This window comes from Tripterygium wilfordii, chromosome 20, assembly GCF_013401445.1.
Source record: "Tripterygium wilfordii isolate XIE 37 chromosome 20, ASM1340144v1, whole genome shotgun sequence".
Classification (NCBI taxonomy): domain Eukaryota; kingdom Viridiplantae; phylum Streptophyta; class Magnoliopsida; order Celastrales; family Celastraceae; genus Tripterygium; species Tripterygium wilfordii.
In genome coordinates this window covers 3,012,968-3,154,299 of record NC_052251.1, presented here as the reverse complement: position 1 = coordinate 3,154,299, position 141,332 = coordinate 3,012,968, and the positions used below count along the sequence as shown (strand labels likewise).

The window sequence follows — 141,332 nt, the reverse complement described above, 5'->3', positions numbered from 1 at the left end:
TGAATATAGGTATAATTATTGTTAGTATGTTGGTGTTTGATATATTCTGCATTGGATAGGAGATGTCACGTTTTCAACAGTTGAAAATAGGAGTGTTTGAGTTATGGATAGTTGTGTTCAGGTGTGACAAGATTTGTCGTCAGTCCAAATATTTTTGATAAGGGTTGCACCAAATCTGACATGTTCACCAAACGAGCTGTGTGCAGATTGAGAACACAAGACTGTTGGTTCGAGGTTGCCTTCCAAGAAATGGACTTACAAGGCAAAAAGTGTCAAGCAAAAAAAACAAGAGAAAGGAGGCTACCATCGGAATGAAAGAACTCCCATATAAACGAAATGAAAAATAACAACACACTGCTGGAATGTATCAGGAATTTCATTGAATGGGAATACATCCTGGAATGTACTGGGCATGCTTTACAAGCTAAATCAGAAACATAACCACGGAGGTTTGAAAAGTAAATATTAAGCTAGAAACTAGTCTACTGGAGCCATACAAATTAAAAAGATAAGTGATTGGAGTCATTGCCTAAGAAAGTAGTAAAGATACGTAGACGTGAAGTTTGTATTCAACGCGGGGTCTGTGTTTGACGGGGGGTGCTTGTAGACTTCTCTTCATTTTCCTTTTATACTCTTCATGGTGATCACGGTAACCTTCAACTCCTATTCCCTTGGTACGTTTTGGAAATGTGCAGATGTGGAAAGTCTTAGGGAACTGTCATCTTGCTTGCTGCTAAAGTTGTTGAGCCAAATTGCTTCATAACCGCAACAACCTCCTGGTAGTGAACATCTTGGATCGTGCTCCTTCTTCATGGTGGATCAGTGGATGTGGTAATATTGGGAACATGTGCCTCTCTCCACCTTCCTGGATTGTAAGCCTCATGCTTGTAATTGAGGGAAAATGGCTAACAGATGCCATCTCGGTAGTGCTCTTGTATAGTTGATCATGGGAGGACTTTGTCTTCTTCAAAGAGCAGGACGATCATGCTTTAGGTCTCTATAGTTGTCGTGCAAATACTGAAAATGTGTTTGAGATAATTCAGGAACGTACAACAAACAAACTCCAACTTCTTCTGCAATTCTTTACACTTAGCTAGCTAAAAATTCATTTTTTGTTCAAGAAATTGTTTTAAATCGAAATTAAAACAATAAAAACTGAACAATCCTAGTTTATAGCCTTTCGAATATCAATCTTCGGACAACTCTGATATCTAGCAACCGAATCCTGAATTTCAAGCCAGTTAGCACCGTATTTACCAACAAAGTGAAGAAACATTAATAAAAAATTCTCCTGTCCTCGTCACGTGTCAGCTGGAGATTGTTTGATCATGGCAAATTATGGATCATTCATTGTCACGTGTCAGTTGGAGATTGGAGGTCATTTTCGGTATAAACTGTTGGTAAGTGAGAAAAAAAATTTGTCAAATGACAACATTCAAACTTATGTTTTAACTTTTATATTATAGTATATATATAGATATAGATATGTGTTGAAAACTTGAAATCAAATAACGTGGAAGCAAAGAACATGTGAATCAAGTCATGGATATGAATGCAACACAAACGTGCAAGCTGCTTTTTTTTTTTACTTACAGTGAAGTCTCCAATTGATAATTATAGACCACTTATACAAATATATAATAATAATAATAATAATAATAATAATACTTGACAATCTGGTTTGGGGGTATAAGACAAAACATTATGAGAGATCTGGGCGTTACAAAGTCAACGCAATGAAGCAGACGGTTTTCTAAGTTGGCACTCAACTTGTCTGAAATGACCAAATTATCCTCTATCATCTAACCCTAATAATGAGACAACATACCTCCTTTTCTTCTCTTAGTCACCAATTTTAGTAAAATATGCTCAAATTAATAACTCCACTATCACAGATCTTCCTGGTTTCAGTAGCAATAGAATCATTGAGTTTCACAGTTAATTTGTGTGAGCCAATTATCAATTAATCTTTTTTGTTTTTTGTAACCGAACATTACATCATATAAAATTATTTTTTGTATATCCGATATGGGTTCAAACTCGAGCCGTCAGACACACGCGCATAAAATTTCTCTGTGATGACATGATAAGTTGGCTAAAACCCAGCGCATAACCACAAAAATATTACCTATTATCAATTACAATTAGTCATGAAATTAAGTTAATTGATTCGTATAAATGAGCTTATGACTATAAATAGGTGGAAAGACTTTAATGACTTAACCAATTTGAAGTTGTTAGTTGGGATATATTAACGATTAAATCAAATAAAGGTGCAAGTCATAGTCATTGTCATTTGTCACACCATTATCTGCCAAATATTATTCATTTATAAATAATAAAAAGGGGCATTTTCGACATTTTCTATCTTGAATTCTTTGGCTCTATCTTGACCATTTGTTTGATTTCTGATGATAAAAGACTCCCACACACCTGCCTTCACTACATTTGATGAACAAAACAAAAACAAAGACAACCAAATTCAATCAAATCACTAACAAAGCCTCCTCTCCTCTCCTCTCCTCTCCTCTCTCTCTCCACTCTTATTACCATTTTCATTCTCATGAGGATATCAAATCCAAGACTTCCATTGGTTATCAAAAGAAAAAATCCAACACTTGGGTTTCTGGTCTTCTTGATGATGCTCTCTGTCTTCAACCTTTCAAGCTGCAGACCTATCCACACAACCACAAGTCTTGACCAAGAATCTGATCAAACAGAATTCATGCCACAGTATTCTTCATGGAATTCCGCTGCAGAAGCTCCTCAAGGATATCACAAACAGGAAAACCCATTTTATGGTGTTTCTCATCGAACAGTTCCAGGTGGACCAAACCCACTCCACAACTGATTTTCTTTTCTTTTCTTTTCTGCCAATCATATATATATTCAGTTGTAAATTCTTTTTGCAGCTTGTAGCAAAATTTTCTTTTCCTTTTTTGGTTTAGAGAGATGTATAACAGATTATAAAACATAGTTGGACAAGGATTAATATAGTTCCTAAGAAATTATTACAATTGTACATGATTTAATTATTTGTCATAAAGTTATTATTATTATTATTTGTGTATGTAATTTAACATAATTACCAAATACCTGTGAGATGAGATATTATACATGCTTAAAGAATTGGTAGTGACAAAACCAAACCTTGAATTGTTATAATTTGAGGAAGAAAGAAGTAGAAGAATGAGGTGCAATAGAATTTTAGTCTAAACCGACTGAGGTATTATTCAATTATGTGGGACATTTTCATTCTAACACGAATAGCAATAGTATACCAAATAGTAGGGATATGGAGGGCCCAAGCTTGATGGGTTGGGGAAGCCATAAACAATGGATTTAAGCTTGACATGGATGGCTTTTATTATGTTGAATTATTCTTCGAGGTCACCGACTTTATGGTATAAACTCTTTTTTTTTTTGGAATGTAACAGTAGTAGTGAAGGTGGCATAGAAGTCAAATTCAACCCATCTCATAATTTCTCTAAAATGATGATGGGTTTTGTTGCTTGGTTTCAATGGTGGGCTCTAAACCACATAAAATACATTAGAAAACAAGAGCAAAGAAAAGCAATTACAAAACAATATTATTTTATACATGTATGTTGTCTTTATTTCTCCAAGAGGTCGTACTATTGATTCTTAAAGGATTTCAAGATGTAACTTTTTTTATAAAAAAAATAATGAAAGACTAATTAAGTGTACAATTAACATCTATGTACCAGCAACCAAAGAAAGATTGACCTATTTTTTCCATTGTTGAATGGGAAGAGTACTCATTGAGAAGATATGGGTCCTTGTCCATTTCATGCAAAATAATTAATGTGAGAGAATTATTTTGTAGGTATTGATGTTTGATGTATCATCATCTCAACCAGCTCCATTTATTTGACATTTACAATACTCATATTTCAATAAGATCTCTTAATATTTGAGCTGGTAAAGACCTACAGACAGTAGTGGTGGATTAAAAAATTCTAGCTATTAGGGACATATTATGAGTGTTTTTTTTTCTTCGAATTGTTCTTTTGTTGTCTTATTGTGACTTTTTTTAGGATTTTAAAACGTTGTTAAGTAGGGACAAAATGATGACTACCGAGATTAGAGTTTAGGTTGGGCAATTAGTAGGGTCAACATACAATTTTGGGGGCGGGCTTGATACATTTTTCTTTACCAGTTTCCAATACCATCACGTTTGTGCATGATTTCATAACTCAAAAAATAACTTTTCATTCATAGATGATATAGGTAAGTTAGGACAAGAATTTTCAAACAATTGACAGCAAAAGGGCTAATACATGCATGAACACGCATAGCACCAATCGCAAGATTGGTCCTCTTTAGTCTTTTATCTATCAAGAAAATTTTAGGAAGATGTGCATTGGTCAGTTTGGTGGTCCTCTCGGTGATCTCATGCTTCTTCTTCTTGGTCTGCGCATTGTTAGTAGCAGGCTTCATTCCACTTCTCTGAAGATCTTTCTCAATGTCAAGAGGCAATTCAATAGCCCCAAAGAACTCCTTAAGGTCGATCATCATCCACCTTAATAGGGTACCCTCTGGATCATTTCGGTGTATAAGCTTTTTGATGGACTTTGAAACTCAGTAATTAATGTCATAAGGTTTTGGACTGTTTGGTAATTCTAGCTGGAGAACTTGATAAACTTAGTAATATATATATATATATATATATGGCATCAACAAATTGGAACCAATGTCTGAATTTCCTCGACAAAAAAAAAAAAAAAAAAAAAAAAGATCTAATCAAGCTGGATATAGTGGATATTTGGCTTGATTGCTATCACAACCTCTGTGTTTCAGAAGAGTATAGAGTACGAAGAACAGGTTTCTCAAACACCAAAACTACCTAGGGTCAGGTTAACAGAACATGTGGTCTCCAAAAGATGGTTAATATTCCAATTTAGTCTTTGAAACTCAAATTGTGTGAATTTAGTGATCCAATGTTTAATTTGTTTCAAATTGATCACCCGAATAGATTTTGTCAATTTCGATTAGTTAACTTGCTGATGTGACAGGTTGACCGTTAATGGAAATGTTACGTGTAACGATACAAATAATTTCTCTTTCTTTATCCTTGGGATATTGAGAAATTTGAATTACAATTAGTTAAAGCCCCACGCGACCCCGCCGGTTTGGTAGTTTTTTTCTTAACCACCGAACCAACAACGCTTCAACGATTTACATCCGCGAGCAAAATGAGTACTAATTTTTTTTTTATGAATTTAATTGTTTTCGAGAAGAAATAAGTAATTGTTTTCGGACTAATCGATTGAAGCTTTGAAATTCATATGAATTGGAATATTGTGCTACTTATAAAGCACTAAGACCATAAAACAGATTTTATATTTATGTTTTGTACTTAGATTTTGATATAAACTTATTGATCACTTTTGATATAAAAATTATGTGAGTACCATCTCATTTTGTTATTTTTTTAAATAAAACACCACTATACTATGCCGCTTTGGACACCAAAATAGCTAAGGCCAACCTTGTCCATTTTAACATCACATCAAATATTTTAAATATTTTATAATATAATTACCTTCAACTTTAACCCTATTATTTCAAGGAAGAGAGAAATAATGAACAGTGGCGTACCTGAGTTTATGGGGGCCCTGGGCAAACTCCAAAAAAAGGGCCCTTAATTTTTTTTCCCATTATTATCATATAGTTCTTAAAAGTTTAACAATATTCTATATACAATCCATGCATTTGAAAAACCACCATCCATTGTTTGCAAATGATTTAGTATTTCAATAGGCTTTTTTTATTTCTTTAGGTAAAATGTTACACAAAACTTTGAATTCTAAAGCTAAATCTCTTCCATCAATATCATAAAAATTTAAAAAATGTCACACTTCAAAAAGTCTTTTGATTTTTGAAGAGGCTTTTGATTTTTTTTTTCTTAATTTCTGTATGGACTGGTCTAACTTCTAAGAGTCTAAAGCCTAAAGTGGTCTTTCTTACTTTCTAATTGGGTTGGACCCCTACTTTTATTAGTTTGTTTTACTTTTCAATTCCTTTTGGGCTTTATAAATAATATTTATGGGCTTTAAAATATGTTGAGATTGGTTTTAAAATAAACTATCCTATAAGGCTATAACTAAAAATTTTCAAAATTTGGGGCCCTAAAAAATTGGGGGCCCTGGACGAGGGCCCAGCTCGCCCAGGCTCAGGACCGCCCCTGATAATGAATAAAATATTGTTAAAGTTGATTTGGGTAACATGAGCCATACCCTAGATTTGAGTTACCAAATAGTAAAAGTCTAAAACAAGTTTTTACTCATTTTAGATAACCCATTGGGCATGCTAACCTCTCCCTTCCTGAATTCTTAAGCACTATTTTTTTAATTAGATTAATTTATGAGTTTAATAGTAACAAAAATGATAAAGATTCAAGCACACAACTCAATAATTAGGATAATTAAAATATCAATTGTTGAGATCTTTATTATTATTGTCCGTGCAATAACTCATAAATAACAAATGTCAAATAAAACATATGAAAATTACATATATAGATTTGGTGGAAGTCAAATATACAACTTTCAAAAAGTGAAAGTTTAATTCTTGTAATTAATAATTAGATTAGGAGTTGATTTTTGACACACTGCTACAACTGAGAGGTTGAGGGAGAGAATAGTAAATGAAGACGCTAAAAAGTAAAAAGTGCAAATAATAAAGTAACGGAAATAGTCCGTGAGTCTTCTTGTTTAGACCGTCGTATCCGAGTCCACTTAGAACACTCACAATGGTGCCATTTTGCTTGGGCATGGGTGTGGTTTTGTTGAGTCATGCATAAATTGTGTGTTCAAGAAGGCCATTTTGATGGCTCCATTTCCTTGGGAACAAGATAGGGGCATAGACTTTGGCATATCCTCATGTTGGCTTACTTGATGGGCCTCATTTCTATTATATTCACAGCTACACGAAAATTAATATGGGAAAATTTCAGGATGATACCACTTGTGAAACTTTTGGACACTAAAGTCCAGTCTAAAAAACTTTATCCTTCTAAAGTATCATTAGTATGCTAATTACTTTCTTACTCTCTTCTTCTTCCTCCAACAACACCTACCCTTCTCTACTACATGAACACCAATTCACTCCAGATGAAATCAGTTAAGCTAAATGTAGAAAATAAAGATGCAGAGACAGAAAGCTTTTCTTTCTTATTATTCATGAACTCGTATTGCTTACATATATAAGCACTAGAATTATGCCATAGACTCAGCCAAAATTATTGACATAGAATCAGCTAATCTAATCAGTCGAAATTATTGACATAGCCGAAATTATTGACATAGAATCAGCTAATCTAATCACACAATAATCAGCCGAAATTATTGACATAGAATCAGCTAATTTAATCACACAATAATCAGCCGAAATTATTGACATAGAATCAGCTAATCTAATCACACAATATCCTCCAATACTCCCCCTCAAGCTGGATCGAGTAGGTTGATCGAGCCAAGCTTGGAAAGTATTCGAGTAAACTGAGCCGAAGGTAGAGCCTTTGTGAATATGTCCGCAAGTTGATCTTGAGTCCGAGTGTATCTAGTAGCAATGGCTTGAGCTTGAACTTGTTCCCGAATGTAATGACAATCAACCTCGATATGTTTAGTTCGTTCATGAAAAACTGGATTAGAGGCTATGTGCATAGCCGCTTGATTATCACAACAAATAGTCATAGGTTGAGAGTTAGAGATACCAAGGTCAATAAGCAACGCTTTTGACCACATAAGTTCAGAGGCAGCAGAAGCCATAGCTCGATATTCTGCTTCCGCACTTGAACGCGCAACAACAGCCTGTTTTTTACTTTTCCATGAAACCAAGTTCCCCCCGATAAACACACAATATCTAGTTGTGGATTTCCGATCAAGAGTATTACCTGCCCAATCAGCATCGGTATATCCAAGAATTTGAGAGTGACCGTTATTCTACACCAGAATGCCGCGACCAACAGATCCCTTTAGGTAGCGAAGAATCCTTTTGACCATGATCATATGATCAATGGTAGGAGAATGCATAAACTGACTTACGAGGCTGACTGCATGACTAATATCCGGCCTTGTGATGGTAAGGTAGATGAGTTTGCCAACTAACTGTTGATAAGGTCGAGCAGAATCAAGAGGCTCACCATGCATAGAGAGCTGAAGCTTACTGTTCAGCGGTGTCTTGGCTGATTTGCAATCAACCATATTTGCTTCACGAAGTAAATCTAACACAAATTTCTTTGATTCAAGAAAAGCCCTTTGTGCGATGTGGCCATTTCTATTCCCAGGAAATATTTAAGAGCACCGAGATCCTTAATAGCAAATCTTTGATGAAGGATCTTTTTAAGGTTGTGAATAGCTGTATCATGAGTACCAGTAATAATGAGATCATCAACATAAATTAGAACAACCAACCTTTCATTGGATTTGGTGCGAACAAATAAAGAATGGTCTGCATTACTCCTTTTGAAACCAATTTCCTCAAGCACGGCACTCAACTTTGCATACCATGCACGAGGAGATTGCTTCAATCCGTAGATTGATTTTGCAACCTGCACACAAGACTAGAATTATTGCTTTGAGGATGTCCCGGTGGCAATTTCATATACACCTCTTCCTTGAGATCACCATGCAAAAATGCATTTTTAACGTCCATTTGAGACAAGGACCATCCATGATTCACAGCCACCGAAAGCAATGTACGAACTGTAGTAATCTTTGCAACGGGTGCGAAGGTCTCCTTATAATCTACTCCATAAGTTTGAGTGAAGCCTTGCGCAACTAAGCGAGCCTTATGCCTCTCAATTGATCCATCAGACTTGAATTTTATCTTGTATACCCATCGGCTGCCAACTGCCTGTTTATCTGGTGGTAATGGAACAATACTCCAGGTGTGGTTTTCTTCTAGAGCCATAAACTCTTCTTGCATTGCATGCTGCCACACTTCTTGTTTATTTGCCTCATGAAAACTTTGAGGTTCCATGTTGCTAGAAATACTGCTAAGATAGGCTGCATGTGAAGTGGACAGTTTTTGATATCCAAGAACATCAGTGATTGGGTGTCTTACTGAGTAAACCATGTAGTCTTGTAGTTTGGATGGTGGATGTCGCCTACGAATGGAGTGACGTTGTTTAGGAAGAGCCACACTATCACCCAAAATTGATGCTGGTGGTGTCACTACTTCACTTGCAGTATCTTGTTGAGCTATGTCACCATCACTTGATTCACTAGACAAAGGTACTGAATCTGGAGTAGGAGCACCCTGATCATGTACTGACAATTTAGGTGTTGTGATAGGCAAAGGAAATTGATCTAGCTCCCCCTGATTGAATATATGCTTAGTTTGAAGGAAGAAAGAAGCATTTTCCTCAAACCTGACATCCCTAGTAACAAGGAGCCGTCTAGTAGTAGGATTGTAGCATTTATACCCCTTCTTGGTTGGTGAATAGCCTAGAAAGACACACTTGACAGCTCGGGGTTCTAACTTGTCACACTGGGATGCTTGAATGTGTACATAGCAAGAACATCCGAACACTTTAAGATGCTCTAAAGCTGGTTTTTGACCTGTCAACAACTCATAAGGAGAGTTAAAGTGCAAAATGCGACTTGGTAGTCGATTAATGAGATAAGCTGCCGTGGACACCCCTTGGGACCAAAAAACTTTGGGAACACTCATTTGAAACATTAATGCTCGAGTTTTCTCTAATAAGTCACGGTTTTTTCTCTCGGCTATTCCATTTTGTTGTGGAGTACCAACACAACTAGTTTGATGAATAATGCCATGCATGCTCAAGTATTGTGACATAATGTGTGTCATAAATTCAGTGCCATTATCTGATCGTAGGACTTTGATTTTGGTTGAGAATTGAGTGAGAACAAGCTGATGAAAATCTTGAAATACATTGGCAACATCACTTTTTGATTTTAAAAGATACAGCCAAGTAAATTGAGAGTAGTCGTCAACAAAAGTAACAAAATATTTGTAGCCATCAAAAGATTCAAGAGTTGGACCCCAAACATCAGAATGCACTAAATCAAATATTTTATTGGAATGAGAATCAGAAGACGAAAATGATAGTCTAGCAGATTTTGACAGGTGACATCCATCACAACTTATTGAAGATTTATGCAGATTTGGAAAAATCTAGGATAGAATGGGCTCTGAAGGATGAGCTAAGCGTTGATGCCACAACGATTGATTTGAAGATGAAGTAGCGTTTACATGAAAACCCCGAGACGTGGGAACATCATTGGAAAGGTAATAAAACACTTGATAGAAAAACCCTTCACCAATCGTCTTCTTGGTGATAAGATCCTGAAAAACAACTTTGTGAGGAGAAAAAATAGCACAACAATTTAAGGCAGTTACAAGCTTTCCAACTAAAAGAAGATGAAAGGGAAAAGAAGGGACGTAAAGAGCTGATGATGCCACATTTTTAGAGAGCAATTTTACCTTTCCTCGTCCAACCACAGTTGCATCGTTACCATTGGCTACAGATATTAGAGATGGAGGAAATAATGTTTCAAAGTCAAATAGATTGTTTGGACTATTAGTCACATGATCAGTAGCACCTGAATCTATAACCCAACAATTATGTACTTTACTAACAGTTAGAGCATTGGAAAAGGCATTCAAAATACCTGATATGTCTTCGGTAGAGACAGACTTATTCTCAGCCAAAAAACCCGCAAACTTTCCGAGCAAGGCATATGATTGTGAATTTTCAGGTTCATTCTTCTCTTGAGCACCTTGTTTAGCCTGAAGGTAAGATGCAAATTCATTTATAAGAGTAACAGGGCTAGATGTAAACCTTGACAATTCATCTAAAGTAGACGTAGTCACATGATTTGGCCTTGTATCCTGATGATTGTGAACGTCTTGGAGTACCCTTATTATCTTTTGAAAATCTTGGTTTCAATTCAGGATGTAGAACCCAACATCTATCTTTTGTGTGGCCTGAGTTGTTGCAATGAGTACACTTCAAGTCTGGTCGTCTTCCTTTGTACCCCTTCTCTTCAGTTTGCCTAGCATGAGCGACATATGCCGGAGTTTTAGACAAATCAGATTTGATGTTGACATTCATAACTTTTCTACGAACTTCTTCCCGCTGAATGGTAGAACACACACTTGCGAGAGATGGTAACTCATGATTCATTAGAATACGACTGCGAAGATCTTCATATTCTGGTGCTAGACTGGCCAATAATTGAAAAATCTTATCCTCCTCAGCCTTTTTCAGCAAGGTTGTTGAATCTGTAGTATGTGGTATGTACACTGTCAGTTCATTCCACATGCTTTTTAGATTACCAAGAAATTGAACAAAAGATTTACCTTCTTGGTGAAGACAAGCTATGTCTCTTTGAAGTTGGAACACACGGGCAGCATTATTTTGGTTGCCATACATCTCTTTGATGGCTTCCCACATGTCTGCAGCAGAGTCGGCATAGCTGAAGATTTCAGCTAAATGTATTTCCATCGAATTCAATAGCCAAGAGCGCACCATCTGATCTGTGGCAAGCCAAGTTTCATACTCGGGTGATTTATCATTCGGAACAACAGTATCCTTATTGATAAATCCAAGCTTAGATCTCCCTCCAAGGGCCAAAGAAACAGTTCTTGACCAAGGGAGGTAATTAAATTCTTTTAAAAGACTCGAACTTAGACGAAGATTTGAATTGGTCTCAAAAGGATTAGAAACAACAGCAGCAGATGATTCTGCTTTTGAAATAATAGGAGTGATTTCTGCCATTTTTAGACAAAACAAATAGAAGCAGATTTATGAGGACGAACTTCCTCTAATACCATGTAGAAAATAAAGATGCAGAGACAGAAAGCTTTTCTTTCTTATTATTCATGAACTCGTATTGCTTACATATATAAGCACTAGAATTATGCCATAGACTCAGCCGAAATTATTGACATAGAATCAGCTAATCTAATCAGCCGAAATTATTGACATAGCCGAAATTATTGACATAGAATCAACTAATCTAATCACACAATAATCAGCCGAAATTATTGACATAGAATCAACTAATCTAATTACACAATATCCTCCAATACTAAAACTTCTTGCTAGGTTTGACAAATCAGTGTACATTTAAAAAACTAGTAAATTTGGAATATATATTCAAAATTTACAAGTCATCAAATATTCAAACTCACGCAAGTCTTTTACTTTTTTTTAATACTCGCAAAGTTTTATGAGCATAGGAATCTTAAGTTGCCTGCAATATTGATGTCAAGTGATCTTGCCGTCCATGACAAGCAGCTTAACTAACAGTATAAAAATCAAGGTTCATATATTATGGCCAAATTGAGGCTAATAGCAAGCCTCTGACCCTTCAATTTTAGTTAACTTTCAAAACTATTGGAACTTGTTGCTTATTAGAGAGAAAGACAAGTTCCTGCACCCCCACTGGAAAAAGAAGAAGAAAAGAAGCAAAACAAGGTCTATGGTCCAACTCTATTGAACAAGTCACTATTCTCCCGACATTCAGAAAATATTGGTAGGTCAATGTTATTATAAAACAATAACATTGGTTGGCCAGTGTCATTATTTGAAAAAAACTTTAGATCCGGTCAATTTTGGCGGCGGTTTGCCATACCACTACTATCGTTGGATTCCCCTCATTGAGACTCGTTGATTACTATTCATGAGCATGCCTAAACCCTAAACCTTGATTTATACTATTCATGAGCATGCCTATGAGAATCTTGGCAATCTCTCCTCTGTCTCATATCCACCTATATATATATCTCTTTCTTTCTATGTGTATATCCACCAGTAAAGAATTGAACTAAATTAAAGAAGGGACAACAACAACTTATAGAGCCTCACCAGCATCCGGAAGAAGTGCAGCTGAGATCTATTGTGGATATGAATTACTTGAGTGATCTTTTCGACTACCACTTGCCAAGCAGTTCAAGTGAACATGTAAATACAGATACTAATTTAATATTTTTAAGTAAATATTTTTTATTTAGTGTATTTTAAGTAAATATTTTTTTATTTAGTGTTTTTCTACACATACTCGGTGTAAATTATATTGTTGGTAGGGTGATTTTATCTCAGTTGGAATAAAGCAAGAAGACGAACATGTGGACGAGATGGCATATAGTGTTAAACGCTCATTGAACTTTTTTTCGAGATGATGTTGCAGCACCATTTGAGCACTGGATGACAATGCCAGATATGGGTCTATTGATTGCTTCTACATACAATGTGATATTGCATGTTCTTCATCATGCAGAGAGTTGGACATATCTACCACTACGTACAGCTCATCCACCACCCTATCAGCGCGTTGCCATCACTATTGGGTATGTAAATGATAATCATTACGTCAAAGTTGGTTTGACAAGGGATTATCCAATGTCTCCTATCACACCTGAATGGGTTCACTGTAGGCATACATGCGCAGCTACATGGGCTACTCCATATGCAGAATGATTCGATGCGTACATGCACTCATATGGATTCATCAAATCTTCTTCCGAAACTTTTGTTCATGTGCTTGAAAAATTATCAAATTAATATAAAAAAAAATTATCTTTTATTTGTAGAAAAATTAAAATGGAAAATAATAATTTAAAAAATTAATAAAAACCGAAAATATTAATTAAAATCAAAGCATTTTAATTAATAAAAAAATTTTGGGTGAAAAAAATATGAAAAAAATACAATTAAGAATGTGATCTTTTTCTTTAATATGTGTATATATATATATGTTTAGTATATGTATATATATATATGTATAGTATATGTATATATATATATATATATATATATTATAGTCTAGGGAGTTAGGGAGACATGACATGGTCTAGGAGAGGGGTTCAAATATTCAAAGGTAATTGCTAAATGCACACAATGTTTTACTAAATACACATACCCTACTATTAGCTAGGTGGGGAGTATGGATAGAAGAGAATGGATGTGATTGGTTGTCATGACTGATGACTTGAGAGAAAAAAGAGAGAGAGTAGTCAAAGTGTGCCTCTTGAAATGTGCTCCAATTGTAGTAGACATATACATACATATATATGTATGTATATATGTACGTATAAAGGTTGGCCCCACAATTACATCAGGTGCACTGCACATTCATGGCATATATAACATGATATTAATTGGTTCTATTTAAATGACCAAAATGACCCTTATCTGAATAAACAGTTTATGATTCACTCCATATAAATAAGGGGTAATGTTGGTCAAACTCCAGCAATTGCAGTAATTAATTAATTAATCAACTTCTTTATTTTTTTTCTTCAATATATATTAGTAATTAATTTACAACTATTATAAGGGTCAAAAATCGTCCAACTATGAATCACCTCAATTTCAACCATCATACTGAAACGCCTCTCCCGATAATTTTTTTTTGCGAGTATTTTTTTTTAAAAAGAGTAGTGTTTGGTGTCTCTAATTGAGACAACTTCTTGTGTCTCAATAAGGATAGTATGTGGAAAAAAAAAGTATCTTTGGATGCAGAATATTAAAGATTCAAATATTCTTGTATTAATTGCTAAGTGGAGAACAATAAATGCTTGGTGTTTTTAGTCTGGTAATACACTTATTATTGATAGAAGAGAGGAACATGCACACATGTAGCAAGTTCCCAATACACCAACTAATTTTTTTCCCAATGCAAATTCATGATAACAATTTTTTTTTTCATGATTTTTAGAAAATTACGCTACTCTTGATTTTTTTTCTTGTATTTGATATCTGATGAGAGTAGAAGAACACTAAAATGGCTGCCATGGATGATATTTTTCATGACTTATTTGGGAGTGATACGGATGGAGGAGAAGAATTTTCACACGAAGATTTTGGTGATGAATTTGCTAATCTATATTAAGATAAGAATTTCTTTGCGTCATGGATAAATTGGCGATGAATTAAAATTGGTGATCTTAGTTAATCCTGAGTAACTAAGATCAATTAGAACTTGCCTAGTCATGATTAAATAATGTTAGTCGTGACTAAATAATATCACTTTCATTACTAAATTGATTTCAATTGGTGATGAATTAAAATTAAGTGATTTTAGTCTGTTGAAACTTTGTGAGAAATCTTATCAAAAAGAAAAAAAGATGGAGAGAAAAGGGAAAAAGATAAGAGGGAGAGTCATGCTAGGTTTCTAAAGGGAAAAAGATAAGAGGGAGAGTCATGCTAGGTTTCTAGGTCTTCAATATCACTCTTTAATGCATGTTTGCTACTTATAGTAATATATTTTTGTTGATGATAACTTAAGAAAATTTTTTAATATTAATTTCAAGGACTTTGTATGACCATTTAATTCATACTAAATCTAATTAATTATAATATCTGCCTCAATTGACCTAAACAATAAAAAAAATGTACAAAAAAATAAAGAAAGGAAAATCTAGGGAAAAAGAGTACGGGTTTGAATGAACATATGTGTGATACTTTTTCAGTGAGAGAGAGGTTTAACGGGGTTTTGATATATATGTGTATATATATTGTGTATATATATAAAGAGAGAGGGGGGAGAGAGAGATGGAGAGACATGACATGCCCACACATCACATCCATTTACATGACCAAAGACACAAAGTAGTGGCCTCTCTCTCTCATCTCCTCCTCTATCAGTACATTGAAATCAGTGTTGTGTGTACTTAATAAAAATTATGTGTATTTAGATGCATCCATATTCAAATCCTATTAATTTTTATTGGGTCATTAAAAATAATCCATTATAGTTTCAATAAATGTCCCATTTTCACCACATGAATAAAACACATCTTCCAATACATTTTATTGTCAAAATAAAATTCAATCATTGTGATTGCTCTTCACTCTCAGTTTCCCACAAACCAAACACTTTGCAGTTCGCACACGTGGACATTCACGCTGTATATAATTATAGATACTCAACTCATTCCCATCTCCTAGCCCTAAAGAGAGTCTCATTCTCATCTCCTGAAACAAAGAAAGAAAGGATTGGAAGGAGAAGGATCGACTCTCTGATCGCCCGAGACGCGCCTGATTCCGACACCGAAACTCTTCTCTCGAAAAATGGTGGCGAGAAGGCCGCAGCAGGACGGGCTTCCACCGGGATGGACCGTACAATTGAAACAGATGAGGAGTGGTCGCACAATTAGGGTAAATACTTGTTTCTTTAACCTAATGCCTATGATATTATTCGAATTAAAGGATTTCGTGTCTCTGGTTTCAGAATTCTAGGTGCATGGAGTTAGATTAGTTTTAGAGTGATTGAAGTAGATGGTATGGGTTATGTATGACTGGTTTGATTTGATGAGAAATATGACTGGTGTTTGGTGTTAATGGCTCTGGTGCTTTGAGTTGCTCATAGTTGTGGGTTAGGGTTAGTTGCATGCAGGAAATGTGATTGATGTTGTTTTTTGTTTTGGGTGTATGTGAAGAATTATTGCATAACTAATAATGCATTATTAAGGAATGTTTCATTCTGTATTATGTTTTTGGGCATTTATGATTTTCTGGATATTCATTTCCATAGATGTCTTCTGGTTCTTTCATCAAGAGTTTATACTTTATATAGCTGGTCAACTGATCCAGTAAGAATATTGGGCAATCAATGATGCACACAGGGAGGTATGGGTTCGGAATATCACTAAATACTCTTATAAGTGATCTTTAAGCCCGATTTTCTGCCAATGGGGAAACAAGGAAAAAAGATTGTGCTCAGTTAGGAGTTTGGACTTTTGAGGTTGTGACTTGTGAGGCAAATCTTCACTTGTTCGAATACCTTACTCTGTACACTTTAAATGATTTTAGAATGCTGTTATTGAGGTCCCACTTTGTAGTTCACTAACATGCAGAATTTCCATCTTTTGATAATTTATTAGTGGTGGGAGGCAAAGGTCAAAACATTGGGTTTGTGGACCTTTCTCTGTGTGTTTGAATCAAATATAAAATTGGAGATATGGCTTTGCTGGAAATTATTACAATATAATAATGACGTGATTTATGCCTGTTTTTGTCTGACGATTTATGAAGATTGTGACTAAAGATTTGAATAGTAGCGTGAAGTTGAATTCAATGTCGCTGGTTAAGATATGTTTTAGATTTGAGTTTTTCTTTTTTTTATTTTATATATTTTTTAATTTGGCTGAACAAGGAGTAAGTTCTGTTGATTTGGAATACTGTTGCATAAATCAGTAGATTGTGTGCATGTCAGAGACACATTCGTCGATATCTAAACAATTTGTGATTATCAATTGCGTGATACTCATGATAACATGAATTGTGAAGCTGCTAATGCACTTATAATTTACTTTGGTGGTGCAGTATTTCATGAATTCTCAAACTGGTCAAAAGTTCTCCTCGAAGGAAGATCTCATTCGCTATGTTAAAATGAAGAGTACCCTAACTTCTCAAAATGAAGACCCTCCGACAACTAAGAAACACATTGATAGGCATTCAGAAAATATGGACATACAAGTATGAAATTCAGGACATCCTTGATCATCCTGGCTTTTCCTTTATATGGTTAATCCTTATTTTTTTTATCAATTGTAATTTAACATATACAGGTTGTAAAGAAAACTAATGAAGAATGGTTACCTGAAGGCTGGGAAGTGGAAAGTAAAACCCGTAACAGTGGTGCACGTAGTGGAACCAAGTATAAGGTATGAGGTATTTATTTGGTCAGTTTCATAGTGGTTTTGTATGTAAAAATTATAGTATCTTTTTTCATCAATGAAGACAGATTATTTTCCTTACAATATAAATTTAACCTGTAGAACTCCTTTACTGCCGGTAATTAGTTATCAATTATAAATCCAGATTGCATGTTTGGCATATGACATGAGACCTCTATTAGCTACTTCTATTAACCTTATGCCATGATTAAATGCAGCATTTATTAATGCCATTCCAATATATACCTTATCATCCACATATATATGCTTCCCCCTTTCGGCAATTTGTTGTTTAATACCCAGTTGCATGGTATGCACTGACTTTGGTAGTAAAAATTTTATTTCCAATATAATAAGTATTCTTCATTTTTCTTTTTAAGAATGTCAGATTCTAGTTATGAAGTAGTAAAAATAAGTCAGACCAATTTATGATTAGTTCCTTTTCTGTATTGGTTAATGCTGAACTTCTATTTTTAGGATCCTAAAAAATTTCTTTCCCATTTACACGGCATACGAACTTTGGTTAATTGCAATGTTATCTCTTATTTAATAAATCTCTTCTTCTCTCTTTAGCATATTACAGATTTTGGACCAATTTATCAACATTTCCTTTTATACAATTGGTTGAACCTTAATTTTTTAACAGCCTCTTTAAGAAAGTTCATAAATGTATCTTATGAAAAAAGAAAGTGGAATCTGAGTTTCAGTATGTACTGGAGTGTTTTTAATATATAGTGGCATGCATGCATATGTTGCAACTCAGGATCTTTTATTGTGGTTGGGGGAGAATGTTTTCCAGCGACATTGCTGGTTCTTCTTCTAAAATTCATTGACTTCTTATTACATGTTCATAGCATTTTTATGCATTTTTATCTTACAGCTTCTGTCTATTCTTTATTAAAGTATGTGATTTATGTTCCAGATAAGAGTGCTTTCCCCACCAACACATAATGAAAGCGACTTTGATCATCTGGAGATACCTTTTTTTAACAAATACATAATAGAACATTCTTTTTGCAGTGCTATATTGATCCATCAACTGGATCTAAATTTTACTCAAAGCCAGAGGTTTTTCGGTATCTTGAAGGCGTGAAGCATCAAAGCTGCTTATCCACTCAGAAGAAATCGGGCTCTGTTGTGCATTCTACAAGCAAAGTTTGTTCTCGAATATCTTAATGCTGCGTCTTTTTTGTAAATTTTGTTATTTTTGGATTCTATGGTTTTTCTTTTGTTAGTTGTTCCTCTCGTGCATATGACTGTAACTTGACCTTTGTTTTAGTTTATGAGGATTGAGAAGGCTTGAAAGTGTTGATAACTCGAAGGAATTGTATGTATGAAGAACATACAAGCAACTCCATGTCTCCATCATAACTGAAGAGCCAGTAATGAGCTATTGAGCACTGCATAACATGAGAAGTTGTGGCGACACAATCTTTGTCCTTGTCATTCAAAATGCCTTGCGAAATTATTTTTGTTGTACCTTTGTTATCTCAGTATTATTAGTTATACTTCATACCTTGCGGAGAAGGAACCCTTACCTTAGCAGCACTACAATGCTTCTAGAGTATGGAGGTGATTTAGGAAGGTTTTCATCTTTGAGTCACCCATGAACAAATAGTTGCCTATATAATTAAATGATTCAATAGAAGTCTTATTATTATTAATATGTCACACGGGGTTCCTAAAACTCCATTAGTAGAACCGCTATAATTCCAAGGTTGCTTCTTACCTTACTTTTTCAGATGGCTGATGTCTTTTATTCCTGCACTGAAAGATGTAGGCCCGGTGATAGCTTTATTCAAGTATATTAATAACACTCTTTCACAGTCTAGCTGTTCTTCCATGTCAATTCTGTTTCTACTTTACCTGAATCTGATTGAATCTGCAAACATTTTAGATCGTTCTAAACTCATCTCCTTTTTACCTTTTTCTTGGAAGTCCCGAACAGTACTCATCAAACTCAATGCTTTGCAACACCTGTTTGATGCTTAACCAAAGTGTGCTTAGAATGGCTGGACACCTCTACTACAAAGGGGGTAACGTATGGGTATCAAGATCGACATCACCTAAGATTGATTTATTTATTCTTGCTGTACATCGTTTGCAACTATTGTGTCTTTCTCTAATGTTCTTGAAGCTAATGTGGAAAGTGGGCAAGAGGGGAAGGAAATAATATAAGTAAGAATTGTATTAAAGAGAGATGTTATGAAGCGTGATATAGTATAAAACATTTACAGATACAACCTGAATATGGTAGCCCAGTGGAAGGAGAATGGAAGTTTAGGAGCAGCTATGAACTGAGAGGTCTTGGGATTGAATCTCCCCTAGTCCATTTTGAGTTTAAAATGATACTAGTGGTCTGCCGACTGCTAGTATTCAGGCTTACTCTATAGAGTTGAGTCCAAGTACGCCCTACCTGCTAGGGGTCCTCATATGAGAGGGAAAAAAGAAACAATTTAAGGTAAAACTTGTTGATCCACATTCTTTTACAATTTTGCAATAATCCATCCAATGGATGTAAACACATTTGGTGATAGATTGTGATTTCCACGTCCACATAAATGCGAAGAAGGATGTACACACAATATGTGATTAAAGCTTGCTCTATGATGTCATTAACATAGTTGCATTCGTTGTTTACGGGTTTTATGTTATCAAACTTGCCTCATTAAAAATTTGATCATACTTTTCTGCTTAAACATCTAGGTTGTGATTGAGAAGTCGGAAGTGACGGATTTACCACGAGGATGGATTAAGGAACTCAAGATAAAAACAGTTGCAAATAGAGTCAGAAAAGACCCGGTAAATATTTTTCCGTTCGGCCTTCGGTCTTTTTGCCCAATTGCAACGATTCTGCCTCCTTGGCCCCAGCCCTCTCACTTTTGCATGTGTGGATGTATGGGAGTGTGCCAGTCTAGCTTTAACAGCATAATCCACTAATTTGTGTTTTTTTTTCCACTTCTCAAAGTTCTATTCAAGAACTTTCTTAAGAATGAATACTGTATGTGAAATTCATTAATTTTTCTGTGCAACAGTACTACACGGATCCAGTGTCTGGATATGTATTCCGCTCCAAGAAGGATGTTTTGCGCTATCTTGAATCTGGAAAGATCAGTAAAAGTGCTTTTCTATCGCAGAAAAGGCACATCAATGATCCAGAGTTGATTGACAACAAAACCTCTGTAAGTCTGTATCTAACTTTCTAGTTCTGTGTGAAATTGCATTTCTGTGGGTGTCATCATTTTCTGAGCTTAAGTTTTTTTCCATGTAATGGACGAAAATTGAGTGGTTATCAATGAGGCTTCTGGATGACGTATAATAGGATCTAAGCATGCTGCAGTAACATGTTTCGTACTTTGCTCCTAAATATTTAACCCATGGCATGATAGTCCCTGAGCTACTTGATACTTTTATGCTTGATACTAGCCAAAGTATCCCGCATTGATGGTATGCATGGTAGTTGTTAATTTTTTTTGTTACTTGGTATTTGCATTAATACTACAAAGTGTGGGGTAAAAAGAGTTGGGTGTGTACGTTTTCAGTTTGTTTTGACAATTCCACGGGATCATTGAGTTGATCTCAAGAATATATGATTAAGCATGATTTTTTTTTTTGGTGTGAAGTGTTACTGAACCCGGGTGACCTCTGATCATATTTGACATGCATATTCAACAATTTGTCATTAAAAACTTCTACTCTTTATGTGTTCTTCTTAAGCAAGCTTATCTAAGATAATTTAACTGTAACATAACTGTAGATGACTTATGTGCCCATGCACTCAAAGGTCAATGTCTAGAGTATTAGGAAAATAAAGGGGGAACACTCAAGCTGGGCAGCTGAGCCTAAAGCTATCCAGAAAAGATTTTCACTCTCAAGTTTCAAATTATAAGAAATAATTTAAAAGGGAAATCTTTTTTACATGGAAGTTTATAAAAATAGAGCTTGTATCATATGTCTTGAATTCTTATTTAGGTAAATAGAGCTTGTAGATAACTCCTATTTTGGCAAATATCCATTTTCCTGTTCAAGAATGAGAATTCCATATTCATCAGATTGTGAATTTCAGTCTCCTCACTCCAGCTAATTGATTATACCAAAAGAAATTTAGGTTGTAGGACCTTAATGGTACATTAGAATATAGTATATCTGAACGCTTGTTCCTCTTCCTATACAATACAGTATCCTGTAAAAATTGAGCTACCGATGTTTGTTTTTCCCTCTTTAGTTCCTGGTCTTCATGCCTACTGCAGTAGGTGAAACTCACATTACTGTCAGCTCTTATAATTTTGTCAACAATTGAGGAATTTACTACTTCTGTTTTATAAGCAGCAAATTAAGAGGTGTTCTGCTGGTTTGCACAATCTATGTCCCAATAAAAAACCTGTGCATCTGAGCTAAAGTCATAAAATTGTTCGCTATTAGGCCACTATGCTGCAGGAACTCATTATCTCATAAAGTGTTGCCAATCTTTTGCCATTTTATCTTAGGCATCATGTGCAACTAAAAGGCAGAAACTACAACACCCTGCTAGCATACTGCAGCCTTTTACAGGTTAGACTTATTTTAAAATTTTGCATAATCTGACAATTAAAGGCTAGTTTAACTGATAGGGTTATTGATAATCCAATTTTTGTCTGAGATTCAATGCTTCTCATAATGCCGCAGGTAAGCAGAGTTCTAATAGAAGCGGTTTAGCAGTTCCAGAAAATGAGGCCTCAAAAAAAATACTGCGCAGGAGGGGGTCTGTAGGGACTATGTTTTCTGTAGGTTCCACAGATGAGACTCTTTCAGAAAAGGCTTCAGTGGAGAAACGAAATGATCGTTATGACTGTCCTTCAACTAATTATGATGCTGTCTTGACTCCTGCACATGACCTGAAAGGGAAGAGCTTCCTTGATAGTGGGATGGAAAAAAGTAGTAGGAGTAGCAATAATTCTAGCAAATCCAATAAGAAGAAATGGCGTAACCTGCCTTGCCGGTCTTCAAAAAGACTTGCAGGGCTTCATTCACTACTTCCAAAGGTTGAATTGTCCGAAAGAAATCAGCAGGATAGTACTCCTACTGATGATAGGGCTGTTTCAAATTCTGCATCTGACCTGTTGGGGATGAACTCGCTTGAGTGTGAGATGGAGAAAAGTAGCAGTAGAAGTAGGAATAATTCTGGCAAAACCAACAGGAAGGAAGGGCTTGTTCTCCCTTGCCGATTTTCGAAACGTACTTCTGGGCTTAAAACAGTACTGCCGAAAGTTGAATTTTCCGAGTCAAATCATCAAAAGATTACTTTGAGTGGTGATAAGGTTTTCAATTCTTCAGCTGACCTGATAGGGAAGAATTCACTTGAGAGTAAGATGCAGAAAGGTAGCAATAGAAGTAGTAGAAACAATTCTGGCAAATCTAATAAGAAGGGCGGGCTTGACCTGCCTCGCCGATCTTCAAGAAGACTTGCTGGGCTTAAAGCAGCTATACCAAAAGTTGAATTGTCCGAGACCAATCAGCAGGAGATTCCTTTGAGTGATAATAAGACTGTTATAAATTCTGCGTCTGAGTTGATAACGGAGAACTCACTTGAGAAAGGGATGGAGAAAAGTAGCAGTAAAAAGAGCAGCAATAATTCTGGAAAATCCAATAAGAAGAGCACGATTGATGTGCCTCGACGATCTTCAACGAGACTTGCGGGGTTTAAAGCTGATATGTCTAAGAACTCATCCTGTGAGCAAGTGCCTCAGAGTGCAGTGATCGAAAGTGAAAATGAAGTTGTTCCGGCTGTGGGCTTTACCTCAAATAGTTTGGCAGATGAAGGGTCTGGCCCATATGAGGCTAGGCCCATCACAGAACTTGCTAGGCATGCTTTTATTGTAGAAAGTATTCCTTCAGTTGGAGAGCTATTGAACAAGAGTGAAAAGTCTCTTGATGACCAAGTCATGCCTACAGAGCAATTTCAAACACTTGAAGCTGAGAAATCTGACTTGCGGTTTAGGGACCCATGCTTAGAGTTTGCATTCAAGACCCTTACAGGTGCAATGCCACTTGAGGATTCTGTTGCTGACATGCCGATTTCTACTTGTGCAGCTGATATCCTGCGTGAAAAGAACTTGCATGACGGCAAGATGGGAAAGAGCTGCAACAAGAAATTTTGGACTGATGTTGGTGGAACCAACGATAAGATAGAGCTAAACATGCCGTCTTGGTCATTTAAAGAAACTGCTCTGCTTCAAAATGAACTGGTTGGCAGCTCAGCTCTAAAGATTTCTGCTGGAAAGTCTTGTCAAACTGAACCCAATCTAGATTTTGATTTGGCTGTAGATAATTTGCCCAATGGAGCTTCACAGAGGTTCAATAGTTGGCCAGAAATGGCATTTTCACGTCATGATTCACTACACTCAAATGCCCCATTACATGAAGGACCATCAAAGAGCAAGCAGAGTCTCAAAGATCAAATTGTTGCTGAAGAGGAACCTCAGCCCATTGAATCTGATAAAGTTAATGGTGATAAGCCAGTGTCACAGGTTGTTTTTCCTTCTGGGGACTATTGGTCAGATCCATGCCTAGAATTTGCATTTAAAACTCTTACAGGTGCAATACCATTGGATAATTTTGCAATTTCGGATTTCCCTCAGCAACATCTGGACACTTCACATAAAGAGAGGGATGGTAGCTTGGCACCGATTACAGATTTCCCTCAGCCACAGCTGGACACTTCCCCTAAAGAAAGGGATGGTAACTTGGCACCGCCTGATTTCGGCTTACCCTGCGATTTCCAAAGTGTTATTTCATCCCACTTTGATGCATCACAAAGACAACCTGGTACAAGACAGCAGCTACCATTGAATCCTTCTGTCCCCCCCACCACCAGGGAATAAGAGCTCACCAAGTTGCGGTGCTGTTGGTGCTCAACAGCCTTTTATGGAGTAGAATAAGGATATTCAAGGAAAGGTGAGCTCCTAGAGCCATTCTTTCCAATTATTATCGTGCTAGATGTATTTGAGAATGTATAGGTCCTACCCTTTTCGCTTCTGGCCTTTTGGATATTTAATCTAGTAACTTATGCCTTCCAAAATGTGCGATATCCCCTTTTGGGAATTCTCCTCCGAGATACCCAGCATGTTATGTTTGGGAAATGTAGGGACCAGTATTTAGCTTGTTCTAATGTCGTTATGTGCGTATTTGAATTTAGACCTATTTTCTGCACTAGTGGCAAAACAATTTGTAGGGATAATTGATTCTGTAGATACGTATGAGGTAGCTTTGTGCTCTTGCACATGGTGTTGTTTTGTAAAACCAGACATTGTGGGTGTCGTCTGAGAGTGAATTCGAGTAGAGCTTGACAAATGCTTTGCTCTTAAAATGATTTGGATCCTGCTTGTATTACAGTTGAAGTGTAAGCATTCACCAATAAGCAGAATGGTGATAATCAGATGCTTGTATACCAAGCCTTTTGGTCTGCATTTAACTGCCTTTTTGTGCTCATTTACAGCATTATTTTTGGGATTTTCATGCCTTTGCCTGAACTTTTAGACAATCTTACCATCCACATTTTGCCAAATTTATACTCTGTAAAGTTGCAGTGTAAACAATTGAATTAGTTGATTACACATACTCCTAATTCTGAATTATGCAATCAGGATTCAGGGCCCTTCTAAGCCTTTTGGTATGCATTTTTTTTTAACACCAACTTTTTCAGCAATCTGTGGAAGGATTTTTATGGCTTTGCGTGGACAAACTGCCTTTTCTTGTGCACCAAACCAAATTTCAGATCTAATTGAAGTCATGGAATGCATAAACATTCACCAAACATCTAATTCCAAAGTCAGACATCATAGAAGTTTTGAAGACTTTTGAAGAAAATGATTTTGGCACAAAATAACACACAAAACATCTCCAGTCCAAATAGAGCTTCAATTTATTCCAATTCATTCTCGTCGCAGGTGCAAATGGCCACAAACAAGCTGCCATAAGGTTCATTCTCTGAATGAAGACTCCTTCCATCCTCCAAAATTTTCCTCAAGCATTATACTTTTTTTTTTGGACATTCAATATGAGTCTAAATTCGGACTGTTAGGCTTGCACGCATAGAAATTCCTACATTATACCCTCTGCTTTGATGCTCCTAAAATGAGGAATAACAATAAATTAAAGCTTCATATAGGTAGGCAATATGTCCTCTTCCAGGTACCAAGTTGAGAATGGTTATCATTAATGATTACAAACCTCCAATTTCTTTACATTATTCCTACTTGGCACTTGCTAGTAAGAAAACATAGGAAAGTAGCTCCCGGGTGAAAGTGAGGCCAAGCGGCCAATTCTAGTGGAATGCTGCAAGGATCAGACGACAAGTAATGAAATCAATTTTTTTTTTTTTCACTCTATGGCAGCTAAAATTTCTAAGCTTAGCTTATGTGTCTGCATTCCGCTATAGACACTAAAATGTTCCCACTCTTACTATTGCTTTAAATAGATTGAGAAATATGTATATATGTAGTTCAATATAAAATTTATTTTCTCATATCTTCCTTTTACTTTTATTTATTTTTATTGTTAAGAAAAATATGAACACTGATAATTTTTTTTTTTTTTTTAAATACCGCTGAGAAATATGATTCTCTTTGAAATCAAACTTTAGACACACATATGCATAACCCAGCCAATTGTTACTTGAGCCACCTGTCATTGCTTATACAATGATAAATTGATTGAATAGATGCCGTTATAAATATATAATAGATCTTATTTTTAAGCACTCCAATTTTAAGAAGCATATATATAAAAGTACATAAATTTTCAACTACATATGATATTACCAAAAATGGGCCTTCTTAAGGAGTTAAAATTGAAAGCGGGAGGTGTTCGGTCCAAATGTTCAATGGACCTCTCTGGCCCATTGGGCAAACTCATGAGCCAAAATATGGCAATTTGATTTCATTCCTAAAAAATAAGAGACATAATGTATAACCTTACAACTTATATGAGAACTCCCTAAATACGAAGTAATAACACAAACACAAAGATCTAACTCAAGGAAATCATTACCCGCCCACTCTAAAATTATAGTTCATACAATCTACTTATTCTACTAAGATTATAATTCAAGGTTTGTTGTCCATTAGGGCTGATGACTAAAAATGTGGCTTTTGACCAAGTTGTAAACATAAATAGGGTATTGCAATTCAATTAAAATTTTATAGTCTATAATATGAATATAATAGTTTGAGAGGTGTGCACATCAAAAGGGGCCATATTACACGACTTCCTTGTGATGTTGTCGCACCAAACCAGCAGAATTGCAGAAGCAATAATGACATTTTTTTTTAATATATTATATACATACTGAAAGTTGACTGTAGACTATTGTGGAGGCAGTCTCGAATGGAAGTGTCGTAATCCTCAATTTCTATAGAGAGATGCTTGATAGCTAGGGTAGACTTAATTAGGAGATAGCATCTGTATTTGATGACTTTGGATGTTCTAATTTTAAGATAAGGTTGTTAATTGACTTGGGTTGAGTCTCCAGCCAGGGCAGGGCAGGACAGGGGTGTGGTAGTTGCTTGTTAATTACTCCACCGAACTTTATTAAATGTTGGGTTGACTAAAATGTCGTGACCACCCACTCACCAAGATTTCTATCTCCACCACTCTTGTGATTTTACATTATGAAATTAAAGCTTGTTTTTTTTTTTCAAAAATATTATGTGGATCTATAATGTCCATGACATAAACGCTTGATCTAGGTCCGATGCCATGTTAAATACTTGAATTATTGTTCAAATACATCTCTAGTGCATATATATATACACACACATGTATGTGGACACACGCAGAGGCTTAATTAAGTACATGATCATATCCCTCCAACCATCTCCGAAGGAGAATAATCATGTCCAAACCCTGTTCTAGGACAAAACACAGCCCTAAAACTAGTCCCGGTAGGACATATCAACGTACTAGCAGCATCATCTTGTGGAAAACTATAGGCGTCCGGACATCGACTTTTGAAAAACCTCGAGAAATTTGTTGGTCCACAACTTCCTGCTCCTTGGTAGCAACAATACTCATTAGTCTTGAACACCGTACAAGGATGATTACACCCACCAGGAGCCTTCAATTGTGCTGGACACTCTCCCTTTATGTCTGCGACGCACCTCACAGTGCGCGCGCGACAACTGCTGGACGGTTGAGGACCAAATTGAATTGGGATGTTGAAGCCATCGACCAGCGATATGTCGTAGAGATCCTGATTCGAGAATAGTGCATATTCGGCTAGAGTGTTCGGAGGCTGACCGTAGCCTCTGCATTCTAGAAGTCCATTGCAATCTCCTGTTTCGCAATGGCCTCTACCACTTGCATCGAATGTGCAATTTGTTCTGCCCCAAATCCGTTCCATGTTGGAGCCAAATAGGGTCCAGGATTCGTTTTGGTTTAGGCGACGGCCTCCACCGGGGAAGGCGGCTGCCCAGACGGTGTAAGGGCATTGATTGATGATTGTGAAGTTGGAATATGCATTAGTGGAGATGAAGAGGAAGGTAAAGAGGAGGGTGCTGGTGGTGAGGAAGTTGGTTTTGGAGTTCATGGTTTTATTGCTTTTTTTGTTTTGTTGTTGGTGTGGTAGGTGGTTTGGTTTTATAAAGCCAAAATTTGTCAATGTAGAGGGCGGCTAATTGTAAGGTTTGTTAAAAAAATTATTAATGTAGATAAGTCCAAATTTGTAAAATCTTATGTTTGATGAAAATGAAGTGATTGATTGGTGGCGTATAATTTGGCTTTTGAACCATTGTTTTTTGTTTGTTTGTTTAGGATGTTTGGATATATCCCGATATAATTTGATTTAGTCTAGTGTTTGTAAATTCTTAGACGGCTTTTTGGTGATAGATTAAATGTTTGTTATCATGAAATGAATACTGAGTTACTACTTTACAAATATATATATAAATCATGTGGATTCGAATATTCGATGCAGTTATTCTAATTAATCATATACTAAATTTTTTATTAGCTAATTAGGCAATAAGGCAACTGATATGCATCACTAGTTATAGATATATGACTTAAAAGAATTGAGAAGATAGGTCCTCTTCATGCTTCTATTATTTATGATGAAATGGGTTTACTATATTGAAAATATTAAGAATCTCAGTGTTCTTTTTGTTCTAGCTATATATCTCAAATATTAAGATAAATGTACATAATCCTTATGAAATTATGGACTCCACATGATCCATATGAAATCATGTATATTTATCTCAGCATTTGAAACAACGGGAACAAAAAAAACTAGGATCTATAAAAGAAAAAAGTTTTTTTTTTTTTACGAGAATTGCCCAAGAGATGGTCTATCTTGAAACCCCTATAACACGGTAAACTTGATAGTCAGAGCACATGTTGCCGCGTTGGCAAAATGTCAAGAGGATAAAAATTAAAGTTTGGTAGAACTTAATACCTACCCTAACTACTACGATGGTAGGATAATAGAGAGAGTTTAAGGGTACTACACGTTACCCGATTAAATATTATTTTGGGGATTGGAACCTTCAACAGTCTCTAGAAACTTGTAAGTTTTGTTTTGTTTTGTTTGTTTTTGGGTCTCGTCTTGACGAGTCTCGTCTACTTATTAGGTGGAGAAAATTAGGTGGTTTAATGGTTTAATCTTGAGATTTCATGTATATTTGACTATTTCACATTGATGATCTCAAGATAATCACTCACTCACTAATTGACTATTATATGTGCCAGCATACAAAGCTTGCTAATTCATGTTACTTATGTGAGAGAGAGTAAGACAACTCAAGAAACAATTATGTATCCACATATTTAATTATTTATAGACAATCATGAATATGTGACCCAATTGTAAAGTAATAAGGGTACAACTTAAAGGTTATTGGTTCAATTATTGAAATTAACCTCTCCACATATTATGTACAGTAAAATTTACATATATTCTGTATGTTCCCGATCTTTCCCATTGCATAAGTGTTGTTTTTTTTTTTAGTGAGATTATCGATCTTAACTCAAACCTTACTAAGCCAAATCATGTGATTGAAGATAAAATTTGGGTAATGGTTTATAAGAGGCAACCTAGCTATAATTGGCATGACATGTTTTTCAGTCGTGTTTTCCTTTAGCCCAAAACGAGCAATTTCATACAAATTGGGTTGCGCATTCAACTTTGATTCGATGTGGCAGAAAATCTGTGAGACTATGAAAGGAACTTATCTAACTCTTGTTTGCCAAGGCTTCTCCAACATTAATTCATCGAATATAAATTTTTCCAAAATTAATTTATCGAATATAATGCATACATAAATCGATTACTATATGAGCATATAGCTTTATTATGTACATATATTATTTAGGGTGCATTTGGTTCGGCTTTTATTTAAGTTATGTGGTAGCTTAAAAGCTATGATTTATATACTTTTAATTGATTGAATTGACGAGAACCAAGAGTGGCTCAGATGACACTCATGTGTATAGTATCTCATAGAAGTCTGGAGTTAAAGCCTCTCCTCCCCTGTATTGAATTTTTTTTTTGATTGAAATGACCATAAACATTAATAATAAAAACTCAGATAACTTATAGTGTCCTTTATTTCAATACACTTCCTGGTACAGATCACACACACACACAAGTAGTAACACCATCTACATGTTTCTACTTATACAGGACAACATAAATGAAAGTAGGTCGTAGCTTTTTTTTTACACAATTTCTCCAACCATCTCCAAGGGAAAATTGTCATATGGCTTAGAAGACCCTCCTCTAGGGCAGAAAATGACCCTATAATTAGTCCCAGCAGGGCATGTAAATGTGCTTGTAGGGTCATCTTGGGGATAACTATAAGCATCACGACATCTGTCCTTGAAAAACCTTGAGAAATTTGTGGGTCCACAAGTCCCTTGGCCTTGAGTACAGCAATACTCATTAGTCTTGAAAACTGTGCAAGGGTTGTTACACCCACCAGGAGCCCTCAATTGGGCAGGGCACTGTCCATTTATGTCAGCAGTGCATCTAATCCTCTTGCACCCACCATTAGTTGCACTGAATTCCATTGGAATGTTGAACCCATCAACAAGTGATATGTCATAGAAATCTTGGTTCCCAAATTGGTTTAGTGCATATTCTGCTAGTGTGTTTGGAGGTTGACCCCATCCTTGGCAATTTAGTACTCCTCCACAATCACCTGTTTGGCATCTCCCCCTACCGCTCCCATCAAAATTGCAATTTGTTCTACCCCAAACGCGTGCCATTACCGTCCCCGCGGGCACGTTTAGGTTCCATACTTGGTTGGTGTTTAGTTGCCGGCCTCCGCCTGGCGAGGCTGCCGCCCAAACGGTGTAAGGACATTCATTGCGGATTTCGATGTTGGCCGCGTAGGTGGTGGTGATGAGGAGGAGGGTGAGAAGGAGTGTGGAGTTGGAGAATTTGGTAATGGATTTCATATTTGAGTAGTTTGTGGTGTGTGTTGAAGCTTGAAGGTTACTAGGTTTTTATAGTGGTGGGGGCGGCTTTTGGGGCTAATGACTTTGATGCATATAATAGTGCAAGTCTATGTTTTGCTTTAATTAAAGGTGGAGGCGGCTACCAGCCAGCTTGTTCAAAATTCTTAATGGATATAAAGCCAAGTTGATAAAGATTATGCGTTGGTTGAAATTAAAGATTGATTATGATTGCTTTAAACCCCTACAAAGGATTCATTTCCTATCATTTATTATTGTCACCAATAAAAAAATGAGAGTGCGCAAAAGTGTTCTTAGAACACCTTGATAAAAGGCAAAAGAGTTCTTTTGAATATGAAAAAAAAATAGCACGTTTTTAGTTTTTTTTTTTTAACGTCCGACTCACCTAACTGTTCACCGAATCACATTTTTAATCATTAGACCAAAACATTCAGAATCTCATACAAACTGCGGAGTTTCTATACCAAATATTATGAAGGTTTCTACCCAAAAAAAACTCTAGAATTGTTAAGCTTTAATCAAGGTTAATTAACATTTTGAGTCTCAAATCTTCACTACTATTTTGTCATCGCAAATTATTGAATATAGGAACTAATAAATGTGAATAGCGTATTGGATAACCTAATTTGTGAATGTCAAACTGAACAAGTAATTGACAAATGACAAACAAATAACTTGTTGGATAGATTAGGGTTGATCTAGTAGACTATTCTAATGGACGGGTCTATTCATGACTAAAAAGGAGAAACTTTGGATATTCTTGGCACGATATTTTGAGGAAAAGAAAAAGAAGAGAGAGAGAAAGCATATTCCTTGGATTTGTACCAAAATAAAATCTTATCATATAGTATGATCTTAATGTCGACATCTTTTTTAATGATTTCCCATGAAACCATTCATTGTTCATCATTTTTATAAGGACACCCCACATGTTTCTGCTTGCTTTTTGACTTTTATTAAAACAAAATAGATAGGTCGTAGGGGTCCTAAATTTTTATCCAATATGATGTGTCAAGATATGAATGGATTTGTGTGGGTGATTTGCATTAAAATTGAAAATAAAGTAAATAATTCATTGACGGAGTCTAGTTGGTTATTTCTCTTAACTTAGGATATAAAGAGAATCTTATCCGATATCGGGAGTTTGATTTTAAGTTGGCGTAGTTATTTTTAAGTGGTTTGCACTGGGCGTCAACCAACTACCCTGTCGGACGATTTTGTGCACGCCTAGCTAGACTCAAATTTTAGCTGAGTGGATCGTCCAAATGACACGTCTGTTGAGTTATTCTCAGACACCAAAAAAAAAATTTAACTGTTTCTCGTCAAATCCCCTACTGGAGCATTACCAACGATAAGTTATTTGCTGTTACGAAATCAACTCTTAGCCTAACATTTAGGAGAGAGTATTTCCTCTTTGAAGATTATGGATTCGATTTTTACCATATCCTAATATGAAATTATCATATGTGTTTCCTGACGCGTGTGTGGTTTGTGTGTTATTACATGAGCCTATAAGCTTACAAAATGCACACACAGAGTGATGGTGTATGCGGGTTCATATGTTATACAAAAAAAAATTGTTTGCTGACACATTTTATCATATATCATGGTCCAACCAGAGAGGTTTTCTAGGCTGCTACCAGCTTTTACTCTCCATGAATAAAGGAATGGTGGCCCAATATGAGCTTTAGCCGCAGCCCATAATAGTTATCAAATTGTTAGGTGGGCTGAACCGTAGCCCACTCAGAGCCTGATAGTGCTGACCCAGATTCAGGGCCCTCACAAAGAAGACTGCTTGCGTCGCTCATGCCTTGCCAGTGAGCCCGACGACGAGGATGAGTTTGAAGACATCCCCGTGGAAACTGAGAATGACGGTTCCAGCAGGCATGATCAGCTCCACAATTCGCCTGAAGGATAGTTTCTTGCCAGTCGTTTCACTATGATCATGCCGTCGGAGGTAAATCTATTATGAAACTGACTTCTCCACTGAAAGAGTCTGAAATTTTGGGGGCAAAGGTAAACATTGATACCCCAAATGCATGTTCAGGTACAAACATTGAAGAAGTAGAGGGGTTTTTGCTTATTATATTGAGAAATTGAAGTGTGATATAATGGTAGGGTATTTTAAAGATCGTCCAATCTAGCCATAACAGAAAAAATCTATTATCGTAACTAAAATTGTTATGCATGATTACTACTATAATTTATTAAATGAACAAATATATTAGTATTCTAGGGTTTAGGTGAAGTAAGTGCATAGTGTAATGGATTTCATATTTGAGTAGTTTGTGGTGTGTGTTGAAGCTTGAAGGTTACTAGGGTTCTATCGTGGTGGGGGGCGCCTTTTGGGGCTAATGACTTTGATGCATATAATAGTGTAAGTCTATGTTTTGCTTTAATTAAAGGTGGAGACGGTTACCTGCGCTTGTTCAAAAAATTCTTAATGGATATAAAGCCAAGTTGATAAAGATTGTGTCTTGGTTGAAAATGAAAGATTAATTATTATATATGGTATATCCAAGGTTATCAAAATCGGGATCTTACATAAGATCGGTGGAAAGCATACAAAATCGAATCATGAAATCGTAAGATTTTATAAAATTTAAAAAATAAATATAAAATAATATAATTACTTATTTCTAAATAAATAATTAACATGATATAATATACTATATTTATATGTAATAAAAAATTCAAAAATGTGATTATTATTTATTTATAGACATGTTAATATTTCACAAAATTGTAATTTTTTAAGACCTCCAGAGAACTATGAAAAGCAAGCACAATAATTATGCAATATTATATCATGTTAATAGATTATAATCAATTTTTCAACAAAAACTAGGATTAGAAACATAAGCACATGATTAGTATACAATAACCCATAAACCCATGACTCCATAAGTCTATTAAGGTTAAGATCGGTAAGATCGTAAGGTAAGATCCATAGATCTTATCAATTTTAGGATTTTACATCTATTCGAATTGTTAGGGTTACCTAAAATCATACGATCTCAACCATGGGTATATCTATATCCAACCTACATAATATATACATTTGTCCCATGATTATGATTGCTTTACTACCACCACAAAAGATTCAAGGTTAATTAACATTTTGAGTCTCAAATATACTATTTTGTCATCACAAATTAACGAATATAGGAACTAATAAATGTGAATAGCGTATTGGATAACCTAATTTGTGAATGTCAAACTGAACCATTAATTTACAAATGACAAACAAATAACTTGTTGGATAGATTAGTGTTGATCTAGTAGACTATTCTAATGGACGGGTCTATTCATGACTAAAAAAGCAGAAACTTTGGATATTCTTGGCACGAGATTTTCAAGAAAAAAAAAAAAAGATAGATAGGTCATAGGGATCCTAAATTTTTTATATCTAATATATGATGTGTCAAGTAATGAGTGTGTCGCAACCGGGGTCACGACGCGGACCAGTGTTGGAGGATGAAAAATGTTTAGAGCCGCCACCAATTCATTTAAGGTGCAATTGGACACCGTAAAGACCTGCGAACCAGAGAAAAAGGTACGAGGATCGATTGAGTGTGGGGAAGGTGTTAGGCACCCCACAACTCCCGTTTGAAAACGGTTACCCTAATTAATTTCAAGGCTATCTTATGGATACTTGCTCTTTGCAAGATATAATTGTTAAAGTTTGAATTATTACTTTCAACACACTTATCAACTTATGATAGTGTTTATTTGGAGACACACTATCAACTTTTGGTACATTTAATTTAAAACACCAACTTATGGTGTTAATGATAAAATGTCCTACCAATCTTTTGGTAGGTTTAATTTTAAACACCAACTTATGGTGTTAATGATAAAATGTCCTACCAACTTTTGGTAGGTTTAATTTTAAGCACCAACTTATGGTGTTAATGATAAAATGTCCTACCAACTTATGGTATAAATGATTATTTGGAAAAATGTCATCTATCAACTTAATCTATTATTGCCAACTTATGGCAAATTCATAAATGAAATCAAATAAGGTCCATAATTCAAATAAAGAGAATCAACTTATGATTTCCTTAATTGAAATGACCTATATTCAATTTTAAACTTATATATTCATAATCCACACTTGTAAAAATAATCCAAATAATAAATGTCGAAATTATACAAGTCGACATGAATAAGATAAATTACACTATATGGGGGCCAAATATCGCAATAAACCAAACAAAATCTTGAAATTGCTCAAACCTCCATCAACTCGTCCAAATAATATCCAAGCCCGAGCCTCGTCCAACAAAACAAACATAAAGAGAGGGAAAAATAGAATACTCAAATGTAAATCAAGATTTAAATCGAGTCAAGACCACATTACGAGATTCACACATATCCAAACCAAGAAAATCAAATCCAAATATGGTCTCTCCCGCTTTTTCCAACAAGAAATAGAAGAAAAAAAATGCAAAGAGAAGGGGCTCAACATATTAGTATCGAAAACACTCCCAAGCATCACATATGTCTAAGGTGAATGCAAGAAACACCATGTCTATTCTTAGTCAACATCCGAGGATGCTAAAAATGAATCAAACATTGAAATCAAGTGTCAATAGAGTAATACTTGAGTGAAAGATATGAGGGGTATGAAGCTTCTACCAAAAAAATCCAAAGAATCGGTTTTCCCTCTCTCTCCTTCTCTCCTTCTCTCCTTCTCTTCTTCCTCTCCCCTCTCTTCCTCTCTTCCTCTCTTCTTTTTTTTGTTTTGCTTCACCAAAAGCCAAAGCCTCCTTCTTTCTCTCTCTCACGCCTCCTCTCTTCTTATTCTTTTTCTTTCCCCAATTTGTGCCACCTTTCTCTCTTTGTCTCCTTCTTTTTATTCTTTTTCTTTCCCCAATTTGTGCCACACCTTTCTCTCTTTGTTACCCCACTTTCCTTATTTCTTGGCTTTTTCTTTCTTATTTTTGACTTTTCCATTCTTCTAACAAAACAATAAAAAGATGTGACATTTTTTAAAACAATTCTCTTATTTTTAGATATTTTCTAAGATTTGATCTTATTGGGTCAAGATTTGAGTATTTAAGGATCCAAGAAAGGGATTATGAATATCTATGGGCTTATAGGTCAAAGAAATGAGCTTTTGCATTTTTTGTGTTCTTTTTTCTATTTTTTCTTTTTCGGATCGGACGAAATCCGGTTACTACAGCTGCCCCCCTTTGTATGTCCTTTATGAAATAAAAGGCAAACAAAGGCGTAGTCAACCGAGTTTCATACGAGAATTGAAATGTACGGGATCACTATGGCCATTCCCGGCTTGGCCAAATGTTTGTTCAAGAAAATAAAGGGCACGGGATCACAAGGCCATTCCCGGCTTGGCCAAATGTTTGTGCGAAAAAATAAAGGGCACGGGATCACAAGGCCATTCCCGGCTTGGCCAACTGTTTGTGCAGGAAAATAAAGGGGCACGGGATCACAAGGCCATTCCCGGCTTGGCCAACTGTTTGTGCAGGAAAATAAAGGGCACGGGATCACAAGGCCATTCCCGGCTTGGCCAACTGTTTGTGCAAGAAAATAAGGGGCACGGGATCACAAGGCCATTCCCGGCTTGGCCAACTGTTTGTGCAAGAAAATAAAGGGGCACGGGATCACAATGCCATTCCCGACTTGGCCAACTGTTTGTGCAAGAAAATAAAGGGGCACGGGATCACAAGGCCATTCCCGGCTTGGCCAACTGTTTGTGCAAGAAAAATAAAGGGCACGGGATCACAAGGCCATTCCCTGCTTGGCCAACTGTTTGTGCAAGAAAATAATGGGCACGGGATCGCAAGGCCATTCCCGGCTTGGCCAACTGTTTGTGCAAGAAAATAAAGGGGCACGGGATCGCAAGGCCATTCCTGGCTTGGCCAACTGTTTGTGCAAGAAAATAAAGGGGCACGGGATCACAAGGCCATTCCCGGCTTGGCCAACTGTTTGTGCAAGAAAATAAAGGGGCACGGGATCACAAGGCTATTCCCGGCTTGGCCAATGTTTGTGCAGGAAAATAAGGGGGCACGGGATCACAAGGCCATTCCCGGCTTGGCCAACTGTTTGTGCAAGAAAATAAAGGGGCACGGGATCACAAGGCCATTCCCGGCTTGGCCAACTGTTTGTGCAAGAAAATAAAGGGGCACGGGATGACAAGGCCATTCCCGGCTTGGCCAACTGTTTGCTTGAATTTTATGCAAGAAAATATCCATGAGTGTATGAATGCATGAAGAGCAATTGTATTTTATTTTTTCTCATTTTGAAAATTCGACTTTAGTTAATTGTCGTCAGCACCATCACCCCTATCATCCTGCCATTATCCATCATGAGAAGATTGCATCTTTTGATTCCATCCTGTCTTCAATCTGCCATGTTACCCTTATTCTTGTATCTTTCATTCTCTTTTTGTCTGATCTTTCCATCGATTTACTGTTTACATCTGATTTCCATCAAATCTGGCATACCTTTAATGCTAAGCAAAATCTCCCTGGCCTCCCCTAATGCCTTTTAACGTCATTTAATTTCTTTTGGCTCCTTTACAGCCAAGAACACCAAAATCCCTCCGGCTCCACCATGCCTTTTAGCGCCATTTAATTTCTTTTAGCTCCTTTACAGCCAAGAACACCAAAATCTCTCCCGCTCCACCACGCCTTTTAGCGCCATTTAATTTCTTTTAGCTCCTTCACAGTCAAGAACACCAAAATCTTTCAAGTCCCTATTAAGAACAATATCCTAATGCACTTATCATGATTCTCTTATTACTTTACTCAATTTCAAATAAATTCAATAGCATGGCGATGCTTGTACTATATGAGAATTTTACGCAAGCAATCAAAATTTTGATGAAAACAATCAATGAATTAGGAACTCAGAAATGAATGACCTCAGAGCACTTTATTAAAATGGATAGATAACAAGAGAAACTGATGAGGTACATATGAGATTCCAGAAGGTTAGAAACAAAGGAAATAGCAGAAATCTTTGCAAGATATAAATGAAATAATTCCGATTCCACACGAAACTGCCCCAGTTTTGTGTGCACCCACTTTGCAATTATTGAATCTGACTATTTCCATATGAAGCTTCTTCCCCACAAATTCATCATGTATATCTTTGATCATAACCAGTTCAACTGTATACAGCCCTGCTATCTTTTATTCACTGTATTTCCCCATATTCTTCTCAAATCCTCATGAAGGCCTCTGCCAATTCCCCTTAATTGCTTTCTCCATGCCTTTTTTGATCTCAATGTTACTTGAAGCTCCCAGGGCGGATTTTCACTCTAGCAGAGACTTTCCTTTTTCCCTAATTTTTGCCTGAAGCGCCCACAAGGGGCTTTCACTCCAGCAAGATTTTTGTTGCTCTAATTTTTGCCTAGATCGCCCTTTCGGGTTTTCAATCTAGTGAGCTTTTAATTCTAATTTTTGCCTAGGTCGCCCTTTCGGGTTTTCCATCTAGCGAGATTTTTTTTTAAACTATGGGTAATACTTTTTGATGGCGTCTGCATTCACCGGATTAGGCAATTCTTCTCCATCCATTCTTGTCAAAATTAATGCCTCTCATTCAAAAGATTTTTTCACCACATATGGTCCTTCATAATTCGGTGTCCACTTCCCTCGGTGATCTTTTTGAGGTGGCAAAATCATCTTCAACACTAAATCTCCCTCCCTGAAACTGCGAGGTCGGACTTTCTTATTATGTGCTTTCATCAATCTTCTTTTATACAATTGCCCTTTACAAATTGCTCTTAATCTTCGTTCTTCAATCAAATTCAACTGCTCATATCTTGTTCGAGTCCATTCTGATTCTTCCAAACCCGCCTCCAGAACTACTCGAAGGGATGGAATCTCCACTTCGATAGGCAAAACTGCTTCCATACCATACACCAAAGAGAAAGGAGTCTCCCCGATAGATGTGCGTATTGATGTCCGATAACCATATAGAGCAAAAGGGAGCTTCTCATGCCAATCTTTGTAATTCTCTGTCATCTTCCTGATGATCTTCTTGATATTCTTATTCGCCGCCTCAACAACCCCATTCATCTCGGGGTGGATAAGGATTTTGGGTGTGGTTATGGTTATGGTTATGGTTATAATAGGCTCCTAGACTTGACATCCTTGGGGAATTGTTTCTAGGGCGATAGTCTGAAGTAGTCACACCATAAACAACGGGATTTGAATCAATAATTCATTGAATGCACTTCAGTTTTCTTGCCTTTACTTTTAATTGGGTCTGGCTTATCAAATGTAGGATAATGCAGGGTCCCTCTCTTCATACATAGTTCAACCCGTTCTCCTGCCTGTATCATTTCCGCTAGATTATTATGGCCACCGCCCGCCAAATCCTCCCACGAAGCTACTGATGAGGGATTAAGGGTACTGAACCACCTTTGAGCTGCCCCGGTCAGACTATAATGCATCAACACTTTCTCATCGCTTGCATATGGCTGCATACGTCGACAATACATCGTTAGATGATCCAATGGAACTCCAGTGCCATCAAACACACTGAATTTTGGTAGTACAAAATCATGTGGAATATTCAGATTCTTCATAGGGCACAAATTGGCCGGATTCAGCATCCCTGAAACATTAAAACCCTCCATGGCTCTTAATCTCTTTTCCAACTTCTTAATGGCATCCATTGAGTTATTTTCTTCATTCTGAACTCCCTCATTCACTACTCTGGCGGTTACAGCTCCTGCAATATTAGCATCGACTAGGAAGGGATTATCATGCACATGGGTCTCAACTGGATGAATATATGTCGGGTTCTGAGTGGTTGCCTGTTGGGAAACATACTGATGCTGATGCAAACCAGGCAAAGGCTGATTACGAATAGGAGTAAACCCGGGTGGGTAAGTTGGTATTTCCTGGTGCAGATGATTCTCAGGAATCTCTAGTATTTCAGAATTTTCAGCTACTCTCTTTCCTTTCATCAGCAACGCCATATTCTTCATCAATAAGGCCATCTGTTCTTTGATTTCAACTATATCCTGATTCTGATTATGCTCACCCATTTCCTGCTCCATATTCTCAATAATTCTTGATTGTAGGCGAGTCTGATAGGGGTGACGATGTTGCTTCTTGAAAGCTATGATTAATGATGCACTAAAATCCCAATTAAGAATGTGTACAACAAAACATCAGCCGCAAATGAATAAATCACACAAAATAAAACATGGCATTACATGGGGTAACCTAAATTTCTAGAGGTTTCGGCCATGGATCTTGGGCTTTATAAAGTGCATGGGTAAGTTTATCTAACTACTCCGCGAGGTCCCAGATCATGTTACTTTTAAAATCCCAACTATTGGGACAAAAGCTCCTCCCTTAACTTTTAAGAGAAGTCGATCCGGTGAGGATATCTTCCACTATCCATGCGGAGACGGAATCTCACGAGAATAGTGGTCAACCCTCTCTAATACTAAAGGTAGAGCCGGGTGGTAGGCTACAGTGAGTGTAAATGTATGAGATGACAAATACTTTACCACAACAAAATAAATCAACATCTCTAACATATAAAGGAAACAAACAATTAATCATACAAAAAGAAGTAACCGTAGCCAATCAATTTAATCATATGGGCTTGACCCTTTTAGGTTTAAAAAACCTGGTTTCCCCAGCAGAGTCGCCAGTTGTCGCAACCGGGGTCACGATGCGGACCGGCGTTGGAGGATGAAAAATGTTTAGAGTCGCCACCAATTGATTTAAGGTGCAATTGGACACCGTAAAAACCTGCGAACCAGAGAAAAAGGTACGAGGATCGATTGAGTGTGGGGAAGGTGTTAGGCACCCCACAACTTCCGTTTGAAAACGGTTACCCTAATTAATTTCATGGCTATCTTATGGATACTTGCTCTTTGCAAGATATAATTGTTAAAGTTTGAATTATTACTTTCAACACACTTATCAACTTATGATAGTGTTTATTTGGAGACACACTACCAACTTTTGGTAGATTTAATTTAAAACACCAACTTATGGTGTTAATGATAAAATGTCCTACCAACTTTTGATAGGTTTAATTTTAAACACCAACTTATGGTGTTAATGATAAAATCTCCTACCAATCTTTTGGTAGGTTTAATTTTAAACACCAACTTATGGTGTTAATGATAAAATGTCCTACCAACTTTTGGTAGGTTTAATTTTAGATACCAACTTATGGTTTATTTAATAAAATGCCCTACCAACTTTTGGTAGGTTTAATTTTAAATACCAACTTATGGTATAAATGATTATTTGGAAAAATGTCATCTATCAACTTAATCTATTATTGTCAACTTATGGCAAATTCATAAATGAAATCAAATAAGGTCCATAATTCAAATAAAGGGAATCAACTTATGATTTCCTTAATTGAAATGACCTATATTCAATTTTAAACTTATATATTCATAATCCACACTTGTAAAAATAATCCAAATAATAAATGTCGAAATTATACAAGTCGACATGAATAAGATAAATTACACAATATGGGGGCCAAATATCGCAATAAACCAAACAAAATCTTGAAATTGCTCAAACCTCCATCAACTCGTCCAAATAATATCCAAGCCCGAGCCTCGTCCAACAAAACAAACATAAAGAGAGGGGAAAATAGAATACTCAAATGTAAATCAAGATTTAAATCGAGTCAAGACCACATTACGAGATTCACACATATCCAAACCAAGAAAATCAAATCCAAATATGGTCTCTCCCGCTTTTTCCAACAAGAAATAGAAGAAAAAAAAATGCAAAGAGAAGGGGCTCAACATATTAGTATCGAAAACACTCCCAAGCATCACATATGTCTAAGGTGAATGCAAGAAACACCATGTCTATTCTTAGTCAACATCCGAGGATGCTAAAAATGAATCAAACATTGAAATCAAGTGTCAATAGAGTAATACTTGAGTGAAAGGTATGAGGGGTATGAAGCTTCTACCAAAAAAATCCAAAGAATCGGTTTTCCCCCTCTCTCCTTCTCTCCTTCTCTCCTTCTCTTCTTCCTCTCCCCTCTCTTCCTCTCTTCCTCTCTTCTTTTTTTTGTTTTGCTTCACCAAAAGCCAAAGCCTCCTTCTTTCTCTCTCTCACGCCTCCTCTCTTCTTATTCTTTTTCTTTCCCCAATTTGTGCCACCTTTCTCTCTTTGTCTCCTTCTTTTTATTCTTTTTCTTTCCCCAATTTGTGCCACACCTTTCTCTCTTTGTTCCCCCACTTTCCTTATTTCTTGGCCTTTTCTTTCTTATTTTTGACTTTTCCATTCTTCTAGCAAAACAATAAAAAGATGTGACATTTTTTAAAACAATTCTCTTATTTTTAGATATTTTCTAAGATTTGATCTTATTGGGTCAAGATTTGAGTATTTAAGGATCCAAGAAATGGATTATGAATATCTATGGGCTTATAGGTCAAAGAAATGAGCTTTTGCATTTTTTGTGTTCTTTTTTCTATTTTTTCTTTTTCGGATCGGACGAAATCCGGTTACTACAGAGTGGATTTGTGTGGATCCTTTGTATTAAAATTGAAAATAAAGTAAATAATTCATTGTGTGACACATCATATTTGAGACAATACTTGATATACTAATTTTTGGGACCTCTATATCGCTGTTGTAATTAAAATGACATCCACTTTATCTTTTATTATTCTTTTAAGTGTTTTTGAAACATTTGGCAAGTCTAGTTGGTTATTTCTCTGGAGGATATAAAGAGAATGTTGTCCGAGATCGGGAGTTCGATTTTAAGCTGACGAAGTTATTTCCAAGTGGTTTACACTGGGCCTCAACCAACTACATTGTCGGACGATTTTATGTGCACCTAGCAAGACTCGAATTTAGGCTGAGTGGATCGTCCAAAGGGCACCTGTTGAGCTGCTCAAGCACCCAAAAAAAAATAAAAAAATTTAACTGTTTCTCGTCAACATCGCCTATTGGAACATTACCAACAATAAGTTATTTGCTGTTACGAAATCAATTGTTAGCCTAACATTTAGGAGAGGGTATTTCCTCTTTGAAGATTATGGATTCGATACTTACATGAAATTATTATGTGTTTTCCTAACGTGTGTGTGATTTGTGTGTTATTACATGGGCCTATAAGTTTACAAAGTGCACACCCAAAGAGTGATGGTGTATGCAGGTTCATATGTTATACAAAAAAAAATGAAGTTGTTTGCTGACACATTTTATCATATATCATGGCCCAATCAGAGAGGTTTACTAGGCTGCTACCAGCTTTAAGCCTTTGACTCTCCACGAATAAATGTATATGTTTGGCATAGTGGTTGTGTTAATTTTCAACGTTAATTGTTAAGTTGTGAAAAAATACTAAATTTAAAGCTGTGAAATAAGGTCTGAGGTGTTTGACAAAGCTATTAATTATGGTTAGTGGTTAAGTTGTGTAAAATGTATTTTTTAAATTGTTTTATTTAAATATATTTATACTTTACAGAATATTTATATCATAAATTTTTATATATTTATATTACATATAAATTTTTATATTTAAATTTACAATATAAATATAAAATATTTAAATGTATAATAAAATGTAAATTATAATTGTTTGCATTTTTAATTATAATTACTTTTGAAATTAAATTAAATTTTCTAAAAGTACAAATAAGCCAATTTATATATTATTTATATTTATTGCATATAAATAATATATAAATATTAAATGTAGAAATTTTAATTTTACATTAAGTATGTTTTAAAATATAAACTTAATATGAATAATAAATAAAAATGCATGGTACCCACATTTTTTAAAATTAAAATTTTTTTAGTGTTGCTTTTTGGTGTGGGACCGGATGGGTCCCACACCAAAAAACAGCCACCGCTGTGAAACAAGCTCCAATATGAAGCTTGTTTCTGCTGGCGGTAATGCCCAGCTTATTAATGTATTTGGTGAAGCGGGGACCACTTTGCGACCCGTTTCACCGAACAAGCCCAAGGAATGGTGGCCCAATATGAGCTTTAGCTGCAACCCATAATAGTTATCAAGCAATGAGTGGATTTGTGTTGATTCCTTACATTTAAATTGAAATTAAAATAAATTATTTATTCTATGACACATCATATTTGAGACACTCGAAATACTAATTTGTGGGAACTCTATCACTGCTGTAATTAAAATGGCATCTACTTTATCTTTTACTATTCTTTTAAGTGTTTTTGAACCATTTGACTAGTCTAATTAGTTATTTCTCTGGACTTAGGACATAAAAAATATTACCTGAGGTCGAGAGTTCGATTTCAAATTAACGTAGCAATTTCCAAATGGTTTACACTGGGCCCGATTTCCAAATGATTTGAGTTGGACCAAGTAAGTTGTCGGACGATTTTGTGCATGCCTAACTAGGCCCGAATTTGGGCTAAGCGGATTGTCCAAAGGCCACATTTGTTGAGCTATTCTCAGACATCAAATTATTTTTTTTTATTTATTGTTTGTCGTCAACATCCCCTACCAGAACATTACCAACAATATGTTATTTGTTGGTACGAAATCAACTATTAGCCTAACATTTAGGAGAGGGTATTTCCTCGTTGAAGATTATGAATTCAATTTTTACCATGTCCGTACATGAAATTATCATGTGTTTTTCTGACACAAGTCTTGTTTGTGTGTTATTACATGGGCCCATGACTTTACAAAGTGCACACCCAAAGAGTGGTGTATGTGGGTTCGTACGTTACAAAAAAAGAAACGAAAAGAAAAGTTGTTTGCTGACAAATTTCCTTTTATCATATATCATAGCCCAACCAGAGACGTTTACTAGGCTGCTACGAGATTGACTCTCCAATCTCCATGAACAAAGGAATGGTGGCCCAATATGAGCTTTAGCCACAGCCCATAATAGTTGTCAAATTGTTAGGTGGGCTGAATCGTAGCCCATTCAGAGCCTGACAGTGCTGAGTGCTGACCCAGATTCACTGGATTTGAAGAATCCGACATCAATGTCTTGTTCAGGAATCTGGTAAGAATCCGAGACCTTTAATGCCACTGGATTTAGTACTCCTGTTAAATGGAAAGGAACATGCCTGGGGCCAATTTACCTGTAAAAAGTTTAACAATAAGAGCTAGTTCTTTCTTCCCCTCATAAATAGCAATAAAGGAGGCTATCTTCCTAGACTAGAGAAGAAGAAAAAATAGTACCCTTTAATTTTTATGATTAATTTTAATTACCCTGATCCATTTCATTCACTAACTCATGGAATAATGAAATTGCAGTGAGATCATTGGAACCCAGTTCTACAACATGCAGTGCAATTTTTTAAATTAATTGGCTGTGGAGAGGGATTGTATGATGATCTAATATTTTGTTTATAAAAATTTTTATTTGCACACCAAAAAATTTTAAGTTTACACCATAAAATTTAACTTTATAAATTTACACAAAATTATTTTAAATCTACATAAAATTATTAATTAATTTCAAAAAATATCCTTGTTTTGCAATTTCTAACCTTAGAAGGGTTCAAGTTTTACAATTATTTTTTCGTCCTAGTCTTAACCATATCCAATCCTTTTTAATTATCTAGCATCATCCCTCTTTTCTCGATACAATTTCAAAAAATCAAGAACTTCCTTCTCAAAACGGGTCACAAAACCCTACTCAACCCATCCTTCATGTCAACAATCAAAACCTAGCAAGTCTCAATCAAAGCTTTCTTTCTTTTTGATAACACAAAGAACTTCTCTTTACAATCCTCCGGTCTCTTCAATCCACAAGCCAACTCGACCGATTCCCCAAAACTCAGGCAACTCAGTTTTTATACTCACCTCATTGACTTGGACCAAAACTTCGTTATTGATGACAAATAATCCTCACCCACCTAACCCATTACCTCGTCCACCAATTTGTTGCCATGAATGTGCAAAAGTTCAGGTCTTTTGCATCTCTCTTCTAGCAAACTCAATAGAAAATCAAGTTCTCTTAGCAAATCAGTGTTTGTGAGTGATGAGACTTTCTCTTCTTTCTTTTTTCTCTCTTTCTCTATTGTGTGAATCAATTTTCATTTAATGACATATTAGACATTTCATACAGAGATATAGATGTAAATAAAAAAATTATAAAAGTCGTGTAAATTTAACACTTTTCGGTGTAAACTTTGTTTTCCTTGTTTTACATGCTAAATTATGTCTACTCGTAAGAATTCTCTAATTTGTGAAAACATAAATTTTTGGCATAAAAGTTAATTTTTTTCACGGCGACATTGCATAGCCATAAAAATAGGTTTCATGTTATGAAGACATAATGGGCCCGCTTACTGACCCCACCTTGGCGAGGTATACCGGTTGTTTTACAGGTTTTTCGTGTTTGGCTACCCGGCCCGTTGAGGTTCCACCGCTCCAAATACCGGTGACACGAGAAGCATCTGAGAGCTACTTTTCCTCTTGCCACGATACAATGGCCGCTAATTACTGTTACTACACGCTACTTTTCGTAAACGACGGAAGATTTTATTTATTATTATTTTTTTAATCTCAAAGTTGTATACGTGGCAGGCTTACAGTAGTTTTGAAATCTTATTCTTGTTTTTATTGTAATCGTGGCATCATATTATTACTAGGAGGCATGCTGTTTTTTTTTTTAGTTTAACAATATTTAATTAAATAATAGTTGAATCTAATTTTTTGGATTGGTTTTTTATTAAATAAAAATTTATTTATAAACTTTATTTAGTTTTAAAGTAGAAAAAAATTAATTAAATTATTAGGATGTATTATTGTATAATATATTTTAGTGTTATAAAATAAATTAATGATGTATTTTTTAGAAAATAAATTATTACATAACAAATATTAATTAACTAAACTAGGTTCACAAAATCATTTATTACAATTTATAATTAAAATTACACAAATTTCATAGTTTATTATCTCACCTCACATTATCACAGTTTTATTCATCCAAAAGCTAAATTACACATCAACTCACCTCACCACAGTTTTTTTTTTTGTGACATACCAAATATTTTTTGTCAACAAAATTCACCTCACAACACCAAAATACAAAACACTCCCAAACAGACCCAATAGGTCCCATGTTATGAAGACATTTCAGTCGCCATAAAAAGAATACATGTTTTTGTGACGACGTTACTTGCGCCACAAAAACGTTTTGCAACAAGAGCCCAACAGAGTTTATGGCGATATAAAACAAAACCAAGCAAGATCCCAGCAGAGACACAGTCAATCATATTTCAAGTTCCAAGTATTACTGCTAGACCTGCAACCGTGCAGAGTTTAGATACTACAAAACAAATTGCTCTACAAAATTGTGGATTTTAGGATATGATCATATCCTAATATCCAAAATTTTGGCATGGAAACAAATACATACATGTGAAGGCTCAACCAAACAATCAATAAGAAGCTACAAATTTAGAGCATCTTCATCCCTTCTAGTAATATCAATTGTGGTTTTGTTGTGAAGTGCTGCCCATTATAAACTATGTCCTCTTTGTTCTATTTTAGTCCAACAATTTTCTTTGATAAATTATAACCAATGAAAACTTGTGCATCATCTTATTAGTCCAACACATGAATAACCAATCAATGCAATATGAATAATAGGAGACAAAATCATGACAGTGAGACACAATCATCCGGAACCTATACAAATCAACCAGCTCTAGCCACTATACAGATCCCAACACAGCCTTTCTTCTCATCTAATGGTTTAAAAAAAAAGAAAAAGTGGCGTGACAATTTTTCAAACCATTAGATGATAGGAAGGGTTGGGATTAGAAAAAGGATTGGGGCTGCTATTCTTAAAGGGTGGCAGCGTACCTCAACCCGTTATCATGACCTTGGTAGCATTCAGTCAAAATCCCATAAGGTAAAACAGCTTTGTCTACCAATATAATTGGAAAACGAATCCTTTGGCCAGGTTCAGTAAAGAGAAATCGCAGGAGAACGAGAAACCAATGGGTTTGGCAAAAATGACAAAAACAGAATGAAGAGGACAAATAAAAGAGATGCCAAATTTCTTATATTATTGAAAACGATGTGTAAATAATAATGAAATTACAACTGAGATATTATGATTGTTTGGCCCACTGACTGAGTTAACTATGATCAAATGGTTAACCATAATTCACTCTTTCTAGCACAAATCAGAAACAATTGATCGACTAGTCAGACCAAGCGCGGGAGAGAGCAGAGAAGTCGACTCAAGCGCTAATCGGAGGAAACGAACTGAGAATATACTTCTTGTCAAGAGGAGAAATCTGTAGAGAGAGAATTCATCAATTCAATAATTGATGGCAAGCAGCGATCTTGATAGAGGAACGAAAATAGGAGGCAGAGGAAGCAACTACAACGGCAACGGCGGATACCCAACTGGGAACTACTATGTGGAGACCCAAGAGAAGCAATGGAGTTCGTGGCTTGTGCCAATGATTGTGGTGGCAAACATTGCTGTGTTCATTGCGGCTATGTTTGTCAACAATTGGCCCAAGACCGAAATTTTTATTGTTGGGCCCACTGACTGACTGAGTTAACTATGATCGAACGGTTAACCATGGTTTACTCTTTCTAGCACAATTTTAATAACAAATATATTGCATGAATGCTAGGTAGATGTTTGGTTGTACTTTTACTGGTAACAATTATTTTGTGTAGCATATTGTGACAAATTACACGCATGGTTATTAAACATTTTAGTTGTAGGCAATACATATAAATGTATATAAACATAAAAAATTAAATTTATAAAATAAAGATAATTAATGAATATAAAATAAAGATAATTAATTTACAATCCATAATTAAATAATAATATTGATGACTACTATTAATTAATTAATTATATAAAGTGTAAAATTTGTGATATTTAATTATATGAGGGTAAAACTAGAATAAAGGTAATTAGATGGGGACAAAATAGGGAAAAACTGGTGAAAAGCTAGTGAAATTGTTAAAATTTGTAGCATTTTAGAAGTAGTAGAAATGGATCATAAAAGTGTATTGGAATATGTGCATAGAAATGGTTGTTTGGATGACTTACAACATTTATATTAATACTAATAAGTAGTATAAATGCTGACAGAAAATGTGCTCCAAACGAGGGTCTTTGTCTCCTATTATTCATATAGCATTGCATGGTTATTCTTGTGCTGGACTAGTAAGATGATGCACAAGTTTTCGTTGGTTATAATTTATCAAAGAAAATTGTTGGACTAAAATGGAACAAAGAGGGCACAGTTTATAATGGGCAACACTTGACAATAAAGCCACAATTGATATTACTGAAAGGGATGATGATGCTCTAAATTTGTAGCTTCTTATTGATTGTTTGGTTGGCCTTCACATGAACAGCTAATTAACAATAGCATTACTGAATTGGGCATTCTCTAATTTATGTAACCTGATTGCTTTTTCTTGTATTAATTATTTGTATGTATGTACATAGGATAATATCTAAAATCAATCAATTAATATAAAATATCAAAAAAGATTCTCTGATTAAAAAATTATATAAAATATTCTAAGCATTTGTGTATCTATAACTATAAGTGATATATTATATTTTGATCTTCATATGTTATAACTAATAAGAAATAATTTAAAAAATTAAACTTTTAATTGTCCGGAGACACTAGCAGTTGAACCGGTTTGACCTATTGACAAGTTTGACTAGTTGAACTGGTCATTATCAGACCGGGTTTACATTTTACAAATTTATGGGTTATCAGGTGTATAGTTGGCGATCCATCAACATATTCTAGATTTCAAGCAACAAGTTTAAGATCAAATGGGCATGATTTTCAGTGGATATGGATCTAGATTTAGATCTACTTCTAGATTTGTTTAGAGGATTGGTCGAATTTCCAGATCTACCTTGTTCAAGTTGTTTCTTTATGGTTTTTGTTTGTTTTTTCGTAGGTCTGACTAGTATTCGTGAATCATGAACCCATATATTCGTGAATCATGAACCACTAGTGTAAAAATCTCAAAAACATAATTATGTTTGTAATCTAGTCTATATTCGTGAAATTGTGAACCCGTGACATGAATATTTTTTTTTTTGTGTTTTTGTGTTATTGCTTTGAACTATTACTAAAATATTCTTGTGTTTTTGGCATATATTTGTGAATCATGAACCCATGACATAAAATATTACATGTCAATTCAAATAAACCTAAACTTGGAATATGTCATACTAAACGCGACATATGGGACATCTCCCCCCATCAACCACTCACGCTTGCACTCATGGTGGAACATGTGGTCACAACTTAAAGCCAGTAACTCCTCTCCCTCTACATAATTAGTGAGGCATATGGAGTGCTCTATTGAACGATACTTCATGCCATGATGACATGTGACACGAGGAAGTGCCATAATGTGTCGATCAGCCAACTCTATAGCTGCTGCAGCAGGTGGGACTACTTGAGCTGACAGTGGAGCCCATCTCACAGAAAGAACATAAAACAAAAAAGTACCACTATAACCATTAGCAAGGAAACAAAAAACATAAGACAACCTATCTTTTTGTGAATCATGAACCCCTAATACAAAAATCTCAAAAAAATAATTATGTTTGCAATCTATATTCATGAAATCGTGAACCCGTGACACGAATAACTTTTTTTTTTTGTGTGTTTTTGTGTTATTGCATTGAAGTATTACTAAAGTGTTTTTGTGTTTGCGGTATGTATTTGTGAATCATGAACCCATGCCATAAAGAACCTCCAAATTTATTTATTTTTTTGTTTTTATGTTATTGCTTTGAAGTTTTATTATTGTGTTTTTGACATAAAAAAATTATTTTTTTGTTTTTGATGTGAAGTATTATTACTCTTATATGACACAATACGAAAGTACAGATCGATCGGCTAGTTCACGACTAAACCAAGATCAACACCACCAGCTTGTTGGTCGGCCAGAGTACTGTAGTTCCCAACCAAGCTATGATTAAAACCATGGTAATACACTATTATCATTTCTTAATACATGAAGGTCCCACATAACATTATTTTACCATTGTCAGGGTATTACCAATTTCCATACCCACTAAACCTTCTTCTTACCATTCTCAGGGTATTACCAATTTCCCTACCCACTAAACCTTCTTCTTGCTGTAGTTTCTTATTTCAAAAATAAAGACTCGCAGTGTAGGTGGTAAGAGGAGGCTCAAAATGGTGGCATATTATTCTCGACAATGGCCAATGGATATGTAAATTCTCTTCTACTGCTACAAAAAAGAAATAAGACTTCCAGTGACGGAAAGACTTCCAGTGCAGGAAAGACATGCAGTGTAGGAATTGTAAGAGGAGGTTCAAAATGGGTGGCATGCTATTCTCGGCAATGGCCAATGGATATGCAAATTTCCTTTTGCCGCTGCAAAAAAGAAATAAAGACTTGTAGTGTATGTCTTACAGTTCCTACACTACAAGTCTTTATTTCTATTTCACAGCGGCAGAAGAGAATTTACAAAGACCATAGAAGAAAAGGAAGCTATTAGGGTGGTAGTTGGATGGAGATTGTGACCCCCTTCTCTTCAACCTCTTTAACTATTCAATCGTATTGAAGAAAAAGAAGAGGCCCAAATAGAGCCCAAACCCAACAATAATCAACATCAAGTTTCATTGAGATGGACCCAGATGAAATAAACTGTGAACCAAGCCCAAGACCAAAATAGGAGGCCCAAATAAAATTGAAATCCACCAATAATCATTATAGACAATATGGCAGTGGAGGGGCGGACATCACAAAGACCATAGAACTTTCGAGACTCTATGGAAGGCAGAGCTTCAACAGCAGGCTGGGCCCGAATCGATAGTTGTTCCTCACGCCTCCGTTTTGTCCAAACTGGTTGTTTCATCTATTTCTAGCTCTTTGTGTTTGTCTTGATCTTTGGTCGCCAGAGTTCAAAGGCCTCAAGATGAAGTTGACGCCTAAAACTCACTCTTCTGGATTGGTGAGTGTGAATTTGAGCTCAAGATCGTGATGCAACGAATCCCATTCCTCTACTTATGGCTTCGCATCTTCATGAGAAAGACCCATGCCTCTGCTTTGTTCCCCTCTTTGTATTTTGCGAAATCTCCTCTCTTTTTTTTGCCAAGGGCACAAGCTGAGGAATCAAAAACAAGTGCCTCTCACCATTTGTATTTATCCAGAGATCTCTTGCACAGATATATGTCTGCAATCCAATTTCCTCGCAAATTTCAAGAATCGAACTTGGAAGGCGAGGAAGATGAATACCACTGTAACCATTAGCAAGGAAACACAAAAAACAAGACAACCTATGTATTCGTGAATCATGGACTCTTAATACAAAAATTTCAAAAAAATAATTATGTTTACAGTCTATATTCGTGAAATTGTGAACCCGTGACATGAACAACATAATTTTTTTTTTGTGTTTTGTGTTATTGCTTTGAAGTATTACTAAAGTTTTTTTGTGTTTGTGGTATATATTTGTGAATCATGAACTCATGACATAAAGAACCTCCAAATTTCACAGTTCCTCAGCTTCAAGCTCTCCACTTTTGATGGCTTCAAGCTCTCTAGGTACGATATTGTGGTGATTTACTGATTTTATTAGGACTTAGCTACTTCGTGTGCAAAATTGGAGATCCCCTAGGAAGAATTGCTTACTCTGCAGTCCCATGTTACTTTAAAAGCTTTTGAATTATGGCAGTTGGGTAATGTAGTTCAATTATCTCAATTCTCAAAGCTGCTGCTCTTGGGTGCTCGGTCTGGTATCGTTTTATGAATATCTCAGAAGTCAGGTCTCAGACTCGCAGAAGACAAGTGAAAAGTTTTACCATGTTTGAGGTTGAAGACGTAACAAACAATCATTCTTTTATGGCAAAAAGAATCGCCATAAAAAAATGACATGACGTTGCATAACCTATTTACGGCGACTGAACTTTGTCACCGGCGGTTGTCGCTAGGGTTCGTGCGACAAAAGGTTTTTTGTGGCCACAAATAAAATAATGTTTCCACAAAAACCTGCAATCCTCATGTAAAAGGTCTACAATTAACATGCATTTGAAACAACATTTTAGAGCCAGTATATATGCTAGTTTCCAAATTGTTTCCCAAACCCATCCTGTATGTTGAAGAAATCGCTTAAATACTTAATGACATATAATTGCAAATTGACCCCAAAACCCTTCCCTCAGGCGCAACTCGCCTTCTCTCATTGCTGACGACGGATCTTTGCCGTTCGGCCACCAAACCGTCCGTCGTTGGTCCCAAAAGAATCACCACACCTACAGGAGGATAACCCAATAATCCACTGCTGTCAATAGCAGCCCCACAGTCTAGAATCACGCTAGAAAGCTTCAATGTGCCCACGGTAAAACAACCCTGATCCAACCGTTTTCGTCATTGGTTCTGCAATCTGACGCTACCGTTGGATAAGAAACACACCTCAGGATAATAATTATGGTTTCTCAATGCTGGATGATCAAACGCTGGTTGTTTGTAAAAATCTACACAACCATATTTTTCTCCTTGTATTGTCTGTATATGCAATTATTCTATCAATTTAACTGTTAACTTCGAAATGAATCACTCAATCATGAGTTAATTTTATATTTGAATAGTTTTACGAATTATATATGTACGCAATGTTATAACCTTCAGACTATTTCTTCTAGACTTGATGAAATAATAAATATAAGAAAATATTTTCACCTTAATAGTTGTGACAGCAGACTTACTAAAAGTTTGAGTCGCTTCTCCAATTCGAGATCTTCTTCTCTTGATAATGTTTGTACTCAAATTCCAGTATGAAGCTCAGAGAAACACCATACAAACAATAATAGTACAGTAAACATTAAGGCCATCAAATTGAACTACGCACAAACTTGTGTGTGATTGATAAACTCATCAAATATGGAGTGTGTATTTGTACACATATTCTTAATCTAATTTATGCATGTGATCTAAATTTAGGTTTTGTTAACTAAGGCAATTGGGTAAAAAAATCAGTCATGGTGTTATTTTATTTCCTTTTAGGATTGAGTACTTATAGAATCAAAACCATATCAATAATATTAGGTATTGTATTGAATATTGATTAATTTTTACTCTTTTCCCTCTATGCTTGATTCTTTTTCTTTTTTGAGGAATGAAATTTGAAACTATTCTAAAATGATTTTTATATAGTTCTTAATTTAGTTTTATATATTAGGAATATTTATATTTTGGGATTCATTTTTTCAGGTTGTAAGAACATTCAAGAAGGGACATCATTGTAGATACACCATGCTGACAAAAAATATTTTACCATAACTTTTTGATAGTTCCAGCATAGATTTACTATGATATAGTTCTTGTAGATGTTTGGCTCATTTTTGCACTTTGTTTTTGCTGAATCATCTGGATACCCCTAGGTGTCTTCCAGATGGATGTTATCCAGGAGCAGTTTTTGGAGTCCAAGGAGTTTCTCAATCGATCGGGATTGTCGGGGTCGTTTGTATAAATTGAAATTTTTTTCACTCTAACTTGGTTAAAGGGTGCCGTTTAGAGAGAGAAAACAGGGAGAGCACTTACAAAGGGGAAATACTTAAGAGAAAGTGGAGGGATCTAAGAGATAGGTGAAAGAGCGGTTCTTGGAGTTCCAATTGTCTTGTGACTAAGTGGGTTTAATATTTTTTATGTTATAAGTTTAGCTTAGTTGATTTATATAAGACCCACCACTCTTGGTACATATAGAAATTTGGGCTCAAGTCTGCCTCTTTTGATGATTAGAGCGTATACAATTACGTCTAAGTCCTTAAATATAAACTAAGGTCCGTTTCTATTCATTAATCCCCTAGTGTATCATAGGTCCAATGTTTGTTCTTGGACTAACTCTCAAATCTTATTTAGCAATAACTCTTGATCAAGTAAGTTATGACCCATATATTACAATAGATGGATCAATAAAATTCAGTGGTCATGCCAAGTGTATGATTAATGGTGCGACCTGCAAGCAGGGGCGGATGCACCCTTGTAGAAAGGGGGGCAATTGCCCCCCTTTACATTTTGAAAAATTACATTAGGTATTATGAATATGTTCACTCTTGCCCCCTTTACTTTGTTAAAATACCCTATGTACTACCCATTTTTTCATTTTTGTCCCCCTTTAAAATATATTTTTTCAAATCCATCCCTATTAAACTTCTATCTACAAAGTCCACAAAACCCAAAGGGTGAATTGGTCTAATATCACTTAAAGTGCGGAAGTTTTAGAGTCCAAGTTTTATTAGAATAAAGAGCAATCTGAACATAGACAGATACATCTCATAGAAATCTTATCTATTCCCCCACATAAGTACCACGACCACCATAAAAGATAAGATGTCTATATTTGCTATCATAAAATCCTTTATCTACAACATTATATTCTTTGATATCTGCAAAGGTTGACGTCTCTGTAGCGTCAACAATTTGAGAAGTTTCATTTATAGTGGTTATATATCTGGCAAATGAATCTTCTAATACATCCCTTGCGCCCATTGGAGGACTAGGAATCATTATAGGACTGTATGCTTTCCCTCCCTATTCTACATACGTTGCGAGATCTACCAACCCTGTGATTGAGAATATATCATTTGGCCAAAATCCAACTTGAGTCATATTCCGTCCTACTTGAAGCCACCAATTCCTGTTCGGAGGATCCTATCATAAAAGATGAATTAAAACATAAAGCAAACAAAACACAAAAAATGACAAACAAAAAATGATGAACTTAATTTAACAGCCCGAAGGTAGTTAGGTTGGTTAAAGATGAATGATGCTTGTTAACCCGAGTTCAATTCTCAACATCGGCACCTTGTGACTTATCAAGATACTTGAAAATAGTGGAGTGATTTAAGTACCTCAAATTTAAATGAGCCAAAAACTCGTGATTTCTTGTCATAAAAAAATTATTTACCTGCTGAATGTAGAGTGTTTTTCCATATATATTTTCACACCTTTGAGAAACTGGCTCAAGAATCTGATCAAGGGGCAAATTTGTTCTAACAATTACAAATCCAGGACAATATGTATTATAACAGCGCGATGCACCTGCCTATTTATCCAAAAGGGAACATAAATATATATTAGATATGAGAAGTACTTAAAATCGCAAATCACATATATATGTGAATTTTTTGTTCGAGAAAGACGATTACTTACTCTTGTGTAAATAAAAAGCCTAGTACGATTGTTATTGTATAGTAGAGGAGTCACCTATATAAATGACAAAACGATAGTGAGATGACATAATTGAGAGATATATGTACTTTTACTTTGTTTCGCACACAATATTGTCAGTAGTATATGTGCTAGTGTATATGCTAGTAGCTAATATGTAGGATAATATTGATAGCATATATGCTGGATAATAAGGAAAGAGAGGAAGTAGAAGAGTAGTTCCATGGTTGAAGCTTCGCTAGTTAGATGAGGACATTTTGAGAATGAAAAAGGAAATTATCGTAAAATTGTTAGAAAGATCACCATTTTCAATTGGCCATAATATGATTTAATTATTGTCTTGGAATTGGCGTCAAGATATGGTTATTTGCCTAGACACTAACATATATGCTACTGACTCGCATATATGCTAGGTGTCACGCCCCTTTCTCCTAAGGTATATCGAAGTGTACCTATTCCCATAAGAACATGACCGGCAGGAGACCCCATCTCCCGAACCAAGCCTTAATCCAATATATAAACCTAATAAAGTATATAAAATGGTAACAACTCTTGAAAACATAATGTGGAAACAATCTCTCCAAAATACCACATATACACCCACCGAAACCATCGGAGTATCTATACAACAACGGAAATAAGAAGACCTATCTACCCGAGATCAAATTGAGTAAATAAGTAACATATACAAAATACAATATCCAAAGTCCTCACACTCGGCTAAAGAAACAGCTCGAGACTACACACCAGCTCATGCGTCCCGCCGCTGACCGTCATCACCTATATCCAACTCACCTAAAAGGGAAAACAAGAAGAGGGGTGAGCCAAGAAGCTCAGTAGGGCGTAGAAAGGGAACACCGGTATCCAGAAATAAGAAATTAAGGAATATGATGCAGAATATGAAGTACAATAAATATATAACCAACAGTAATCCAACCGAGTAACATGACAACCGATAAGGCTATACAGCACTGTAACCACAAACACCAGTCTCCGGTAATCCACAATCCATAATCCATAATCCACCCCTGGACCCACCCTAATCCCCGTAAGGTGTCTCCCAGTCCAGGTCCACACCGAAACTGGATGAGGATCAGATATCCCGATAGCATAGCCTACACCAAAGAGCGTCCCCTGTGATGCACCTCACTTCAGATGGACTACAGGTACGTACCCGGTCTATTGCATAATACATCACAAATCCGATATATTGGGTTCCAAAATGGGCCCCACAATCTACATCAACCACCTCCAATCACCCTACTCTTAAAAACATACCAACAAAATAATCAATAGAGAATACGTATAAAACATACAAACTAGTCGTATTTCCACCTCGAAAACCGACAAAACCATAATATAATAAGAGTCTGTGAAACCGGAACTCTAGAACCACAACCGAGAGACATGGAAACCCCTACCTGGAAATCAGAATGCGAATACCACGCACGCGTCCCCGTCAAACCTCGAACACCGAAAGTCAACCCGCTTGGAATCTCAACCGGGATCACCGTCTACATCGAAAAACACGATATACGAAAATATAGTTAAAATACGTTCGGTCAACTATGGTCAACGGTCAAACCAAGTCAAATGGGTCAAACTGGGTTAAACCGGGTCAAACCGAGTCAACTCGGCAAGACTCAGCCCAAACTCATTCAACACCACAGCCGGCAATCCGGCCACCCAAACCTGCCCAATCTTATATCAATTGAAGAGCTCGATGAGATAAACTCATCGGTACCTGAAACACGCCAAACCGTCGTCGAAATCGGCCGGATCGACCAAAGGAAGTTCACGGTGGCCGGAACTTCAATCCTTGATTTCTCCCAAACTGGAGCTCCGTTCAACCTGATTTAAGTTGGGTTATGCTCGTCTCGTCTATACTCTCCATTTGGTACCAACCACGACCACCACCATCGCCGAAATCATGAAATCGCCGTTGAACCCGTTTAAGAGAGAGAAATAGGAGAGAGAAAGTCGTGTAAGAGTAAGGGTATATTTGCAATTTTTTGTTTTTTAATTATTTTAATTTTTTTTTCATACAATCTTTTACTTTCAAAAACACTCATTGTTCAATTACAGCCCTTAATAAAATGTTTCAATTAATTTCAAAAATTCATAATAAATCTAATTTAAATCCGATTCAAGTGATTCTTACGCCAAAAATTTTCTTTGTAAATCCCCCATTTATTAAAAATATTTTCATTTTTTCATCTTAATTTAATTTTTATTCTCCCCAAATCCGGTTCACGATCATCGAGATTCACTCTACCTAGGTCAACGTATCAAAATACTATGAACAGTGTATAATCGGGTCATGATATTACATCCGACCTAAATGGGTTGGTGTCGCAACCGGGGTCACGACGCGGACCGACGATGAAAGGATGAAAAATGTTTAGAGTCGCCACCAATTGATTTAAGGTGCAATTGGACACCGTAAAGACCTGCGAACCAGAGAAAAGGGGTACGAGGATCGATTGAGTGTGGGGAAGGTGTTAGGCACCCCACAACTCCCGTTTGAAAACGGTTACCCTAATTAATTTAATGGCTATCTTATGGAAACTTGCTCTTTGCAAGATATAATTGTTAAAGTTTGAATTATTACTATCAACTTATGATATTATTTTGAAAAAAACACTACCAACTTTTGGTAGGTTTAATTTTAAATACCAACTTATGGTTTATTTAATAAAATGCCCTACCAACTTTTGGTAGGTTTAATTTTAAATACCAACTTATGGTATAAATGATAAAATGACCTACCAACTTTTGGTAGGTTTAATTTTAAATACCAACTTATGGTTTATTTAATAAAATGTCCTACCAACTTTTGGTAGGTTTAATTTTAAATACCAACTTATGGTACAAATGATAGAATGCCCTACCAACTTTTGGTAGGTTTAATTTTAAATACCAACTTATGGTATAAATGATTATTTGGAAAAGTATCATCTATTAATTTAACCTATTATTGCCAACTTATGACAAATTCATAAATGAAATCAAATAAGGTCCATAATTCAAATAAAGGGAATCAACTTATGATTTCCTTAATTGAAATGACCTATATTTCAATTTTAAACTCATATACTTATAATAAATAAATAAAAATCCAAATAATTAATGTCTGAGTTATACATGTCAATGTGGATGATATACCCAACAGAAGGGCCAAATATACATACTTACAATATACACAACCATACCATGTACCCATACACACCTATACACATGTATAATATACACACACACCCACGGTACATACACACCCACGTATATATGTTGTATATATATACACGCAAACAAATCTATCTATATAACACACATAAACCAGTATATATACATATACAAACGCATATATACAAAAATCAAAATCCAACATGTACGCATATACAAACACATGTGTACAAACGTCAAATCCCAGATAATATCACAGTGAACAAAATCGGGTACCATAACCAAATAATAACACGATGATCAAGCAGAGACATCACAGCCAGGCATCAAAAACTAGTTTCAAAATCATATATGAAAGTAAACAAGTTATCAGCACAGTGAGCATGCAGAGACATCAAAGCCAGGTATCAAAAACTAGTTTCAAAACCAGATATGAGAGAAAACAAGCTATCAACATAGTGAGCATGCAGAGATCTAAACCCAGGTATCAAAAAAATAGTTTTGAGACCAGATATGAAAGAATGAGAATCGGGAATTGAAGACAAGGTGCTAAGAGTGAACAACCTTCAATCACAACAAACTCTCTCTCTTTTTCCAGTGTGTAGCTGTGTTGCCTCAAAACCTTCTACTATTTTCCTCTCAATCTCTCTTCCCTTCTCTTTTTTTGTTTCTCTCCTCCTACCTCTTTTTTTTTTCTCTTCTCCTCGACCCTCCCTCTCTTTTTATTCTTTTTTTTCTTCCCCAAATTCTGCCCCCTTTTCAGTCATTTTCTTTCCTTTTCTCTACTAGTGTGCGGCGCCCATACCTCCACTAAAACTTGTCTCCTCTTATTTGTTCTTTCTTTCCTTTTCTTTTGTTCTCCCACGATTTCTTTTTTTTTCCGTCCTTTTGTCTCCTATTTTCACGCCACCTCCCTCTCCTACCCATTGTTTTGTCTTTTTCTTAACTTTATTTTATTTTATTTTAATGTTTTTTTTCCTTTTATTCCTAAATATTTTCTAGAGTTTTGATTCATCGGTGGGCTGGACCAAATTTTTGGGAACTTGTGGGCTCATGGATCAAAGAAATGGATTATGAATATTTGTGTGCTCATGGGCCAAGGAAATGAGTTTTATAGGCTTGTGGATCCTAAAACGGGCTTTTGAATTTTTGTCTTGTTTTTGACCGGATGAAAACTGGTTACTACAGTTGGCAAACCCTTTTATCACCTTTTTTTGTTTTAATTTTATTGCCATCTTATCTGAACTACTTAATTACTCAGAAAGCAATTAATCTATAACTCATACATTAAGCACGTCTCATCAAATAAAAAAAAAGGAGAAGCTTTAAATGAGTTCAAATAAAATTCTATTAATTTAATATAGTTATGTAATAAGCTTAGTAATATGTAAAAAGTAAGAAATCAATTGTAAGTAATTTAGTACACCTACATCTATCCTAAAGGATATTTTAAAAAAAGTGTAATTCAAATTTTATTACTCTAACTATAATAGTAATATTACTCTAAATATAGCACTATATATATATATATATGTAATTATGCTACATGACACTTAATAATAAAATTATTAATAGTAACAAATTAGTAAATTATTAATGATTCTCAAAATAAAAAATTCAATTATAATGATTTCGAATTTTTAATAGAACTATAATGATAGGGTATTTTATTTTATATTTCAATTCAGACTCTAGCCATAAATAATAACGGTAATAATAAAGGAAAAAATCCATGATCGTAAATATAATTTTATGTTTAAAATAATTTAAATACTATATTTTAGAACTACTTAGGTAAAAATTCTTAAGCGTGATTACGACTATAATTTAGTAAATGAACAAATATATTAGTTTAGGTGAAGTAAGTGTATAATGAAACATAGCGTGAAGAACTAGTTTAAAAATAATGGTAAAAAATTATTCGACATATAAAAGAAAGAAAAATATATTTATTTACCGTACATCCAACTTCTATACTATCTCCACCATTTGTTATCTTTATTTGATAAGAGTTGTATTGAGAGCCAGTAACAAGTTGTGGATTGTATACAGTGGTTTCAAATCCTCCTCCATTGAACTTCTTTCCCGTGCTACGATTTGTGTACAATATTGCATACTAAACCAAGAAACCACACATATATTCCGCAAAAATAAATAAAGAGTCATTGAAAATATTTTATTATTTATTATTTATTCATCAATCCATATATTATATGATGTGTACTCACATGTGTGCCTGGTTCCTGAATTGTGAGGGGCTTATATGATTCATCGTATATTTCTGTGGCCATTTGAATTTTGATGAGATCATCTTTAGTTTTTCTCTTGATAGGAACAATACCGGTAGGACATCCTTTACCATTTTTCCATATATTAGTGAATGATTCTTGGGGTAGTTAAAGAATCTTCATATATTCTTCCCTTAGGATCTTGACTCGGTCTCATCTGTAGTATAATTGATTAACTTCAAAATAGATATTGAACTTTTGAAGTTTCATCAATAGAATAAAAATACCAAAGTAACCAAACATACCTCAGGATGAAAATTATGGTTCTTCAAGGCATGATGATCAAACGCTGGCTGTTTGTAGAAATCTACACAATCATATTTTTCTTTGTATATCGTCTGTATATGCAATTACATTCTATGAATTCAACCGCCAACTTCAAAATGAATCACTCAATCATGCGTTAATTTCATATTTGAATAGTTTTGAAAATTATGTATGTAATATTATAAGCTTCAAACGAGTTCTTCAAGACTTGAAAAATAATAAATATATTTACCTTAATAGTTGTGACAACAGGCTTATTCAAAATTTTAAGTTGCTTCTGCAATTCAAGATCTTCTTCTCTTGATAATTTTTGTACTCCGATTCCAGTATGTAGTTCCGAAAAACACAACACTAACAATAATAGTATAATAAATCTTGAGGTCATCATATTGAACTATCCACAACCTTTTTGTGATTGATAAACTCATAAAATATTGAATGTATATTTATACACAAATTCTTAATATCACTTATGCAGGTGTTTACGTTTTGTCAACTAAGGCAATTGGATAAAATCAAGGCTATTAATTTTATTCTATTTCTTTTTTTATTAATTAGTTATACAATCTATCAAAGATATCAACAAAATATCAATGATATCTTTGACAAATCAACAAAATCTTTGAATTTGTCAAAGATATCAGCAAAATATCAATGATATCTTTGACAAATCAACAAAAATCTTTGAATTTGTCAAAGATATCAAATTTGTCAAAGATATCAGCAAAATATCAATGATATCTTTGACAAATCAACAAAATCTTTGAATTTGTCAAAGATATCAACAACATCTTTGATTTACTTTATTGACATTATTTTTCTTACTTTTCCTTTCTAACGCCTATATAAAGGCATGTTGTACACAATCAACATATAGTGAAATACAGATCTTTTACTTCTCTAACATATCCTTTCACTTCTCTAACATGGTATCGGAGCCTTGGTAATCACTGTCCCATTTCATATCAGTTTCTCACCTTCAAATTCTATTTCATCTTTCTTGCCTACTGCAGTCCTTTCTTTCGTCATTCCTTGATCTGGTTGTTATTTTTGCACCTGTTTATTGCACTTATGGACAAATCAGATATCTCTCAACCCATCAACATTGTGTTAGATGGGCGTAACTACGTTTTATGGGCACAAGCCATGTGCAGCTTTCTCAAGGGTAGGAGACTTTGGCGATATGTCACTGGTGATTTCATTCTACCTACACAATCCCAAGATGAAGCTGATGATAAGTTTGCTGAACGTTTAGAAACTTGGGATAGCAAAAATCATCAAATCATCACTTGGTTTCGTAATACTTCAGTATCCTCCATCAATCTTCACTTTGGTCGATTTGATACTGCCAAAACTCTCTGGGATCATCTTGCTCATCGTTACACTGCCACCGATCTCTCTCATCAATATCAGATAATTCAGAATCTCAATCAGCTACGTCAACAATCCGGACAAACTGTCACTGACTTTCACTCTCAAATGCAGTTTCTCTGGGATCAACTCACTCCTACTGAACCAGTCTGGAAGAATACTGAAGATGCCAAAGCTTTTACCACATATAAAGACCATCGCCGGCTGATTCAATTTCTTATGGCCTTACAAGATATTTTTGAGCCTACTCGTGCAGCCTTACTTCATCAGAAGCCATTACCCACTCTTGATCAAGCCCTTGATGATCTTGTTTCTGAAGAAACACGGCTCTCGATCCGTCAACCACGACATCTCGACACAGTACTTGCCACTCCTCAGGTACACCAAACAAAGAAAGCTGACACTTCTTCAAAGTGTCGATATTGTCATCTATCTGGTCATATGATACTTACATGTCCAACTCGCAAATGCCGCATATGTCGCAAAATTGGACCAAGACACTATGAACAAGATTGTCCCAGCAAAGGTGGATCAACTCAGGGCACTCATTCCAGAACACATCTTTCCGCTGCCACAACTGATCATACTGCACAGGAGAGTCCTGAACATGTACCCACAACCACTCAATTGACCAGTGATCTTGAGTCACTACTTCGTCAATTCCTTTCTAACTCTGGTAACCATTCTATTTCAGCATCCACCACTGTGTCAGGTAAATCATCATCATGGTTCTTTGACTCAGCATGTTGCAATCATATGACTGCTGACTCTACTCTTTTCACTTCCACACACTCTTCTTCGCATTTGCCATCTATACAAACTGCCAATGGTTCAAGGATAAAAGCTAGTCATATTGGTCACATATCTACTCCAAACCTATCAGTGTCCAATACATTTCTTATTCCACAACTCACTTTGAACCTGTTATCCGTTGGTCAGTTATGTGAACTTGGTCTTAATATTCTATTTACTCCTTCTGGCTGTTCTGTACAGGATCCGAAGACGGGACAGACGCTTGGGACAGGCCGTAAAGTTGGGCGACTGTATGAGCTCATCTCTTTGCACCCCTTGCATCCTACTCTCCCGTGTCATCAGTTCGCTGCATCCACAGTTCCAGCTTCCTCTTTGAGTCTCTGGCATTCTCGATTGGGTCATGCTTCTGTTAGTCGTATTCAGTCTCTTGTTTCTCATGGTCATTTGGGAATTGTTTCTAATAATCATTTTGATTGTTTAACTTGTCCTCTAGCTAAACAATCTGCTTTATCGTTCAATAATAGTGATTCTGTTTCTCATGCACCTTTTCACCTTGTGCACTCTGACATTTGGGGACCTTCTCCTACTGCTTCTATGGGGGGATCCAAATATTTTGTAATTTTTGTCGATGATTACTCTCGTTTTACATGGATCTATCTCATGAAAACTCGTTCTGAATTTACTACAATCTATCATGAATTTTCTCAGATGATTAAAACTCAGTTTTCATGTCCTATTAAAACTTTTCGCACTGATAATGCCATGGAATATAAGGATTCTAAATTCTTAACCATTTTACATGACCATGGCACTATTTGTCAGCGTTCTTGTCCAGGTACTTCCCAACAAAATGGAAGAGCCGAACGTAAACATCGACACATATTAGATACTGTTCGGGCTCTTCTTATCTCTGCCTCTTGTCCTGCACGTTTTTGGGGTGAAGCAGCTCTCACTGCTGTGTTTACCATCAATCGGATTCCTTCATCAGTCATTGATAATCAATCGCCTTATGAACGTCTTTATGGGTCTGTTCCTAACTACAATTTACTCAAAGTATTTGGATGTGTTTGTTTTGTTCTCCTTCAACCACATGAACACACTAAATTAGAACCTCGTACTCGTCTTTGCTGTTTTCTTGGGTATGGGATAGAACATAAAGGTTATAGATGTTGGGATCCTATCTCCAAACGACTTCGCATTTCTCGTCATGTCGTATTTCTGGAAAACACTTTGTTCTCCTCAGTATCACATTTCTTATCTCTTCCTTCTCCCACTAACATGATTGATCTATTTCCTGATGAACCATCTCCCTCTGAGTCTCATACAGGTGACACTCAAATTACTTTGCCTGCTCCTGAACTGTCTTCCTTGTCTGATGGATCTACTGCAGACACTACTAGTTCCCCTACTCTTCGACGCTCTACCCGGGTAAGAGAACTTCCTATTAAACTTCGTGATTTTCAGTGTTTTGCCACTACTCTTACCTTATATGAGCCTCAGTTCTATTTGGAGGCCAAATCTAATCCTGTTTGGCAACAAGCTATGTCTGAAGAATTGCAGGCACTTGAGCAATCTCATACTTGGGATATTGTTTCTCTCCCACCAGATAAGTCTGCTATTGGTTGCAAATGGGTTTACAAAATAAAAACCAAGTCTGATGGTTCTATTGAGCGATACAAAGCCCGTCTTGTTGCTAAAGACTTTACTCAGGAGTATGGCATTGATTATGAAGAGACATTTGCTCCAGTTGCTCGTCTTACTTCAGTACGCAGTCTGTTAGCTATTGCTGCTGCTAGAGGCTGGACATTGTCACAGATGGATGTGAAGAATGCCTTCCTCAATGGTGATCTTGCTGAAGAAGTCTATATGAAACCTCCTCCTGGCTATTCACATCCCCCTAATACAGTCTGTCGCCTTCGTCGTGCCTTATATGGCCTCAAACAAGCTCCACGCGCATGGTTTGCCAAGTTTAGCTCTACTATTCAACAACGTGGTTTTCAATCCAGTTCTTATGACTCAGCATTCTTTGTTCGTCGGACAGCCTTAGGCTGTGTTTTTCTACTAATTTATGTCGATGACATGATTATTACAGGAGATGATTATTCTGGTATCACTGATCTTAAGGAATATCTTCAACAACAATTTGAGATGAAGGATCTTGGTTCTCTAAGTTACTTTCTTGGCCTTGAAGTACTCTCGGACACTACCGGGTACTATTTATCTCAGGCTAAGTATGCTTCTAATTTACTTGCTCGGGCAGGTCTCACAGATAGTAAGATTACTTCTACTCCACTGGAACCTAATATCAAGCTTAAACCTTCTGATGGTACTCCTCTCAGTGATATCACCCTCTATCGACAATTGGTTGGTAGTCTCGTATATCTTACTGTCACCCGCCCTGATATAGCCTATGCTGTACATGTTGTTAGTCAATTCATGTCAGCTCCTCGCTCTTCCCACTATGAAGCAGTCATTCATATATTGCGTTATATCAAAGCAACTCTTTATTATGGCCTTCATTTTTCTGCTGCTTCCTCACTTGAGTTGCGCGCCTACTCTGACTCCGATTGGGCTGGTGATCCCACTGATAGACGATCAACCACTGGCTTTTGCATCTTGTTAGGGGATTCTCTCATTTCTTGGCGAAGCAAGAAGCAGACTTCAGTTGCTCGTTCGAGCACGGAGGCTGAATATCGTGCACTTGCTACTACCACTCAAGAAATTGTTTGGCTTCGTTGGCTTCTTGGAGATATGGGAGTTCAATCTCCCAGTCCTACACCTCTATTTTGTGATAATAGAAGTGCAATCCACATTGCTCACAATGATGTTTACCATGAGCGTACCAAACACATTGAGATTGATTGCCACTTTACTCGTCAGCATGTCACACAGGGAACTATTCAACTCTGCTCAATATCTACTCTTGACCAACCTGCTGATCTCTTCACCAAGCCACTCCTGCCAGGTCGTTTTAGAGACTTAGTTTCCAAACTCAAGCTTACTTCTACTGCACCAACTTGAGTTTGAGAGGGGATGTCAAAGATATCAACAAAATATCAATGATATCTTTGACAAATCAACAAAATCTTTGAATTTGTCAAAGATATCAGCAAAATATCAATGATATCTTTGACAAATCAACAAAAATCTTTGAATTTGTCAAAGATATCAAATTTGTCAAAGATATCAGCAAAATATCAATGATATCTTTGACAAATCAACAAAATCTTTGAATTTGTCAAAGATATCAACAACATCTTTGATTTACTTTATTGACATTATTTTTCTTACTTTTCCTTTCTAACGCCTATATAAAGGCATGTTGTACACAATCAACATATAGTGAAATACAGATCTTTTACTTCTCTAACATATCCTTTCACTTCTCTAACACAATCAAAACCATAAAATGACTCTTTCTCCCTAAATAAGAACAAAGTTTCTTTCTCTTCGTCATTAAACGAGTAACCAAATCAATAATGATTGTAATAAGTACACACGACAAATAACATTAATACTTGTTGTTTCAACCCTGGAAATACATACTAAAAACTGCGGTTGAAAACTTTTCCCACGGTTGGGTATATGATGGTTATGAAAGTGTCACAATAATTTAACCGCGGTTTATAACATTGTTGGTACAAATATTATGACCATAGTTATAATGAAATACTTAGTTGTGTATTCTTTTAATTAAAAATATTATATATATTAAAATTAAAGATTAAATCTATACATTTGTTCAACTCTCAGTTATTAAGATTAAATATTTCGTGAATACATGTTAGAATCTTCCCCTCTTTCCGCTTCTTTAATCTCTCTTTTATATCTTAAGTTTGTTTCCTTATCAATTTGGCTTTCACTTTAAAACCTTGAACTATTGACAACTTTTTTTTTTCAATATGGATCATAATTAAATTCTTGCATTCATTAAAATTCACTAGCTTCTTCTAAAATCCATACTAGGGATCTCATAAACGCATTCGTTTTCAGGTTCTATAATATAAATGATTAAAGTAAATAATTTGGTGTTGAGTATACCTGTTTGATTTAGAAAGTCCCATATCAATTTATTAAGAGGTGAATTGAAACCAAAATAAAATCATTGGGGTAAAACAACAAACTAAAAGAAAATAGAGGATAAAAAGTGAAATTTTAAAAAGAATACCTAATATCTAATTCCAAAATGATATATGTCCATAATTTTTCAATCCATAAACTTGCATAATCTAGGTGGCAAGCCAGATACGCATGCCACATGTTTATGTAAATTTATAGATGTGTAGTACTTCCGTATCTAGTATGGGTACAATACTCTCTCCGAAAATGATATGTATCCCTAATATAAATATCCCTAACCTTCCATAATCTATATGGCAGTTACAATCAACATGCCAGCATAGCATAAATTTTGTTTAAAAAATTTTCTCTCGTTCTAATTTTCCTAGGGCACAAATGCCCTCGAGTCCAAATCTAAATATGCACCACTGTTGTACCGCCTTCGTTACTTCTTTGCTTTCTCGGCTCTTCTATGCATTCTATCGGCATCGGAATAGATAATGGACCAATATCGACATCCGGAATTGATTTACTCCTCGATTTTCTTTCTTCTTTCCCTTCACTTCTTTCCATCTCCTCGTGTTTTCGTCGTTTTCATAGAGTGGTGCTGTTTCGATCCTTGCCCATTTTGTAAGGCAAAGCATGACTCTATATCTTTCCTTCCGAGAAGAAAACCCCAACCGCCGCATTTACTCAAAAGCCCATCCTTCGTGGGATTTTTCCCGTGTAGGTAAGAACCCCGCCAATGACAATACGATTCATCCATGAGGAAGTCCTGAACTCGCAAGCTCTTTCCTTCGTGTGATTTTGTCGCCGTACAATAAGAACTTCTATTTGGAGTCGGGTTTGTCGGAAAGGAGTCGGGTTTGTCGGAAAGTTAGAAGATTTTGGGTTCTCTCTGACGCGCATGTTATTATACACCTTTTTGCTTGTGTTTTTAGGTTGAATTGACATTTTGTTTATCGAAATGAGATCGGATTTTGCATAAATTATATTTTTTGTGCTTTTCAGCTCCTTACGCTCAACAGCTGCTCAACCCACGCTCGAGCATAGATGTCACAATATTGGCCAACAGCTAGCGCTCAACATATACTCAATAGGCATTCAACAGCTGCTCGACAGAATAAAACCCGAGAATTAGAAGTTTGACTTGTTTTAGGAGTTTCCTTTGAAGTTTACATGTTTTATTATTATTGAAGGAAACCCTAGGAAGTTGGGGAGAGTTTCAAACATATATAAATACCTCATTACAAGTCAAAAAGAGGGGATCTTTAGAGGTTGACGGTAGGAAAAAGAAGAAGAAGGGATTTCGACAATCGGGCTCCATCATTCTTGTGTTTTCTTTCTTAGATTTCCATGGATTCTATTAGTTTTATTTTCTTTTGTTTTGCTGCCTAATATAGGTGTGATAATACCTATTGTTTTTGGTAGGAATCTCCCCCTCTTAAGCTTCCTTTAAATAAATAATGAGTGTATTTATGTTTTGATTTGTATTTTGATAGGTTGATTGTGGTTTGGATGAAAAGTGATGAAAAAAGGGCTGAATTGAAGAAAATGTCCACCGACCTTCGTGTGTTCAAATACTTATAACTTTTTGTCACATTATCGGAATCAAGCGAAATAAAAGGCATTGGAAACTAGACATCTCAAGCTTTCCGTAGACGCTAAAATTGTGCAAATTGGACGTCGTATGAAGATTTTGGAATCATTCCACGCCTAGGCGCAATATTTGTGCACGCCCAGGATCACTCCTGCACGCCCAGTCCAGAGAGTTGGACTTGAATTTGAAGTGGTGCACGCCTAGGATTGCGCCTAGGCGTGAAAACAGTTTTTTTGGGATGTTTTAATTCACGAACTTGCCGAGCCGCACAACAACTTTTGACCTAGAACTGATATTCTGGAGAGCGAAACCAGAGGGGGAAAGCAACTCTTGGAGCTAGGAGGAGAGATTCTTCAGCTCAACTTGGATCTACTCAACTAATTTGGTTTATTCATGATTTTCTCATCTCTCCTTTTGTGTTTTTCTCTCATTATGTGTAACTAAACCTCTTGTGCCAAGGCTGGGATGAAGCCTTGGGTTTGATGACTTTGTTTATGACTTGATTTACATATATATGAGTTGATTTGGGTATAAATCTTGTGTTTCTATGTTTGATTGCAATTTCTTCATGCTTGTGGTGTTTGGCCAACACTTTAGGTTTATGGATGAAATTGTTTGAAGAATTTGCTTAGACAATAATATGTCAAGTAGATTATGCTTCTTGAAACACTTGATTATGAATGTGTCTCCCTTTAATTAGGTGACAATTTGTATGAATCCTAATCTCCATAGATCTCCATGAATTCCTATGCATGTTTAGACCAATAAGATGGCTAGAATATATTAGGAATATCCGACCTAAACCAATAAGATGGCTAGTAATCGATTTTAGGGAGATTTGGCTTAAGTGCGCTAAAACCGACTTAGGTACGGATTCGTTATGCCCAAATTAGCAAATATGTGTGTGAATTTATGTCATTGCATGTCATTTCTCAAGGGGGATTCTGAAGCCTTGGTGTTCATCTCACACTCGTTAACTCATCTCATTTGCATTAGTTGCATCCTTATATTAAGAAAATACCAAAAACACTTTGCTATTTGCTTGTTTTAGTTTAATTATCAAACCAAACAATCTTGAGTTGACCTTTACTTTTGATTGCATTGTCCATATATACATACAAATATACATTTGGATTAGACATAACACCGTCCCTGTGGATTCGACCCTTGCTTATCATTGTGCTGTAATCGCCGACTAGTACACTTGCTAGTAAGGTTAATTTAGACTCAACACCTAAGTAGCTAAACCTTTTGCAAGGGAGATGATATAGCCTCTTTGATTGTGCTTAATGAATTTGGTTTGATTAATTATTAGTTTCTTTTTGCTATGCCAACTGTTGATTGTTGTGTTTAATTGATGATTGCGCCGTGATGCTTAGCTACCATCTAGGTTTGATTATTCTGATGCAATTCGTAGTAGATGTCATGCTCGGATTGGGAATAGCTTCTTGCAATTTAACACCATGACTGCCTAGACATAGACGTCATATACTAGGATTCATGTGATCGCTACATAAGTTGTCATAGATCCAATTGCGTTCTTATTTGTTAAACTAGTCTAAACGCCATGGATAGTTGCAAATTAAGAATAAATGTAGTAAGTTAGACGTCATGACTACTACATGAATCATGGGACTTGTTCTTTGACATACATGAAGGAATTGATAATTGACAACTAAAGGATTTAAGTACAATAAAGATGGTAAAATCGGAACCCTAACTCACCCATTTGTTTGTTCTTTGCATGCTTCTTATGATTTCCTCTTTTAATTTCATAATTTTCCAATCATAAATAATCTTTTGTTTTTATTCAGTGATGTCTATAGTGAATTTGAAATTATGATAGATTAATACTCAATCCTCGTGGATTCGACACTCGTATTTTCTAAGCTATACTACTATTGATTCGTGCACTTGCAGGTATAAACTGAGTTTTGAATCGCTATAATTTCAGTGGTTCGAAAATCTCACATCACTCTCCTTCGTGGGATTCTGTCCCCGTAAAGGAAGAATTCCTCCACCACTTTTGACTTAAGAATTTATTTTATTTTGGACCACCATTTTATTTAACATACATGTTTTGATTTCTAAAATCGAGATAGCTGCCATCCCGAATAAATATGGTTTTACCACCCACTCAAGAAAAAATCACTTTTATCAAAATGATTATTGTCAAATTTATAAGTGGGATATACAAAAATAATTTTTCAAAAACATTTGTTTCGACAAAGTTTTGTGAGCTCCTTCTTTGTAGTGTACAGGAAGAGTTTCCAAAATAATTTTCCAAAAACACTCATTTTTACAAAAGTTTTGTGAACTCTTTCGTAGTGGTATTTTGTGCCCATACAGGAGTTTCTAAAATGTTTTCAATAAATTTCAAAAATCAAAAATTAAATAAGTTATTGTCTAAGTGTTGGTAACCGCGTGAGCTGATGTTGTGGGGTGTTAACAAGTTCCCCACAGTCAATCGATCACTAAACCTATTTTTCTAATCATAAATCAGTATTTAAAAAGGTGGTCAATTGCACCTCCAAATCAATTGGTGACAATTTATTATTTTTTGTAAGTCCGTCACCATCACGATTCCTGTTTCGACAATGATGAGATGTCTAATCTGCCCTACAAGTAAAATAAGGACCATACCCACTGACCATACAATCTAGTTCAAAAGAAATAATAGTTTTCAATACCACCACTATACTTGAAAATTATGAAGTGCTGAGCTTTGACATGAAGCCTTTTATGTGCCATTTTTACAGAAGCTATCATCGTATATATGGGTGAAAGAGAGACACAGAGAGAGAGTGAAAGAGAAGGAGAGGTGGTTTTCATTGTTATAGAAGATGAAGAGAAAGGTCAACCATGACTGCTTCTTCTCCTTGCTTGATTGGTTTTGAATAGAAGAATTAGTGGCTTAGCAATAGAAAATTTTATATTTTCAATGCGATTCAAATTTTTTTTTTTCATTTGGTCATTTAATTGAATGGGTTTTAATCCTTTCTGCTGCGAAGGCATTGGCATTTTTTGATCCTGCATACCCTCTTCACAAATTGACAAATTGATTAAGAGAGAAAAACAAAATTTATTTTATTGGATGAAAGGGTAATTTAGGAAGTACAATGTGTGTATTAGATTTTTTCCTTGGGTGTGTTTTTTTTTTTGAAAAGGTCAATGACCAATAATATATTTCCAAAACCCAACTGAAGGGAAACAGAATTGGAGGTCATAGCTGGCACTCGGCCACCAAATTGGTGGAATAACAAATGGAAAAACTCATAAAACAACAAGAGATAAAAATATCAAACTTAAGCTCACATTTGCAGACTTTGTTCACTTTGATTTTGTAACCAACACCGCTTATCTTCCAGAATAGCATTCATGACTAAGCAAAGAGCTTCTTCTGCCCACACTCTAAGGCCATGCTCTTGAAAACAGTTCTTAGCCAATAAATGAGCTCCATTATTGACCTCACGACGAACATGCATTACCGACCAGTTCGTAAAAAAATTGTAACAACCGTCGAATCTCCAAAAAGATAGGACTCCAAGCATTGTAATTCATATCCCCTTGACGTATCGTTTTCATAATAACGGTTGAATCACTCTCTAAAATGAAATGATAGAAGCTCAATTCACTGGCTCATTTAACCGCGTGTAACGCAGACATGGCTTCAACTAGGATAGGTTCTTTGGGTGTGTTAAGTAGGTGTGTGTTATGAGTTTAGCTCTGTGTGCAAATAACTGCTACCTAAAAGGAATGGGTTGAGAAACATTTAATTACCATCATGGGCCTTATCCAGTAAGTTTTATTGGGGCTTTTTTGACCCCCACGCCAGGTCCCAACCAGCAAATGGGCCTCCAAAACACATGTAAGAAGACATGAGGGCTGTAATTAATGGTCGATGGTATCACATTGTTGGCTATATTGGTAACCGCTACTGTTTCCCATTTTGAGTAATTTTGACCCACATTGGCCTTTGGTTGACTCATGACATTAACTTTTCAATTTTAGGAAGAAGCGAACTAATGTAGTTGCTGGGGCTATTTCTCCATTTGAGATTCAATTTGCCCCGTTGATAAGGATTCCTTAAAAAAGGCTCAAATGAAGCTTTTGCATAGTGGGTTAGTTCTTCATTTTATAGGTTGAGGTAAGGAGTTCAAACTTTGAACCCTTTGAACAACACATTTTCTTCAATTTTTCATTAAAAGGAGGCTGGGCCTATTCGGCCCATAGGCCCTATCTTGTCAGGCCTTTGTATATTAAGCTCATGGGATGGCACTGCCCTCCAAGGCAACGGCCACCATGTGGGCCAACAAATTGTATTGGGAGACGTGGTTTGTTGATGTAATTGAGCTAACAAAATGTATTGATACAATAGTGTAAATTTACTGGCTTAATTTTTGTGTAATAGAAATGGGGCCTAATATTGATTTTTGGTATAGTTGTGAGTGTGGTACAAGTGGGTCCCATATGTTGGTGGAGCCAATCAAGAGGTCACCAAGGTTCCATTCCCTCATTCCCAATAAAATTGGGACAACAAAATTGTATTGTTATACATATTTTTGTATTCATGCATGCCACATTAGATTAGCACCATTGCAAGTGCTCTAACAGTTATGGAATCACAAGTTATTAATCTTGGTTCCGAGATTGTTGAAATTTATATTTGTAAATAGATTGTGAGATTGTTGAAATTTGCGTTTATATGTTGTGAGATTGTTGAAATTTGTGTTCATTGTTTCTGTTAGTTTTGTTGTTCTATTTTTTCCTTTCTTTTTTTCTTAATTTTTTTGTCATTTTAAATTTGAATTGATCGTTGTTAGTAACAATATGGTATCTTTATCTCATCATCTTATAATGTTTTAATGGTAGCTAAATAGAAAATCCAATAACTTTTAGAACTTCCTTCCAAGTTTGCGTTAGTGATTGATTACTTAATTTATTTGGATGACTCATCACCAACCACAACATAACAAGAATTGACATTTTGTGGACAAAAAATATGCAGGGGAGCTTGTGCGCTGACCAAATATTTTCTCCATGAAGAGAGAAAAGGAAGCTTCATAAGTTATATTCTTGTAGTCTCGCACCGTCTCTAACAGTCATACTCCATACATATATAATCACAAGAGTAATTTGATAGTTGCCACAAAATTTTTTTTGTGGCGACAAAAGAGGTCGTTGTAATATGGGGTCTCTTTTTGCGGTAATGCAATGTCACCACAAAAAATTAATTTTTTGTGACAAAATTTGATTTCGCCACAAATTAGCAATTATTTGTATGACCAAGTTTATTTCTTTTATGTGGTGACACAATGTCGCCGTATAAAGTCAATTTGACTTTTAATCTTTGACAATAACCTATTGTTTAATAGTTGCATCAGCTGCAAATTCGTCTAGAAAAACGCATAATAGTAATGTTAAACACAAAATCTACATATTTGCACCATTAATCTACTTCCAATAACCCATATCAACGCAAAACAAAATAAGTGTGTGCAGTTAGTACAACCACTACAAAAAATCAAGTTTTCCGTGGGCGTCGTGGCTATAGTCCGAGGTATGATAATAAATAACAAGACAACAATGTTAAGTATACTACAAATAATTTAGCTACAGAGTATAAAATATAAATATCTGTTGAAATAAAACCTGAATTAAATTCTTACCATGTTTGAGGCTGAAGACGTAACAAACAATCATTTCTCAATGGCAAAAAGAATCGCCATAAAAAAATGACATGCCATTGCATAACCTATTTACAATGACTGAACTACGTCATCGGTGGTTGCTGCTAGAGATCGTGCCACAAAAGGTTTTTGTGGCGACAAATAATGTTGCCACAAAAACCTACAATCCTCATGTGAAAGGTCTACTATTAACATGTATTTGAAACAACATTTTAGAACCAATATATATATTAGTTTCCAAATTGTTTCCCAAACCCACCCCTAATACTGTATACCCTTTCTCGCCAAACATCTCATCCGTCTCTAACGCCCAAAGAAGGTCAAAAACTATAGCACGTTGCAGCCCCGCCACCAAATGGGCTTTAGCCCACTTAAAATATTTTCTGGCCCCAATTGGGCTGTTGACTAAAGATTCGTGCTTGGCTCAAATTTGAGCTTTAGGCCATTGATAGGTTGGCCTTTAATGGGACATAATCCTTATTAATCCATTGGATTTTGGCATTTGAAAAATGACGAGAAAATTGATTTCATTGAATGACCGACTTTGTTGATTAGTTGGACCGTGACGTGAGAGGCCTAGGTCAATTTTGATTTTTGGCCCATATGGCCACTCAATAAATGCTGGCCCCATAGAGGAATGTTCTGAGTCATTTTTTAGAATGGCCCATTTTTGTCAAAAGAAATAGTTTGACCAGATTTTTAGAAGTGTGGACCCGAATTGACCTTGACCAATTTGATTAGTGTAATTAAGGGTGTTGATCGGCCGGGTCCCGGATTATTGAACTGGGTTAGACTCGAACCAATAACTTTTAGGAGATGTATGACCCCATCGAATAACCCTGTCAAAAGTATTCTGTGTTATTGCGTTCGGGCCACCGGCCTACAGGGTTTGAACCAAGTTAACCCAGTGGCCTGATAAAAAAGAGTAAACAAACAACTTGTCATTTGGGAGCGTTTTTGTGCTTTAAAGGCTTGTTCCTTGTGCTATTGGTATATCCCTTTGAGTGCTTTTGTTTCGCCTATGTCAGGCTATGTGCATCTGTGATGACTGATGACTTGAAGCACTCAAAGGGATGATATGATACCCACACTAATTTTGAGTGATTGAGTCCATCTGTGCCAACTTATCTACACTGTATGCATCTTGTTACCCCCAGAAAATAAATAATTTGAGTCCAACACACACAAACACCGAGTTAGGGAGACTCCAAATCACATCCCACCACTATACTGATTCTTTTTAGGAACAAATCTCAATCTCCTCGATCTTCCGCTTCCCAACCTTGCTAGCACAAAGATTTAATTGAGAAATTCCTATCACAAGAGTGAATAGGCCGGACGGGCAATACATGGAAAAGAAAATTGTTAGACTTGTCAGTCTCACATCGAAAAAGCTGAAAGAGAAGCATAGGAAAATTGGTTATAAAAGCACAAAGAAACACGTCTTTGACACAGACTTTTAATTATAATAGATTTATGAATCAGGTTTTTAGGTGACCCGATAACTCAAAAATCATAAAAATATTAACCCGAAACCTGACCCTATTATTAATTTGATCAAACCGAGTTTGGCTCGGACCGATAAATAATTTTCTGGTCAGTCCGGGTTTGCACCCCGCTGAACTCCCCTAAGTGTAATTGACAATATAAATAAGTGAGCTCACGGGTCCAGTGGGTCTGTAGACAAATGAATAAACAGACTTTCCGAAAAATTATTATAGACAGTAGTAATCTTTGGACAACTTTTTTTTTTGACAAGGCTGTAACTCACCCTGAAATTCTATTAAAAGGAAATCAATCCAAAGTACATTAAGACTAGCATTCTCATACAAAACACCTCCTGAGAACCGCAACTCCAAACAAAAGAGAAGCTACTATCAAGTAGTATCACAAAACACCATAACATAATCAAAGCACACCAGAGTATGCCACACATACTAGGCTGAGAATTGCAAAGAAAGATCACATGCCAAGTTATCCCGTAACAAGTTTGGAGGGTCATGAATCCAACTAGCAGGAGACATCCTTAGCGCAACCCAAGCAAGTCCGTGGACACATCCATTGAAAGTCTGATTAACATGATGAATAAACCAAACCTCCACCGCCTGTAACAAAGAAAGAACTTTGTGCAACATACCACGCCAACTCTAATAGTAACCCGTACACTTTGTAATGGCATCCATAATAATCTTGGAATCACCCTCTATCTTGAGCTTTATATACCCCAATGAGAGTACAAACTTTATAAACTCAAGAAGAGCTGCTGCCTCCGCATCCGTTGGATTAAGATCAACTGAATAGCCTGAAATCGCAGCAGCAAGAAAACAACCACGTTCATCTCGGACTATACACCCAAATCCAGAGGTTGATGTTGCATTACATACTGCGGCGTCCGATTCAATTTTACATAATTAGATTGGGGGGGCCACCATCTCCCGGACGAAGAAACAGTCAGTCAGTCAGAGTGGAGGATGGGCGAGCATCGAGTTAGTCAAGAGAAACAGACATATTCCTCAAAAGCAACTGCCGTAGCCCTTGCCTCGCTAAAGACCCGTGCTGGAGGATAGATATCACCATCATGGACAAATACATTCCGCCTTGTCCATATGCCCATTAATTTGTATACCAGAAGAATCAAATCTTAATTATGCAAAACCTGCACTACAAATTGCCAAAAGTCCAATAAATTAAGAAGGATATAAAGAATGAAGTTTCTACAAAGTTGGAGCTCCACAAGAAAATACGTCACTTGCTGTCGGGCAAGACCGAAGCACATGCAAGATAGTTTCAGTCTCTCGGATACAAGTAGGACACAAGTCATCTTCCAGAACACCACGTTGCTTCAAATTCACCTTAGTTGGTAAACCATTATGTAATGCTCTTCGTTCGTAGAAACACGTTAGCTGCATCCTGAATTTACAAACCCCACATATATATATATATATACACACACATACGTCGATATATATGTATAAGTGATCGAGGTGACAAAGTTGACGCGGTAGAAACATATTTGTGATTTGCACTGCTTTTAAAGTAGGGGTTCTGATATGTTTGGCCTCTAATACCTGGGTTTTCATTTTAGTATAAATTATGAGCTATAATTTCCCTATTTATTTGCTGCTCGCTAAATTTCTTAATATCATGTATATTAGGAATTATTAATATTTTATTGTACCTGTTTGGACTCGTGCAGAGCTTGTTTGTTGTTTTGTTAATTTTGATTCCTTTCATTGTATGTAGGGGTTCTTCACTTATTGACATCTAGTGCTCGATCCTTCATGTTCTGAAAATTTTGTGATATATTTCAATGCATGTTAAATACTCGCTTCGTTGATTTGTTTCTTGATTCTTATTCATTGATTTGCAGTAAATTTATATTGATTAAATTCTTTTGGCATGTAGTTAGGCATACACTGTTTGGATATTGGATCCACGAAAAATTTAAAAACCAAAGTTACATCGATTTAATGCCAGTTGGTGGACCTTCAACATGATAGGAAGCTCATTCATAAATTCTTGTGAAGGTTGAGGTGCAGTTGGTTGTTGAATGGTCTATATAGACCGTTGTGGTGCTATAGCGAAATGCATAACTTGCTCTAAGTCTTGTATTGATTGTAGAACTTGTCGGAATTCCTGGGTATTATGTTGAAGAGCTTCTTGATTATGCATGAGACTGTGCTAACATGTTTGTTGTATATTCTTGGTCATTTGCTCCATAATTTGCATCAAATTGTTATTTGCTGATGATATTTCTCGGCTTAAAATTCTTCCTCAAATCCTCTTCTCACGAATCAAAACACATGAAACCCTTGTTCTTCCTCGATTCGTTTTCTTATGAATAAAAACCCACGAAAAATAAAAAATTCTTCCTCAGTTCCTCTTCCCTGCCTCTCCTCTGCTACCAAGCCCAACTCTTCCTCCTTGAAACCCACATCTGCACCTCACAAACCCTTGTTTCTCAACTCCCTTCTTCCTCTCAATCCCAAACCCAAACCTTCTTTCTCATTCATAAAATAAATTTCGAAGTGAGAGGGAATAAACCTAGGGCTGCTTCGAGCTACGATTTTTGATTTGGTGGATCGCTGCTAGATGTAGCATGGATCTATGGGTCTGAAATTTTTATGGTTAGATTTAAAAGCAAACCAAATTCTTAACTATGAATAAAGATTGAAAAAAGATAAGCCATGATTGAGTTATAACTATTAATGAAGATTACAGAAGCAGAACATGGTGATTCTTCAATTCTATCTCAACACCGTGGAAACTGAAAGGCAGAGAAGTTAATTCGATGAATATGGTATATGGCAACGTTTCACCACATTCTGAGAATGCACAACTAATTCGATGGGAACTCAATCTTGGCTTGTAGGTATCGATTTCGACAAATTTGGAGCTTTCACCAAATGTGTTTATATCAAGAGATGTAGAAAGTCTCTTGCTGTGAAGTTCACTTGTCGTATCCTCAAATCTCTCCCGAAAGCCACATAAATGTATGGATAAGAAAACAATTCAACAGCAAAAGAAAAAGAACCCTAGGAAAGAAATAGGTGGAAGGGTCTTACAACATATTTTTGGGCTTGGTTTTCTGGGTGGAACCTATTCTCTTTAGTGAAAGAACGACGTGCATGCTTTGTGGTTGGTCTAGATCGAATCTCCAGTTCTCTTTGCGAATAGACGAGGCAGGGTCAGGTTGGTTTTCTCTTTGCAAATAGACGAGGCAGGGTCAGGTTGGTTTTCAGGTTGCAGAACATGGTATGTTCCGTCATTCGAGTGGTGGATTTGGGTAGGGCTCGACATCGGGTCGGGCCGGGCCAAACTGAGAATATGAGGCACAGGCCCAGACCCATAAAACTCGGGCTTTGAGCTCGGGCTCGGGCTTTGAAAATTATAAAATTAAATTGTTCGTCATAGGATTCGAATTTAGGACATTTAGATAGGAGAGTAATGAATTGACCAACAAACCAAAGTTACTTTCATGTTATACTTGCCAACTAATTAAATTATTATCTTTACATGCCACTTGTTATATTTTTAACACAATTAAATAATTTTAGTTTTACTTAATGAGTATTGATTTTAAATTTTATATTATACACATCTATAGTTTTAAATAGTTTAATTTTATACTTATTTTATAAAATCTTAGGGTCTTAAGATTTTAGCAACATTTATGAGTAGATAGTCATATTATGGCTTTAGGGTTAGTGCTTAAGTTTAGGGTTTAGGACTTAAGATCTTTAGGGTTTAGGGCATTTAGGGTTTAGGATCTTTAGTGTTAAGGGTTTAGGGGTTTAGGGTCTTTAGGGTTTTGGGGTTTAGAGTTTAGGGTCTTTAGGGTTTTTGAAATTAAATTTAGGGGCTGGTCGGGGACAAATTGTCATCCCTGCTTACAATTGATTAATGTCATAATTGTATTTTAATTTTTATACAATAGAACAATATTTTATAGAGAGTAAAATATATACGTATTATGTGTATATATATATACACATATATATTATATATTATATATACATATATACGTGTGTGTGGCTCGGGCCGTGCCAAAATTGACCTTAAGTATCGGGCTTCGGGCCGGGCCCGGTCCCAAAAATGGAGCCCAGGCCCGGTCTACTTTCGGGCCGGGCCTAGGCCCGCGGGCCAAATGGTGAACCCTAGATTTGGGTTATTGGGTCCACTGAACTCAGATATGATGAACAAAGTCAGCGTTCAGAGATAGGGGGAGAGTGGATTTTTTTTTTTTTAAAGAAAAATGCATCAGGTTCTGATTGGATAGAAATTGTCACGTGGAGCTTCCGTGACGCCATGTGAGACTGAAATTTTGATTTGAAAATTTGGACATGATAAAATTGTTGAAAAAAAATGAGGGAAATTAAATGAGAATTTTTTGGTTCGGAAACGGCGAACATTGGAAAGGAGTTGGAGGGTTGGATTTAATTAAAATCGGATGATAAGAGATTAAAATTATACTAAAATTAATTAATTAAACTTGTAATGGTAATTTCGTAAATAAGTAAATAGCATTATTGTAGTCAAATACTCAAATGGAAAAAAGATGGCATAGATGTAAAATCGCGAGTTGGTATTTTTGCAATAATTGAAAATCTGGGGACAAATATGGTTTCACACTGTAGGTTGGAGAAATCGCTTAAATAATTAAAGACAAATAATTGCAAATTGACCCCAAAACCCATCCCTCACGCGCAACTCGCCTTCTCTCATTGCCGACGACGGATCTTCGCCGTTCTGCCACCAAACCGTCTGCCGTTGGTCCCAAAAGAATCACCACACCTGCAGGAGGATAACCCGACAATCCACCGCCGTCAACAGCAACCCCACAGTCCAGAATCACGCTGGAAAGCTTCAGTGTACCCCCGGTAAAACATCCCCGATCCTACCGCTTTGGGCGTTGGTTCTCCAATCCGACGCTAGCGGAAAAACTGTTGAAATAAAGTATTATAATATTAATTTTATTTTTATATTAAAATTAATCTAATAAATATAATTCTTATTAAAATTAATTTTAAGTATTATTTTAATTAATCAAATATAATTTATATTTAATAATCAAATTAATTAAACTTACATTTATTGTATTTTTTAATTTATATTTAATTAATCAAATAAATTTTGTTAATTTATTGTATTTTTTAATTTATGATTATGTATTAAAATTAAACACCTATAAAATTAAAAGTCTTAAAGTATAAATATCTTATTTGTATTTTTAAATTTTAATTATTTTATTTCAATAAATCTACTGTTATAATTATAAATACATAAATATAATTAATTTATACTTTTTATTAAAATATAATTATATTTAAATAATTAAATAATAATATTTTATATAAAAGTGTGAGACCTACACATTAAATACTTTAAAAATATACTGCTGCAGCGCATGGGGCCCATGCCAAAAAGCTGCAGCGGAAAATTCCGCTACAAAAGTTCTAGCTCCCTTTGGCACAACGGAAGTGGGAAGCGGAGCCGATAGCGGATCCGCTTTCACTTCCGCTCTGTCAAACAGGCAAGTTCGTTATGTCAGCGGATTTTCGTAAATAGTGTTAGTAATAGTTGGAACGTTATATAATTATCTCAGTGAATGTTTGTACGTCTTAGGTGACTTGTTATCTTTTGGGCTCCACAATTACTCGAGGGACGTGGGAGTAGATAGCGGTTAGCTGCATTAACAGGTGAGTGAATCGAAGACTTATCCAATACACTATACACTTACCTATGACCCTGCTGTAGTAACCGGTTTTCGTCCGATCAAAATATTAATAAAAGAAAAATAAAGATATGAAATCCAAAATAAAAATTAAAGGAAAGAAAATGAAGTCTAAAATTGTGTCTTTTCTTTAAAGCCTGAAGACTCATAAATTCAAGATTTAAGGCCCAATTCTTAAGTTTTGACCCAATTGTAAAAAAAACAAAACACTAGAAAATATCTAAAAAATGATGAACCTTATTTGCACCCCCATTTTTACTAAGTGCACCCAAAAATAAAAAAAACCTTCATCTATATATACCCCACCTGACCCTACCATTTTCCTTCACTATCTTTCTTTCTCCTTCGTTTCGCTCCTCTCTCTCTTTCTTCTGTAAAGCTTCTCTCTCGCGACGATTTCTTGGGCGATTTCCTGACCCTACCGTTTTCTTCGAGCATGCACGTGAAATTGCCGAAGCTGCATACGTCTTGAACCCTTTAGACGCCGAGGTTCGTTTCTCGACTAATTAAATTTATGTTTGCTTCTCATATATAATTGTGTTCTTGGATCTATTCCGATCTATTCCGTTCTTTGTGATTTCTGTTCTTGCTCTTTTTGTTGTTTGGTCACTGCCAAATTGTTGTGGAAAAGGGAGAAAACTATGATAGTTTTCAGAGGATTTCGTAGAAATGGATTTTTTGTTTGAGTTTCAGCAATAAGAAGCTATTTTTTTTCCCAATTGTTGGTTCGATAATTGTTCTGCAGAATTTAACAAGATGGGGAGGGGCTCTGCTAGAGCTGTCTCAATTTCAGACTGTTCCAGATTCAAAGAAGATGCCTTTAGGTGTTGATTTCTATAATTGTCTATTTACTTTTACTGAAAAACAGAGCAATTGATTGATAAGCAATGTGATGGTGTGCTTAGATTGATAATTATGTAAACACTTTATTTATCATGCTAACACAGTATCCAAGCTCTTTATACTTTAAAGCAACGAGGGAAACTTGAATTTTTGTTCTCTAATCTAATTTTAACAGTGTTGTTTTCCATGAACACTTGCGACTGATATGACTTCCTTGTTTAGGACTGATATGAGGAATACTTCATTGTTCATTTTGTTTAGGACTAATATGACTTCCTCCTTGATTATGTTTAGGACTGATATTACTTATTACATGATTCTGGCTTCATTTTGTCTTTGATTTCAGGTTGTTCTATAGGTATAATGCATGGGATGAGATGCTCTGTTTTTGTAACTGTTGTACATGGGATGCAGGTTGGAAAATTTGAAATACTGAGAAAATGGGGTGAACTCATAATTGTTTTAATTTAAGCTGGGGTTTAATGGTTTATTTAGAATGGGGTGTACTCAGTAAAAATTGGGGTGCAATTAAGATTCATCCTAAAAAATAGGGGAATTAAATAAATAATAAATAAAAACTGAAAAGGTGATGTTTTTATTAGGGTTTTGTAAAGGAATGGAAAAGACAAAAAAAAGTAGTCATCTTGGTTAAGAGAAGAGAAAAAATAGGGGTAAAAAAGGAAAATTGAAAGAGTTAAGATTTTAGTGGGAGAGCACACCATAGCGTTCTAGAAAAAAAAGAAAAAAAAGGTAGCCGCACAACACAAACAAAAGGGGAGAGCAATAGAAAGTAGCCGCCGGAAAGAGAGAAAATCAGGGAGGAAAGAACAAAAACAGAGGAAAAAAGAAAAAGAAGAAAAAACAGAGAGAGGGTAAAGGAGGAGAAATCGAGAGAGGGCTTTGTGTGAGGGAGAAAGGTGCCGCACAAAACATGAACGGAAAGCTAGATCGGAAGGAGTAAGATCGGGAAAGGCTGCAGTCAGGCACAGAAGAGAAGAAGAGAAGCAGAATCGGGAAAGGTAGTCATCTGCTTTGATTTACTTCTCCGCCATTTTCTGGTTCCACTTCTGCTTTGAGCTTCTGGTTCTATTTCAAAACAGTAGGATGCATATTTTAGTTTTGCCTATGGTTTTATGGTTTTAATCTTCTAAAAGATGCACTGCTTGTTGTTTTGATTTGGTGCTATCTCGTGTATGCGTTTTTGATGCCCTGTTTCCTATTTCTCTGGATTCATGCGTGATATATTCATACCCGATACTCCATGCCATTGTGATTCTGTTCTTTTTCAGATTTGTTCGTAGATTCATTTTCGGATTCATTCTCTGGATTTTTCTTTAGTGTTCTTAGCCTCTATTCCCATTTCGAGTTTGCTGTGCTGGTTCTATGTTGATGAGTGACTGAGATTTTGCCTTCTGTATTTGAGACTCTATGTCTGGATTTTTCCTGTTGTGTTTTGTGTATGCATGTAGTGGTTTCTGCATATACGTGTTCATATTTGTTTGTATGTATATATATAGCGTGTTTGTATATATGTGTACGGTATGTGGTGTGTATATATATATATATATAGTGTATGTGTATATATATATATAGTGTGTGTGTATATGTGTGCAGCGTGTGTGTATATATGTGTGCAGTACAGTGTGTGTATGTGGGTATAAATACAGTAGGTTTGTGTGTATACATTGAATGTGTTCATATATGTATGTGTGTACGCCTATGGGTAAATGTGTATATTTGTACATGTGTTTATATATGTATAGGTAGGTATACATGGTTTGGAGATGAATGTGTATGATGTTACCATATGTTGTGAAATTCAAGTATTCAACATGTTTGTTATCATCAGTTTTGAAACCCCAGCTCTCACTAACAATAAATCTGTTCAGACATTCGTATCAATTATTTTCGAATACAAGTCAGATCCTTGGGACAAGCATCTGACTTGTATTCTGATTCAGTTATTTTGTTTCCAACGTTCATAATTTGAGTTCAGTTAGTTCTCTATGTTTTATGACATTATTCTTCAGTTCTATGATTCGATTATTTATTGGGAGTGATGGTCTGTCAAGATTCTGTATGGTAACGGTAGTCAGTGTTGTTGAAGGCGCACACCTTGTGCATTTAAAGCAAGAAGAGAGGCAGAGGGCAAGGCTTGCCCTCACTTTGCAAATGTTTCAGAAGCTTGATGAGGTGTGCGCTTCTGGTGAAGCGCTAGGTGCACACCTCTCACGCTTCTGAAACAGATGGCTTTTTTTGAACTTATTGATACGAAATTGAGAGAAACCCAGTTATGAAATTGAGAAAGGCCAGCCCAACTTTCTTCTTCCTCCTTTGGCTCTATGCTCGTGCCTCTCTTCTCCTAGCCCTAGAGCATCTACGTATGCTCAGTCTTCTTATTTCTTTGGCTCTGTGCTAACGCATCTCCTCCTCTTCCTTTCGCTCCTCTTCCTTTCGCTCTGTCACTCGCCATCGCAGGTATGTTCTTCTCCCAGCTGCTTCTCCTCTTTTCATTCTCTGCATCTCCTCTTTCCTTCTATCTCTTTTTCTTCTCTTATATCTCCTTTTCTTCTCTGTTTGATACTTTGATAAACTGGTAATTGTGGTCATGGAGCTTTCTCCTAGTGTTTACGTGAGGTTGGAAAAGAGATCTCTCTATTGCATGTCGAAGGTTGAAGAAGCTTCGACTTTCCAGGTCAAATGTTGCAGATCAGACATTTGCTTGACCTTGCTGCATGTTTGATGGTCCAGATTTGAAGACGCAGCGTTTAACTTAAAAGTACTCTCTCCCTCACAGTGGTACAATTTACACGATCAATGAAAGTTCAAACTTCTTTCTTCTTCTCTTCCTCTTTCTTCTCATAACTGGTTACACTATGATATTCCATACCACGCTTCGTGTCTTTGGAGCATGTGCTTTGCACTTCAACTGCGCGTTGTGCACTTAACAACACTGTTGGTAGTATTTGTTAGCTTAGTGCACCAGGTTAAGATTTTGCTGCTGCAGGTCGGATTGTCGGCACTTGATGTGCTACAGGCAGTATTTTCGGCACTTGATGTGCTGCCAGGTTTATCATGTTTGATTCTGTATGAGAATCCTTCCATCAGTTCTGATTTTCAGGTTTCCAATTTTCTTTAGGTTATTCCATGTTTTCAGGTTAATTTTTTGTAAAAGAAAAAAAACTTTTTTTATGGGACAAAAAAATTAAAGAACAATACATAACAATAGTGACCTTGATTCTATTCATTCTATTACTTTTAATATTAAACAACAATACTTGTTTTTTTGGTTTTTAAAAAATAGATTGCATTTTTAATATGGCTTCTAATTATGCATTTATATATTATTTCATTTTGTAGGTGGCCTTTAATTAGTTTCATCAATTTTATTTTGTATTTATGTTAATTTTTTGGGTTTTATTAGACCAAACACCATTATGAAAAAAAAAAAAAAAACAACAATTTTCAAGCTTCATACTACAAGGTCATGGGACTTCATGGGTTTCACCCCAAGGCAAGCTGCCAAAGCCGCAACAAGGAAAGGTCATCATTGGAGTTCTTGACATAGGTCATTACAATGAACACTGGATTAAGTTCTGCTAATGGAAAGGAAGATGCGTAGGGGCCAGTTTTACCTGTATCAAGTAAGAGCTAGCTCTTTCTTCCCCTCATAAATAGCAATCACAAGGGGACATCTTTCTTACTAGACTAAAGAGAGAAGAAAAAACGGTACCCTTTAGTTTATGTAATTCTTCATGTTAATTTCTTGTCATTATATATGTATGGAGTATGACCGTTGGAGAAGGTGTTGGCGGTCTTTCCATGAGATGAAATATGACATTTTGACCATTAAATACTTCGTGTCATTATATATGTATGGAATATGACCATTGGAGAAGGTGATGGCGATCTTTCCATGCGATGAAATATGGCATTTTGACCATTAAATACTTGCTGTCATTATATATGGAGTGTGACTCTTGGAGAAGGTGATAGCGATCTTTACATGCAATGAAATATGGTGTCATTATATATATATATATATATATATATATATATATATATATGTATGGAGGATGACAGTTGGAGAAGGTGCAAGACCACATGAATATATAACTTACGAAGCTCCCTTATTATGGAACTCAGAGATGACATAATTGGGTTGAAATTACTTTTTCAAACGGGAGAATGTTCACTTGGCTGTTGCAAACATCATCAAATACAATTTCAGGAAAATGAAAGATCATCAAATATTATTTTTTTTTAATTAGAGAACATCCATCCAATACTAAGTAAACCCAAATGCTTGGCCCATTAACATGGGTAACCCCCAACATTCTTCAAAATGTTGACAACTAAAACTTCTCGCAATCATTTTTGTTTTTTGTTCTTGAAAAATTAGTTAGTAACCATTTAGAGGTAATTCTTTGCCGGATATTTTTTTTTGTTTGAACAATTTTCCAAATGTCAATTTAAGGCTAACATAATTCTCAGGGAGGTTGGGTTGGAATAACACTAGTTATATTGAAATTATTTTATAGATATTCTGTTGTTGAACTAAGATTGAGATATTTGGAATCAAACAATGGGTAGTTAGAAATTTTTTTACAATTATTTTCTTATATTTCGTTTGTAGTAACTTTGCAAACTTAAGCATTTTATTCTACTTATCATATGCAGGTCGTATTTGTTATCATGCCGAGTCTCATCATGGTACCCACTGCGCTCTTGTTACTTAGTATCATCTTTGGGGCATTAGCCACGAGCCCCACGATAGACGACAGATTTGGTCGTTGCACGTCCATCCGGATTAGGTGGTCACTTGGCTGTTATTATTAGTTGTACTTTGATAGTGGTGGCGGTTGTTGTAGTTGTTTTGTATTTTATTTTTCGTGAGAAAGAGGTGGCACAGCAGGGTCAGGGACAGGGAGTCCCACCTGCTGAAGCTATTATAGAGATGACTAGGTTCCCTCGTGTAAGGTATCATTCTGGCATGAGGTTTGATTCAGGCCAGTGCTCCATATGCCACGCAGATTTCATAGAGGGAGCGGAGGTACTGGTTCTTCCTTGTGAGCATCTGTTCCACCATGACTGCATTCATGGGTGGCTGATCAGGCGGACCAGATGTCCCATATGTAGCGCTAGTATGGCTTAGGCGCATATTTGGTAGGCTTAGATTCAAAAACAATTTAAATTACAAATTGTAACAGTTGTTGAATATTTTATTATCAAATTTTATATATGTTTAATTATTTACTTCAAATATGTTATCAAGCATTTTTCCCTTTTATCCACGTCATATTTATTGAAAAATATAAGTGTGTTGGCGAATCATATTTTCCCTTTTCTCCCACACCATTTTAGTTAAAGTTAATCAACGAATGCTATTTTAACAAGTTGTAATAAGGTCTTTGAGTTTTGTCGGCATATAAATGGTGGAGCTTGTGAAGTTACAAGAATCAAAATCAAACGTACGTATCCTACTTCAGAAAATGAACCCTAAAAAGGTGTCGGCACTGACCTTATTTGACACATGCTAAACTCCTCTGATCAGTAGTCATCCCATTGGTGAATTTAACATCCCCTTTGCATCTATACTCTTTGTGCGAGGGAGAACCCAAGTTCCGTCAATCCAGTCACGGGAGGGCTGATGTCGCTGGGGGAAATTCAATATGTTGTTAAAATAACTTGATATTCTGATTGTATTGCAGGTAAGAAACTACTGAATCAAGAGATAAGAAGATAGCATGAAGGAGAAGAAGAAGGAGAAGGAGAAGAGAGAGCTAACAACTGAACACATGTGATGTTATTCAATTGTAGTAGTTACAAACGGTAACTACAAGTGCAATATATACAGGTTACAATACCAACCAAACGGTAACTTTGATGGGACATCAATACAGACATTTGAATTACATGTATATTTGAAATGCATGAATAAAAAGTATTAAACTAAGATTGAGATGAGCAGCCCATAATGATGGGCCCAATTCAAAATAATTAAAACACTTCAAAGGAATGAACTCATTTTGAAATAAGAAGGCCCAATTGTCAAAGACCAAAACGGTGAGCTTTGTAAATCATCATCCCCAATCTTCAGTATCTATTTCGCATCAAACGCCCTAGGAGACGCGAACCAGACACATGAAACCAGAGAATGAGAGGAATAGTGAGATCAATTTATCACCCCCCCGCAAGCTGAGCAGGGGATCTTCGCATGTTCAGCTTGTCTAGGAGATGGTGAATCCGCTGGACAGATAAGGGTTTTGTGAGGAGATCGCTCGGTTGATCTGCAGTTCTGAGGTGAGCCAATTTTATTAATCCTTCTTGAACTTTGTCTCGTGTAAAATGCAAATCCAATTCGATGTGCTTTGTACGCTCATGGAATACTGGATTTGTGGCTATGTGAATAGCCGCCTGATTATCACAGTATAGGTCCATAGGATAAATAGCTTTGATTTGAAGTTCTTTGAGTAGATTGTGAATCCAAGACATTTCACTGACAGCGGAAGCCATGGCTCTGTATTCTACTTCAGCAGAGGACCTGGAAACTGTCTTCTGCTTTTTAGATTTCCATCCAATGAGAGCATCACCTAATTTGATGCAGAACCCTGTTACTGATCTGCGTGTATGAGTGCATGCAGCCCAGTCTGAGTCACAGAATCCTCTAACCTGCAAGACGTTAGTGGCAGGATAGAAAAGACTATGATCTAAGGTGCCTTTGATGTATTTGAGAACTCTATTTGCTGCATTCATGTGAACTTGAGTTGGTTTTTGCATAAATTGACTAAGAGTATTCACAGTATATGTGATATCAGGCCTGGTTAGGCATAAGTACATTAATCTACCTACTAATCTCCTATATCTAAGAGGATCATCTAATGGTATACCTTCATTAGGTGATAGTTTACTATTTGTGTCAATAGGAGAGTTAATGGACTTAGCATCATACAGAGCAGTGTCTTTAAGTAGGTCAGAAGCATATTTCTTTTGACTAATTGTAATGCCAGTAACATTATTTTGAATTTCTAGACCTAAGAAATATTTTAAGGGTCCTAGGTCCTTAACTTTAAAACAAGAACCTATGTAGTGTTTAACCTTGTTAATCAAGTTCAAATGATCTCCCCCTATAGCCATATCATCTACATAAAGAAGTAGAAAAACTTGATGACCACCATTTTTTAAAAAGAAAAGTGAATAATCAGCTCTACTTTGAATGAATCCAAAATCTATAAGAGCTTTCATACACTTTTCATTCCATTGTCTAGAAGCTTGTTTTAGACCATAGATGGATTTATTTAATTTACACACCAAGTTCTGTCCTTGATGAGAATAACCTGGAGGAATTTTCATGAAAACATCTTCCTCCAATTCTCCATTGAGAAAAGCATTATGTACATCAAGATGAAATAGAAACCATTTATTTAGTGTTGCTAAGGCTAAGAAAATCCTAACCGTGGTTATTTTAACCACTGGAGCAAAGGTTTCTTTGTAGTCAAAGCCTTCACTTTAACTATAACCTTGAGCAACCAGCCTGGCTTTATATCTTTCTAGAGAGCCATCTGCATTGTATTTGATCTTAAAAATCCACTTGCAGCCTATTGCCTTCCTATTTGGTGGTAAAGTAGTTAAACTCCAAGTTTTATTTTCTATCAAAGCTTGCATTTCATCTTGCATAGCTTTTATCCAATTTGGATCTTGTATTGCTTCCTTATATGTGTTTGGTTCTTTCTGTTTTACAATTGCAGAAATGAATGATGCATGTGAATGATCAGACAGAATGTTGTTATGCACAGAAAGTTGCTGGGAAGTCTCAGCTGTATTGCAAACATAGTCTGCTAGGTATGTGGGCTGTGTCTTCACTCTAGAATGCCTATTTAAATCATTGTTATTCTGAATGGGATTTGATACTGTATGTTGTTCCGGATTTTTTTGTGCAAGAGATGGTGCTGGTATGTCTTGTGTAGTTTTAAAAGGAAACTCTGTTTCTCTGAAATAAACATCTCTAGAAGTGAAAACTTCATGAGTTTGGATATTTAAAATTTGATAACCTTTGGTTCCTAGAGGGTAACCTAGAAAAATCCCTGGAATAGCCTTAGACTGAAATTTTGAGTTTGGTGTTTTGTTTGTTTTAGCAATACAGAAACAACCAAAGACTCTAAGATCATTGTATTTGATGTTTTTGTTGTAAACAATTTGATATGGTGTTTTTTGATCTAAAACTCTTGAGGGTAGTCTATTAATAAGGAAAGCTGCTGTTTTGACACAGTAGGACCAAAATTGTTCATCTAGACCACTTTGAATTCTAAGAGTTCTAGCTAAATTAAGGAGAGTTTGATGTTTCCTTTCCACTATCCCATTTTGTTGGGGAGTGTAAGGACAAGATTTTTGATGAATAATGCCCTCTTGTAAATAAAAATCTGTCATGAGAAATTCTTTCCCATTATCAGATCGAATTGTTTTGACTTTCTTTTGAAACTGAGTCTGAATTAACATGATGAAAGCTTTGATGTATTTTCTTGTTTCCTCTTTGGACTTCATAAGATAAATCCAAACCATTCTTGAATGATCATCTACTATGGTAAGAAAATACCTATAGCCATCTATGGAAATAGTGGAGTTTGGTCCCCAAATGTCCATATGGACAAGATCAAAACAAGAATGAGACATAGAGTTACTAATAGTAAAAGGGCGTCTTTTCATTTTTCCATAAAAACATTCATTACAATCCTGTGAAGTGTTTGCCAAAAATTTAGGTAGCATTTGGCTTACAGAATGAGAAGGGTGACCCAATCTCATATGCCATATCCTACTACTAGTTACAGAATTAGTGCTACCAGAGTACAAAATAGTATGTTCTTCATCAGGATTGTGGAGATAGAGTCCTTTAATCATGCTGCCCATGCCAGTTTTCTTCAAGGTGACTGGATCCTGCAGTACACACTTGTTTTTAGAAAACAGGACATTATGATGACTCATGTTAGTAAGTTTACTTACTGAAATTAGGTTAAAGGCAAAACTTGGAACACAAAGGACATTTGTGAGCGTAACTTGAGGAGTAAGTTTGATTGCACCTATGTGACTTATGCTATGTTTTTGACCATTAGGTAATGTGACATAGGAATTATGCACAACATGAGATGTATGAAATAATGATAAATGACATGCCACATGATCAGATGCTCCAGAATCAACTATCCATTTAGTAATTTGTTGAATAGGATTAGTAATACCTGAAAGAGCAGAAGCTGCAGCAATGTGATGCTGAGACTGTGAAGAGTTGGAAGCATCTCCATTCACCTTAGTTTTGAGAAAATCAATAAGTTGAAGGCATTGGACATTGGAGAGATCCATAGGTTGAGTCCTTGACTCATCAAAAGAGACAGAGACTTGGTTAGCAGAGTAAGATCTACCATTGTTATTTGGTTTCTTCCTTGGAGGAAAACCAAACAACCTGAAACATTTCTCTGTGTTGTGGTTGTCCTTTTTGCAGTGTTTGCAATACATTCCTTCTTTGTTGGATGAAGAGTTCCTGGAGTCAGAGTCTCTTTTTGGCCTGTCAGATTTGAAATTTTTTTGAGTAGTAAAATTGTTTGGCTTGTTGAAAGCCATAGCGATAGGAGTTTCAGCCATTGTCTCTGTTTGATACATCTGCTGTGTATTCTCTTCTTGTCTGATCAGATTGAAAACTTTGTGAACATCAGGGAAGGGGGACATGAGGAGTATTTGACTACTTACATGATGGTAAGAGTCACTTAACCCCATGAGAAACTACATTACTTTCTCTGTCTCCCTTTGCAAAATTAGAGGCTGAGATGTATTGCAAACACACTGACCACATTTACATTGTGGTAAAGCTTGATGATTTTGTAATTCATCCCAATAGCTTTTGAGCTTAACATAATAGTCAGTAACTGACAAAGAAGCTTGCTTTATATTAGCCAAAGCCCTGTATATTTCAAACACACGAGTCTTGTTTGTGACTGAGAACATATTTTTCAAGTCAACCCACAAATCCCTTGCTGATGTCCTACCAGTGATACTGGCTAGAATTTGTGAGGATAGACAATTGGTAATCCAATTTTTGATCAGACTATTGCCTTGTTTCCAAAGGGAAAAGTTGGGATCTTGAGGGTTAGGAATAGGAAGGGTACCATCTATGAAGACAAGTTTATTTCTTGCTTCCAAGGCAGTTAACATACTGGAACTCCAAATATGATAATTGGATCCAGTAAGTTCAACAGCAATTAATTTGCTTATAGCAAAATCATTAGGAATAAAATGATATGGGTTAAGAAAGGGATTGGTCACTGTGTTAGTGACAGGTGTGGTGTTTATAGAAGGGAGGGTAGAATAAATTGAAGGTGTGGGTAAGAGAGGTGCAGTAGTGATGGGTGGGTTTGAGAAAGGTAGTGATATACCATTTAAAGCTGCTGTTGTTATTGTGTGGAGATTAGCTCCAGAGTTGAGGCCTGTCACTGCAGTGTTCCTCATGAAATTGTTGGGTTGAGCGGCACCAATATCTTGTGTTTGTGGATCCATGTTTGCTCCGATACCATAAAATAACTTGATATTCTGATTGTATTGCAGGTAAGAAACTACTGAATCAAGAGATAAGAAGATAGCATGAAGGAGAAGAAGAAGGAGAAGGAGAAGAGAGAGCTAACAACTGAACACATGTGATGTTATTCAATTGTAGTAGTTACAAACGGTAACTACAAGTGCAATATATACAGGTTACAATACCAACCAAACGGTAACTTTGATGGGACATCAATACAGACATTTGAGTTACATGTATATTTGAAATGCATGAATAAAAAGTATTAAACTAAGATTGAGATGAGCAGCCCATAATGATGGGCCCAATTCAAAATAATTAAAACACTTCAAAGGAATGAACTCATTTTGAAATAAGAAGGCCCAATTGTCAAAGACCAAAACGGTGAGCTTTGTAAATCATCATCCCCAATCTTCAGTATCTATTTCGCATCAAACGCCCTAGGAGACGCGAACCAGACACATGAAACCAGAGAATGAGAGGAATAGTGAGATCAATTTATCAGTTGTTCACCAGATTTCAGGCAGACCATGTAGCTTTTCGCTTCCAAGACCCTAGTAATCACTCCCGGAACCAAACTTGTTCATTCTTCACGTCCACCTCTGCACTCACATCGATACAGCAATCTCCACTAGTGATCCGGTACAAAATCCCATTATGTTCCGATTCTCACTTCCCGATGATTTGAGCATCGGAGATTCAGAATTTGCCCAGCTGACTACCAGAATGACAACATGGCATACACGTGTTATTTTTTTATAAGAAAAAATCCACATCATTAAAAATGCCAACTCATCAACAAGCCCTAAATAAAAAATAAAAAATTTATTTTCTTCTTCGAAGGACGAATGCGATTCTGCCTTCCCTTTCCCCAAATCTGAATTTAGGCAAAAAAAATTTGTAACATGCTTTGCTTCCATGTAAAGCGAGCAGGGTTTGGATCAATATTTTCCTCCTCACACCTAACAAGTTGATTGGTGTTCTTGTGGTTCATCAAATAAGGAAAACTGAAAATGACGAAAGTGACTTTGAATTGTTCGAATCCAAACGAAGCAAAACCCTCATCAAATTCTGGCTTTTGTTGGTACTTTTTTCACATGATTCTCCCAAAAGTACTCCCTAATTAACAGCTTTAGAAGACCCAGAAGGCCAATCCGATTTGGTGTCGGATAATAATTATCAAAACTTCGATTCCGGGGCGAGAAGTGGTGGGCAACGACGTACGTGTGTGTTCCAATGCTCAACTATGGAAGCTGCTTTTACTGGATTATTTCTTGAGCAGGATTCAAATTGTGACCAAATTGTCAAGAATGGAGAGTTGGTAAATGGGTCAAGAGAGAGGAAGGAAAAGAAAGTTTGGTGAGCAAGGAGTACGTGACAGACCTTGTGCAAAAGTTTATGGATTTAGAAAGTGAAGTAGGAAAAGAGATGAGAACACAAGTCAGGGAAGGGAGATTCTTGAGACTTGCACAGTTGCACCTCTTGTGGCTGTGAGAGGAGCAGAAGGAGGAAGACGACTGGATGAGGAAGATGAGTTTTTTTTTTCCTTTTCAAATCCACGTGTATTTTAAATGTAAAGAAAAATAACACATGTAATGACTGGTGGTGACATTGCCGGAGAAATGTACCAGATCAGCTATTTTCGTCAATGAAGATGTCAGAATTGTGGGTCAGGATAGAAGCAGGTTGGTTTTTTGAGCATTGAGGACAAGATTGAAAATTTTGAACTTAAAGGATATAAACGAGAAAACAGTGTAACTTCGAGGGTATAAAATATTATTTAGCATTTTATTTAATAGAATTCTAAAGAGCAATTTGAACACACACATATACATCTCATAGAAATCCTATCTATTTTCCCACGTGAGCACCAGGGCCGCCATAATAGATAAGATGTCTATGTGGTTTAATAAATCCTGCATCCACAATGTCATATTCTTTGACATCTGCATAGGTTGAGGTCTCTGTAGCATCAACAATTTCAGAAGCTTCATTTATAGTAGTTACATATCTACAAAATGAATCTTTAAATATATCTTTTTCCAACCTAAACCCTGCACCCATTGAAGGACTAGGAATTGTTGGAGGACTATATGCTTTTCCTCCCCATTCTACATAGGTTGCGAGATCTGCCAACCCTGTGAAAATATGTTTTGGCCAAAATCCAACTTGGGTCAGATTCTTATCAACGTCAAGCCACCAGTTCCCATTTGGAGGATCCTATTATAAAAGACGAATTATAATATAGAAGAGACGAAAAGCACAAAAATTTTCTTAACTTAAAACAACCCATGATGGTGGTTAGGTTGGTTGAGGATAAATCCTGCTTGTTAAGGGACCCAAGTTCAATTCTTAACATCTGTACCTTGTAATCTATCAAGATACTTGAAAAGGTCGAGTGATTTAAGTGCCTAAGATTTACATGAGTAAAAAAAATACGTGATTTCATGTCATAAAAAAGTATTTACCCGGTGAATGTGGAGTGTTTTTCCATATATGCGTTCATCCCTCTTAGAAATTGGTTCAAGAATCTGATCAAGGGGAATATCTTGTCGAACAATAACAAATCCAGGACAAAATGTATTAAAACAACGTGATGCACCTGCCTATTTGTCAAAAAAATAGGAAAAAAGAAATTACAAATGAGATGTGAGAAGTACTTAAAATGACATATATGAGTGAATTTTTTTATTTGAAAAAGATAATTTCTTACTCTTGTATAAATAAAAAGTCGAGTACGGTTGTCTTTATATAGATCAGGATTCACCTAACGAAATGATGAAAAAATATATTAGTAATAGAGAGATGTCATAAATGAGAGACATGCACTTAATGCTAATGCTTAAGGCTCCGTTTGGAGCTTTGTATAGAATATTATAATTTTGCTATGTAATTTATAAGTTAATTATTGGATAAGTGGATGTATAATTTAATCTTATCTAGTATTTGGAAAAAAATATGGTATTATGTTTGTATAGTATAATTCTTATACAATATAATTTAGAGCTCATACCTTAAGTTCCGAGGCATCAAATAAAAAAGAAAAAACTTAAATTAGTTCAATTAGAATTCTATTACATTAAATATAGTAATGGAATTTAATTTGAAATATTTAGGAAGGGAAAAAATCAATTGTAATTTAGTAGACCCACATCTTTTCGAAGGAAAATTTTAAAAGGAATTTAATTGAAAATTTGTTACTCTAATTATAATTGCACTTAAAAATATTTAAAAATAAAAATCAATGATAATTCTAGAGTTATATTGAAATAGCAGCTAAAAATAATGGTAAAATACTATTTGCCTATAAAAGAAAGAAAAAGAAATTCATTTACCGTCCATCCAACTTCTATACTATCTCCACCATTTGCGATCTTTATTTGAGAAGAGCTATATTGAGAGGTAGTGACTGGTTGTGGGTTGTATACAGCGGTTTCCATTCCTCCTCCATTGAACTTCTTTCCCGTGCCACGATTTGTGTACAATATAGTATACTAAACCATAAAGCCAAACATATTCCTCAAGAATAAATACATATTTATTGAAAGTATTTTCTTTTTTTATTGATAATAATTCATATTTTATATGGTGCACACTTACATGTGTGCCCGGTTCTTGAATTGTGAGGGGCTCATATGTTTTAGCATATATTTTCGTGGCCAATCGGGCTTTGATAAGATGATCTTTAGTTATTTTCTTCATAGGAACAGTACCGGCTGGACATCCCTTACCGTTTTTCCATATATTATTGAATGGTTGATGACTCGTTAAGGACTCTTCATATATTATCCCCTTAGGATATGAACTCGGTCTCATCTGTAGTATAATTGATCAAAAATTTCAAAATATAAGTTGAACTTTTTAATTTATTTCATCAATAAAATAAGGATAGTAAACATACCTCAGGATAATAACTGTGGTTCCTCAATGCTGGATGATCAAACGCTGGTTGTTTGTAAAAATCTACACATCCATATTTTTCTCCTTGTATTGTCTGTATATGCAATTATTCTATCAATTTAACTGTTAACTTCAAAACAAATCACTCAATCATGCGTTAATTTTATATTTGAATAGTTTTACGAATTATATGTGTAGGGAATGTTATAACCTTCAAATTATTTCTTCGAGACTTTATGAAATAATAAATATAAGAAAATATTTTCACCTTAATAGTTGTGACAGCAGGCTTATTCAAAAGTTTGAGTTGCTTCTCCAATTCGAGATCTTCTTCTCTTGATAATTTTTGTACTCCAATTCCAGTATGAAGCTCAGAGAAACACCATACAAACAATAATAGTACAGTAAACATTGAGGCCATCAAATTAAACTACGCACAACTTGTGTGTGATTGATAAACTCATCAAATATTGAGTGCGTATTTATACACATATTTTTATTCTCATTTATGCATGTGATCTAAATTTAGGTTTTGTTAACTAAGGCAATTGGGTAAAAAATCAGTCACTTTTAGGATTGAGTACTTATAGAATCAAAACCATATCAATAATATTAGGTATTGTATTGAATATTGATTAATTTTTACTCTTTTCCCTCTATGCTTGATTCTTTTTCTTTTTGAGGAATGACATTTGGAAATATTCTAAAATGATTTTTATATAGTTCTTAATTTAGTTTTATATATTAGGAATATTTATATTTTGGGATTAATTTTTTTAGGTTGTAAGAACATTCAAGAAGGGAGATCATTGTAGATACACAATGGTGACAAAAAATATTTTACCATAACTTTTTGATAGTTCCAGCATAGATTTACTATGATATAGTACTTGCAGACGTTTCACTCTAACTTGGTTAAAGGGCGTCGTCTAGAGAGAGAAAACAAAGAGAACACTTACAAAGGGGAAACACTTAAGAGAGAGTGGAGGGATCTACGAGATAGGTAAAAGAGTGGCTCTTGGAGTTCCGATTGTCTTATGACTAAGTGGGTTTAATATTATTTATGTTAAAAGTTTATATTAGTTGATTTATATAAGACCCAACACTCTTGGTACATATAGAAATTTGGGCTCAAGTTTGCCTCTTTTGATGATTAGGGCGTATAAAATTACGTCTAAGTCCTTAAATATAAACTAAGGTCTGTTTCTATTCATTAAGCCCCTAGTGCATCATGGGTCCAACGTTTGTTCTTGGACTAACCCTCAAATCTTATTCAGTAGTAACTTTTGATCAGGTAAGTTCTAACCCATATATTATAATAGATGGATCAATTAAATTAAGTGGTCATGTCAGGTAATTATCAACCGAAGAAGATAACTAAAAAAAAGAAGATTAAGTGTGCTCAAGCGGGATCGAGAAATTTAAAGTGCGGAAGTTGTAGAGTCCAAGTTTTATTAGAATAAAGAGCAATCTGAACATAGACAGATACATCTCACAGAAATTTTATCTATTCCCCCACATAAGTACCACGACCACCATAAAAGATAAGATGTCTATATTTGCTCTCATAAAATCCTTTATCTATAACATTATATTCTTTGATATCTGCAAAGGTTGAGGTCTCTGTAGCATCAACAATTTGAGAAGTTTCATTTATAGTGGTTATATATCTGGCAAATGAATCTTTGAATACATCCCCATACAACACATCCCCTGCGCCCATTGGAGGACTAGGAATCATTATAGGACTGTATGCTTTCCCTCCCCATTCTACATAAGTTGCGAGATCTGCCAACCCTGTGACTGAGAATATATCCTTTGGCCAAAATCCAACTTGAGTCATATTCCGTCCTACTTGAAGCCACCAATTCCCGTTTGGAGGATCCTATCATAAAATATGAATTAAAACAGAAAGCAAACAAAACACAAAAAATGACAAACAAAATATGATGAACTTAATTTAACGATCCGAAGGTGGTTAGGTTGGTTAAGGATGAATGATGCTTGTTAACTCGAGTTCAATTCTCAACATCGGCACCTTGCGACTTATCAAGATACTTGAAATTAGTAGAGTGATCTAAGTACCTCAGATTTAAATGAGCCAAAAACTCATGATTTCTTGTCATTAAAAAATTATTTACCCGCTGAATGTAGAGTGTTTTTCCATATATTTTTTCACCCCTTTGAGAAACTGGTTCAAGAATCTGATCGAGGGGGATATCTGTTCTAACAATTACAAATCCAGGACAATATGTATTATAACAGCGCGATGCACCTGCCTATTTGTCAAAAAAGGGAACAAAAATATATATTAGATATGAGAGGTACTTAAACTCGCAAATCACATATATATGTTTTTTGTTCGAGAAAGACGATACTTACTCTTGTGTAAATAAAAAGCCTAGTACGATTGTCATTGTATAGAAGAGGAGTCACCTATAGAAATGACAAAACAATAGTGAGATGACATAATTGAGAGATATATGTACTTTTACTTTGTTTGACAGACAATATTGTCAGTAGTATATGTGCTAGTGTATATGCTGGTAGCAAATATATAGGATAATATTGATAGCAAATATGTTGGATAATATGGAAAGAGAGGAAGTAGAAGAGTAATTCCATGGCTGAAGCTTCGCTACTTAGATGAGGACATTTTGGAAATGAAAAAGGAAATTATCGTAAAATTGTTAGAAAGACCACCATTTTTTTTGAGAACCGTCTCTCTCAACCTAGGGTTGGTGTGAGTCTCTGTCCTCGCGAAAGTTGAGGGTTTGGTGGCGGCTGGTTTTCAGCTTGCCAATTTTTTACCTAGAGACATGGATGATGAGCTAGAGGTCAGATGGGAACGGCTGTCCCTCACAACAGATGAAAGTAAAGCAGTGATTGTGCCTACTGCCCAGGTGAATGCTAAGGATAATGAAGCCAGATTTAGTCTCATTGGACGCCTTCTCACATCACGATCCTTTAACCAAGAGGCCATGTTCAATACTCTGAAGGCAATATGGAAACCAGTTAAGGGCATTGAGATCTCTACAGTGGGAGATAACCTTTTCATGTTTCGTTTTTTCTCTCGTGGCGATGTGAATAAGGTGATTGAGGGCTCACCATGGACCTTTGACAAAAACCCTCTCCTACTTCGGGAGTTTGATGGGAACCTCCGGGTTGGTGATGTATCTTTTGACAAGTTTCCTATTTGGGTTCGATTCTATAATCTATCGTTCAAAATGATGAATGAAAAGGTAGGAAACCAGATTGGATCTGCATTAGGGGAGGTTGAGAAAGTGGATTTAGATCGGAATGGCTACGGATGGGGTGAGTTTCTGCGAGTCAGAATCAGTGTAGATATTCGAAAACCCTTGAAACGAGTGGTTATGGTTGCTGGTGAGGATGAGGGTTCTGCTGTCAGGGTTGGGATACAGTATGAAAGGCTCCCCAATTTTTGTTATCAGTGTGGGTTGGTAGGCCATGTGGAGCGGGACTGTGAAACAGAATGTGTGGAGACATCTCCAATCAAACCTTATGGAGATTGGCTTAGGGCATCACCCCCAAGAATGAGGCGATCAACAAAGCAACCAGATAAACCCTTTCGCCCTCCTTCCACTCAGATGGACGAGAAATCTTCTTCGAGGCAAAGAGAGGAAGAGACCAATGAGAGGAAATGCAAGGAAGTAGTGAAGCCGATTTTAACATTAGAGGTGCAAACGAATTCATCTGAAGCGCAAAGCTACCCCCAGGACAGAGTTCAGGCAGGGTTGGAAGACTTACCAATTAACAAGTTTCAGATGAAGGATGGAATTTCCAAACTAAAGACTCAAACTGGCTCGTTAGAGTTAGCTGGGAAAAAAGGGACATGGACTAGGGCAGTCAAAAAGCCAAGCAAGGAGAATGATACGGCGATGGACACCCAAGACCCGATCCTTACCAAAAGGAAATTCCAATCTCAAGAGCAGTCCTCTGCTGAGTTAGTGGGTGGAAATGATGCGCAAGACTCTCATGGGGAGAATGAAGTTGTGGATGGCAGGTTATTTATATCGGCGGGCACTGGCCGGAACCAGGCTCGCCAAACTCAATGAGTATCTTATGTCTGAATTGCAGAGGTTTGGGAGGTTCCCCTGCAATTTATGCTCTTAAAAACCTCCTGGAGCAAGTTAGGCCTACTGTAGTTTTTCTTAGTGAAACGAAGTTGTTGATTTCTGAGTTTGAAAGAGTGAGAGTTACGTGTAAATTTTCTCATGCCCTCCCAGTTAGTTGTGTGGGTCGCAAGGGTGGCTTGGCTATTATGTGGCAGGGAGATATCACTGTTAATGTTCGTAGTTATTCCCGGTATCATATCGATGTTTTAATCAAGAACTTTGAAGTGGCAGATTCGTGGAGATTCACTGGGGTCTATGGAGAACCAGTAGCTGATCGTCGGGTTAATTTTTGGAGGACTGTCCATGCTCTAGCAACCAGTTACTCAGGTCCATGGCTCTGCGCGGGGGATTTCAATGAGATCTTGTTTGATTCTGAAAAGAAAAGGGGCCCGCCTCGGCCAAACTACCTCATGCAACAATTTCATGATTCATTAACTATCTGTAATATGGACTCTCTTGACTCTGTTGGCCCACCATTTACTTGGTCTAACGGTCGAGCTGGCCTAGACAATATCAGAGTTCGCTTAGACAGAGCTGTTGCCAACCAAGCGTGGAGACTGAAATTCCCTGAGTTCAAGGTTCATGTTGTGTCGTATGCTAAATCAGATCACAACCCTTTGGTTATTACTCTTGAGGAAAGGGAGCAATTTACTATTAAAAAACGCAGAACTAGGTTCCGGTTTGAAGAGGTTTGGACGAGATCGCCTGATTGTAGAGAAGTCATTAGGAGAGCATGGGTCTTTGGCAATGATAATTTTTTTGGTAAGGTTCGCAGGACCTGTGACCATTTATATGCATGGAGCAAGAGTTCCTTCTGGGCTAATCGTCGTAAAATCAGGGAGCTTCACGCAGATTTGTTAAGATTCCAATCTGAAGCAGTTACGGTGGACATAAGTTCAAAAGAAATTGAGCTCAAACGACTTATTAATGAGTTGAATCTACGCGAAGAGATGTTTTGGAGACAACGAGCTAGAACAGATTGGCTTAAACTTGGGGACAGGAACACCTCCTATTTTCATAAATTTGCTAGTGAGAGGCGAAAGAAGAATCATATTGGGCAGATTAAAAATAAGGATGGTGTTTGGGTTCACGAGGAGGCTGACATAGGTAGAGTATCCGTTGCTTACTTTCAGGAATTGTTTGCTCGCACGGAAGGTCTGGAATTGGGTAATGTTATTGAGCTTGTCTCTCCTTTAGTTACTGACTCAATGAATGCAGATTTACTTAAACCCTTTTCTGGCGTTGAAGTAGAGAAAAGTCTCTTCCAAATGCATCCCCTCAAGGCACCTGGACCAGATGGACTTAATGCACTATTCTACCAACAACATTGGGATATTGTGCAACATGATGTTACGAAGCTTTGTTTGGAAGTCTTGAATGAGGGGCGTGATCTGGATGATCTTAATCTCACCAACATTGTCCTTATTCCGAAAGTTGCTCATCCTGAAGACATGTCCAAGTTCCGACCTATAAGCCTTTGTAATGTAATTTACAAAATCATTGCCAAGACCATCACTAACCGATTGAGAAATATACTACCATCTATCATCTCTGAAACCCAAAGTGCTTTTGTTCCAACTAGACTCATTTCTGATAACATCCTGGTAGCTTATGAACTTCTCCATTCCTTGAAGAACAGGCGAAAGGGTTCAAATGGCTTATGTGCTTTAAAGCTTCACATGAGCAAGGCTTATGATAGGGTGGAGTGGAGCTTTCTCGAGGCTATGATGGTCAAAATTGGGTTCCATCCATCTTGGATTTCTATCATAATGAGATGCATTACTTCAGTACAATTTTCGATTTTGATTAATGGTACTGCTCACGAAAGATTTAGACCTGAAAGAGGGCTCCGCCAAGGGGATCCACTATCCCCTTTTTTATTCCTCATCTGTGCTGAAGGGCTCTCGATCCTTCTTGATCATGCAAAACAGAATCAGCTTATTAGTGGAGTTTCTGCGAGCAGAAATGGGCCTCGGATAACACATCTTTTCTTTGCGGATGATAGTATTCTCTTTTGCAAAGCTTCCTTGACAGAATATACAGCAATCCAACGTATTCTTCATGTGTATGAGAAAGCATCAGGTCAGAAGGTGAATTTTGAGAAGTCTGGGGCCTATTTCAGCACAAATACAGGTGGTTTGGACAAACAACAGATCTCGGCTAGGCTTGGAGTCAGGTATATGAGCAACCCTGAAAAATACTTAGGCCTTCCTGCAATGGTTGGCAGGGATAGGAGAAGATCTTTTAACCATTTGAAGGAAAGAATCTTGAAACGTGTAAATGGTTGGAAGGAGAAATTCTTATCACAATCAGGTAAAGAAATTTTAATCAAAGCAGTGGCACAATCCATTCCTGCATATGCTATGAGTGTTTTTAGGCTTCCCAAGGTTTTTTTTGAGGAAGTTATGGTGGCTCTGAACAAATTTTGGTGGAAGAATAGGGGAGACAAAGGGATTTGTTGGGCAAAATGGCAGGCCATATGCAAGCCGAAGGTTCTAGGAGGCCTTGGATTCAGAAGCTTCGACTCTTTCAATCTTGCGTTATTAGCCAAGCAAGGATGGAGAATGCTGCAGAATGAAAATTCCCTGTGCTATAAGGTACTCAAAGCAAAATATTTTCCTTATAGTGACTTCCTGAGAGCTTGTTTGGGGTCCAATCCTTCGCTGTCTTGGAGAAGTATTTATGCTGGTAGACAAGTTCTTGAGAAAGGGCTGATTTGGAGGGTGGGTAATGGTAGTGATGTGTCGGTATGGTTTGATAAGTGGATCCCAAAACCTTGGCAATTTAATCTTGTTACTCCAATCTCCTCTAAATGGGGACATTTAAGAGTTAACCATTTTATTGACTCTCAAAAGGGCTGCTGGAAAGTAGACTTGCTAAGAGAGTTCTTCTTTCCTCTAGATGTAGAGGCCATTATGGAAATTCCATTGGGAAATGTTCATGCGAAAGACGTTCGGAGGTGGCACTTTGATCCTAAAGGCATGTACACGGTAAAGAGTGGCTATAACTCCTACGAACAATGGTTACGGTTTGACAAAGGTGATGCTGAATCAAGCGAATCCACTGTTTCGAAAATTTGGTCTTCTATTTGGTCAATTGAAGTGCCCCCCAAAGTGAAATCCTTCTCCTGGAGGTTGTGTAATGACTTTATTCCTTGTTTCTCTAATCCAAGAATGTGCTTTGTAGAGCACCACCCAGGATGTTTATTGTGTGGGAATCAATCTGACTCGGTGTGGCATATGATTTCTGAATGCAGATGGATTCGTAGAGCCTTCAAAGCTGCGGGCTTATTACACGTACCTATGTTTAATGGGGGAACCAAGATCTTATATTGGATGGGTGAAGTTGTCAATGCTCTCAACAATGAGGAGTTCACTAGATTTATTGTTTGTTTATGGCACATATGGAATATGCGGAATCAAGCTGTTTACGGTCACATAGTGGGTAAACCTGAGGAGGTGGGAATACGGGCCGCAGGGTTGATCGCAGATTTTAAGAGAGTCCACTCTGGTAATTCCCATTCATATTCACGAGTCAAGTCTCCAACAAGATGGAACCCTCCCCCAATCTCAATGATTAAGATTAACTTCGATGCGGCTTTGCGGGAAGCACATGTGGGAATAGGTTTGATTGCTCGTAATGAACAAGGTGCTCATTTAGCCTCTTGTTCTATTCGTTTCGATGGCCCCTCAAACCCCCTGTTTGCAGAGAGTATGGCAGCTAGGGAAGCCTTGGTGTTTGCTAAGAACCTTGGCTGCCAATCTATTGTGGTGGAAGGTGATGCCTTGTTGATTATTCAAGCTTTGAACAGTGAAGGCAATGATCTGTCAGAAACTGGCCTATGTATAAAAAGTGCTAAGGACTTATTTCCTTTATTTTCCAATGTAAGGTGCTGTCATGTTAAACGCACAGCAAACCATGCTGCCGACATATTAGCTAAACAGGCTTTGGATTATCATGACCATAGACTATGGACTGGTGACAGTCCTAGTTTTCTTTCTTGTGTACTTGAGACGGATTGTCTCCCCTTTTCGTCTTAATGAAAGTTTCTTCTTTTCAAAAAAAAAAAAAATGATTTAATTATTGTCTTGGAATTGGCGTCAGGATATGGTTATTTGCTTAGACACTAACATATATGCTACTGACTCGCATATATACCAGGTCAAAATGGGTTGGCAAACCTTTATCACCTTCTTTTGTTTTAATTTTATTGCCTTCTTATCTGAACTACTTAACTACTCAAAAAGCAAATAATCTATAACTCATACATTAAGCACGTCGCATCAAATAAAAAAAGGAGAAGCTTTAAATGAGTTCAAATAAATTTCTATTAATTTAACATAGTTATGTAATAAGCGTAGTAATATTTAAAAAGTAAGAAATCAATTGAAAGTAATTTAGTACACCTACATCTATCCTAAAGGAAATTTTTAAAAAAAATGTAATTCAAACTTTATTACTCTAACTATAATTAATCACGTAAAAATATTTAAAAGAAAACCCATTAATAATTCTATTAGAGTAATATTACTCTAAATATAACACTATATATATATGTAATTATGCTACATGACACTTAATAATAAAATTATTAATGGTAACAAATTAATAAATTATTAATGATTCTCAAAATAAAAAATTCAATTATAATGATTTTGAATTTTTAATAGAACTATAATGATAGGGTATTTTATATTATATTTCAATTCAGACTCTAGCCATAAATAATAATGATAATATTAAAGGAAAAAGTCCATGATCGTAAATATAATTTTATGTTTAAAATAATTTAAATACTATATTTTAGAACTACTTAGGTAAAAATTGTTAAGCGTGATTACGACTATAATTTAGTAAATTAACAAATATATTAGTTTAGGTGCAGTAAGTGTATAATGAAACATTCTGTGAAGAACTAGTTTAAAAATAATGGTAAAAAATTATTCGACATATAAAAGAAAGAAAAAGATATTTATTTACCGTCCATCCAACTTCTATACTATCTCCACCATTTGTGATCTTTATTTGAGAAGAGCTGTATTGAGAGCCAGTAACAGGTTGTGGGTTGTATACAGTGGTTTCAAATCCTCCTCCATTGAACTTCTTTCCCGTGCTAGGATTTGTGTACAATATAGCATACTAAACCAAGAAGCCACACATATATTCCACAAGAATAAATAAAGAGTCATTGAAAATATTTATTATTTATTATTTATTCATCAATCCATATATTATATGATGTGTACTCACATGTGTGCCTGGTTCCTGAATTGTGAGGGGCTTATATGATTCATCGTATATTTCTGTGGCCATTCGGATTTTGATGAGATCATCTTTAGTTTTTCTCTTGATAGGAACAGTACCGGTAGGACATCCTTTACCGTTTTTCCATATATTAGTGAATGATTCTTGGGTAGTCAAAGAATCTTCATATATTCTTCCCTTAGGATCTTGACTCATTCTCATCTGCAGTATAATTGATTAACTTCAAAATAGATATTGAACTTTTGAGGTTTCATCAATAGAATAAAAATACCAAAGTAACCAAACATACCTCAGGATGAAAATTATGATTCTTCAAGGCATGATGATCAAACGCTGGCTGTTTGTAGAAATCTACACAATCATATTTTTCTTTGTATATCGTCTGTATATGCAATTACATTCTATGAATTCAACCACCAACTTCAAAATGAATTACTCAATCATGTGTTAATTTCATATTTGAATAGTTTTGAAAATTATGTATATAATATTATAACCTTCAAACTAGTTCTTCAAGACTTGAAAAATAATAAATTTAATAGAATATATTTACCTTAATAGTTGTGACAACAGGCTTATTCAAAATTATGAGTTGCTTCTCCAATTTAAGATCTTCTTCTCTTGATAATTTTTGTACTCCGATTCCAGTATGTAGCTCCGAAAAACACAACACTAAGAATGACAGTATAATAAATCTTGAGGTCATCATATTGAACTATCCACAACCTTTTTGTGATTGATAAACTCATAAAGTATTGAGTGTATATTTATAAACATATTCTTAATCTCACTTATGCAGGTGTTTACGTTTTGTCAACTAAGGCAATTGGGTAAAATCAAGGCTATTAATTTTATTCTATTTCTTTTTTTTATTAATTAATTAAACAATCAAAACCATAAAATGACTCTTCCTCCCTAACTAAGAACAAAATTTCTCTCTTTGGCATTAAACGAGTAACCAAATCAATAATGATTGTAATTAGTACACACGACAAATAACACTAATACTAATGGTTTCAACCCTGAAAATACATATTAAAAACTGCGGTTGAAAACTTTTCCCACGGTTGGGTATCTGCTGGTTATGAAAGTGTCACAAAAATTTAACAGCGGTTTATAACACTGTTGGAACAAATATTATAACCATAGTTATAATGAAATATTTAGTTGTGGTTTCATAGCGGCAGCTAAAGTTTCATCCTAGCACAGTTAAAGATTAATAGACATTTCTCACCATTATTGTTGGATTTTATTTTAGTGTATTCTTTTAATTAAAAATATTTTATATATTAAAATTAAAAATTAAATCTATACATTTATTAAAATTAAATATTTCGTGAATACATTGTTAGAATCTTCCCCTCTTTCCGCTTATTTTATCTCTCTCTTTTATATCTTCGCGAATTTAATTTTTACTTGAATTCTTAAGTTTGTTTCCTCATCAATTTGGGTTTCACTTTAAAACCTTGAACTATTGACAACTTTTTTTTTTCCAAAACGGATCATAATTAAATTCTTGCATTCATTAAAATTCACTAGCTTCTTCTAAAATCCATACTAGAATATTCTTTTTATTAGCCTAACAAATTTTAGGGAGCCTATATACGCATTCGTTTTGAGGTTCCATAATATAAACTAGTCGAAATCCTGTGTGATGCTTAGGTTTGTGTTTTTTTTGTTTGATTGATATTTTTTTTAGATGTTGTATTTCATTTTTTATGTTTTGTTCCAATTTTTTTGTTCAAGTTTTACAAACTGTGATGTATGGGAGAGTAATTATTTTGATTGTCAATTTGATTTTTAATAATTATTTATGAGAAATTATATCAAACTAATTCAAATATATTTATCATCTATTAATTTTCATAATTAAAAAACATTTGCATTCCTTATCTAAATTGATATGTTTCTCCAAAAGTCTCTTTGACCAGAAGAAGGAATGACCAAAAGAATGATGAAGGAAATCGATTGGGCGAAGGGTTGATTCGACCAGAGGACTCTCATATTTACATATATTCAACCAAGGGAGACCCACTGGGAGACACTGGTCTACCATATTGGAGTAATGTAATGTCGTTTGGGCTTCATTTCGATGGTCGGGCTGACGTGAGGCTGTAGGCCCGAAAGTGGTATTCATGGTTCCAACCGCTTGGGCCAGAAGCTTTGATTGGGCCTCTCAGTGACCCATTCCTGACTTGTAAAGTTACCAGGCCTGTTGGGTTAAAGACATGGAATGCCGCTCATATGCCCATGGGCTTACGCCCTTTCTTGGGCATTAATGCCCTTTAACGGTGTCCAACAAACTCTTCGTTCAGTTACAGTTAGCATTGATGATGGCGGTTCAAGAGGAAAGAACATAGAAGAGGCAATATCTGAATTTTTTGACTTCCTAGAAACATAATGAAAGATGAGATTGGCATGATGAAGTCCTGGTTTAACATTTCATATTTGCTGAGGCAAGAATGGACTGGATTTCTGCAATATCTGTTACCATATTAATTGAAGAAACCAGTATTTATATACATATATCATGTATGGCCTCTTAATGGGTCTGTTTCTGTTTTTGTGATCATTTAATGAGAAGAAACTGTAAAGGGTTTTTGCTGAAAATATGGTTGGGACTTATGATTATCACAAAGCTAATAACATAAGGAAACAAGCAGATCTCTTCTACTTTTAAACTAAGTCTGCTAAAACGTATCAGAAATTATATTTTATTGGTGTATACTTGACAACAATGTCCCCTGAGATCCCTTGGTTAAGCAAAGGCAAAGAGACAGCAGCCAACTGGCTGCAGATCTTTTTGTTGCAAAGATCTTGCCTCACCTCAACCCCCCCATCCATCTTTGCTGATTGAAGTAAAAAAGATTGGCCCCATTTTGATTTTTGATTCTGATTAATGATTCTCTCTCTCTGTCTTTCACTCTCTTAATTACTTTTTCTCTCTAAACTTGTATGGTACTAGATGTGTTGTTGCTTGGTTAGCATTTAGAGAGTACACTCATATAATTATCTCTCTAAACTTAAAAGATCCAGTTACCTTCCTGGGAAATCTGTTACTAAAATTGACCTAGGGATAACAAAGGGACTGTTGGTCTGAGACTTTCCCAGTTCCCAAAAAAAGGACTACTCATCTTAAGTTACCTTCATGTGAAATCTGTTTCTGTCCATAGCCATAAAAACGTGTCTTGTCATCCATGGCAACTTTGCTTTTTTCTTTGTTTTTTTTTTCTCCTTTTCACTGAACTAACTTCCATTTCATTACATAACAATTCTTCATTTTCTTTTCTTGTTTCTTAATATTAATATATTCTTCTCTTCCAATTTTCTTTCCTTTCCAATTTTTCTTGTTAATTGGTCCCATCTCTTTTTCCTTTTCTTTTTTTCTTTCTCTCTTTCTTTCTTCCTCACTCTCACATGTAACATGTTCTCCGGTTTCTAAAATTTAGTTATTCTTTTCCCCATTTGTTTCTTCTTTACTGAAACTGAAACTGAAACTTTTTGCTATGAATTCACAAAATCAAAGCCTTCATAATAGCAAAATACATTGATTCTCAACTGGGTTTCTTGGATGCCAAAGTTCACTTCATTGATCAATGAAGAGAAGGTCTGGGAAATCAAAATTTGTCTGTTCATTTCTGGGTTTCCTCTGACTCAAACCAATTTTTCAAAAGATCTCTGCTTTTCATTGTTTTCGACTTAATTCAAAGTGCAGAAAATTAGTGCAGATGGAGCCAATGAAGCTAAAGATTAAAGAAATGTTTGCTCCGGCCAAGAAGAGCATTGTCGGTGGCGGAGTTAAAATGAATGTGGAAGACTTGGAAATCACACCAGGAGGAATGTTGGTTCAAAAAAGAGATTCTGGTTCCAATCAAACCCCAATTTCAATCCCCACCATCAAAGTTACAGTCAAATTTGGTTCTTCATTTAGAGAGATTCATATCAGTTCCACAGCAAGTTTTGGTAATTTTTAACCACAAGGCCATTAATTTTTTGATTTGGAGTTCTTTTTATCGATGGAAAGTAATCCGTCTCTGGGTTTGCAGGGGAATTGAAAAAAATGCTTTCAGAACATACTGGATTGCATCAAGAGGATCAGAAACTGATATACAAGAAGAAAGAAAGAGATTCAAAAGATTTTTTAGATGTTGCAGGAGTGAAGAATGGATCAAAGCTTGTGTTAATGGAGGACACAGCCAGCCGGGAGAGACGGTGCCTCGAGACCCTTAAAAATGCCAAGCTTGAAAAGGCTTCAAAATCTATAACCCAAATCATGTCTGAAATTGACAAACTATCTGAACAGGTAAAACCTTACAATTGTTACATAACATGTACATAATTTACTCTTACCAAACTATAAGATCTTGGGAATGACTCAGGTCACAGGTTTAGAAGCAACAGCTTCTTCTAGAGATGGAAAAGTTTATGAGAAGGATGTGAATAATTTGATTGAATTGTTGATGAGTAAATATGTTGTATTGGATGGTATTGCTGTTAAGGGAGACCTGAATTTGCAAAAGAGAATTCAGGTACCTGGAGTTTTATAGCATTAGTACTATTAGTCAGATTTCCTGTATGTATTTGGACTAAATTTACATTTTAATGTCTTGAAGGAAAGGAGAGTTCGAATGTGTGTAGAAACTCTTGACAAGCTGAATTCAAATGGGAAAATCCAAATGCCAAAACCGATGCGAAGGCCGGAGGCAGACCTGAACCAGAGGAACTTCACACAGCAAATGGCAGTGCAGATGCAGAGGCAGCAATCTGGGCAGCTGGAGTCGGTTGTGGTTACGACAAAATGGGAAACTTTTGATTGAAATGTGGTGATTATGTTGTTCATTACAAATCTGAAACTGGGATTTCTTTATAGTCTTTTTTGGTTTGTGTGTGAAGGTACATAATGTATTTTCATGCTTGTTTGTTTCAGTTTTACAAGATTCTCATTACTTGATAGTGTCTGAAATTCAGTCTGGTCATTTTGATTCAGATTTTCTTTTGACGGAATTGGTTCCTTGCCAATAATGTATAGCAAATAAGGATATGAAATGATAATTGGGTGAGAACTGTTTTATATTTTCTTTTTCTTTCCCCATTTTTCTATTCCTCAATATGTAATTTATTAATGAACATGTGGCAGTAGATATGGCAATACAGTTTCCTGTAGCTAAAATGGCTCGTTTGGTATGCGATGAGCTACCATATTACAATTCCTTGAGCGATAAAGGATTGAAAGATTGGGATGGACCTCGAGGGAGTTACGGATTTCCCCAATCACACTGCCATCCTCATTCAAACTGATCTCGCTTGCCGTGATTTTTTCCACTACACCTTTAGAATCACTAAGGATTGTGACTTTCTGCAGCCCATAGAAAATCAGTCTTTGATAAACTTATTAGGTGAAGAAAATACTTTTAAAAAGCACTATATTTTAAAAATGGTTATACCGACGGATCGAACCAGAAATAGGAGAGTTCACCGATCCGATTAATTTAAATACTATTGAAATACAGGATCGGTCAAATACCAATTCAATCAGCGGTATACCAGTCTACATACCTGTTGACCCGTATAATTATCTCAAATAAAAAATAACTTATGTTAAATTGTTAATTATTAATGTATGAGTATAACATGTTATTAAATATATTAACTTATTAGTTATTATTAACTACTTAAATTAAGTAGTTACCCTGTAGAACACTAAAATAATGATGTAACAAATACTTTAAAAAAATTTAGAAATTATTAAACCAATAGTTCGATCAAACCGGTTGAACCGCTTACTAGTGGCTTCACCGGTATGATTCAAAATCCATCATTTAAAACATTGTAAAAAAAAGTAGAGATTTACACATTCAATAAAATGCTTGTGGAATTCCATTAAAGGGCTTTGTTAGAGCTGTCGGTGTCGTTTGTTTTTTTTGTTCTGTTTTTTTTAAGAAAACAATCTTCCATTAAGAAGAAACCACAGAAGAGGTTACAAGATCCTTTGAAATAAAGGGAATAAGGGAGGGAAATTCAATCCTCCAACCAAACCCGAAAGCCCTCCGAAAACTCCCGAAACCGTCTGGTAATCTTGGAAATAGAGCTGTCGGTGTTCATCTTTCTATCCTTTTCTTTTTGTGTGTGTATAGTATATGGTTTGAGGGCATAATGAAGCCAAATAATCACCAAAATAATGGAGATTATGCCGACTAAGCAGATAAGTACATAATTAATGGAGAAATAGATTATCTTTCTGGCATGGGACCATCACCTTTTAATCAACCAACATTTGTGCATAAACTAATCTTCTTATTTAAAGATTCATGGTTTGTTGTTGTGACAAATAACCTAATTCATCATGCCAATATGATAGAGATACAATGGACGGGTTGACTTTTGTAGTCGAAATGATAGCAATATCACTTTACTGTTCTCTTAATTGGACTTTTCAATCAACGAGAGTGGTTGGTTTGACAATTGATTGGGTTAGACATATGTGTGTTCAGGGTTCGATTCCAATAAAAAAACATATTTCTAAGTGATATTTCAAAAAAAATTAGAATTTTCAATCATTACAAGGCAAGTAAGCAACTTGTTCTGCTTACTAAAAATTATTGTTATAGAAAAATAGTTTTTTTCATAATAACACTGATAAATATTTATTAGCAAAAAAATCCTCATCGAAAATTATTTAACAAACTAACATTTGACACAATTCCTATCATTTAGTAATAATAAAATAGTATTGGACGCAATTCCTAATAGCATCATGAGTGCATCATTGTTTTCAAGCCTAATTGAAAAAGAATTTAATGTAAACTTTCCAATTTTTTTAAATATCAACTTTATCCTTATTTTTATTATTAAACAACACCTCGTAAATATCACTTAAATACTTTGGATCATGAGAGATAAAAAAAAGTTTGGAAAAGTGAGAGAAGGATCAATTTTCTCTGCCGATGATGACGACATACAAGTCCTCAAGACGCAAAGGATATGCAGGGTTCCAAGTTTTCATCACCCTAGTTATTGGAGAAACTCAGATTTTGTGTTGAGTTTATTCTAGCATACAAGCAAGTTGAGTTCTGGTAATATAAAGTAATTAATTAAATATATTAATATATAAATTGATACGAATATCCTAGATGTGGGAGTTGTGATCTATTGAGAGAGGGCAAATGTCTTCCTTAATCAGCTAACGAGTTTTTTTGTATAGTAACTCATTAGGCATTTTGGTTACAATCGATCCATACAAAAATTACATATTCGAAATCAACGCATAAAACTCTTTTTAATAAGATCCATTGTCAATTAGTTTTATCGGATGGATCTTAATTCTATTGTTTTTTTAATGAAATTTCAAAAACAATGGATTCAGAACTAAAACAATGAATTCTAGACTATACTATAAAAAACAATGGAATCTATATTTAAAAACTAAATTTTGGACAATGAATTTTAGGATAAAATAGTGGAATAAAATTATTCCATTGATTAAATCAATGAAATAAACTTGTTGAGCTCTCATAGACAACCAAACTGAAGGGCTATATGTCATTTTTAAATGGAAAATAATTGGGCCTAACTACTTTCACACCTTCAGAATTTGGGCTCAGTTTGGCCCAACATAATGAAAATTATCTTCTGTTCAGGCTATGTTGAAGGCCTTCCATTAAACAAGGGGGAGGGGAGGGGAGGGGAGTGGAAACTTGAACCTATGACCAGCTTGAACCTATGAACTTGGATGCACAATTATTCATGTCTCTGTTTATTTAGCATTTGGTCCTTTGGAGCAACTTATTAAAATATTTTTTCAAAAAAAAGAAAACTTGTTAACATGCATATATGACCCACTTAACGTCCAACATTCAATATTAATTGGGAGTTAAATAGGAGTCACATTTTGGAAATCTCAAGCATTATTCTAGGTTGACAGGAGCTAACAAGATTTGAGTTGAATACATGTTTGGGAGAAAGGTGAGTTGAGAGGTGCTCCAATGTATTAATTGAATTTTTTGCAATTCAATATTATCTAGGTTTCAAATAATTAGAATTAGCCAGTATCGTTCACTGCAAAGTAATATATTCCAAAATTCACACAAATTTAAACTTGGAATATTTCAATTGATCAGAGACGAATTAATATATAACAGATATTTCCTGTTACACACAAATTGTCAAAATGAAAAAAAAGAAGAAGAAAAGCTTATTGCATGCTAGTGGGATAAGGAAAAAACAAAGCTTAGGCTGTGGCCGAACCTTGGACATGGGCTGCATCCATGCTCTATCGGTTGGGCTGATCCTAGTTCGGGCTTCTTGCTTTGGTGCTCTCATGTCCTTGGCGGTTCACTTCCCAATAGGACTTTTGGGCCCCCTTTTTGAGCCAGGCACCCATTGCTCGAGGCCTCATCTCGGACCAAGACTAGGGCAGGATCTCAAGTGGGCTTCAAGGTCCCTCCTCTAGGACAGCATGAGTCCAATGCTCTTTCCCCTTGGGCCTACCATGGATCTAGACTTTCCTCTGGGCTTTGACTGCTTCTGGGGCCTGCAAGTTTTGGTCTCAAGTTTTTGGAAGCCTTCTACTTCGCTGTTTTAATGCACCCTCTTAGGCCTTTGAGTTGTGCTCCGAATCTCCTTCCTCCATTGGTGGGTTTCTCCTTCGACGGCCGTCAGTCAGTCACTCCTCCGGAGGGAAAGATGCGCCTATCCTTTCCGCCTAATTTTTCCGGGCCCCCCTCCCAGGCCCTCTTGTCAGTTATTTATACGAGCCCAAATCTTGGGCTGTGAAATCATGGACATGGCCTATATGGCTATATCCATGCCCTTGTCTCTAGTTCGGGCTTTCACTTTGGGCTCCATCTCCTTGACAGACGGTTCTCTGTCTCCAATAGGGCTCTCAGCACCCACCTTTCAGGCCAGGCCTCCACCCCAGGCCCAGTCTAGGCTTCCTCTCGGACCTGGACATGCACCTCTCCACTATAGAGCCTGTTTATCAGGACCTAGACCTGGACCTGGTTGGGTCCTCTTCACTATATAGCCGTCTGGGCCTCGTTTTCTCTACTGGGATCTTAACTTGTTCAGTTTGGTCATGGGCCTTGTATCTCTCTTGGGGTTGTGTTATGCCATTCTTACAAAACAAAGAGAGTATGGTACAAATTTACAAAAACGCTCGACCATCCTCCATTTTTACGGTAACCTAGCTAGGTCAAGCCGGACAAACAATAGTCCAGCAAAACAATATTTATGTTATATATACATAGACGTCACCCCAACTTTTCTTTGTCTTATAAATTTTAATTGAATGTTGATGCCTAGCTGCCTCTATACCAACTACATATTCTTCCTTGCAAGTCTAATTAGACATCCCACGCCTTTCACGTTTCCTTGTACTAATATTATTAATAATTGTTTTGAAGGTCAAATGAATAAGACAATCGCATGGCAGCTGCCAGCTGGTCTTAATTAAGGAACTGAACGTTGATACATAATATTAAAAGAGATAAAAGTAGTATTCATAGAGGGTGTGGGTCATGAGCCGGTGAGGCTGCAAACAGTGACACCGCCGCCCAATATGGTTCTACCTGGCCGGCTTTGTAAGTCTCGATCTTCATTTTAATTAGCATTCTTTTTTATCTATGATGAGGAAACCGTTAATTATAACTTTGAGTGTTTGGCCCATACAAATTCCGATACTTCAATCATTCAGCTCTTTTCAAATATATTGATAATTGACATAGTATTAATGTGAAGAGTTGAACTCGAGTGATCCCGTTACATTTTTTTAACATGACTATTGTCTGATTGACTATGAAAATTAGGAAATGTGGTTTCTAACAGCTAGCTATTGATTTCAAATCATTATATATGTTAATCTTTTACAAAGATATAGTCAACTATAAATTTAATAATTTAATGGCATAAAATCTGATTCCAATGCTATTTTATGGCTATCCAATTCAAATAAGAGAAGAAGACCATGTTTGCGAGCTGAAAGTTCTGCTGACATGTATATTTTCATAAAAGAAGTCCGGTTACGATCCGATGCCTACCTAGTCTGACCCGCTTCTAGATGCAATATTGGATGCTAGCAAGCTTATTGATGCATGCAAGATATTCTAGGAAACAAGGACTTTAGGAAAAGGGGCTGCGAAGTCTTGGCAAGTGATTATGGCACAAGTCAAGCAAAGTGTTCTTAAGGATATCCCATGAATACCGAAGAGATGATTATGGCACAAATCAAGCAAGGTATTATAAAGTCCAACGAATCAAGCATGAAGGTCAAAGGACTGATTCAAGGGAACTAATGGTAGCTGTTATCCAGTATCAATAATATCTTTAGCATTACAATAGGGGAGACGTCCTATCGTCATTCCTATTTAAGTCATATCCTACTCTGGTCTAGTTTGGTAAACAATAATGCTAAGTAGCTCATATAGTGGTAGTCCAAGGGAGCTCAAATCTCTTAAATGAGATTTAAAAAGTTTTTAACTCTTAAAATACAAGTTACATTTTAAAAAAAAATTACATATTCGGAATCAGCGCATAAAGCTATTTATAACAAGATCCATTGTCGATTAGTTTTAGTAGGTGGATCTTAATTCCATTGTTTTTTTCAATGGAATTTCAAAAACAATGGATTCAGAACTAAAACAATGAATTCTAAATTGTGCTTTAAAAAACAATGAAATCTATATTAAAACAATAAATTTTGGACAATGAATTTTAGGATAAAAGAGTGGAATAAAGTTATTCCATTGTTTAAATCGATGGAATAAATCTGTTGGGCTATAAGTCATTTTCGTTTGGTAAAGCATATTAACAGTAGGAGATATTCTTGTAGAAATGGTGGTAGTAAAAATGTTGGACAATTTAGTGGTAGATATGCTACCTGCATGGTTGGTAGTGTTTGGTTCAAATTATGAGCAGGGGTATTATGCATTTACTTTAAGCAAATAAATATTTAAAATAAAATAGAGATAATATTTAAAATACAAATAAATAATAAACATTAATTAACACTATTCCAATCTTACATATCCTAAGATTAATTAATATATTTTATTAATACATTTTTTAATATTTATTTTGAGATTAATAAAAGCCTCTTGATGCCGATCTATTGGGTAAATGACTTGAAACTTCTACAAAACTAGCTGTTTTTGTAACTTTGAATCGTTGCTTCTATTACTTAGCATCGACACAAACGAACCCGTAAACAAAAAGTTAAAGGAAGAGAAGGTACCAGAGGGTTCTTGATGGAAAACCCAACCTACCAGCATGATATTGTAGGTCCTGGGCCATCTTAACCCAAGAACTACTTTAAAATGCATCATGGAAGTTAAGGAAGGGTTTTCCCATGTAAAGCACTTCACAAGCCTTTACCCAAGCGATGTAGGACAAAGGGTCTGTCATATGAATTCACATCAATTCCCTCTCTCTTCACAAGCATGCGTCAACCATGGCCCCACTACTATCACGTGGGCTTATGCCTGCTCCGATACAAAATCATGGAAAACCCAGCCCACTAGCATGATGTTGTAGGCCCTGGGCCATCTCAACCCAAGAACTATTTTAAAACGCGTCATGCTAGTTAAGGAAAGACTTGCCCATATAAATCACTTCACAAGCCCTCACCCAAGCGATGTGGGACAAAGGGTCTGTCACATGAATTCACATCAGTTCCGGTAAAAGATCGAGCTTGACACGTCGATCGGAGTTGGCTAGAGTTGAGAGGCGACGCTTTTTCTCTTTCCCATTGTTGTTTCCCAAGACCAATTGGGCCGAGAAAGAAAGAAGAAGAAAGAGGTGAAGAGGGTGAATGATTTTTTAAGTGTAATATGGGGATTACCCTAAAATAATGGGGATAATATGGTAAAACAAATCAAAATGTTATCAAAATTGTTCAAAATGAGAGTATTCTCAAAAAATCATAAAATGCTCTCAAAATTGTCTCGGTCTTGTTACCCGAAATTGTATTGAAGAGTGATTCCTACCTTTTGTGAGTGGATTCTCGTATTTTTTTATTATCGTTGTTTCTTTTTTGCAAGCCAATTCCGTTCAGAATTCGGATTAGAGAGTTTATTTGCATCACTTCTAATAGAGAGAGAAGGTCAATCACGTAGTCGGCGGTCCAAGATCCTGACCGGCCGTGCGTGTTAGAATCCATTTAAAAGACAATCTTCGTAACCACCCCTCTTGCCCACGCGCTTTCCTTCCGTTCGTGCAAGCTGACACCAAAAAATAAATGGTACACACAATCTTTTAAATTCTTTCCCAAATTGGATACATTGCACATTCCCCAAAACAAGACAAATGCAGTCATGCAGACAGACAAGAATAATGAAACAACCTTCTTCAATCACAAAGACCATGTCTTAAAACAACAACATCCATGTATGTCTCCAATTAAATTAAAACAATCAACGAACACAAAATCTGCATTTCACTATTATCTCTCCCCTACTTCAACTAAATTAATTAGTAAGGTTTCCCACCTCAATATTATAATTTTTTTTTTTTTGAAACGGGGAATAAGAATTCGAACCTTGATCACAAGAATATATAGACCATCTTTAATTACTATTCAAATTAGTGGTTAAGTGTACCTCAATATTAAACTTATTCTTTGTAAATCTAAACAATAAACAAAAGAATATCTCCATTAAGTCCCTCTCTATCACCTGCTTCAATTCCATTAACTAGTATTTATGTCGGCGTTAATTTGAATGGTTATAAACAATAAACCCCTTACGTTGACTGGTCAAACAAGGGAACAAGTATCTTGCTTTGCTTCATCCTCCTTCAATGTAACTTCAAAATCATCATCATCAACAATGTCTATGCTTCTGGTGAGATCTTTAGCTCTCACAGCTTGCCATTCCCAATCGGTTTGAGCCAGGACTAACAGCATGGTTAGCACACACGAGCCCTGGGCGGCTAAGAGGCCGAGCCAGAGTCCTCTAAAATCAAACCCACAGAAGAAACTTAACCAAATCGCAACTGGCATGCCCACCAAGTAAAAACAACCCAAATTAATGTTTGCTCCCATTTTCGGCCTAGCAGCACCTCTCAAGACTCCACAACCTGTTGTTTGTGGACAATTCCCAAGCTCACATAGTCCGATGATTGGTAAAACCATGGTCGTTAACTTGATAATCTCTGTGTCTTTTGTGAACATACTAGCCCAAGTTTTTCTAACCATGATTGCAAACAACAATGCTGTGAATCCCAATATGAAGCTTGTGGAGAGACCAACAATTGCAGCAAGTTTGGCCTTTTTGGGCCTATTGGCACCTAATTCATTGCCAACCCTAGTTGACACGCCAAAACTCAACGAAGAAGGAAAAATGTATATCAGCGATGTTGTTTGAATCAATACTCCCATTGAAGCAACCGTGGCTTGCGGATTCAACAACCACCCACATAGCAAAATCATGATTTCATACCACCACCACTCGAGGCAAACAGAAATGCAGCTCGGAACCGCTAGATTCAGCAAACATTTCCACCCTTTGAAGCATTCCTTGGAGAACCCACACCAGGTTTTCTTGTACACTCCGGAGATTGTAATGTATACAATCAATGATCCGACTAGATTGAAATTAGTCCAAACCGCGCTCAATGCAACTCCTTTGATGCCAAGATTGAGCCAAGAAACAAGAAAGTAATTAATCGGAATGTGAAGGAAGATTGCTAATGTTGCACAATATGTAAGAGGCAGAGTAATTGATTGCGTCCTGAGATATATCCGCAGAGGATGCAAAATCGACAGCGCGAGAAGATCCGGTAACGAATAGAGAAGATAAGATTGAGCCTCTGTTGCTATATCAACTTCTTGGTTACAAAGAATGAGAATCTTTTTCATGTTGAGCCATAAACATGCTATAGGTATTGAAGTCAAGAGAAGCAAAAGCACTGTTCTTTGCATTGTGAGGCCTAAAAGTTTGAATCTTTTAGCACCAAAAGCTTGACCACAAATTGGTTCCATCCCCATAGCAAGGCCGGAGAGGATGGAGTATCCGGTGATGTTACCGAATCCGATAGCCAGCGATCCACCGGCCAACGCGAGCTCCCCTAGACGGCCAAGAAAGAGCATTGAAATCATTGAGCGAGAGTACAACAACAGACCTGTAAATATCATAGGCAGAGCAATATTGGCAATGCATTTTGCTTCTTTGATAACAAGAGAAAGATGGGTTTTTTGTGAATTTCGTTGATGAATTGAATCTGGGTTCTTGTGGATCAATGGATTGGTTAATGGGTTTTGTTGATCATCATCAAATGAAGACTTGCCCATGGTGAGGACTAGTCAAAAAAACAGGGGAGTTTGAATGAATGTAGAGAGAGTGAGTTTTTTTGAAAGATTGAGAGATTTGGTGGTCTGTCTAGGATTTATATATTGTTAGGACAAACAAGGAATTTATGCTCTTCCAAATCAGCAATTCTTGAACGCAGGTTCTCCTCAGGAGTCCTAATTGACCGACAAAGTTGTCACTGTTGCGGCCTGCAAGAGAAAGTCACACATTCATACAATGGAGAGAGATAGAGAGAGAGAGGAGAGAGAGAGCTGTAGAGAGTAACAGTTTGATATAAAAGGGTCAATATTTATTGCAAACCTTAATTCAAACTTAATTTTTTGTTTGTATTCATGAGTTATTATGCATTTTAATTATGGTTTCTTTGGGAGTTAATTCTTTATTAATAAAATTAATTCGTGCTTATCTAATGAATTTTTTTTCTCCTGGATGACGATATATAATATGTGTCCCTGTAAACGGAGACAAAATAAATGAGTGTGGACGGTTATAGGGTGGGACCCATTTGTGGGTATGAGGGATTGACTTATGTATTGTCTTTTTATTTTTGGTAAGTAAACTTGATTTTCGATATTGTACTATGGCTCCTACGGCTTTTTTTTTAAAAAAAAAAATTTATTATAAGGGAGGGGAAGGGAAATGGAATGGGAGAGATTCGAACTCGATATCTCTATGAAATACCACACACATGAATATTATTTAAGTTACTCGTGATTCTCCCATTAATTTGTTAGAACACTACCATTTCTAGAAATGTATACATGCATTATGCATATGCAATATCCTATTGTCAATTAGATTATCTATGTATACACTTTATCTTCACTATACTTTCTCATCTATATTATTATGTGGCTGTAGATAGGGTGTAGGGTTAGACCCTAAAATTTTTCTAATATTGGGATAATGTGGCATGAAAACACACCAATAGAAACGCCGAGGTTCGTATGGTCTCGTAACCATGCGTTGACCCAACTTTTGTCTTCACTATTGTCTAATAAATACTGTATATGCTCGTGGGCAATGTATAAATTCGTAGATACAGTAAATTTGGGTTCTAATTTATGTCACATGAAACGTACGTGTGTATATTGTGGATGCGATTTTTTTGCAGGACTTGACACGTTGACTTTTATTTTTGAGGAATGACCGGATTGGTGAACCTCCGTACTTGCAAAACAAGAACTGACAGCCTTTCGTGACCCGGGAACACTCCGACACTCAAGTCAAATTATTTTCAGAAAGTGAAACCACATAGCTTAAGTAGAGAATTTTTAGTGCGTACCTCATTCACAAGCATGACGTCCCTTTTATAGTTACTGTGGAGTGCTTCTTGTTGGGACTTTCTTATCCCAAATTTAATTTGAATTGTCATTTGAACTTTGAGTTCAACAATTCCTCTTGATCTCATGGTTTGAATTTAAATCCGAATCTTCATGGATTGACATGAAGAAGCTTCTCGTATAGAAACTCTCCTATAGTTCATCCCTTTTCACGTGTCCTGCTAACTCAATGTAGAATTTTTCCCATCCACAACTGCCCCCAACATTTTTTCCTTCATTTTTCTTTTCTTAGAAAAAGGGCGGGATGAATGCTTGGAATTTTATTTTCATGGTATCTTCTAATTGTATTAGAAGTCTCTCTCTATTTTTCCTTTAGTGACTAGAATTAGAAGCATCCACAATGGTGCCATATTTAACATTGTTAACAACACTTTTTGGAAAAATATAATTCTATACCATCACAATGGATAGAATGGAGTGTATTTCAAGTACTTGAAATGTTACTTTTTTTATAAGTATAGCGCTACATGCACACCATGGGTAAAAAATGACACTTGAAAATTTAGTTGTGAAAAAAAGATGCTTGAGAGTTGGAGTATATATATAATTGATGAATAGTGAAGAGAGATGATGAAAAGGAAAAGAGAGATGATGAAAAGGAAGAGAGAGATGATAAAAAAGAAGAGAGAGAAAATAGAGAAAATGAGTATGGCGTGTGGGAATGTATGGAGTGTTGATGAATAATGTATCTTATAGATTCATTGATCCAATTAAATTGTGCCACGCAGGAGAGATGAGAAGAGAGAGAATGGTTTTAGGGTGTTGGATATTACAATGATCACTGTGGATGCTATTAGTCCTCATTCTTAATTTTATTTCTCATACTTCAACATTCCTCTTGCAGAAAAAAGATACTCTCCTCTCTTTTTTTCTTTTCTTTTCTTTGTGTTTTTTTTAAATAATGTATCGCGTCTGTGGTTAGAATGTGACCATGCTCACGCTGCCGTCCGTAATTTTTTTCTTTTTTGCATAATGATTTTCCTATTGTTAGTTTGCAGATTCTTACCTTTTGGTGGCTTAATGGGAAAATTCAAGAACCTTCTCTCCAACGCAGCAAAGCGCAAATCTTTCAAGGATGCGTATGGAATCCTATATCATGTCTATATCCGAGAACCGCTTAATGATGAAAGCAATTATATTCCACAGTGTTTGAAGGTTCTTATTATGATTGTTGTGGAGTGTGAGATTCATTTCCCATTGGATCCCTATCTTTAGGAATTCTTTTCCATAACTCAACTTCACCCCTCCTAGCTTGGTCTGAATTTGTTGAAGCTTACGGTAAACGATGTCTTTTTCTGCTATTCAATCTATGCTACTAGTGGTAGCAACAAATATTTCCTGAGTGGCATAAATAATCGTGCCTTAATCCATTGTATCCCTGGCGCTATAAAGATATCGAGAACATGTTTATTTCTGAAGACTGAGGGTTTCTCTCCTCTGGATCAGGGGCTACTTAGTTTACTTTCTTCTTATTCTTTTACTTTTACTTTTTTTTATCTTTGTTGTTGCGCCTTATTTTACTTGACATATGTTTCCTTTTTGTGCTTACTTGACTATTCTTGACTAGGGAAGAATGTCGTGGCTTTCCCTATGTCCCATCCCTCCGAAAAACCTTCCAATGAATCTTCTGGCTCCAAAGAAGTGGAGGACTCAGATGATGGAGAGAAATCACATTCTTCTTCTTGTGAGTATCTTCATATTAATAGAGGTTTGTTTCGCTTGCTCCCTTCTCAATTTTTCTTACTTTTTGAATATAATTTATATTTTCATACCGTATCAGCGGTTGTGGTGACAACTGGCCATATGAATCATGAAGGTACATCCCCTTGTCTGAATTGTGATGTAGTGACTTTAGTTGGAGATTCCACTCCTCGGCTTGGTAGGCACAGTTTGCTTCCTGCTCCTTCTGGTGCTGCACCCTTAAGTAGGAATCCAGTACCTAAGTTGCGGAGCAGATGTGACCCCAATCCAAGGTGCATCGTATTTGGCACCTTTCAACAGCTTGAGAAATCAGTGGCACTGGTGTCCAGTATAGCACCTACTCTTTTTGAAGCTCCAGGTAGCTCATATACTCGGCCTTCCACATTGCCTTCATTCACAAACGAACTTTTGCCTTATCCCTTTGCTTTCACTTCGAGGAATGACTTTGCTATTGAGAATACTTCATGCTCGAATACCTCACCTTTCTTAAATGTGGTGTCCACCATTCCTTTCATTCAAGAGGATTCAAGGATGGCTACTTCTCAACTGTGCTCCTCCATTACTACTATTGAGCTAAGGAAGCTCCAAGAAACTCCATTTGAAGACGAACTTGGATCGTCGCTCGATATGATCTATAGAGTATGTTTTTTCCTTCTTCCTTATATTTTTTATCTTTTTTTTTGCCTTGGCCTCCCTTTTTTTATAGGGTGCTGTTGGGTCTAAATTAACCTTACTAGCAAGTGTACTAGTCGGCGACTACAACACAATGATAAGCAAGGGTCGAATCCACAGGGACGGTGTTATGTCTAATCCAAATGTATATTTGTATGTATATATGGACAATGCAATCAAAAGTAGAGTTCAACTCAAGATTGTTTGGTTTGGTAATTAAACTAAAACAAGCAAATAGCAAAGTGTTTTTGGTATTTTCTTAGAATAAGGATGCAACTAATGCAAATGAAATGAATGAGATGAACACCAAGACTTTGGAATCCCCCTTGGGAAATGACTTGCAATGACACAAATTCACACACATATTTGCTAATTCGGGCATAACGAATCCGTACCTAAGTCGGTTTTAGCGCACTTAAGCCAAATCTCCCTAAAATCGATTACTAGCCATCTTATTGGTCTAGGTCGGATATTCCTAAATACATTCTAGCCATCTTATTGGTCTAAACATGCATAGGAATTCATGGAGTTCTATGGAGATTAGAATTCATACAAATTGTCACCTAATTAAAGGGAGACACATTCATAATCAAGTGTTTCAAGAAGCATAATCTACTTGACATATTATTGTCTAAGCAAATTCTCCAAACAATTTCATCCAAAAACCTAAAGTGTTGGCCAAACACCACAAGCATGAAGAAATTGCAATCAAACATAGAAACACAAGATTTATACCCAAATCAACTCATATATATGTAAATCAAGTCATAAACAAAGTCATCAAACCCAAGACTTCAACCTAGCCTTGGCAAAAGAGGTTTAGTTACACATAATGAGAGAAAAACACAAGAGGAGAGATGAGAAAATCATGAATAAACCCAATTAGTTGAGTAAATCCAAGTTGAGCTGAAGAACCTCTCCTCCTAGCTCCAAGAGTCGCCTTCCCCCTCTGGTTTCTCTCTCCAGAAAATCAGTTCGAAGTCCAAAAGTTGTGTGCGGCTAGGGCAAATCGCGAATTAAAACTTGCCCAAAAGCTGTTTTGTGCGCCTAGGCGTGTTGAATTCACGCCTAGGCGTACCACGCCTAGACGCACGCCTAGGCGCAATCCTAGGCGTGGTACATACTTTCAATCATCTTCACGTCAAATGCTCTCTGGACTGGGCGTGCACAAATGTTGCGCCTAGGCGCGCCACGCCTAGGCGCACTTCACCAAAATTTCCAGCTCTGCCCTAATAATCTTCAAATGACCATAACTTCTCTATATGACCTTAGATTTGCATGCTTTTAGAGTCTACGGAAAGCTTGAGATGTCTAGTTTCCAATGCCTTTTATTTCGCTCGATTCCAATAATGTGACAGAAAGTTATGACTATTTGAACACACGAAGGTCGGTGGACATTTTCTTCAATTCAGCCCTTTTTCCGTCGCTTTTCATCCAAACCGCAATCAACCTATCAAAATACAAATCAACACATAAATACACTCATTATTTATCAAAAGGAAGCTTAAGAGGGGGAGATTTCTACCAAAAAAATAGGTATTATCATACCTATCAAATACCCCACACTTAAACCTTACTTGTTCTCAAGTAAAACTAAACTAAGTACATCTACCAACTAACATCCTAACTCACTAACGCAGGAATCGCGATTGCATTTAGCGTATGCAAAAAGCCTTTAAACCCCTAGGTGTCCCTAGTGGAGGAGTTTTGTCTCCTGAGGGCTTACAAGAACGACACCCACAAACGTTTCAAGATAACTCAAATCAAACATATGGGAGGGAAATCTCTAGAATCGAAACAACATACATCAATGCCATCCAATCAAAAAGATGTGGAGACCCCACACTTCATCCAAACCATATACTCAGCGAAGATTATCCTTCTACTCTATAACTTTATCTACATTAAGTGCGTGCAAAGAAGAAATGTATAAATATTTGGCTTACAAGAGTTCATAGGCGCCAAACATAGTCACATTCCAAGAATTCCAAGAACAGTCAAGTAGTAATACCAAGGCACTTTTATTTATATACATACTTCTCTTCTTCTTCTTCTTTTTTTTTTATATGTTTTTTTTTTATTTTCATCTTAGTAGGACTGTGCAATGCTCACTCCTTTAAGGTTTCTAGTCAACCCATGTAACGAGTTCTCAACCAATGACTCCCAACCAGTTGGTTTAGGGCATTATGTGATAAAGCACACCTCGGATCAATCACTCGAATTGAAAAGGCTTCGAAGTTAAGCTAGCCTAGTATGTTCATCATGATTGTCTTACCTTTTTACGCGAAACTCGAGTTGGTTAGACAAGAGCCCCGGTCACTCGGCAAGATCACAAGAGCGGAACATGCTTTTAATTATCATCAAAAAAAAATTTCATTTTTTTTTTATTTTTTTAACATGCATGTAATTAACTAGTGCCAAGAATATCACTAACATAGTGTTCTAGATCATCTTAGAGAAAGTCCACATTCAACATCTATTCACCCAAGTCATACCCCACAAGCACACATTCTTGTGCAAGTGAATTCAAGTGATTATCCAATAGAGTAGACGACAAGCATATAGAAGGATAAGATGGGTTCCACAAACCAAGATCAGCTGCATTTCAGTATAGCACTCAATTCAACAGAAAACTCCCATCAATATGCAAGATTCAAGCACTGAAAATTTTCAAATTTTTCTTTTTCTTTTTTTTTTTCAAAATTCAGCTACTACAAAAATCATGTGAAATTTCGCACAAGATAATCCATATGCAGTCCACCACCCCACACTTTAAAGAATGCATTGTCCTCAATGCAAAACATAACAATGTAATAATGCACTAAAAAGAAGACAAGCTGAGACAATACAACCTGGGGGTTGGAGTCATGCATCGAGTGGACTGGGGTACTGGCCTAGCCACAATTCTTCAAGGTCTTTATGCACCCTCTCTTGTCTTCAGCTAGACGAGATCCACCACTTTGCAGTGGCTCAAGAAATGGGGCACAAACATCCTTCTTTGATGTGCCCTTCAAAAAGATTCTATCTCTAAATTCCTTTGGCCCTCTTGGTTGAAATTGTTGTCTTCCATGCCAATGGAAGAGATATTTTGAGTAGAGGGGAAGCTTCTTCAATAATCTTGCAATGTAGCTCTCCATGCTTTGTTGAAGCTTCCATCTTTTCTTTGTGGGCAAAATTTCCTCCAGGATGTGCAATATGGAAGCATTGAGATTTACATTAGGCTCCTCAACTCCAACAAAGTCAATGAATTGTGCTTCAAATGATGATAGCACCTGATTGTGGAGTGTGTCATCCTCATGCCTCTTTACAAAGTTATCACATTCTTCCTCCACCTCATCATCATCATACTCATTCTCCAAATCTTCAGCTTTCAAATTTTTTTTAGAATCGACAAGAGCTTTCTCTTCTATATCTTCCTCAACCCATGTAGGTCCATTAATTTCTTGTTCGATTGAAGCTATCTCACATTCTGCAGCGGATGGAGAATTTTCTGATCCTTCTAAATCCATGCCCTCCTTCATTGGTGGTTCCATGTCCGAAAGTGAAGTGAGAAGCATTATCTCATACTCCTCTTCATCCACATAATTATACTCAACTTTTCCTCTAAGCTCCAACTCTTTGCCACTGCTTAATGTAACTGCTTGAGTTGGCTCACATATATCTTCCCCCTCACTTGTTTTCGTCATAAGTTGGCAAAGCTGATTCTTGCTTGATACCATCCTATGCGTTGCCTCTTCTAAAGTTTGGGTACTCGCATTTAAGGAATCGAATAGGTCATCCAAAGATGACTCATGTCTTTGCTCAAGCGGTGGTGGTGAATCCCATTGACACATCTCCTCTCTACAAACATCCAACTTTTGGGTACTTATAACCAATGCATTTAGTACTTCTTCTAGAGACGAGTCTGGTGCTTGCTCAAGCAATGGTGATGGTGCTGCTTGTTTAGGAACAAATTGATGCTGGTAGTTGTTCCATAGGAATTGAGGTTGTTCGCACCTTCCAGAGTTATAAGTGTTGGAGAAGGGGTTGCATGGTGGATATGGGGCATAGTTTGGTGGAGTTGTCCTTGCACTATATCCTTGTAGATATGAGCTCGACCCATAAAAACCTGCTCCTTGATAAGCACATGGTGGAGGATATCCCATCTCAAAGCATATGCCAACAAAAGCAAAATTAGTCAAAAAAAAAATATTATGTACAAGTATTATGTACAAACAAAGGAAAAAAAAATTATGGACAAATAACAAAAATGGATCAAACGTAAGCTACCGTCCCCGGCAACGGCGCCATAAACTTGTTGGGTCTAAATTAACCTTACTAGCAAGTGTACTAGTCGGCGACTACAGCACAATGATAAGCAAGGGTCGAATCCACAGGGACGGTGTTATGTCTAATCCAAATGTATATTTGTATGTATATATGGACAATGCAATCAAAAGTAGAGTTCAACTCAAGATTGTTTGGTTTGGTAATTAAACTAAAACAAGCAAATAGCAAAGTGTTTTTGGTATTTTCTTAGAATAAGGATGCAACTAATGCAAATGAAATGAATGAGATGAACACCAAGACTTTGGAATCCCCCTTGGGAAATGACTTGTAATGACACAAATTCACACACATATTTGCTAATTCGGGCATAACGAATCCGTACCTAAGTCGGTTTTAGCGCACTTAAGCCAAATCTTCCTAAAATCGATTACTAGCCATCTTATTGGTCTAGATCGGATATTCCTAAATACATTCTAGCCATCTTATTGGTCTAAACATGCATAGGAATTCATGGAGTTCTATGGAGATTAGAATTCATACAAATTGTCACCTAATTAAAGGGAGACACATTCATAATCAAGTGTTTCAAGAAGCATAATCTACTTGACATATTATTGTCTAAGCAAATTCTCCAAACAATTTCATCCAAAAACCTAAAGTGTTGGCCAAACACCACAAGCATGAAGAAATTGCAATCAAACATAGAAACACAAGATTTATACCCAAATCAACTCATATATATGTAAATCAAGTCATAAAAAAAGTCATCAAACCCAAGGCTTCAACCTAGCCTTGGCAAAAGAGGTTTAGTTACACATAATGAGAGAAAAACACAAGAGGAGAGATGAGAAAATCATGAATAAACCCAATTAGTTGAGTAAATCCAAGTTGAGCTGAAGAATCTCTCCTCCTAGCTCCAAGAGTCGCCTTCCCCCTCTGGTTTCGTTCTCCAGAAAATCAGTTCGAAGTCCAAAAGTTGTGTGCGGCTAGGGCAAATCGCGAATTAAAACTTGCCCAAAAGCTGTTTTGTGCGCCTAGGCGTGTTGAATTCACGCCTAGGCGCAATCCTAGGCGTGGTACATACTTTCAATCATCTTCACGTCAAATGCTCTCTGGACTAGGCGTGCAGAAGTGATTCTGGGCGTGCACAAATGTTGCGCCTAGGCGCGCCACGCCTAGGCGCACTTCACCAAAATTTCCAGCTCTGCCCTAGTAATCTTCAAATGACCATAACTTCTCCATATGACCTTATATGTGCATGATTTTAGAGTCTACGGAAAGCTTGAGATGTCTAGTTTCCAATGCCTTTTATTTCGCCCGATTCCAATAATGTGACAGAAAGTTATGACTATTTGAACACACGAAGGTCGGTGGACATTTTTTTCAATTCAACCCTTTTTCCGTCGCTTTTCATCCAAACCGCAATCAACCTATCAAAATACAAATCAACACATAAATACACTCATTATTTATCAAAAGGAAGCTTAAGAGGGGGAGATTTCTACCAAAAACAATAGGTATATCATACTTATCAGGTGCCTAAAGGTGTGCTTACTACTTCAAACTCCTTCAAAATGAGCTCAAGTCCTTGAAGCGCAAACTTTCTGAATCAAATTCTATCGCTGCTTCTTTGAGGAAGACTGATGATGTCCTGGCTAAAACCCGTAAGAAATTATCCAATGCCTAAAGTGAGCTTTCTAAGGCCCTGAAAGAACTTTACTAAGTTGAAGAAGCGAAAATCCGAGCAGTCAAGGCACATGAAAAAGAGTGTTGCGACTCTTATTCTGAGAAGCTTGACTGAGAATCCAATTATTCTTTCAAACTTGGTTAGGGCAATGCCTTATTGGATTTTGGGGTTGATGCATCTTTTGAGGCTTGGTCAGATAACATTATCCCCTGACCTATGCCCAACCTTACCCATCCAGATTGGCGGGAGCATTTTAGATGTAGTCATGTTGAGAATGTTCCTCCTCTTCTAGCTAGAGAGGAGGGAAACCGGTGCTCTCAAGGTTCATGTCTGTTGATAGCATGAAATATCTATATAATTTATGGACTTCTAAGTTAGGTTTTTGTTGAGTTTTTTTATGGAACTTGGTACATTTCATGCTCATATGTTGTCTTTTGCAGTGCATCGAGCTTTATAGATGATTTAGGATAAATCCATTGTTATTTGGGCATTTTTGGATCAAGAAAGGAAGAAACCAACAATGCAAATTTTGGCTGCTCAAATTAGCGCTCGAGCTAGAGTATGTAGATTGTTTGAGCGGATGCTCAAGCTGAAACGTTAATAGAATTGAAGTTCGTTCAAGCTGGTGTTCGAGTGGTGACATGGTCGGCCCATGTTTTTAACCTAATTCCCATCTATTATAAAAAAGGCCGTTGGGATGAAAATCATATTATCTTTTAAACGACAGCTGCTTTTGAGAGACCTAAGAGTTTGCTAAGGATGAAAGATCATGGGAGAAGAAGTGAAGATTGGATTGAAGCTCACCTTCAACTAGTTTTTCTTTCGTTCTCCTTTGGTTTATTTTTCCTTGCTAGTTTCTTGTGGGATCTTTGAACATGATGAATTTTACCAAGTTTAGCATGAACTAAATCTTTTTGTTAAGGCTACGATGTAGCCTAACCATGATGATTCGGATTATTGATTTATGTTATTGAATTTATTATCAATCTTGTTGAGTATATATCATTGTGCTTAATGCTTTTGAATGTTTGATCACCATTCAACTGAATTATTGTGCATGTTGAATCGAGAGAGGATGCATGTTACGTGCTCTTGTGATATATGCCATGAATTGAACGAAAGATGAAGATGTGCCAACGTGATTTGTGTGGTTTTTCTACGAAATACCATAGAACTTAATGTGCTCGCATGCTTTTAAATTCACCTAGAGATATCGTGGGTTATCATGTGTGGGTAATTTCAATTCTACAAGAGAAAGAGTGTTGGATAGGTTAGGGTATTTCACCTTCAAGAAGGATTGATAATGACTTGATAGTGTGGTCTTGATAATCGAATTGGATTGGTTAGGTGAATCGTATGCCTTAGTGTTTCATAAGCTGATTAAATCTTTGTTGTCGTGTTCTTGTTAGGATAGTTTAGTTTAATTCCACAAAAGAATCACTTTCGACTTCTCCAAATAATATAGAATTAGAACAATTTCAGTACTCAAAAGGTGAATAGTCCTCGTGGGATCGACATCTTATTTTTCACTATATTACTTGAGCGATTTGTACACTTGCGAATTTGTGTAACATCTGCCATCTCAATCCATTCCTCAGGATCGTGCTAAAGACCATCAGTGATGCATTTCCTTTCAAGCATAGCAATTTCTTTTGTTAGTCTTTGAGATTTCCCATGAAATAATATTTTGCTCCTTTGAGCTTTCATGCTTTTCTTTACTAATTTCTTCAATTAGTATAATATATCTTGTTTTGCTTTTTTCTTTCCCTTTTTTACTAATCTCTTTAGTTAGTATAGCATGCCTTCTTTGGTTGTTTCTTTTTAATTCGTAGTATGTCACTTTGGCTATATTTTGTACTAGTATCTTTGACTAGTGTGAAGTGCCTCTTCCCCTGTCTCTTTTTGATTCATAGTATGCTTCTTTGGCTATATCTTTTACTAGTGTGTAGTGCCTATTCGATTGTCTAATGATCTTCATTTTGACCAGAACAATGGCAAAAAAAGATCTCTTTATTGAATTGAAAAAATAGAGGAGAATCTCCTCTTTATTGATAGGGCATTGCCTCTCGGGCTCAAGATCTTTCATACATTGAATTCATTCAAATTTGTAGGATTTAAGGATCCGTGGACCATCTTGCCCTCAAACCTCTTTAACCACCTTAGTAGTGATCATGTGGGTTCTTCTCATTTTACCCCCAACTTTCCTCCAGCATTGGTGCTTTTTATTCCATCATCATGACATCCTAGGATGATGCGGATTTTGCCTTAGTCGTTGACACAAAGCATTCCTTCGAAGCCATCTGATCTCATCTAATCTCCATTACTCCTTTTTTCCTAGTGGTAAACTTCAGCATCTAATGATATATTGATGGTACCGCCTCTATCATATGTAGCCAGGTCTTACCCATTATTGCATTATAAGAAGATGATAAATCTATAACTAGAAAGTATACCTCCGGTGTCTTCGGTCCAACTGCCATTGGTAGTAGTATCTTTCCCAATGGTCACATAGGCGTTGCATTCAATCCTACCAGGTGGGTAGGGACAAGGATAAGATAAGCTTGGGTCTTCCTCAGCTTATGAAAAATGGAGTAGTACATTATATTCGTTGAGCTTCCCTGATCCACCATCATTCTCTTCACATAAGCATTCTCCATGCGCAAAGTGATCACTAGCGCATCATTGTGCGGAAAATGCACCCCCGCTGCGTCTTCTTCGAAGAAGGTCACTATTGCAGAATCATTTATTGGCCTCTTCCGTCCCACCCGAGGTGCTAAGTCAAGACTCAACACCTCCTCTTGATTTCGCGTCTTTCTATACTCCGCACGAAGGTATACCTCTGAGGCTAAAACACTTATGAAATTTATTACCTGAGCCGGAGGCTCTGTCTTCTCATTTTATGGAGCATTCCTATCCTCTGCTTCCTTCTCTTCCGCTGTTTTCTCTTTTATCTATGAATTCTTGGAGATGTCCTTGCCATTTGACGATCGTTTGAAATGTGGCTTCTCCTTTATCTGCGGAAGGATTCAGTAGATAGGCTCTTTGAACATAGTTATAACTTATTCATAAGCAATCCTCTTATCCTTCTCCCGATTGGCCCTCTATGGATTCCTGTCTCCTCTTTGCGTTCTGTTCTATGGGACACATTATGACGATATTCTTACTGTTTGTCTTCTTCCAACTTCAAGTACTACTTTATCCTGTCCTCAAGAGTCACTATTCTCTTTGGCAGAGCGATGGTCAACCTCCCGTAGCTTGTGATCTCTGGGCAGTCCTAGTCAAAAGGTTGCGACTGTGGTCTTCTCTTGGTCAACCTTTGTGGCCCAAGGACACTCTGACGCTCAGGTCAATAATCTTCAGAGAGTGAATCAAAGTAATTAGAGTAATGATTTCTTAGTCTGTACCTCATTGCTAGGTCTGATACTCCTTTTACAATTGGCGTGAAGTACGTTAGTTGGGATTTTCTTATCGTATATCCCCGTTTGATATCATTGTTTGGAACTTGAATTGAAACGATTATGTTGATCTCATGGTTTGAAGCTTTGACTTTGAATCATTTTGAATTCAAATCCTTCTAGATTGAGGTGAGGAAGCTTCGCTGTAGCTGAGGACTTTTCCCTTGCCATCTGTGTGTTGACTCAGCATAGGGATTTTTACCCATCCACAGTTTTATTGCTTGAAATTATTATCAGTGATTATCTTTGTGCCATATAAAATCTCAAAAATAATCTTGAATTAGTTTTCCTGGTGAACAAATTAACTAATAATGCTGTAATTAATAATTATGACTCGTTTTTCATTAGTCTCACAACTCACTACAATTAACAAAGTAAATACAATAAAATATATTCTTGATTTCGGACCACCAATCCCTGAAAGTACCTACCTACGTACACCTACAAATCATTAAAATAACAGTAAAGTCAACGGAATGAATCCAGTCATAAATTATTACCAACTTTTGTCCTTTAGTTATCGAAATACATGGATCTTCCAGTTTCAAACTACAACAAGAAATATCTTGTTCCGAGGGCGAGAGTATAGATATTTGGAGTTTTAGGTTGTAGGGTTTAGAATTTAGGGTTTAGGAATAGTAATTTACTCAACCTACTTGTGGCTGCGAGCATATATTAAGTTTCAACAACTTTTTTAGGACCCACTCAATATGGTCAAATTTAAAATTTGACTCAAATTGCACTAAAACCATTCAATGATCCATACGTGCAAGAATGGGAATGTTTCTTTCACAGCCAAACACGAATCATGACATGACAAGAGCAATACGTCCACTTTATGTGCAAGATTTTCCAAATCCCCAGTCCCCACATATTGTTAAATAAGATGACTCATGATAGAAAAATTACTTGACATATCAGAGGTCTAGAAAAGGGGTATGTTATGGTATTACTAATGAGTGTTGGTAATTTTTAGTATAGGGTATAATTGTATTTTTGGATTCCCAAGTCGCTGAGTATCAAGGGGAAACCCGAGTTAAAATGTACACACACTGGATTTCTCATAGTGAAAATATGTCATGGACTCCGTAGATAAAGATACTCTTGCTAAACCAGGTAAAATCTCATTTTCTTCTTCTTTCTATTTACTATAGGGAACTATCAAATCTTGTCCTATATCAGTCACCCTATGATCACATTCTAACTCCGTATTATTCGAAGTATGAAGAATTATACATTTACCTACCAAATTAAACTATCGTTGACCAAACAAGTGAACTTATTACGTCCAAATTTCTTTCATTCAAAGACTCCGCAACAATTCATATTTTGAGTCACACGATAATCACACCATAAAAACTTACTATCGTGTTCCTCCTCATGTTGCTGTTAATTAATCGCATTAAAGTAACTAAAACATGCAAAAGCGTGCATTAATGGATATAGATTATATTATAAAATGTTGTCTACTTATTGTTTTAGGGTTAGACACTAAAATTGTCTTAATATATTTGGATAGTGCGTTATGGTCCCGGCCAAAATGTGTTGGATTTGACTTTGTCTTTACCGTCGTCTGCCCAAGGCAAAAACTGTCCCATATGCACTCGGACGGACACACTATAATACAATAATAAGGTAGTTGAATTTGTTCTAGTTCACTGGAGAGTAGAGAGAGAACTCACATATCCCATATATGTCACATGCATATATGGGATGTCCATGGTTTTAATTAATTATATATGACTAGTAATTAATTAGCCACTAATTAGAGTGGTAATGATAATATGTATCACTCTGGTGATCAGGGTTCGAATTCTCCTCCCGTAAAAAAAATAGCCTTACTACTAAAAATTTTTAAAAATAAAAGAAAATGCTAACAAATGTCCTTATTACACCCGTTAAATATTTATAAATTAATAGCATGCATACAAGGATTGACTAAAAACGTGTACGTTTGCACAGAAACTCAAAAGAGGGAGAAGTTATATTAAAGTAACATAAACTAGTTTTAAATGACTAATTTGACAGCACCCATAACAGCTTTTCTAAACTCACCATGTCTATTATTTTAGAGGGTCAATATCCACGAAAGTTCAAAAACTTGATACCAACAATTCCTGTAAATGACCGGAACTCACTAGCGGATCTACAGTGGTCCGCTACATCAACGGACCACTGTAGATCCGCCACTCCTTTATTTATATATGAAGTATTGGAATGGGCCCATATTATGACAACTACAATCATGAATTACATTTTTTTCTTTCTTTCTTTATTTATACTCTCTTTGGTTCGTGAGAATTACATATAATTTTACTTCTTTATTTTTCTTTTTATTTAGTTTGTGCTAAAAAAAAATCATGAAATATTTTGTCTGTTTCTTTATTTCTATTATCTCTCGTTATTGTTATTTCTTTACTTTTCGTAATTTTCCTTTATTTAAATTTTATCTAAAAATAGCCAAAATTCTTGATGATTAAAAAGTGGCCATTAGAAAGTTCGACTGTTTGAAAATTTGATCGTTGAAATTTTTGACCATTGAAAATTTTGCCCATTGAAATACTCAACTGAAAAAAAAATCTAAATATCTTATATAAATATAATTTTAATATTTAATATTTTTATTTTATTTTAACGTGATATTTTTAAAAATATATTTCTTCGCTTAAAATATAGTCTGTAAAAATTAAAACAAAAGATATTAAAAATGATTGGAGAAATAAATATTTTAAGTTATAGAGAATGGTTTAGAGGCAAAAAAAAAATATAAATGCAGGTATGTATGGCCAAAAATAAGTGTAATAACATGTTTGTGGCAAAAACAATTGTAATCGCAGGCCTCTATGAAAAAAAATAATGTAATCGCATTCATTTTTAACAAAAAAAGAATGTAATACTATTCTTTTTCAATGAAATCCGTGTATATGAATGATTTTCTAGTCTATTTGTCTTTAATGAGAGATTATGAAATCATGAAACTGGAACTGTGGAAGAGAAGGAAAGTGGAAAATAAAATAGATAATATTTGATTTTCAAATTTTAAGCATCATAGGAGTGGGAGAGAGGAGAGAAATTTGATTTTCAAAAATGTGTGGTCATGTCAACAATTTATTCCATGTTGACATGGTTACTAAGCATGTCACCTAGACTTAGAATTTGTTGGTTTAAAAAAGCTTGGGACATTTAAGAGGCATTTGATTGTTAATCCAATGAGTGTGAGTGTGAGTGTGAGTGTGAGGCGAGTGTGAGATGTGTGTGAAATGAACATTACCATGTTTGGTATGAAATGAAGAGTGAGCATGAGTGTTATAATTTTAATTGTACAATTTCCATACTACCCAATTTTTTGTACATAAAAATAAGAATAGATTAATTTAATGGTTGTGATTACTTCCTAATAAGGGGTATAATAGTCTTTTGAGTATCAAACTCATTCGTCCTTGTGGAGATTAGTCAATCTCATCATTTTAGTGAGCTTGACTACTCTCCATAAGGAGGGAATGAGAATGGGATGAGTTTGAGATTCCACCCATCCAAACTCAACTAAACGAGGAAATGAGTGATTCTCACACTCAGCTCGCCTCATTCCCGCTTAAAATAACAATCAAATGCCCGTTAAAGTTTTCGGAATGCTATTACCTTGGACTTTCCAATTACGTGCTTACGATTATTACGTAGACAACGAACGTGACGATCACGACCATATAATAATTTCTACTTCTTCTAGTACCCACTCAGTATGGTCAAATTTTTTTATTTGACTCAAATTCAATGATCTATACGTGCAAGAATATTATGGATGTTCCTTTCATGCGAAACACGAATCATGCATGGCAAGAGACAAATACGTCCACAGTTTTCCAAAACCCTACATATCCTAGAGTTGAAAAGCAAACCATTAGAATAGGGACTCAAATTCCCAAAGCAACACAACTTGTTCAGTATTAATTGGGTGTCATATACGTCATACTTGTATAGATATAGTCCCAGAGAAAATTCTCGATGGAAAAGTACGTATCGCCAATGTCATTTCTTGCTTGACTCAACCAATAACTCCCAACCATTCAAAGCCCACAATTTCATTGGGTTAATGTCAATTCAATGCACCTTTTCATTGATACACTTAATCTAATTCCATGCCAATATAAATCGATTCACGAAGACCTCAAGACCAAATTGTAACTAGAAACTTGAAGAGGATCTACAATTGCAACTGAATATTCTGGGTCTAATTTACCAAAAAAGTCAAAAGTGTAATGAAAATATGTTCCGTATATATATATATAGACGTGTAACGACCGGCAGAGTTTGTGGCTGTCTTTGTTGATTCTTACACCTTTTTAGGGTTCATTTTTCCGAAGTGGGATACCTACGTTTGATTTTGATTCTTGTAACTTCAAAAGCTCCACCATTTATATGCCGACAAAACTCAAGACCTTATTACAATTTGTTAAAATAGCAATCGTTGATTAACTTTAACTAAAATGATGTGGAGAAAAGGGAAATTATGATTCGCCAACACACTTATATTTTCATAAATATGACGTCATGGTAGAACAAATGACCATGCACAAAGAAGAACTAGTACCTGCGCTCCCTCTATCAAATCTACGTAGCATATGGAGGACTGGCCCGAATCAAACCTCATGCCAGGATGATACCTGACACGAGGGAACTTAATCATCTCTATAATAGCTTCAGCAGATGGAACTCCGGCCCTGACCCTGCTATGCCACCTCTCTCTCACGAAAAATACAGTACAAAATACAACAACTACTAAACTACAACAAATAATAATGGCCAACTGATCATCTAATCCTGATGATCAATAGTAACTCATATTATTCCAACCGAACCTCCCTGATATTTGAGCGGAAGCTTCTTGATGAATACTGTCACAAGGGATGAGGGTTCAAGTCTAGCATCACAAGTTTGCGCCTCACTCTTTATTGAAAACCCAAGTCGACAATAGGAGGTTTGTTCTCCTTTATAAGCAAAACTCCAAACATACTATCTTCCGATGTGAGATTCTCATCACTTCTCTCTAACACTCTTCCTCACTCAAAAAGCCCCAAATATGGGCCTCCTTGGTCGCTCAACATGAGTGGCCTACTGGGCCATAACCAAATTCCAAATATAGTCACATACGGGTTCGCGACTTGATTGCCCACATTGGAGAACCGGCCTTATTTAGTAAAAGCCTTCTGTTGCTTTATGCTTTCCTATCTCGAGTTATTCCCCATCCACCTATGAGATCACTTGCGCCAGCTTTGGACTAAAAACATGGGCCATAGATCGAAGAAAGTAATGGAGACATAGCGAGAGACTCGATTCACAGCTCCGCATTTTGATAAAGCTGAATAATAAAGTCAAGTCCGTAGTACCGTACGCCCAAAACGACATCGTATTTCACTTCAGTAAAAAATAATGACGGAGTAACAAGTGTGGTTTATCATTTTTAACACATGATTGAGTGATTCATTGTGAAGTTGACAGTTGAGTTGATAGAATGTAATTGTATATACACAGACAATACATGGAGAAAAATATGATCGTGTAGATTTCTACAAACAGCCGGTTTATGATCATCATGCATTGACAAACCATAATTTTCATCCTGAAGTATGTTAGCTATCCTTATTTTCTTGACGAAAGAAATTCAAAAGTTCAATATATATTTTGAAGTTGATCAATTATATTAATTGCAGATGAGACCGAATCAATATCCTAAGGGGAGAATATATGAAGATTCTTTTATGACTCATCAACCATTCAATAATATATGGCAAAACGGTAAAGGATGTCCAACCGGCATTGTTCCTATCAAGAGAATAACTAGAGATGATTTCATCAAAATCCGAATGGCCATAGAAATATATGCCGAAACGTATGAGCCCCTCACAATTCAAGAACCAGGCACACATATGAGTGAATTTTTGTTGCGCCCCATAATATATGGATTATTGTCAGGGACGTAGCCAGGATTTAGGATGAGGGGGGGCAATGTGGGGGTGCGGCCCCGAAATTTTTTTTTGGCTATTTGTATTTGTTTTATTAATATGTAGTCCAATAAATATAACTTCGCCTGGAATACTATAATAATTTTAATTGAATTACATATATTATTTTATATTACTGAGAGAACAAGCAAAATGAATAATATATTTTATAATCAGTAGTTTTAATGATTCTGGGTTATCGTATCTCAGTCATAGAACTATTAAATTTGACTATCTAATTAAGTTATTTGTTTTTGATAAAGAGATAATTTTAAAAAATAAAATAATTGAAAATAAACAAAGCCAAGCATAAAATAATTTAAGAATAACAAAACTCAAGTTGCTCAGGAATTTCGAAATGAAAGTAAACATAAAAGCAAAAAACAAAAAGTATGTGGCTTGCTGAACAAAAAAATAGAAAAAAAAAATATATGGCTTGCTGAACGAAAAATAAAACAAAAAGGTATGTGGCTTGC

At 36.1% G+C, this 141,332-nt stretch overlaps 11 protein-coding genes and 1 long non-coding RNA gene across 12 annotated transcripts; 5 read left to right on the top strand and 7 right to left on the bottom strand.

The window, feature by feature from the left end:
* The first annotated feature begins 15,934 nt into the window (after positions 1–15,934).
* LOC119987009 lies at positions 15,935–25,129 on the top strand. Its single transcript, XM_038831698.1, has 8 exons — positions 15,935–16,159; positions 17,327–17,479; positions 17,572–17,667; positions 18,700–18,834; positions 20,386–20,481; positions 20,715–20,861; positions 22,167–22,230; positions 22,345–25,129. The coding sequence occupies exons 1-8, from the start codon at positions 16,073–16,075 to the stop codon at positions 24,537–24,539; spliced, it is 2,973 nt and encodes a 990-aa protein (XP_038687626.1). The 5' UTR covers positions 15,935–16,072; the 3' UTR covers positions 24,540–25,129.
* Positions 25,130–27,383: 2,254 nt separating this feature from the next.
* Positions 27,384–28,392, bottom strand: LOC119987078 (thaumatin-like protein 1). Its single transcript, XM_038831816.1, has one exon. It carries the CDS (start codon positions 28,241–28,243, stop codon positions 27,515–27,517), a length of 729 nt encoding a protein of 242 aa, XP_038687744.1. The 5' UTR covers positions 28,244–28,392; the 3' UTR covers positions 27,384–27,514.
* Positions 28,393–30,224: 1,832 nt separating this feature from the next.
* On the bottom strand, positions 30,225–31,151 carry LOC119987077 (thaumatin-like protein 1). The gene has a single exon (XM_038831815.1). It carries the CDS (start codon positions 31,111–31,113, stop codon positions 30,373–30,375), a length of 741 nt encoding a protein of 246 aa, XP_038687743.1. The 5' UTR covers positions 31,114–31,151; the 3' UTR covers positions 30,225–30,372.
* A 34,269-nt stretch (positions 31,152–65,420) lies between these two features.
* On the top strand, positions 65,421–66,995 carry LOC119986851 (uncharacterized mitochondrial protein AtMg00810-like; the record flags this gene model as incomplete). The annotated part of the gene is made up of 2 exons (XM_038831545.1): positions 65,421–65,570; positions 65,967–66,995. Coding segments are annotated over exons 1-2 (1,179 nt in total), but the record flags the coding sequence as incomplete, so codon positions are not given.
* An 11,201-nt stretch (positions 66,996–78,196) lies between these two features.
* LOC119986849 lies at positions 78,197–84,044 on the top strand. Its single transcript, XM_038831544.1, has 5 exons — positions 78,197–78,351; positions 82,396–82,524; positions 82,989–83,214; positions 83,471–83,549; positions 83,915–84,044. The coding sequence occupies exons 1-5, from the start codon at positions 78,197–78,199 to the stop codon at positions 84,037–84,039; spliced, it is 714 nt and encodes a 237-aa protein (XP_038687472.1). The 3' UTR covers positions 84,040–84,044.
* Positions 84,045–84,288: 244 nt separating this feature from the next.
* LOC119987562 lies at positions 84,289–87,434 on the top strand. The gene is made up of 2 exons (XR_005465464.1): positions 84,289–84,587; positions 86,993–87,434. It is a non-coding gene; the product is annotated as an uncharacterized LOC119987562 (long non-coding RNA).
* Positions 87,435–89,751: 2,317 nt separating this feature from the next.
* Positions 89,752–90,705, bottom strand: LOC119986848 (uncharacterized mitochondrial protein AtMg00810-like). The gene has a single exon (XM_038831543.1). It carries the CDS (start codon positions 90,703–90,705, stop codon positions 89,752–89,754), a length of 954 nt encoding a protein of 317 aa, XP_038687471.1.
* Positions 90,706–95,980: 5,275 nt separating this feature from the next.
* On the bottom strand, positions 95,981–98,450 carry LOC119986847. Its single transcript, XM_038831542.1, has 6 exons — positions 98,298–98,450; positions 98,031–98,123; positions 97,730–97,945; positions 97,465–97,623; positions 96,598–96,735; positions 95,981–96,349 (listed from the first exon to the last, which is right to left on the bottom strand). The coding sequence occupies exons 1-6, from the start codon at positions 98,448–98,450 to the stop codon at positions 95,981–95,983; spliced, it is 1,128 nt and encodes a 375-aa protein (XP_038687470.1).
* A 1,086-nt stretch (positions 98,451–99,536) lies between these two features.
* On the bottom strand, positions 99,537–100,735 carry LOC119986846. Its single transcript, XM_038831541.1, has 4 exons — positions 100,730–100,735; positions 100,412–100,465; positions 100,171–100,308; positions 99,537–99,914 (listed from the first exon to the last, which is right to left on the bottom strand). Exons 1-4 carry the CDS (start codon positions 100,733–100,735, stop codon positions 99,537–99,539), a joined length of 576 nt encoding a protein of 191 aa, XP_038687469.1.
* Positions 100,736–106,867: 6,132 nt separating this feature from the next.
* Positions 106,868–110,274, bottom strand: LOC119986845. The gene is made up of 6 exons (XM_038831540.1): positions 110,159–110,274; positions 109,735–109,819; positions 107,720–107,812; positions 107,416–107,631; positions 107,146–107,304; positions 106,868–106,879 (listed from the first exon to the last, which is right to left on the bottom strand). The coding sequence occupies exons 1-6, from the start codon at positions 110,272–110,274 to the stop codon at positions 106,868–106,870; spliced, it is 681 nt and encodes a 226-aa protein (XP_038687468.1).
* A 563-nt stretch (positions 110,275–110,837) lies between these two features.
* LOC119986649 (BAG family molecular chaperone regulator 3-like) lies at positions 110,838–112,508 on the top strand. Its single transcript, XM_038831289.1, has 5 exons — positions 110,838–111,037; positions 111,159–111,393; positions 111,477–111,733; positions 111,810–111,959; positions 112,044–112,508. Exons 1-5 carry the CDS (start codon positions 111,002–111,004, stop codon positions 112,245–112,247), a joined length of 882 nt encoding a protein of 293 aa, XP_038687217.1. The 5' UTR covers positions 110,838–111,001; the 3' UTR covers positions 112,248–112,508.
* Positions 112,509–119,389: 6,881 nt separating this feature from the next.
* Positions 119,390–121,792, bottom strand: LOC119986635 (protein DETOXIFICATION 49). The gene is made up of 2 exons (XM_038831276.1): positions 120,167–121,792; positions 119,390–119,642 (listed from the first exon to the last, which is right to left on the bottom strand). Exon 1 carries the CDS (start codon positions 121,709–121,711, stop codon positions 120,176–120,178), a length of 1,536 nt encoding a protein of 511 aa, XP_038687204.1. The 5' UTR covers positions 121,712–121,792; the 3' UTR covers positions 119,390–119,642; positions 120,167–120,175.
* Positions 121,793–141,332: the final 19,540 nt, after the last annotated feature.

Coding starts and splice junctions, on each gene's coding strand:
- LOC119987077 (XM_038831815.1), bottom strand. CDS start 31,113: ATGAAATCCATTACCAAATTCTCCAACTCCACACTCCTTCTCACCCTC.
- LOC119986847 (XM_038831542.1), bottom strand. CDS start 98,450: ATGGCCTCAATGTTTACTGTACTATTATTGTTTGTATGGTGTTTCTCT. Junction 97,946..98,030: donor ACCACAGTTATTATCCTGAG/GTATGTTTACTA, acceptor ATTATACTACAG/ATGAGACCGAGTTCATATCC. Junction 97,624..97,729: donor TTCAAGAACCGGGCACACAT/GTAAGTGTGCAC, acceptor TTTATGGTTTAG/TATACTATATTGTACACAAA.
- LOC119986848 (XM_038831543.1), bottom strand. CDS start 90,705: ATGGCTATAGGGGGAGATCATTTGAACTTGATTAACAAGGTTAAACAC.
- LOC119987009 (XM_038831698.1), top strand. CDS start 16,073: ATGGTGGCGAGAAGGCCGCAGCAGGACGGGCTTCCACCGGGATGGACC. Junction 18,835..20,385: donor TTGTGCATTCTACAAGCAAA/GTTTGTTCTCGA, acceptor TTAAACATCTAG/GTTGTGATTGAGAAGTCGGA. Junction 20,482..20,714: donor ATAGAGTCAGAAAAGACCCG/GTAAATATTTTT, acceptor TCTGTGCAACAG/TACTACACGGATCCAGTGTC.
- LOC119986849 (XM_038831544.1), top strand. CDS start 78,197: ATGAAGTTTCTACAAAGTTGGAGCTCCACAAGAAAATACGTCACTTGC. Junction 78,352..82,395: donor CTTCAAATTCACCTTAGTTG/GTAAACCATTAT, acceptor ATACTGCTGCAG/CGCATGGGGCCCATGCCAAA. Junction 82,525..82,988: donor ACTTCCGCTCTGTCAAACAG/GCAAGTTCGTTA, acceptor ATTTTTACTAAG/TGCACCCAAAAATAAAAAAA.
- LOC119987078 (XM_038831816.1), bottom strand. CDS start 28,243: ATGAACTCCAAAACCAACTTCCTCACCACCAGCACCCTCCTCTTTACC.
- LOC119986635 (XM_038831276.1), bottom strand. CDS start 121,711: ATGGGCAAGTCTTCATTTGATGATGATCAACAAAACCCATTAACCAAT.
- LOC119986845 (XM_038831540.1), bottom strand. CDS start 110,274: ATGGATGGGGGGGTTGAGGTGAGGCAAGATCTTTGCAACAAAAAGATC. Junction 107,813..109,734: donor TAACTGTAACTGAACGAAGA/GTTTGTTGGACA, acceptor TTGCATATACAG/ACGATATACAAAGAAAAATA. Junction 107,305..107,415: donor TTCAGGAACCAGGCACACAT/GTGAGTACACAT, acceptor TTCTTGGTTTAG/TATGCTATATTGTACACAAA.
- LOC119986846 (XM_038831541.1), bottom strand. Junction 100,309..100,411: donor GGCTTTTTATTTACACAAGA/GTAAGTATCGTC, acceptor TTTGACAAATAG/GCAGGTGCATCGCGCTGTTA. Junction 99,915..100,170: donor AAACACTCTACATTCAGCGG/GTAAATAATTTT, acceptor ATTTTATGATAG/GATCCTCCAAACGGGAATTG.
- LOC119986649 (XM_038831289.1), top strand. CDS start 111,002: ATGCCAAAGTTCACTTCATTGATCAATGAAGAGAAG. Junction 111,394..111,476: donor CAGTTCCACAGCAAGTTTTG/GTAATTTTTAAC, acceptor CTGGGTTTGCAG/GGGAATTGAAAAAAATGCTT. Junction 111,734..111,809: donor TTGACAAACTATCTGAACAG/GTAAAACCTTAC, acceptor GGAATGACTCAG/GTCACAGGTTTAGAAGCAAC.